The sequence below is a fragment of the Sorex fumeus genome, unplaced genomic scaffold (genome assembly GCF_029834395.1).
Source record: "Sorex fumeus unplaced genomic scaffold, SorFum_2.1 ptg000094l, whole genome shotgun sequence".
In the NCBI taxonomy this organism is placed as follows: Eukaryota; Metazoa; Chordata; class Mammalia; order Eulipotyphla; family Soricidae; genus Sorex; species Sorex fumeus.
The window spans coordinates 20,653,687-20,792,182 of NW_026606151.1; the positions used below are offsets into that span (position 1 = coordinate 20,653,687).

The 138,496-nt window shown below is 46.6% G+C and overlaps 7 protein-coding genes and 16 non-coding genes across 23 annotated transcripts in view; 15 read left to right on the plus strand and 8 right to left on the minus strand.

Annotated features, from left to right (window-relative positions):
• LOC130040302 (butyrophilin subfamily 2 member A2-like) overlaps positions 1-8,097 on the plus strand; it is a 9,938-nt gene extending 1,841 nt beyond the window's left edge. The window contains exons 2-6 of the mRNA XM_056132333.1: positions 712-993; positions 3,043-3,210; positions 3,583-3,603; positions 3,699-3,725; positions 7,471-8,097. Coding sequence (XP_055988308.1) covers positions 712-993; positions 3,043-3,210; positions 3,583-3,603; positions 3,699-3,725; positions 7,471-8,093 — 1,121 coding nt within the window. The 3' untranslated portion in view covers positions 8,094-8,097. The remainder of the gene's footprint in view (positions 1-711; positions 994-3,042; positions 3,211-3,582; positions 3,604-3,698; positions 3,726-7,470) is intronic.
• A 17,107-nt stretch (positions 8,098-25,204) lies between these two features.
• On the plus strand, positions 25,205-30,893 carry LOC130040150 (butyrophilin subfamily 1 member A1). The gene is made up of 7 exons (XM_056132164.1): positions 25,205-25,274; positions 25,505-25,852; positions 27,063-27,344; positions 28,859-29,008; positions 29,489-29,509; positions 29,608-29,634; positions 30,220-30,893. Exons 1-7 carry the CDS (start codon positions 25,205-25,207, stop codon positions 30,891-30,893), a joined length of 1,572 nt encoding a protein of 523 aa, XP_055988139.1.
• Positions 26,446-26,552, minus strand: LOC130040528 (U6 spliceosomal RNA). Its single transcript, XR_008795010.1, has one exon. It is a non-coding gene; the product is annotated as a U6 spliceosomal RNA (small nuclear RNA).
• Positions 30,894-33,209: 2,316 nt separating the features above from the next.
• On the plus strand, positions 33,210-33,292 carry TRNAL-CAG (transfer RNA leucine (anticodon CAG)). The gene has a single exon. It is a non-coding gene; the product is annotated as a tRNA-Leu (tRNA).
• Positions 33,293-35,753: 2,461 nt separating this feature from the next.
• TRNAT-AGU (transfer RNA threonine (anticodon AGU)) lies at positions 35,754-35,827 on the minus strand. The gene has a single exon. It is a non-coding gene; the product is annotated as a tRNA-Thr (tRNA).
• A 4,061-nt stretch (positions 35,828-39,888) lies between these two features.
• On the plus strand, positions 39,889-39,961 carry TRNAR-ACG (transfer RNA arginine (anticodon ACG)). The gene has a single exon. It is a non-coding gene; the product is annotated as a tRNA-Arg (tRNA).
• A 608-nt stretch (positions 39,962-40,569) lies between these two features.
• TRNAV-CAC (transfer RNA valine (anticodon CAC)) lies at positions 40,570-40,642 on the plus strand. The gene has a single exon. It is a non-coding gene; the product is annotated as a tRNA-Val (tRNA).
• Positions 40,643-49,137: 8,495 nt separating this feature from the next.
• On the plus strand, positions 49,138-50,769 carry LOC130040317 (high mobility group nucleosome-binding domain-containing protein 4-like). Its single transcript, XM_056132349.1, has one exon. The coding sequence runs from the start codon at positions 49,206-49,208 to the stop codon at positions 49,476-49,478; it is 273 nt and encodes a 90-aa protein (XP_055988324.1). The 5' UTR covers positions 49,138-49,205; the 3' UTR covers positions 49,479-50,769.
• Positions 50,770-57,217: 6,448 nt separating this feature from the next.
• Positions 57,218-57,290, minus strand: TRNAK-UUU (transfer RNA lysine (anticodon UUU)). The gene has a single exon. It is a non-coding gene; the product is annotated as a tRNA-Lys (tRNA).
• An 836-nt stretch (positions 57,291-58,126) lies between these two features.
• TRNAA-CGC (transfer RNA alanine (anticodon CGC)) lies at positions 58,127-58,198 on the plus strand. The gene has a single exon. It is a non-coding gene; the product is annotated as a tRNA-Ala (tRNA).
• Positions 58,199-58,767: 569 nt separating this feature from the next.
• Positions 58,768-58,841, plus strand: TRNAI-AAU (transfer RNA isoleucine (anticodon AAU)). Its single transcript has one exon. It is a non-coding gene; the product is annotated as a tRNA-Ile (tRNA).
• A 1,435-nt stretch (positions 58,842-60,276) lies between these two features.
• On the plus strand, positions 60,277-60,348 carry TRNAP-AGG (transfer RNA proline (anticodon AGG)). Its single transcript has one exon. It is a non-coding gene; the product is annotated as a tRNA-Pro (tRNA).
• A 1,093-nt stretch (positions 60,349-61,441) lies between these two features.
• Positions 61,442-61,514, plus strand: TRNAK-CUU (transfer RNA lysine (anticodon CUU)). Its single transcript has one exon. It is a non-coding gene; the product is annotated as a tRNA-Lys (tRNA).
• Positions 61,515-64,241: 2,727 nt separating this feature from the next.
• On the plus strand, positions 64,242-64,330 carry TRNAY-GUA (transfer RNA tyrosine (anticodon GUA)). The gene is given in 2 exon segments: positions 64,242-64,278; positions 64,295-64,330. It is a non-coding gene; the product is annotated as a tRNA-Tyr (tRNA).
• Positions 64,331-68,654: 4,324 nt separating this feature from the next.
• TRNAY-GUA (transfer RNA tyrosine (anticodon GUA)) lies at positions 68,655-68,744 on the plus strand. The gene is given in 2 exon segments: positions 68,655-68,691; positions 68,709-68,744. It is a non-coding gene; the product is annotated as a tRNA-Tyr (tRNA).
• A 2,054-nt stretch (positions 68,745-70,798) lies between these two features.
• On the plus strand, positions 70,799-72,561 carry ABT1 (activator of basal transcription 1). The gene is made up of 3 exons (XM_056132335.1): positions 70,799-71,077; positions 71,861-72,066; positions 72,160-72,561. The coding sequence occupies exons 1-3, from the start codon at positions 70,816-70,818 to the stop codon at positions 72,544-72,546; spliced, it is 855 nt and encodes a 284-aa protein (XP_055988310.1). The 5' UTR covers positions 70,799-70,815; the 3' UTR covers positions 72,547-72,561.
• Positions 72,562-80,269: 7,708 nt separating this feature from the next.
• ZNF322 (zinc finger protein 322) lies at positions 80,270-82,531 on the minus strand. The gene has a single exon (XM_056132334.1). It carries the CDS (start codon positions 82,358-82,360, stop codon positions 81,149-81,151), a length of 1,212 nt encoding a protein of 403 aa, XP_055988309.1. The 5' UTR covers positions 82,361-82,531; the 3' UTR covers positions 80,270-81,148.
• A 17,442-nt stretch (positions 82,532-99,973) lies between these two features.
• TRNAM-CAU (transfer RNA methionine (anticodon CAU)) lies at positions 99,974-100,046 on the plus strand. Its single transcript has one exon. It is a non-coding gene; the product is annotated as a tRNA-Met (tRNA).
• Positions 100,047-103,758: 3,712 nt separating this feature from the next.
• On the minus strand, positions 103,759-104,727 carry LOC130040151 (putative vomeronasal receptor-like protein 4). The gene has a single exon (XM_056132166.1). The coding sequence runs from the start codon at positions 104,725-104,727 to the stop codon at positions 103,759-103,761; it is 969 nt and encodes a 322-aa protein (XP_055988141.1).
• A 6,243-nt stretch (positions 104,728-110,970) lies between these two features.
• Positions 110,971-111,043, plus strand: TRNAM-CAU (transfer RNA methionine (anticodon CAU)). The gene has a single exon. It is a non-coding gene; the product is annotated as a tRNA-Met (tRNA).
• A 2,120-nt stretch (positions 111,044-113,163) lies between these two features.
• TRNAM-CAU (transfer RNA methionine (anticodon CAU)) lies at positions 113,164-113,236 on the minus strand. Its single transcript has one exon. It is a non-coding gene; the product is annotated as a tRNA-Met (tRNA).
• A 393-nt stretch (positions 113,237-113,629) lies between these two features.
• TRNAA-AGC (transfer RNA alanine (anticodon AGC)) lies at positions 113,630-113,702 on the minus strand. The gene has a single exon. It is a non-coding gene; the product is annotated as a tRNA-Ala (tRNA).
• Positions 113,703-119,016: 5,314 nt separating this feature from the next.
• Positions 119,017-119,913, minus strand: LOC130040152 (putative vomeronasal receptor-like protein 4). Its single transcript, XM_056132167.1, has one exon. The coding sequence runs from the start codon at positions 119,911-119,913 to the stop codon at positions 119,017-119,019; it is 897 nt and encodes a 298-aa protein (XP_055988142.1).
• Positions 119,914-138,496: the final 18,583 nt, after the last annotated feature.

Genomic DNA, 138,496 nt, shown 5'->3' on the forward strand with positions numbered 1-138,496 from the left:
TGGAGCAAAAGTCTAGAAGGTAGGACACTAGCTTAGACGTGGCCAACCGACGTTTGATCTCCTGATCCCTGCCAGGAGTCATCCTTGAATGCAGAAGAATCAGGAGTAAATCTTGAGCATCACTGGGTTTGGCCCAAAAGCAAAATAATTAAAATGAAAATGAAAAAGGCAGTGATTAGAAAATCATGTACATTTATCACATTATCATACTCTAGAAGCTAACCATGTCTAAACTGGAATAAGCATGTAAGCTCCATCCAGTCGCCTAAAAAACTCATCAGCAATTTAGGATGGTCAGGGAATTCTGGTGTGAAACGCTAAACAGAATCCTGCATCTGGAGATCAGAAGTTTCTTAAGATCTTGCCAGCCTGACAGGTTTCTGTCTTGGTTATTAACCCAGAGCTTCAAGAAACCAAAGCAACTCTCTTCCCTTGGGGTGACTCTTTAAGAATGAGTTTTCTGGGGCCAGAGAGATAGCACAGAGGTTAAGGACCTTGCCTTGCATCTGTCAACCCCAGCTTGAACCCCCAGTCCCCTGAGTACCTCCAGGGCTCCGTCAGACCTGAGTTAAGAGCCAGAAATAGTCCCTGAGCATCCTCAGTCGTGCCCAGTCCCTCCTCCTGCCACCACACACACAGAGAAACGTTTCTGCAAGATCCTTTGGCTAAGACACCATTGCTGTTCTAACTCAGCCCTGGTCTCTGCTTCAGGACTGGGCTCCTCCCCCATCATTGAGATGAATGGGCTGGAGGATGGGGGCATCCGGCTGGAGTGCACATCTGGAGGCTGGTACCCTGAGCCCCACGCAGTGTGGCGGGACCCTTATGGGGAAGTCGTGCAGGCCCTGGAGGAGGCTTATGCTGTGGACACAGATGGCCTCTTCACCGTCACCCTGGCGGTGATCATCAGAGACTGCACCGTGAGGAACATGTCCTGCGCTGTCAACAACACCCTGCTCGGCCAGGAGAAGGAAAGTGTGATCTTCATTCCCGGTGAGTTCTCTGTGCTCTGGAACTGGAGTGAGAATGAGGAGGAACGGGTGTGGGTGGAAGGGTCCCAGACGTATAGATTATAGCTGACTCTGTCTTTGAAGGTCCTGTACCAGTTGACTAGCCAACGGTGGATTCAACAGACACCCATGGTTGGTTAAGTCCGTGACTGTGGAATAAACTGGAATTAAATCCAGAACCATCCATGTTCAAAGGATCAGTTACAGCTCAAAACACACAAGGCCGGAGTGATAGTACAGCATCTGCCTTTGATGCAAGTAGAGCACCGGTCTTGCATACAGCTGACCTGGGTTCAATCCCCGGCATCCCATAAGGTCCCCTGAGCACCTCCAGGAGTAATTATTGAGTGCAGAGACAGGAATAACCCCCAAGCATTGCCAGGTCGTGACCCTGAGCATAGGACCAGGAAGTTCTGACCACTGCTGGGTATGACCTAAAAACAAAACAAACAAACAAACAAACAACCCCAAACCTAGTAAGCACCTATTCTTTGAGGGTGAATCTGATAGTTTTTACCTCCCTCCTCCATTATGGGTCTTACCCTGTAGCAATTCTGAAGCATTTAGAATACTCATAAAACATGAAGTATGGTGTGGATAAGTGACTTTCCACACCCAATACTCCCTCTGAAGACTGTTCCTGCCCTGGGACCTCCCAAAGGGCTCAGATGTGGCACATTTTCTTTCCATTGACTCACAAATTCATTGAACAAAAACTGAACAAGCATCTCCTAGGTCTAAGACACCATTGCAGAAACTAAAGGCAAATGGCAAAGCAAAGTACCCAAGGGCCCCACCTTCGTGGGGCTTCTGTTCTAGCGTGGCAGAGACCAGTCATGAAGGAATGAAAATGAAGAGTGATTAATGACATGGCAGAGTAGATTCATGGGGATGAGCACTGTAAAAATGATTGATTCGGAGAGGAGAAAGGAAGAACCAGTGACCTGGAAAGGTTGACATTATGAACAGGTATTGGGAAACAGTTTTCCCCAACATGCCCAAACATATTGCACATGAGGTCCAGGCAGAGGTAGGGCGAAGGATGACGGTGCATGGAGAAACCACTCCAGGAGACAGCTGATGGCCACTCACTTTATTGCCAAATACCCACATGTATTGTAGAGGGTCTTGGCTTGAGAGTATGGTCCAATCTAAACTATGGTGAGAGTTAAGCGTTACTGACCTATAACCTTTCCAACTCTGCTTTGCCCCTGCCCAATCCCAATTAAGGCTAGATTCTGCAGGAGTGCAGTTAGGTGACAATTCTTGGGAGATGAGACTCAACACCAGATTCTTGGTACTTGTAAAATGCACCCACCCAGACACTCCCTACTGAGTCACTCTGCAGGGACAGGTCTTATCTGCTATGCAGGGACAGATCTTATCAGCTCTGGTACCTGTTGCATGCTCCACAAACAGGAGGGTCAGGGGAGGACTCACTAAAAAGATGGGGATGAGGGAGCAGGCCGGGGAGCAGGAGGAGCACGTGCAAAGGCCTGCGGAGGAAGGAGCGTGTCTGGCGGTTTCATGGAACCCCAAGAGGCAGGGTGGTTGGGATGGATGGAATGCGGTCACAGTGGAGGAAATAAGTTCTGAGAGGCCGTGGGTCCGTTCAGAAGGGCACTGTTGCCCCTTTGGCTGTTTGTCTGAGTGAGGCAGGAGATGCTGAGGGTTTTGAGCCAACACCCTGGCCTGGTGTAGGCAGCTCTGCTGAGCATCTGGGCAGAAGCGGGGAACAGGCTGTTGGAGATTTGCAAGCAGGTAGCGGTGACAGCTGTGGTGTGGTGACTGCAGTTAACCGGTGAGCTTTCCTCCCCGCACTCCTCTCCAGGCAGAGTCCAGTGTTTCTGCTTTTCTCTCTCCCGGTCCCCCATCCCGCCCCCAACCTCGATAATCTCTGTGAGGCAAACCAGGTAGAAGCAAACTCTCTTGCTCTACTCCGGGTTCCTGGGGGAGAAGCGGAGAGGACCCCCAGAGCTCTTCGTCCTGACTCAGTTCCTCCCTCAAGGGGCTTCCCTGGCTCCCCTTCCAGAGCCCGTGGTGCCCAGCACCTCCGCCTGGACGCCCGCCCTGCTGGCCGCCCTGCCAGCTCTACTGCTGCTCAGCGCCGCCAGCATCTGCCTCATCAAGAAACTCCACAAGGACAAGGAGATCCTGCCGGGGGAAAAGGAGGGGGAAAGCGAAGAGACGGACGATGTAGGTAAGGACCCGAGGGGGGTGACGGTGTGGAGAGAAAGAGAGAGCATCAAGGCAGAAGAGTAGGACAGTTCCCTGACATCCCAAGGGACACAGCTGGGACAGCTGGAAGCCTGGAAGTGGCAGCCAGGCCCCAACCCCCTCCTAGCGTAGCAAATCTGCCTGAGAGCTTGCTTTCAAAGCAAACCTAAATAAGGACTGAGTGTCCCAGCCACTGGCCACTTGTCACTCCTGGTATCGTGACAATTCCCTAGACATAGGTAGAGGGGTGGGCTACATAGGAAAGGCCAGATCTTCGTCTTCTGATATAAACTCAAGTTCTCTGCTATTGAGGACATTCATTCATTTCTGGTTTTTTTGTTTTGTTTTCCTGCAGAGCAACTTCAAGAGGAACTGCGTAAGTTGACCATTTCCTGAGCGATTCCACGCACGGTTTGTGCCCTGCTCCACTGGTTGTTGTCTGATGAAGCCCCCATCTCTGTCCCGTTGCAGGTTGGAGAAGAACCCTCTTAAACGCTGGTGAGAGCCCCTGACATGACCTCAATCCTGAGCTTTCTCCCCACTAGCCAGCCAACAGGACTATTAGAGGAGATGACAAAGGGGGACCAGCTGGCTGGGGGCTGCAAGGGATGGTTTACCCTCAGAAACTTTCCCAGTGGTGAATCTTAGCGCTTCACTCAGGGAATCCCTGAGGCTTCCAGTGAGCCAAGAGGCTTCCTTTCCACCAAAATAATTCATTTCTCAGAATAATTGACTCTCAGGTCTACCTTACACAGTGACTTCTCCCAAAGGTTACATTTTTGTAGTTGTTGCTCTTGGGGTCCTGGATTAATTTGTGTGTAAACTCAAAAAAGGACACAGCAGCGGCAGCAGCTGTCTCTCCTGCCGCCCGCATTGGGTAGTCTCACCCTGCTTCCCCCACCCGGGGGAGGTCGATGATGATGGGCAGACGAAGGAAGGAAACGAGGGCCAGGCTGGTTGGTCGTAGTTGCAGTTTATTCCAATCCTCTCTCCATCCACTCCTGTCTCTGTCCTCTGCCTCCCCTCCTGCTTCTTCCTCCCCCATGCTACTTCATTCTCCTCCTCGATCTCCCTTCATCCTCCTTCTCTGGAGTCTTGATTCTGATTCTCATCTCTCAGCCCACTCTTACAGTCCAGTTAAATCCCAGAGCATGAGGGGTTGGGGTAACAATTACACATAGGTGCAACCACAATCATTAGGGGTAGAATTCTTTCCCTTGGGGACATTGGCTCCTAGGACAGATCCTCATTATCAGATCAATCCACCCTAGAGCAGATTCCCCTGGGTGTGTTTCTCCTCTCCTTGTCTAACTAACATATAAGCATATATAATATAAATCATTTTGTATGGATACAGCAAGAAATACCTTAAACTTGTAGAATTGCCCTCCTAGGGCCATCTCGATCTCAGACTACAGTGCTCTGGCAGATAGTCTTTCCTACCCCTGTCAGGATCCTAGTCTCGTCGTTACTTTTGGATTATGACAGCATTTGTCTATGATCAAACTCTTAACTTATAGTTAAGAATCGTGGCACTTTGGCCTGGCCCATTTCAATGCCAGGGTAGCTCACCGCTTGCCCTGGATCCATTCAGTCCCTCGTCGGGACCCTGCTTTTGGAGTGTTAGGAACTAAGGGCAACTGAGGCTTAAGTCGAGAAAGCAGATGCCTGGGAGTGAATAATATTCAAAGCCAATTAAATCCTAAGTTACAAAGCATAATGTTAATGGTCTTCCTGTATCCATACAAAAAGGGCATTGCTTTAAAGCAAACTGTTCATAAGACATAAGGAGAGGAGAAAGGCAATATTTCACTCATACATATAAAATCATAGATTTCTGAGGAATCTAACCTTACAAGTTAACAGAGTCTGATTAGGGGAAAAGCTGATTAACTGGTTGGGGAGGAGAGCATAGGGAAGAATTTACAGATAAACACAATGGAATGGAAGTGCCTCAGGAGCACTGTAATGGGTGTAACCTGATAAGCCTTGTGGAGAAAGGACAAAGCAATGTCATCCTACAAATTTGAAAGAAGACAATACTGGTTTGGCTGTTTGTAACCTGGGAGATGTTAGACCCCATATAGTTGAATAGCTGAGTGCTGGGAGAGGCAAGTGGCTTCCCGAAGCCTGTTTCAGGATGTCCCGCTAAGTGAGGGGAACTGCACCGATCTGAAACGAGCACAGGGACTCTGTGACTGAGCCAGAACCGGAGGGGCTTGTGCAAGCGGGAAAGACTGGAGCCGCCGGCCCCTCTTCCTGCTAAGCACATTGTAGCGCCAGATTCATCATCTAGCTCCAGATTCTGTGCCAAAGCACCAAAGAATCCCGGCTTGACTGTAGCCTCGGAATTTTCCTCTGTGGGGAACTTCAGGACAGTCGTAATCTGTCCTATCAACTTTGAGTTAAAAGAATATGATTTCAGGGCCGGAGCGATAGCAAAGCAGGAAGGGCATTAGCCTGGCAAGCGGCCAACCTGGGTTTGATCCCCAGCATCCCATATAGTCCCCCCAGCACCGCCAGTACTAATTCCTGAGTACAGAGCCTGGAGTAACCCCTGAGCATCGCTGGGTGTGACCCAAAAAGAAAAAAAAAAGAATATGATTTCGACACAGTACAATGCAGACTGGGTAGTAATAACTGCAGCCGAGAAAGGTCTGAGCAGTGTGCCCTCTGCAGGGAGCTCAGGGCTGCGGGTGATAGCCTAGGTTGTCGAGACAAAACCAGATGGAGATGGTTCCTTCCACTTTGTTCCCTAAAATCCTCTCTCGCATCAGGTTGGTTTTAGGGGATAACTGTCCTTTTTGAAAGTTTCTTAGATTTATATTAATTATAATGGGAGCTATTTATGCAGCCCTTATTGTATCACAGAACTAGAAATTTTGCATTGATTATTTCAATATTCTTTTAAAACATTTTTTACAATTGAATCACTGTGAGATACGCAGTTACAAAGTTGTTCATGATTGAGCTTCAGTCATAGGATGCTCCGATACCCGTGCCTTCACCAGTGTACAATTTCCCTCCACCAATGTCCCTAGTTTCTCTCCCACTACCATGACAACTGTCCTTTTAATTTTAAAACAATTTTGATTTGGTTGGTTCGGGGGCCACACCTGGCTTGCTGAGGGCTTACTCCTGACTCTGCTCAGGGACCGTTCCTGAAAATGTTCAGGGGAACATTTGTGGTGCTGGGGATCAAACAGGGCATGCAAGGCAAGTGCCTAAACCCCTGTCCTACTCTTTGGCCCTATCCTTTTAAAGGTCTTTTGAAGAGTGCCCTTAGTTATTTAAGCCCATTGTCACCTGGTTCAGTAGAAGTACAGGGGACCAGTGAAAGGAATCTGGAATCTGGAAAATGAGAAATTAGCCTTCATGCTTGCTTGAGAGAACAGGAGGTTAAACCAACTTAGTGTGGTTCTTTTTTTTTTTTCTTTTTTATTGAATCACTGTGAGGACAATTACAAAGCTTTGAGGTTTAATTGTCGGTCATACAATGATCAAACACCCATCCCTTCACCAGTGCATATTTCCACCACCAAGAACCCCAATATAGTACACCATCCCAACCCTTCTCAGGCCTGTGAGGCAGATGCTTTCCACTTATCTCTCTCTATTTTTATTACATTCATTATTTTGACAACAGATGCACCATTATTATTTGGAATGTCCCCCCAACAATCATACCTGCTGAAAAGGCATCGTGAAATAATTTATTTTCTATTGCTGGTTATGAAGACCATTTGATGTAGCGAGGCCGCTATCGGATTTTGGATTTCTGATATTTTACTAATTAAGTCTGGAGGGATTTCTGCCAAAAGCCGCATAGTTCCGAGATTGGTTTGTGTGCCTCTGGGTCCATGGCCGTGCCGGAGAGCCGCTTGTGGGGGGCAACTCATGGTCTTGGCGGGGCGGGAAGCAACTTAGTGTGGTTCCAACCAAAAAAGCCCCTTGTGCTGAATAGAAAAAAAGAGAAGGTGGGAAGGAAAGTGTTGAGAAAAAGTGGGAGCCTTTTATTTCAGCTCATTTGCTAAGCCGGCTCTGTCCCCTAGAACCTGGATTATCCCGACCTGAGACCACGTTCTTGTCACACGGTGTGCCCTGGGTGGTTCTGATGGGCCTGCCTGGGATCTGGGAGCGGAGCGTCTGTGGGAAAGGTCACCCCACTGGCATCCTGGGGCCTCTGTGGGCACTGGGCTGGCACCTTCTCCTGAGAGAGCCTAAACCCAAGACTTCTCTGCAGCTGATGTGCTCCTGGACCCGGACACGGCGCACCCGGAGCTCTTCCTGTCAGAGGACCAGAGGAGCGTGAGGCGGGGACCCGGCAGGCAGAGCGTCCCTGACAACCCGGAGAGATTCGACTGCAGGCCTTGTGTCCTGGGCCTGGGGAGCTTCTCCTCAGGGAGGCATTACTGGGAGGTGGAGGTGGAGAATGTGATGGTGTGGGCCGTGGGGGTTTGCAGAGACAGTGTCGAGAGGAAAGGAGAGGCCCTGCTGGTTCCTCAGAACGGCTTCTGGACCCTGGAGATGTTTGAAAGTCAGTACCGGGTCCTGTCCTCTCCCGAGAAGATCCTCCCACTGAGAGAACGCCTCCGCCGAGTGGCCGTCTTCCTGGACTATGAGTCTGGAGACGTCTCCTTCTACAACATGCGGGACAGGTCGCACCTCTACACGTGTCCCCGTGCACGCTTCTCTGGACCCCTGAGGCCCTTCTTCCGGCTGGGGTCTGATGACAGTCCCCTCTTCATCTGTCCGGCCTTCACTGGGGCCCAAGGCGTCACCGTGCCGGAAGCCGGCCTGATCCTTCATCGAACTGGGACTGAGCACGACCCTCAGACCCAGTTCCTCAGTCCAAGAGTCCGGTAGGGTCTCCCCGATGGTAGCACCACAGGGCACAGCACTCCTGGAGGCAACTGGCCCTCCCCTCTGGTCACATTGATGTCGGTGGACCCCACGGGTGGCTCACATGAGTTGGGATGAGAAAGTTGGTCACTTTCTCCCGATTCACCTCTGCCACCCGGGACCCAGGGTTACTGGGTTCTTGTCTCACTCGCAGAAAAGAATTTCAGTAGACAAGCAGTGAAGTAAAACAGATTTTATTTGGAGGATTTTTGAAGGGAAGGAGGGAGAAAAAGTGGGAGAGAGTGGAGAGTAAGAGAGACGGAGTAACGTGCTCAAGAGAGAAGGTAGGATTCTCCAAGGGTGGAGAGAGCCCCTACACACACCCCAGCGTTAGATAGGAAAGTATAAAAGTCCACATCTCAAGAGGGGAGATGCGGGCGACACATGTGCTCAGGCACGGCATGTGCTCGGCCATGTGGGCACAAGCAGCACAAGGGCTCAGGCAGCATATGTGCGCCCTTCCTTTGTTCAAGGACACCTTTTGTAGATTCTTCTCGGGTTGTCTTGATCCGCAAGTTCTGGAGTCTTCTCAGGGCTGAATCACTAAAGTCAATCAGATTAAAGGAGAGGTCCGAGGATTTTCAAGGAGAGGAACTTCATGGGGAGGGGTCCAACCTCCAACCTCCTCAGGGTCTGCTGAAGGGCTGAATGTCTTATCCAGGTCTGTTTTCTGTATCCAAAGGATGGATCAGTCTTAGGATTTTCTTCCCAGAAGTTCTGTTGACCTACGTTTTATTGCCAAGGGCTTTTCCCTGTCTACCTGCCTACATCAACACCAGAGGCCTCCCATGCACACCCCAGCCCCAGCCTCTCTCCTTAGGCTGTTGTGTGAGTCTGTCATTTGCCTGAGCCAGAGGCAGGATCCGGACCCGGGAACAAGAGGGCGACCACCCACTGCCAGCCATGAGGAAAGTGTGAGAAGTGACACAGTCAACCTGACGTCAGATAGCCGGCAACAGGAAACACTGGGATGGAAGGAGGGGTGGGGAGATGGAGGTTGGGGGGTGGGGGAACAACCACAATGGAGGTCAGAGATAGAAGCTGCTAGAAGAGTGTTGGAGGGGCAAGGCTATGGGTGTGGTCAAGCTCCCTCTTGACTGAGCCACCCGGGGTTCCCGGGAGGTAAGGATCATTGCTAGCCCCCACCTCAGTATTTGCAGGCCCACATGGAAGCTTCCAGACCAAGCACTGAGCAGGAGAAAGGGCAAGGATGGAGCTGGACCTGTGGGGCCCATCTGGCCACGATCAAGCATCAGGCAAGGCCAAACTCAGGTACTGGGCTTCACGTGGGGTAAGGTCCCAGTTGGGCAGTGAGTCCTCAACCACGTGAACTCCCCAAGGGTGGGGTTCAGTGGGGACAACAGCAGTTCCCAGCTTTGGGGACGTAGGGTGTCCTTAGATCCTTAAGGAATTAAATATCCTAAGTGAAATGTCTGGGAAACTATTATAAGTATTATATTATTATACTGTTGTAAGCTGAGGACCCAGAGACCTTTTGTCTCTTTGGGTTATATCTGTCAATATTTATACAACAAGAGATTAAGAGGGAGATATTTAGATTATGCTATATTTATATTTAAATAAATAATATACCATTTATAGATATATTTATAACATATATGTTTTGTGAAAAATCACCATTGTTTTCACATGCAAAATAAATCTTGTGGAGAAATGTGACTTTTTAAAAAAAATTTTTATTAGTGAAACACCATGAGGTACAGTTGTAGACATGCAAATTTTTGTGCTTGGGTTTCAATTATACAATGATCAAATACCCTCCCTCCACCAGTGCCCATTTTCCACCACCATGGATCCCAGTATCCCTCCCACCCCCATCCCCCCCATCCCACCCTGCCTCTGTGACAGGGCATTCCCTTTTGTTCTCGCTCTCCTTTTGGGTGTTGTGGTCTGCTAAAGAGGCATTGAGTGGCAATCATGTTCGGTCCATAGTCTACTTTCAACATGCATCTCCCATCCTGGGAGGATCCTCCCAACACCCTTTACTTGGTGTTCCCTTCTCTATCTGAGCTGCCCTTTCCCCTAGAATGCCCAGCTGGCCTCTAAGCCATGGAGTAATTCTCCTGGTACTGATCTCAGCTATTCTTGGGTATTAATTTCCTGTTTTGTTACTTTATGTCCCCCAGATGAATGCAGTCTTTCTATGACTATCCCTCTCTTTCTGACTCGAAATGTGACATTTTTAACATTTTTGCAAACCTAATGTTTGGCTGACCAGAAGATGATGTCCAGGTCCTCATTTCTACCTCCACATGTCCCAGGCTGTGTAGTCGCTAGAAAATACTATTGTAGGGGCAGGAGAGGAAACTCAAGGGGCTGAGCACTTGCTTTGCATGTGGGAGGCCCAGAAGTCACCTCTGAACACAGAGCTGGAAGGAGAACCTGAGTATTGCTAGTTGTGGCCCAAAATCCAAAAAGGAAAAACAAGAAGAAAACATCACTGGCTACCCTAGTGAGACAGAGCAAAACTTTAAGATCATATTCTCATCATTTGTTTGTTTGGGGGCTGTGGCTGTGTTCAGGGACTACGCCTGTCCTCGCAGAGGGTCACTTCAGGGCCTCCCACAGGCCAAGCATTTACGCCAGCCCTTTGAATTAGCTCCCCATTTCTAATGTATTATTATTATTGTTGTTGGGTGAAGTGATAGCACAGTGGTTTGTGCGCAGCCGACCCTGCCAAGCTGGGTTCGATTCCTCCACCCCTCTTGGAGAGCCCAGCAAGCTACCGAGAGTATCTCGCCTGCAAGGCAAAGCCTGGCAAGCTCCTCGTGACTTATTAGATAGGCCAAACGCAGTAACAACAAGTCTTATGATGGAGACATTACTGGACCCGCTCGAGCAAATCGATGAACAACAGGGGGACAATGCTACACTTGTTGACTGAAATAATATTGTTGTTGAAATAATATTATCCATCCTTGCAGATCTTTAAAATCTAAGAGACACCGCCCACCTCAGAAATCAGCAAACTATCTCTTTTAAAAGATTTAAATTAAATTTTATAGTAAGTTTTCTAGATACAAATAATTACAATACACACTGGTGGGGATTCCTAGCACAGTGATTCCCACCTACCCCTTTTTTTGTTTTGGTTTTGGGGGTCACACCCAGCGGTGCTCAGGACTTACTCCTGGTTCTGTGCTCAGGGATCACTTTTGGTGGGTTCAAGGGACCACATGGGATGCTGAGGATCAAACTGGGTCAGCCATGTGCAAGGCAAGCTCCCTGCCATTGTCACTCCAGCTGATTCCCCCCTTTGCCCTTTGTTTTTTGTCTTTGTTTTTTGGGTCACACCTGGCGATGCTCAGGGGTTATTCCTGGCTTTGCACTCAGGAATTACTCCTGGTGGTGCTTGGGGGACCATGAGGGATGCTGGGAATCGAACCTGGGTCAGCTGCGTGCAAGGCAAATGCCCCACCCGCTGTGCTATTGCTCTAGTCCCATCCTCCCTTTTTTTGAAAGTAGTTTAACTTACAGCCAACAACCTTTGGGGATAATGCAAAAGGCCCAGGATAGAGAATCCAGCAGTTAACCTAAAAGAATGGCTTAAATGGTTTACAAAATCAGCCATCCTGTGCTAAGACTTTACAGGGGGGGGGGAATATATATATATATATATATATATATATATTTATTTCCAAAGTTCAACACCAGGATATAGCCCAGAGGGCTAGTGTGCATGCTTTGCATGCAGGAGGACCCGGTTCAATTCCTGATTCAAAATCCCATCCCCCACCTCCACCTCTGCCATCCCCCCCACCCCCACCCTGTCCCCGATGTCCCTAAGCAATGAACCAGGAGTAGCATCGCTGGGTGTAGCCTCCAAAACAAAATAAAAATCCAAAGTTTTGTTACCACAGGGTATGGAAGAACACATCTTGCAAAGTGTTAGGACACTGAAGTAGTTTATTTGTTAGGATGGAAGGTCAGGTTATGAGTGTGTGTGTATGTGTGTGTGCGCACGCACGCTTGTGAGTGCTGTTGTTTTTGGAATTGCTGTTAGGATGTGATTTGGCTGATTTTTAATGAAAAGCAACAGACAGCAAATGACAAAACACGAAAACAGTTGTGTTCAGCTTTGACAAGTGGCAACTTCAGTGTTTCAGAATTCCGTCAATGCTTTGAGTGGGTTTGTCTTTTAATTCCAAAAAACACTTTCAGATAAAGTGGAAATGAATGAATTCAAATACCATGAAGAGGCCCCTGCATTCAGAGCAAAGATTGTGTAACGGGACAGGCAGGAGACCCCAGCAGGAGCAGATCATACAGGACATCATATCAAAGTACCAAGACTCAACAGGAACCAAATCTTACTGAAAACCAAAACTCCAATGAGTAAAATGTCTGAAGTCACAAGTGTGTGTGTGTGTGTGTGTGTGTGTGTGTGTGTGTGTTTATGTTAATTCCCTCTTGGAAGAAGTATTTCTCATTCTTATTATCATTGAAAACTAGTCTATTTATTTTTTACTTTATTTATTTGGGGGGGGGGGAGTTGGACCACACCTGGTTGTGTGCAGGGTTTACTCCTTGCTCTGTGCTCAGGGGACTGTGCTCAGGGGATTGAACTGGAATAAGTCACATGCATGACAAGCACATTAATTTCTGTACCTTCTCTCAGGCCCATGAAAAATTAACTCAATTTTCCAGGGTTTCCTTCCTTTTTCTGCACTTACAGGTTGTGGTGTGAGGAGGAGCACAGTGAGAAGAAAGGGAATACAAACCGAGGAACTCTCTCCCTTTCTTTGGGGTCACTCTCAGGTTTGGAATAGTGATCCCAGCTGTCATGTTAGCAACCCGATCTTTGCCCTGACTGTGCCTTACAGCCACTCCAACAGGAGAAAATCCAGAATCAAGGTCTTCCATAGAGGGGCCATAGTACAGTGGGTAGGCACTTGCCTTGCATGCCGCTGACCCGGGTTTATTCCCTGCTATCCCATAAGACGCTCCAAGCACTGCCAGGAGCGACTGCTGAGTGTAGAGCCAGGAGTAACCCCTGAACATCACAGTCCCCAAAACAACAACAGCAACAACAAAAAGACCTTCCATGGAAGTTTATCTAATTCTGGGCATTCTGAATAAAAAGTGCTACTTCGTTTTTCACTTGGGTGGGTGGAAGTTGCTGGACACGGTTTTTGTAATGACTTACCTTGTCACCCCTGTGTGTGAGAGCAGGCGGAGCAGGAATGGAAGGTAGGTTTCTTGGCACATTCTATCATAAGAACAAGTTTTCCCAACTGAGGGAAAGAGAGATGGGCCTCTTCACGGACTCAAAGGCCCCTTGGGTCTGGAGTGATAGCACAGTGAGCGGGTAGGGCGTTTGCCTTGCACGCAGCCGAGCTAGGTTTGATTCCCAGCATCCCATGTGGTCCCCTGAGCATCTCCCAGGAGTAATTCCTGAGGTCTTGAGCCAGGAGTAAAACCTGTGTAATGCTGGGTGTGACCCAAAAAGCAAACAAATAAAGGGCCCTTCCCTCATCACATGACCAGTGCATGGAACTTGACAGGGAACAGCTAAGCTCATTTTTGGGAGACCAATCTACAGTCATTTTTTTTTCTGCCCAATCTCCATAATGCTTTGCCTCAAACCAACCCTTTTCTACCACAAGGCTCAAGACACATATCCAAGACATTTCAATTTACCATGCTTCAAAACAGTCTTTTTTTGGGGGGGGGGGGGGGTCACACCCAGTGATGCTTAGGTATTATTCCTGGCTCTACACTAAGGAATTACTCCTGGCGGTGCTCAGGGGACCATATGGGATGCTGGGGATCAAACTGCAATAATCTTACGAGCTGTTGGTTTACAGTGTAGAGACTGAGAGAAATTTTCCCTCTCCCCCTCTACAATATCACTGAGAGTCACAAACAAGAAGAACAAGTTAACTGCACTCAAATGGAGATGCTAGAGGTATGTAGACTTGAAAGCAAATGGGGCAAAGAGAAGATGTTTATTTCTACCCCAGCCTAGAAATGCAGCAGGGATCTAGGACTTCAAAGAGAGAAGAAAACTTGCATGACAAGGAGAATGATTCCTATGGCAAAGACCTGGTGATCTGTAGTGAAATATTTGCCTTGCCATTTAACTTGCTCTGACAGAAAGTAATTTCTGATTAAAAAAACAAATGCTGGGGGTGGGGCGTTTGCCTTGCACACGGCCGACCTGGGTTCGATACCCAACATCCCATAGGGTCCCCTGAGCACCACCAGGGGTAATTCCTGAGCGCAGAGCCAGGAGTAACCCCTGTGCATTGCAGGGTGTGACCCAAAAAGCAAAAATAAATAAATAAATAAATAAATAAATAAAAATAAAAAAATAAAAAAACAAATCCCAATTCTGAAAGATATTCCCAGTTTTCATTATTTGCAGTAGTAAAGGAGCAGCAAAAATAAAAAATAAAAAAATATTTTCATGATTCTGCCGTGCCTCTTTGACCTCAGCTCCAAAAATTCCACTTGCCAAAGGCATATAGTTTAGGATGAGCTATTCTGGACATCCTGGGTGAGACCTAACCTTTAATGTCAATGTCAACAAATAATGTCATTCTGTAACTGGAGCGGAGTTAGATCAAGATCATTCTGTAACCATATCAATGTTCATACAAAATAAATAAAGTTTATTTTGGCACAGTTCAAAGTACAAAATGACTAGTTCCTTCTCTCGAGCTAACTGGCCATTCAGTACAATTTCAGTCCATCTCTTCCACCACTTCCTAGCAAAAAATGTTGGAACATTTGGTCATCCTTCCTTCTCTAAATCTCCAAATTACCCGACACAGTTCCTCTTCCCTTCTCTCCCTGAGCCATATCCCATCTCCCACTCTCCCACCACATAGAAAAGTCATGCTACCGTGACAAGTGTGAAAATTCATAGTACTGGACGAATTCTACTGGAATTGACTACAGGTGACCTTCAGCCTGGTCTGAATAAGTCACCTCACCTGCAGCCTCTAATACTCTCTCCCACCCACCCCCAACTTGCCAAACAGACTTTTAGCTACCCAGATACAGGAAAAATGCCTTGGTATCTACAGCCAAAAGGAATTTCCTACAGATTTCTAAGAACAAGAAGTGAAACAAAGGCATCTTTATTTATGATTTAGTGATCAGTTTTCAGTAATCACATATTCACAGAAAGTAACAGTCACCCCATTGTGTTCTCCATGAACGTATTCCAACTCCTGCCCACACCTTTAACTCAAAAATCTTCATTAGTTTACTTCTGCTTATTTTTCACTGAAATTTGTAAAGAGCTTGGAGAATTCTGGGATTCTCTCCTGGTGTTCTACCCAAGTTTTTGCATCAATTATAAGGCCTCTGTTCGTGCTGAGTGGAAAAAGTTCAGTCGTATACTGATTAGTGACCCTTCACTTCTTTGCAACTCTGAGCTCCTCCAACGGACTGACAGCCTTGAGATACCAAAAATGAAAATACAGTTTTTTTTTTAAAATACAGTTGAATGAAAATACAACCTTATCAAGTCGGAGAGAAGAGAGACAATGGTAAATTGCCTCAAGATTTCCCTTGGAAGACATACAGGTCTGTTGGAAATGATTATAATTTTTGTTAACTCACTTCTCCTCCCCCAAGTAACTGGAAGACATAGGAATCTGTGTCTGATAATTAGAAAAGTCAGTGCAGGCATGGAACGGGGAAAAAAGGAGTGAGGGCTAAGAGTGGAGTCCAGTGAATGATTGGAAGGGTCTTCTGATAGGGCCTGACATCCTTTGGAGAAAGAGAGATGCATTCTAAATTTCTCAGTTCACTGCCTGTCTCTTCCTCCTTCCTCCCTTACCCCTCCCACACTTCTTTATTTTATATGTGTGTGTGTGTCCATTTTGATGTGCTCAAATGCTTATTTTCTCTCTCTCTCTCTGTCTCTCTCTCTCTTTCTCTATCTCTGTCTCTGTCTCTCTATCTCTGTCTCTGTCTCTCTCTGCAAACATTTGTTGTTGATACTCACCCTAGAAGATTCTTGGCCAGGGGCTGGAGCAATAGCACAGCGGGTAGAGCATTTGCCTTGCACGCAGTCAACCTGGGTTCGATTCCCAACATCCCATAGGGTCCCCTGAGCACCACCAGGGGTAATTCCTGAGCGCAGAGCCAGGAGTAACCCCTGTGCATCGCCGGGTGTGACCCAAAAAGCAAAAAAAAAAAAAAAAAAAAAAAAAGAAAGAAAAAAAACTGGGAAAAAAAAAGATTCTTGGCTAAAGTGGAACTGGGTTGTGTATAAATTCTTGTTTCCCATCTCTAATGACAATTCTGAATTGACTTGTGTCAAGTTCCACACAATTGTCACAGAGATCGTGAGACTAAGAGCAAGTGCTCAGAGATAATCCAGGTTCAGTCAATTCAGTCAAACCCTTTATTGGTTCTTCCCTCTTCATTTTGTAACTACCCCACAGTGGGTTTTTTTTTTTGCAATCACTTCCCAAATATATTGCTTGCGTCCAAATCTAGGTTTCAGGGTCTGCTTTGGGGCCAAGACTTGAGCTAGGATAAAGTCTAACGTGGGGACATAGAGTGACAGGGCAAGAGAAAAAAAAACAGGAAGTCAGATCAATAATAAGTGGATGCATTACTTCTAAAACCTCTTGTGTTTTCATGTTTTCTGTAGCCTGTTGTCCAGACGCTGAATGCATTACTCAAGTTAACAGGAACAATCTGCAGTGGGCTGGATTCTGCAGTTCTTTCTGAATCCTTCTGTCACTCACTCAATCCACCCTCACTTGCTTGGCTCCATTAAGGTCCCTGTTTATTGCTCTCTTTTATCCTAGGAACAAAAAAACCCACTCCATTTTAAATACACTTCCAGGAATGTGACTCAGAGATGTTACCAGGCAACCAGGCCTCAGTCTCCTGCTCCCTGGATCACATTTAACTCCCTTCCGCCCCCACTAAGCCTCCCTCTACTCAGACATCAGTCCTTTGACTCAGTGAAGTTTGGCCACATGCAAACAGAGCACATTCAAGAGCCAGAGCCAGAGCCAGCCTTCAGAGGAGTCTCCAGAGGTCACAGCAAGCCTGCAGTTGTTTCTTCACTCACAACTTCTGAACCTCCTAAGGACCAGCCTGCTCCTGCTTCATTCTGCTGACTCAGAATATATATATATATATATATATATATATATATATATATATATATACATACATGGGCTGGAGCGATAGCACAGTAGGTAGGGCATTCGCCTTACAAGCGGCCAACATGGCCGACCCGAGTTCGATTCCTCCGCCCCTCTCGGAGAGCCCGGCAAGCTACCGAGAGTATTCGATATGCCAGACACAGTAACAACAAAGTCTCCAATGGAGACGTTACTGGGCCCGCTCGAGCAAATCGACGATCAACGGGAGGGCCTTTATGTATGCATATATATGTATATAATGCTGAGGATTAAACTCAGGGTTTCACATGCAGGCGCAAGAATTCTAATGCTGATCTACATGCTTGCCCTGCATGCTGCCGACCCTGGTTCGATCCCCAGCATCCCATTTGGCCCCTCGAGCACTTCCAGGAATAATTCCTGGGTGCTAAGCCAGGAGTAACCCCTGAACATTGCTGGGTGTGTCCCAATCCCCGCCTCCAGCGACACCCCCAATAAAGTATATGCACTCCAGGGACACCCCCAATAAAGTATATGCACTCCTGTTTCAGAAGTGCTGCTATGGTAGGGGAAGGAATTGTGCCAGCAAGTTTATCTAATGTTTGACTATGGAGACTACACTTGGAGGTTTGGGGGGAAATAAGAACATTTGATCCTTTCCCTCCCTGACCCTTAAAAAATAAGACTGTACAGAAAAAGAAATAATCATATATGATACTTGGTTCCATAAAATTGGACTAGAAAGAAAGAGTAAAGGGGTTAATGAATTTGCCTTATATGCAGACAACCCCAGTGTCTAGCACCACATATGGTTTCCTCAGCACTGCCAGGAGTGAACCCTGAGCACAGAGCAGGAATAAACTTTGTGCACTGGTGGATGTGATAGTAATAATAGAATTATGGCCATATAACTATAGGATATTGGAAATACTGCACAAAAGAGATATGTTGCTATTGATGACATGAGAATTATATTAGTTCCTTTCAAAGAAGCAGAACCATAGAACATATACCAATACATAGAAAGACATTATTTATGAGGGATTGGCTTATGTGATCCCAGAAGCTGAGAAATCCCACAATCTGCCCTCCGTAAGTTGGAGGCCCAGGAAGTGTGATGACAGAGTTTCAATTCAAACGTAAAGGTCTGAGAACAAGGGAAGCTAATGGTAGATGTCCCAATAAGAGTCCAAACCATGGAGAACCAGGAGCATCAATGTGTGAGGGGAGAAAATGGGTATCCCGGATCAGGCAGAGAGCAAATGTGCCCACCTCCAACTTCATTCTAGTCAGACCCTCAATAGATTGGGTAGTGCCCACCAGCATCATTATCTTCTTTACTCAGTCTACCAAGTCAAATATCTTCTAGAAACATCCTCACAGCACCACCCAGAAATAATCTTTTGCCAGCTATCAGGATATGCCTTGACCTAGCCAAAGTGGCATATAAAATTGGGGCTGGAGTGATAGCACAGCAGGTCCCCTGAGCACTGCCAGGAGTAATTCCTGAGTGCAGAGCCAGGAGTAACCCCTGTGCATCACCAGGTGTGACTCAAAAAGCAAAAAAAAAAAAAAATTAATAGTCACAAAATTGTCACTGATCATAACTAGGCATCAGTGAGAAAGGGCTATGACAAGAAAAAGACACATAAAGGCTGGAGTAATAGTTCAATGGGTAGGGTGCTTGCCCTGCACACGCTGACCCAGATTCGATCCCCAACATCCCTTATGGTCCCTCGAGCACTGCCAAGAATAATTCCTGTAGTGCCAGGAGTAAGCCCTGAGCAACACTGGGTGTGACCCAAAACCAAAAAGAAATGGCCGCGTAAACAGAAAAGGGTGATTTTGGAGAATTATAGGAAGGCTAGGGTAGAAGTAGGATTGATGTTTTCCCGGCGATTTTCAGCCAATCAGGCAGGCAGTTCAGAGCAAGGACCAGAGGATGTGATGCTGTTCAGGCTCCGCACAACTGGGATTCCCTGAGCTGCCCAAGATGTTCTCTGGGGCTGGAGGTTCTCTGCATGCAGGTTCTATCACTGGCACCTCATTTGGTCCCCTGAGTTCTTCCAGGAGCGACCCCTGAGCTTAGAGGCAGAAGTTAGGTCTGAGTACCACTGGGTATGGCCAAAAAGAGAAAAAAATGTATCAAGTTATGCTCTGGGGGGCTCCACAGCTCCAGCCAACAGTGCTCAGTACTCAGGGTTTCTCCAGGACCCACATGATAATGCTGGGGTTACTCTGCAGTACTAGGCAAAAAACCAAGTTGGCTACATGGGCCTTGACCCCATATTATCTCACCAACATCCCCAAAACTAAGTTTATTTTATTTATACTTTTGGTTTTTGCTACATCCATAGTGCTCACTTACTCCTGATTCTGTACCCAGTGATCACTCCTGGCAGGCCCATGGGACCGTATGGGGTACCAGAGAGAAATTTGGGTTGGCCGCATGCAAGGCAAACAGCCTACCCCTGTACTATCACTTCAGCCCCCACCAAAACTAATTTGAAAGAAGAAGTTGTTGACTCAGTGAAACAAATATCACATAATATGAGAACAAGAGTGAACTTGCCTCCAGTACTAGAAATTAAATTTAATTGAGTGCAGTGGAAAGGGGGGAAGGGAGCCCTGATATTTTGCCATTAGATTTGCTCTCATTCAGAGCACATCATGTTCCTCTGACCAAATGGCTTTCAGGTCTAAGAAGAAATTATGTGCACCTTTTACTCTCCTATGGTCCAGGAATAATAGCAGGAATACTTTAAAGGCCCACATCACAAAGGCATCACACACAGCGCCCAGCAGGAGTGGTATCTAGAGGCTGTGCTCCTGATTGAGCAGGAAATTTTCTGCCTTTGGGGTCCAAGACTGTTGGTTCTGTAGAAGTGGCTCATCTGTTGGCCAATCAGAGCCGTGGCTACCATGTAAGAGCCTGAATCCCAAATATCCTTCAGGTGCCTGCCACTCGAAATCCAACTCTTCAAGAGACAAGAGTTGATGTGAATCAAATGAAGCTTATCCAAGGCTAGCAACTTGAGAATATGATGGCCTTCTTGTCAAAAAGGAACAAAATTATTTTTCTTTTTAGGTTAGAGTTTTCAATAGGGATGGTTGGGAAAGGGAGTTAATGAGATGGATGGGTGCTGCTCAGAGAGCCATGTCCCAAACCCCTCAAGATGCTCCCAGTGGTTAAGCGATTCTTGGAGGATGGCAGCATCTCCTTTGATGTGGTCAGGCTCTCCTCCTTTTCCAGCATCTGTACAATAATCTTGAAGAGTCTTTCCAGAGGGCCTGTGGCTGACTTTGCTCTAAGGGAGAGAGTAGTCCTCGGCCATGTTAAGACTATCATATTCTGGGCCAGAGCAATAGCACAGTGGGGAGGGTGTTTGCCTTGCATGTGGCAGACCTGGGTTCTATCCCTGGCATCCTATATGGTCCCCTGAGCACCTTCAGGAGTAATTCCTGAGTGCAGAGCCAGGAGTAACCCTTGAGCATTGCTGGGTGGGGACCTCCCCCACAAAAAAAAAAAAAAAGAGAGAGAGAGAAAAAAAGACTATTATGTTCTCGGAGGACTTTTGTTTTCTTCTCCCTGCCTCCATTCATAACTAAAGCTGGTTCAAGGTCAAACACACAGAGCTTGAGAACATCTCCTAGACTGAGAGATGAAGACCAACTGCCAACTGGGAAGGAATTTCTAAGAATTATATATATGAGGAGCGAGAGGGAGTCTCCCATGCTGGCTCGCTCTCAATATACCATTTGCTCTTGTTTCTCTGTCCCTTCTCTTTTTCCACACCACTCTCTTGGTACAAATAAAGTTTCTCCACGAAAAGATTGCTTTTACCTGTGAGACTTTTTTTTTTGCCAATGACAGAGTAGGAGTCAGAAGAAGTATTTCAAAAGTTAGAGATGAAGTAAAGCTGAAATGTGACAAGCGTTTTCAACATAGGAAGACCAACGACCATTGATGGAAGCTACAAATTCTACTCTGGTTTCTATAAGAGGAAGAAGCTGGAGCTAAAATCTTCCATTTAGGAGAGGTCGATAGATCTGGAAACAAAAGACAGAAAAGAAATACCTGTTTCTGGAAGGAGGACTCAAGCAAGTATATGCCAGCAAAGAGGGACCAGGAAGTTGTTCAAGTCACAGGACATACCCCTCCCAGCTTCCTGGAGAGATCATATCATTTGAAGGGCAAAGGTTATCTAAGGTCATATTCAAACTTATCTCACATATAGTGATATTAAGTGCCCCCCTTTTTTTTTTGACAGGAGCACACCTGACTGTCTGCTCAGGAATCACTGCAGTGTGGGGGACCATATGTGGTGTTCGGAATTGAACTGGGATTGCCACATGCTTGACAAGTGCCTTTCCCTCCTGTATGTCTCCAGCCCAAATGCCTTAATTACTTTACATTTATCCTAAAACCCAAAACTTGACAGTTTCTCATATGCATCAGGCAGTACTAGAGGCCTCTTCTTACAGCACCCCTAGTCTGGGGTGACAGTGAGTTGGAGAAGCTGTACCAAAAGAACCTCTGGACTTGAGGTGGTGTCTGCTCACTTTGGCCAAAAGAACAGGAATTTGTCTTACAGATAAGAGGAAACAGACTCTTCTAGGAAGAGTTCTACTACCAGGAGACCCTAAAAGGACTGTGAATGGAAGCCTCCAAATTCTGCCAATGGCGAGGGAGGAGGGGCCGAAGAAAGCAGAGACCACTAGATTCTTTTTTTTTTTTGGCTTTTTTGGGGGTCACACCCAGCGATGCACAGGGTTTACTTCTGGCTCTGCACTCAGGAATTACTCCTGGCGGTGCTCAGGGGACCAAGGCAAATGCCCTACCCACTCCAGCCCCCGAGACCACTAGATTCTTACTGCGTTTTCTTCAGCAGATTGAGGGATTTGAACAGAGTGCAGAGGTCACTGTCCTGTGACATGCAAGAGATTTTAAGCCAAAAGCACCATCAAGCTTGCACTTGAGAAAAGCCATTTTTTTTTTAACAGTCTGGAGTAGACTGCATTGTTGACCTTTTGTGGATCTTAATGATAGTCCCAGAAAAAGGTAAAGAACAAAATGGGGGCAGTAAAGGACTTTTGTCACAATAGTTATGAAGGGTTGACTATTTAAATTTATAAATAAGAAGTTCATAAGAATGCTAAGAAACAGTACCTGAATCTGTCTAGGGGACAAAAAATGAGGAGTAATTTATTAGTGAGGAAACTACACTGAATGATTAATATGTATATAAAAGAAAGGATTAGCCTGAACTTTTATATAAATGCAGGGGAGGACAATGATTTGGTCAATTTCCTCTATTCTAGTTGTGACAATGAGAGACTGTAACTCTTAGTGCTGGCAGGGATTCGGCGAGAGAACATTTCCATTGATGGGGTGATAAATTCAATATTCCAGGAAGAAACATTGGCAATGTACTCCAACCCTTTAACTTGATGACTATGCTTATCAGGAAATTATCAACGACGTGGGCTAAGACTTATGTGTAAAGTGTGTGCTGTTTATAACGGCAAGACTCACAGCTCTGTGCTTCTGGTTTTTTCCAGGCGATACTTGCGGAAACAAGAGGTGCCAGGGATGAACCCAGGTCTTCTGCATGGAAAGCCTGTGTTCAACTCATTGCACTATCTCTGTTCCTGGTGTATATAAACACAGAGTAAAAACTGGAAGAACTCTGCTAAAATGTGAATAGATGGTAACAATTGCTGATGACTTTATAGGTGATTTCTAGTTCTCAAAAATGTTTCTTTCTATTTTAGAAACATTGAGGCTGGAGCAATAGTACAGCAGGTAAGGCATTTGCCTTGCACGCGGCCGACCGGGGTTCGATTCCCAGCATCGCTGAGCACCGCCAGGGGAATAATTCCTGAGTGCAAAGCCAGGAGTAACTCCTAGGCACCGCTGGGTGTGACCCAAAAAGCAAAAACAAAAAAGCAAAAAAGCCAACACATTTTCCCATAACAATAAAAAGGTAGCCCCAAAATAACAGACTACAGATCTAATGAACTGTTTTTGTGGGTGGAGTTCTGACAGGGAAGCAGCTTCGAGGCCCTCAAAACCTTTATACGCATTCCCAGACTCCCTGTCTGATATTTGTTTTGTTTTGTTTTCTAACCCCTAGAAGTGCAAACTAAATCCAGTTTTTTCTCTTCTAAATCCCTATGATACTCTAAGTTCTGGTCATGTTCAATCTCATTTAATAGATGTTACTGGGCCCACTCAAGCATGAACAAATCGATGAACAATGGGAGGACAGTGACAGTGACAGCACATCTCTAAAGAAAATATAATTAACAAGACTCCATCTGATTTGATCTTATCCATTTCGTTAGGTACTATAATACACAAAGCTGTTGAGAACAGAGCTTCCTTCGGTCATTCAGCATTCCAGCTCCAAACCCAGTGCCAATGGCAACATCCATCCACCAAAGGCTAAGGTTCCCTCCCTCTCCTCATCCGCCTCCTCAGCAAACTCATTTTCTTTTTATCATTATTATTATTTTTTAAATTTATTTATTTTTGCTTTTTGGGTCACACCCGGCGATGCACAGGGGTTATTCCTGGCTCATGCACTCAGGAATTACTCCTGGCGGTGCTCGGGGGACCATATGGGATGGTGGGAATCGAACCCAGGTCGGCCGCGTGCAAGGCAAACGCCCTACCCGCTGTGCTATCACTCCAGCCCCCCAAACTCATTTTCATTTTCAATTTTCCCACGATAGTTCTAGTCACATGCTTCCCCTGCATTGACTCTTCATGGTTTTGCTTGTATGTAGTTACTCCCGTTTTGGAGTCAGACTGAGGCGTCTGAGAGGTGGATGACCTGCCCCTAGGTTATGCCAGTCTTCTCTCGAGCAGTTTCCTTTTGGGCTTGGTCCCTTTTGACTGATGAGGAGCGTGATCTGAAGCTAAGGCCACCAAGTGACAGGCCTCTCTGGGAAACCTTCTCAAACCGGTGGCTGCATGAGGGAGCTGGGGGCAGGCTTTCGGAGAGCTCTTCCTCCTTCCTTCTCTGGGTTTAACTTTTGCCCCTGGGGCCACCAGCAGCTTTCTCACTTGGTAGCAGGGGCTCCTGGGCGCCTCGTCCTCCAAGAACAAAGGTCAGTGTGCCTGCCGATGCTCAGCCCCGGGAGGGAACTGCCAGACAACACTGTGAGCTTTCTCCCGGGACCCCTGCTCCCAATGCCAGGCCTTCTGTTTTGCAAACCCTTCAGCTCTCTCCAGACCCCTTTCTTGCTCCCTGTCTCTGAACTTCAGACCTTTCTCTTGTTCCATCTCTCTCCTTCAGCTCATGCGCTGACGGCCACTTCTGTTTCCATTGCTTTATCTTGTTTATGATTGTTCAAAGCAAATGCCAATGACTTATCTTTGAAAGAAGATTACTTTATTTCTTTCTGAGGCGGGGAAGATATTATAGTGGGTACAGGTGCTTGTCTTCCTTGCATGCTGCTGACCGGGGTTTGATCTCTGGCACAACCCTGGGGGCCCTTGAGCCCCACAGGAGTTATCCCTGAGCACAGAGCCAGGAGTAAGCCCTGAGCAAGCCAGGTGTGACACCCCCTCAAAGCTTCCCCCAAAACTGCTTTTAATGGGGGTAGTTTCTAAGCTGTGTCTCCAATGTGCAGCTCGCTAATAGTAGTAATACGCTTCCCAACTCCCTTCTTTCCAGTTTCTTTTGTGACTTGGGGGCCAATTTTGTTCATATCAACCAAATGTATTCTCATGCGTGCTAGGAGGTGCCGATAGTGCGTAGCTGGAGGGAAATCTGAGCATAGGAGGAGGCAGAGGGGGAAGTTCGGGTGCAGAAACCCAGCACACACTGGACAGAACAGTTGAGAGAACTTGGGGAACAATTCAGGGAATCCAGTTCTCTCCTATCCATTCTTCTGCTAGGCTGGAGTGCTCGGACCCCGTCAGTATCTTGGGGCAGGCAGATGAAGATGACGAACTTCTGTCTCCCCACATGTCTCCTCACCCTCATCCTCCTTCAGCTGCCCGGGCTGGATTCTGGTAAGTTCCTTCTGTCTGTCTCTGGCCTACAGGGATTGAAATCACTCAGTTAATGCAAACATCCCGATTGGGTTCTCCCACTGGACCTCTTCTAGAGTCCCCCACTCTCTTCCTGCTGTCCTAGGAAGAGAAAAAGAGGGCGACCACTCTGTCCTCTGCGGGTGGGGTCCCTGTCCACACTCCACTCCCCTGGCCACATCTGCCCCACCCCCACCCCCATGTGTTAGCAGCTCACTTTGATGTGGTGGGACCCAAGGAGCCCATCCTGGCCATGGTGGGCGAAGACGTCGAGCTGCCGTGCCACCTGTCCCCAAACGTGAGTGCCAGAAACATGGAACTGCGCTGGTTCCGGAAGAAGGTCTCGGAGGCGGTGTTGGTGCATCGGGACGGGCAGCTGCAGGACCGGGAGCAGATGGCCGAGTACCGAGGCAGAGCCACGCTGGTGCCGTACAACATCAACCAGGGCCACGTGGCGGTCAGGATCCACGGGGTCACGGCCAAGGATGCCGGGGAGTACCGGTGCTTCTTCAGGGAGAAGGAAGACTTCGAGGAGGCGGTGGTGCAGCTGCAGGTGGCCTGTGAGTAGAATGATTTGAGGCTCTCCCGTGACACCCAAGAGGTCCCTCATTCCTCACCCTGGCTCTGTTTCTGGGGAAACCATCAGATGCCTTCTGCCCTTGTCCCTTTTGGTTTAGAAGGTGTGCGAGATGCCTGGGAAATGGTTTGAAAGGAGTATGACTGGAGGGCAGCAGATAGTCATTCCTAGGGAACATGCCTTCTCGCCTCTCCCGCCTGGCCCTGCAGTTAGGGGCAAGCTTGTCCCTACTAGTGTTCATGAAGTGAAAGTACCGCTGTGGCTGTCCATTCTTTTGTACTTGCAGAGTGAAGTTCCAGAGTTGAGCGTGTAAATTGTAAACTGTGACTGGTTTTCCCCTTCCCGTGAGGCTGAGTTGGAAGCTGGCCGATTCCTTAAGATCGTAGGGCATGTTTGCTCCTTAGCATCAAATGGATCTTTTTTTTTTTTCCTCTTTGGGTCACACCCGGCGATGCACAGGCCTGGCTCTGCACTCAGAAATTACTCCTGGCGGTGCTCGGGGGACCATATGGGATGCTGGGAATCAAACCCTCGTCGACTGCAAACACCCTAGCCCCTGTGTTATTGCTCCAGCCCCCTCAGATGGAATATTTCACAGATGTTCATGTCATTTTTGTGCCGGGGCCATGTTAACCTTCTCTGGAACCTTCCAATTTCAGTGTATGTGCTTCCGAAGTGAGCACTCCTTTGCATTCTTGGTCCACTTAGAATAGGCTTGGTGTTTGTTTCCATTTGGCTTCATGCCAAAGTTCTGGAAGGACCAGTAATAGCAGCAACTTTCAGAAGGAAAGGGAGCCCAGACCTGGCTTTCTTAGAAGTCAATGGCCTTAAGCAAGTCTTTTTCTTAGTTTTTTTTCTTTTTTTTTTTTGTGGTGGTGGTTTTGGTTTTGGGGTCACATCCAGTGCTGCTGGGGTTTACTCCTGACTCTGAGATCACTCCTGGTGGGACTCAGGGTGACCATATGGGGTGCTGGGGATTGAAGCCTGGTCATCTGCGCTCAAGGCAAGCACCTTACCCACTGGATTATCTCTCTTTTCCCAATATCCTGTTTCTGTAGGTGAGGCAATATGGGGGTGGGTCTTCCTCATCCCAGCCTCCTTGTGCCTCTGTTTCTCCAATTCCACGACCCTAGGATGATAAGGCTCTCAGGAGCATGTCCACCAAGGTGTAAGGCTGGCTTCTCTCTCCATAGCTCTGGGCACTGATCCGCATGTCCACATGGAAGTCCAAGAGAGCGGAGAGATCCGGCTGAAGTGTACCTCAGAGGGATGGTACCCGGAGCCGCAGGTGCAGTGGAGAACTTCCGGGGGACAGAAGTTTCCATCCACGGCAGAATCCAGGACTCCTGATGAAGAAGGCCTGTTCACTGTGGCAGCTTCAGTGACCATCAAGAACGCCACTCCAGGGAATGTGTCGTGCAGCATCCAGAACCCCCTTCTTGGCCAGGAAAAGGAAGTCGAGATTTCCATACCGGGTCAGTGAAATTGGTGCTGGGTTCCTGTGCTGGCCCGGCTTCAGGTCACACCACCTGAAACACCGACCCACCTGTTACCTCATGGCACATATGTCCAGTTTCCCACATACCATCCTGCCCAATGACCTCAGGGAGCCCCAGCAACTTCACTGTAAGGATTTTGGATTTTTTTGGGGGGTCATAACCAGCAATGCTCAGGGGTTACTCCTGGCTCTGCACTAAGGGATTACCTCTGGCAGTGCTCAGGGGACCCTATGGAATGCTGGGGATGAAACCAGGGTAGACCACGTGCAAGGCAAAGGCCCTCCCCACCGTACTATCGCTCCAGTCCCACTGTAAGGATTCTGAAGCCACACATACTACCACACAGAAATGTCATATTTATCACGTTACAAATTAGATGGGCTGAAGCAATAGCACAGCGGGTAGGGCGTTTGCCTTGCACGAGGCCGATCCGGGTTCGATTCCTCCGCCCCCTCAGAGAGCCACGAAATCTACCAAGAGTATCTTGCCCAAATGGCAAAGCCTGGCAAGCTCCCCGTGACATATTCGATATGCCCAGAACAGTAACAACAAGTCTCACAATTTCTTGTGAGATGTTACTGGTGCCCGCTCAAGCAAATTGATGAACAACGGGAGAATAGTGCTACAGTGCTCCTAATGATAGATAAGTTGTATCCCGGGGCGGGGGGGGGGGGGGGTCTTCTTTATGCAGAGCATTTTTCCCTGGAGTAAATAAGAAGACTAAATTCTTGTTCTGCTGTTATTGCTTCTACCTTTGGCCCCTCTCTCCTTCCCTTTCCACTCTAGAACTGACTAGGTTTCAGGATCTGCCAGGAAACACACTCATCATTCCCCTGACAATCCTGAAGGTTCAGACAGGAACACTGACTTATTTGGGGGTCACTGAGTCTCATTCTATTACACACGGAGTGACCTATTTGCTTCCTTGTTCACCTCCATCATCCTCTTGCTTCCCATGTGGCATTGAGCGTTCAGGAGAAACTTCCCAATTGACAGGCATTGGTCCATTATATTCTTTATGTCCCAGGTCCTGCCTCCCAAAAGACTCTTCTTCATTTTCATTCCTCTCATTCTCTGCTCCTCCACCTAAGAGAGATTTCTTTTTTAATTAGTGAATGAATCACCGTGAGGTACAGTTACAGACTTACAAACTTTCATGCTTGCGTTGCAGTCATACAATGATCGAGTACCCATCCCTCCACCAGTGCCCATTTCCTACCACCAATGGTCCCAGCATCCCTCCCACCACCCCCACCTCGTCCCCTCCACCCTACGCCGCCTCTGTGGCAGGGTGTTCCCTTTTGCTCAAGAGAAAAATTCTTTTCTGGAAAGTTTAGAATGGCTCTGGGCGGGGTGATGCTTTTTACCTTCTCAAGGAGGATTGGGAGCAGTGTCGGTCACCCGTTTCCCAATCCCCCTTGGAATTAGGAGAAGAGCTAGGCTTGCTCAGGGCCTCTTAACACATGTTGTTTTGGGGGTCTTTGTTTTAGCTCCCTTATTCCCAAGGCTGACTCCCTGGATGGTGGTCACAATTGTAGTCGTGACTGTTCTTGGACTTCTTTCCATCGCCTCCATATTTTTCACTTGGAAACTCTACAAGGAAAGACGCAGAGAAAGGAAGGAAAAATTTAGCTCTAAAGGTAAGTCACAGAATCCCAAGCCATTATTTATCTAAACCCACTTCCAAGAGGGCTTAGATCCCAGTCTTTTGGGAAGACGGTCAATGGGGAGGTGTCTGATTCTAGAATTGGAATTCAGAAGGAGTGATCAGACTCCCAATGTTGCTGATGCCCAATAAGAATAAAACAGGGGCATGGGGTAAAGGAGGCATAAAAGCCAATTCTAAGTAAGATATGAGACCCAATGTTCACTCCCCACTTGTACTCAGATGCTGTTGTCACTTCTAACTCCATTTCCCAGTAATGATTAGAAAAGATCTGGTCCCAGGCCAGTAGGAACTTCCTGTATCTTTCTTAGAAACCAAACCAAAGAAATATCCTTGTTCTTCATTTACTGATAACATTTAAGTAACCCGGTAGCCATGAATTCAACAAGTTCTCTTTGATACTGTGTGTGACCCATGACAGAAAGTCACTAAGGTGTTTCTCTTTGCTTTCCAGAGAAACTCCTGGAGGATCTCAGTAAGTTCTAACTTCTTGTTCTTATTTCCCTCATAAGGTTTTCTCTCTGTTATTATATAAGGCTCATCGTGACTCTCTCTGTCTCTCTTTCATTGCAGAATGGAAGAAGGCCTCATTGCATGCAGGTGAGTGTTGGTGAACTTCTCCAACATTCCAAGGCTTACCACACCGCTCACCCACCCCAGGGATTTAAAGTCCTACAACACTTGGAAATAAAAACCCACTGAGTGATGAGACTAGAGAGGGAAGGATGAAGGCAAATGGCCCAGTATCTGCCCAATATCTTCCTTAAGGCACATTGATGACCCCCGGAAGATGGTCAGGACAGTCATCTCTCTGAGGGCCCCATTGGAACTGGGACAGTTAGGTCATACATTAGTCTTTTTGAGTCACACCTGGCGATGCTCAGGGTTTACTCAGGAATCACTCCTGGCAGTGCTGGGGACCAAATAGGATGCTGGGGATTGAACCTGGGTCGGCCACATGCAAGGCACAAACGCCCTACCCCACTGTACCATCACTCTGGCCCCTAGCCTGTGGATCTTGATGGGAGAAATAAAAGCAGCCAAGCAGGCCAACATCTCCCCCACCCCCCAAACACACACCCCACCCCATCAAATTCTGGAACAGTGCTCTCTATGTCTTTGAAGAACAGATGGCATAACCGTCAACACTCAGAGACATTCATGATCTGCTCTCTCTGTCTCTAGTCGATGTGACTCTGGACCCGGACACAGCCCACCCGCACCTCTTCCTGTACGAGGACTCCAAATCTGTCCGACTGGAGGATTCACGTCAGAAAGCTCTTGAGAAACCAGAGAGATTTGATTCCTGGCCTTGCGTGCTGGGCCGGGAGACCTTCACCTCAGGGAAACATTACTGGGAGGTGGAAGTGGGGGACAGGACCGACTGGGCGATCGGGGTGTGCAAGGAGAATGTGATGAAGAAAGGTTTTGACCCCATGACTCCCGAAAACGGGTTCTGGGCTGTGGAGTTGTATGGGAACGGCTACTGGGCCCTAACCTCACTCCGAACCCCTCTCCCATTGCCGGGACCCCCCCACCGGGTGGGAATTTTCCTGGACTATGAGTCAGGAGACGTCTCCTTCTACAACATGACGGACGGGTCCCTCATCTACTCTTTCCCCAAGACCACCTTCTCTGGGCCCCTCCGGCCCTTCTTCTGCTTGTGGACCTGTGGGAAAAGGCCCCTGTCTATCTGCCCCGTCACAGACGGACCTGACGGGGTGACAGTTCTTGCTGATGCCAAGGACGCGTCTAAGGAGATCCCACTGTCCCCCATGGGCGACGATTCCGCCACTGGGGATGCAGACACCCCCCACTCTAAACTAATTCCCACCCAACCCGGCCAAGCGTCCTCTTAAGGAGTCCCAGTTCTGGTTTCCTCCTATTCTACCCCTTCCTCTGTTGCTGCACCTTAAACTCTGCTTCTTGCCTCGGGTGGGAATTCATCTTGAGAAGGTTGTGTCACTGTGGCTCCAGAGTGTGGCGTAGAAGGCCCACCTGACCTGTTCCTGTGCCAATGCTCAGGGACCCTTACATAACTACGAGTATTTTCCTATTCTTTGAAGCCAAAACCTCTAGGGAGAGACTTGAAACCAACCCAAAGGACAGCTGGGTTGGAAAGGGTGTTCGGTTGGAGCGGAGTGTTGCTGGTAGAAGCACCTGTAGCTAGAGCCGGGATACAGAGAGGAACGGGTTTGAGGCCCCGCAGAAGACGCAGGGGATTCTGGGAAGGGGGAAATCGAGGCTGAAATCTATCAAGATCTATCAAGGCGCCTGAAGGGAACTGCATGGTAGAAAGAAGGGCGGTGATGCGAGGACATGATGACTAGCTGCCCTTGAGGCTTTTAGACCTCTAGGGCCTACAGTTCCAATTTCCCCAGTCACGCCCCATGGGTTAAAAGCACTGGGCCCTATTCTGTGGGGTCACAGCAATTGGCCCGGGAGGTTCAGAGAAGAGCGGAAATGAGGATGTCAGACTAGTGGGAAAGAGGAGAGAATTTAGACAGAGTTCAAAGGTGGCGTGCGCAGCTGTGGCCTTAGGCCCTGATCCCCTCTCTGTGTCCCCCTCCTCCCTTGCTTGAGAATCTCTAGATGCCCCAAGTTTCCAGCTGTTTTCTTCCTTCTGACTTTGAGTCTCCTCTTCAGGAATGAGTCCAGGAATCCTCCCTCAGAGGCCGCACCCCTTTTCTCTGGCCACCACGTCCCCCCATATGCCCCAAGTCGGATGGGAGACTTTCTGCCCCAAAGTAGGAACCCAACTATGCCTGCATTGACTTTAACTGCTGTTCAGTTTCCACAAGCGTCAGCCCCTGACTGTTCCCCGGGGGTGCTCCTCCGATCCCCCTCTTCCCCCCCACACCCCTAATGTGCTCCCCTTGCTCAACTGACCGCACCTGCTGGTACTTACATTTCCCTGGAAGCAGCCGAGGCTTGTGTTGCGGGTGGGTTGCCACGAGCCAGGCTCACACCTCGGTGTCCACTGTACGTTTTCCCCGTTTCTGGAGTCGAGGTTGCTCATACTCTTAACCTAATAAATCCGATTGCTGAAAGCCGCACTCACCGCCTGCTCTGCTTCACCCAAGGGGAACTGATGCAAAAATCACAGCAGAGAAACCCACCGGGACAGCAGCTGGCCAAAGCAGCACGGTTCTGTAGCTCTGGGCCCTCGGGCATGATAACAGCAGCAGGAGAACGAAATTCAACTTCAGACGTCCCCATAGACACAGGAGCCAACACGGCTGAAAAGATAGTCCAGCAGGTCAGAGGCTGGCCTTGCACATGGATCCTCCGCCCCATAGATGAGCACAGAGACAGGAGTAACCACCTGGAGCCTAAATTTAATAATAATAATAATGAACAACGGGAGGACAGTGCTACAGTGCAATAATAATAATAATAATAATAATAATAATACCACAACTAAACAATAATAATAATAATAATGATAATAATAACACAACTAAACCCTAAAACAATGATTTGAGTCTGGATGCACAGTCGAGTCACCTAAGGGAAAGGGGCAAACTTAACAAACACAGTCCCCTGCAGGACCCCGAGTTTTTGGGGGTCCGGTCGGGGCGCGGGCGAGAACTCGCCTCTCATTGGCTTCCCGGGCGTAACGTGATCCTCAAGTTGAGGCGGGACGACTCGGACGCCGGACTCAGGGTGACCCCGGAAGGGGCCTAAGAAAGCGTTTTCTGGGACGACAGAGGACACATTTGGCATCTGAAACCCTGCAGGCACCGGAGCAGCGTTTGAAACGTGGCGACAAAACCTGACGGTTCCATCTGATCTTTAAGTCATTGCCGAAAACGTGGCTGGTGCCAGGTGTTCCCTAGAACGACCTAGGTGGCCAAAACAGAAACGGCCGTTTCGTGCAGAGTAACCCACAAAACCCTCCGTTTGTAGCGATTAAACTGCAAAAGAGCACTATTCCCGGGAAGCACTTCCTGGCTCCGAACCTGCAGCGGGAACGGGATCCGAGGTCCCCCGGGTGACGCTTCTATGTCCGGCCGCGCGGGCCACCAAGGTCGGCGAACCGAAAGGTCTGCAAGCCGACGGTTTCGCTTTTTAGCCGAAGGTTCTCAGCTAGAAAAGAAGAAAGAAGGGAAAGGTGGAAGTCGCGTTGAGGTAGACCCTAGAAATAAGTTTAGAGCAACCAGCGCTCTCAGCAAGTCAGGATGGCCGAGCGGTCTAAGGCGCTGCGTTCAGGTCGCAGTCTCCCCTGGAGGCGTGGGTTCGAATCCCACTCCTGACAGTAAGCTTCTTTTGCTTGTTAAGATCTGGAAAGTCCTATTTTCTGTTGCATTCCCTTGGAGGAATGATGGCTTTTTGTTTTTTGTGTTTTTTTTTTTTTAAAAGGGAAAATACATTCATTTCCTTCCATTGATATCTCCTTTCTCTTAATCTACCCCCATGAGAAACCAGTGGAAAAGGGCATCCTTTCTCTTCCCTATGATACTGTAGAACATGTAAATTTTGAGTGAAAGTTTCTTTTTCATTTACTCAGATGGCTCCACATCAGATGTCTCATTCTATTTTCCTTTTATTCCTTTCAACCACGGTTTTTAGATTTCACTCTGTAGGCCAAAAACAGTAACAACAAGTCTCACGATGGAGACATTACTGGTGCCTGCTCGAGCAAATTGATGAACAACGGGAGGACAGTGTTACAGTGCTATTCTATAAGCCACATCTTGACCTACAAAGGTCTTTGTTATTCTCCACGAGATGACATGTTAAGAAATGTTTGTTTTAGGAAGATTGTCACCACGCACAGCTGAAAAAGAAGAATCAAAGGAGGTTTCCTTTTATCGCCCAAGAGGTCCCATCATCATTCTGTTTCTGCCCAATTGAAATCTCCACTTGAGCTCTGGTAGTCTACACCAAGAGGGAAATGGAAAATCGGTGTGATCCCTAGACTCTCAGAACGACCTAGCGATGCTTGGAAATACAAGTACCGATGCAAAGTGATTTAGGTAACTGGGGCTCACTCCCCATTCTGCCCAAGTAGGCAAATGACTATTTCCTTGTACCTTTGAGTCTTCCACTTCAAAATGGAGAGCATAATTTCATTTTATCTACTTAGCACTTTTTGAGAATTACAGATTTGGCACATAACAAACACCCAGCAAAGGTGTGGAAAAGAATAGATGTTTCTGATAAAAGGTATTATTTATTGTAATTATGCATTTGCTATTTGTTGGAGCCTGTGCTGGTCTCTGGAGATCCAACAGTAGACAGATTTCCGTCTAGCTCAATCACCTCATAACAGAACCTCAGTCAACCCATGAGAGACCTAGTGTCATCCCCAACTTGCAAATAAAATGCCACTGCTATCATCCTCTGAAAAGACATTTAGGTTTCTAAAGATATATTAGATTTCTAAGTCTCCTCAACTGTAATATTCTATCACTTCACGAGCTAGTCTGACTGCCTCAGAGGGACAGATCAGACAAACAGGGAAGGGCCACTTTCTAGAAAGCTCCCTCTAAAGTATTTCTGGTGTCTGCTGCAGCAGGAAGATTGGAGTTATGGTACTTTTGGCAACAGATGATATAACGGACTAATTTGAGCAGTGACCTAACCAGCCTCACCCATAGAGGCAGGTCTCTGGGCCTAGGGAAAAAAATTGAGCAGAAGCTAGAAAGATATAGTGAAAGAGAAGGTCTGCATTTCCATTGAGACCCAGAGCCTACAAACAAACAAACAAAAAGGAATTCAGCCTCCTAGAAGCTAAAGTTAATCTTGAACTTAAAGATCTGGGATTTCAACCCTTGACCATCTACACAAAATAATGACCTCTGAAGAAACCAGGCTGAGAGAACTTTCTGCAACAGGTAGTTGGTCAGAATCTAGGGCCCCAGACAGAAGATTGACAAGAGGCACAGAGAATGTTCATTTATTTTTCCTGGCACACTGATGTGTTTCAAAGGCCAGCTAAGAGACAAACAACGGACTTCAACACTTTCAGTTTCCTCTTCCTCCTTGGAAAGTTTAGGAAAGGCACCTCAGCCCTTCTAACTCTTCCTCAAATCCGTTTGGCTGCTATCAGTGACAGCCTATACTAATAGACCTTGCTCTCTGGAACAGACAAGCAGAGGGACTTTTGTCCCTCACAGTTTCTTTCTGAAGTCATGGTAATAAATACTTGTTGCCTCTTAGATGTTCTTACTCAGAAATCTCTGCGCCCAAGACTATCTTTTTCACTTGTTAATTATAACTTGCATGTATGGTTGGATTTTAGTAACTGCTATGAATTGAGAAGGTGCAATGACTCATCATTTGTCAGTCATTTCAGAGGCTGACCTTTCTGAAAAATCTTGCCCACAGATTGTGGAGTGCATCTGTTTGGGATGCACCGGGACAGAGAATAGACCCACCAAACACCCTAATACTGCTTGTAACTTCATTTTGGCCAGTGCGGGTACCTATTTTCTGTTCTCCCTGATTTCTTTTATACCGGGGTGGGATACGTGTGGGTGGGAAGGGAGGGGGGGTTAAGGTGGGGAGTTGGGTAGTGAGGTGGCAATCACATGTGGAATAAGAAAGCAACAAAAGTTTTCTTCTGAGAGAATTAATTTTTTATCTGTAAAACGATGAGTCCTCACGCTCATTGCCACATAAAACACTCACGGTATTTTCCTGGTGAAAATTCACCCCAAGGATCTTAATTTGACCACCCATCTTTTCATTTGGAGCAAGAAAGAAACCTCAAAAGGCCCCGCTGGGATTCGAACCCAGGATCTCCTGTTTACTAGACAGGCGCTTTAACCAGCTAAGCCACGGAGCCACCACACATGCTAGGATTCGAATCGACAAGGAAAAGGAATGATGTGCTTTTTTGGTTCTGTGCGTTTTCAAACGCTTTTGTTCCTGAAGGTCAGCAAAAACACCAGAAGCTTCCCCCGCGCCTAAAATGAACCTCAACTCCACCCCCAACTCCCGCAAGCCGGAAGGAATGAATGCAGCCGCTGTGAGAAAACGGAGTCCGCTTCTCTGGGGGATGGAGGAAGGAAAACGCAGGCACTAGCCTGAACCCTCGGGGCGCGCCAGAGGCGTCCCTTGGGAGAATCCGCCCCGGAAGGCAAGAATTGAGCAGCTCGTGCATCTGGGGGGTGAAGAAGGATCTAGGGTGCTGGGGTCCCGGGTGGAAAGGAAGGGGGGAGAGGGACGGGCCACAGTCCCCCAATCGTGTGATACGTATCCTCCAGAAAACTTGCAGCATCAAGAATTGGTCCTTAAAGGATGCAAGCTAGAGGCTTTCCTTCCCACACGTTTATTTCATTGCGGTTTTTCATGACAAGGCCAGTCATTCTTGACCCCATGGCATGACGTGTCATTGTGTCCCACCGACCCGCTGCTCCATGATCATGCTGATGCCAGAGTTGCCCCTTAATTAAGGGCTCAAGCTTTGTTTCTCTCAGCCTCATCCAGAGGACCTGGCTTTGATGAGATTGTCTGGTGTCTTGAGCAGAATTTTTATATTACTATGGAGGTGGGAGGGTTGTGGGAATAGTTCTAAGTATCCCAAATTCCTTGTGTTTTCTGGGAAAGAATTCTTTGGGAATATACTTTAAACCGTTGGGAATGTATTTTGAATCGTATGCATTTCCTTGAAAGGTTTTTGTCGGCAAAAGAATTGTTGCCATCATTGTAAAAGTGAAGTTCTTAACAGTCCCAAATGAAACCTGCAATTATGATCAGTTCTCTGGTTTGAAGTTTGGGGTGATGGTTAACGATGGTGAAAGCAAGTTTCCATATTTTTCTAACTGTACCAATATTTGGCACCCGAGAAGACCACTCCTGTTTATTTTCTATTGCAGACAAGATAAGGTGAGGATTGGAATAAAGAGCTCACACACTTGAAATGACACTCCATGAAAACACCCTTCCTCAGTACTATAAGATTACATACAGCATCATCATATTCGTGTGTTTGGAACCAGTATACGCACAAACAGCAGGTCACAGCTAATATGGCTTGACCAACCTGGCAGGTATCCAACAGAGCAGAAGAGCCTATGACAACTGGTTTGAATTTTTCTTTCAACTGTGAAAATCCTCACAGAAGTTCAAGGCAGTCCAAGACGATGCTAAGTTAGTCAGAGGCAAGGTTTGAAAGAGAAATAGCGACCGCAAACAATCGTTTCCAGAAATCTAGGTGTGCATTCTTCCTTCTTTTCAATTCCCAGTGTAACCAAGAATCCTGGAGAGACTGCTCACGTCGGCTCTGTTCCAGCCAAGGAGAAATGGAAAAGGTGTAGATGACTCTGCCAACAGACTAAGCAAACAAGGGAGTTCCTCGGCAAACAATACTGGTTCTCAAATTCCTAAAAGAGAAACTGAAAGAACAGAGAATAAATAGTGGATCGTTGTGATGGGGGTTTGATGTGCCAGCTTCTCTTGGCTCTGGTACCCAGTAATTCGGCAATACCTCCTTGTAATTCAGTAAGACCTTGATGGGAGGTATTTTGTGGATGCGGCTAACTATCTTCGCTTCCAAGAATTACTAAGCCGCATTTGCGGCCGCACGACATCTTATTATCTCATTCTTATTTTGGACAAAATGGCAGGGTACCGAATGTAACTTTCCCACACGGCAGAGTCTGGCAAACTCCCTGTGGTGTACCCAATATGCCAAATACCAGTAACAATGATGGGTCTCATTCTCCTAACCCTGAAAGAGCCTTTAATATGGCACTTTTTAAAAAATCTCAGGGCTAGTAAGAAGGAGACATTACTGGAGCCTGCTCGAGGCAATCGACGAACAACAGGATGGTCGTGATGGTGATCGGCTAACTATATTGACTATAAGAAAAAATGATAAGTATAATCTTCCTTATAAATGATCTTCAGTTATAAAGGTGGGTTTTATCCATCCCTTATCGGCAAGGGTTGGCCTGATACAACCAGTGGCAAAGTGTTCAGAGCAAAATGGAGACTTTCCTGAGGAAGAAGAAATTCTATCTCAAGGGGCCAGAGAGATACTACAATGGGGAGGGTTTGTCTTGCACAGGGTGGACCTGGGTTTGATCTCCGGCACCCCAGATAGTCCCCTGAGCGTTATCTAGTGAGGCACACACACAAAAACCCCTGTAGCATCAAGGCCTGCCTGAGGTTTCCTTGCCTGCCTGCTGCCCCTCAGACTTCAGACTCCTCAGCTTCACATATCCTCCAGGCGTTTTCCTCCTAGATGTTGACAGGGCATCTAGCTTGCCTCCCTCAAGCCCATTTCTGAGGTGACTTCAAGGGACACCCTGGAAACTGTCCTCCCTCTCTGGGGCATATGATAAAGATAAAATAGAGCCACGAAGCAACCCAATTTGCCTCATTCCTGAAAACTCAGGCAAAACTCTTCATGTTTTCAGACTCCTCTTTAGAATATAAGTAAATTTTTTAAATTATAAGTAATACCTTGTACAGAATAGGAATTTCTAGTTTTCAACAAAGAGTGGGTACTTTGTGATCTCGGATGGGAAAAATCATGTTTCCTTTTGACTAACTTAGTGAAAAATTTTTTTTATTCCGTTATGAATATAAGCAATGAACGTCGTAGTTCTTTTGACTTTAATCATTGTTGGAAATCACAATTTTATATCAAATTAATAGTTGCTGTAAGTTTCTCAAAATATCTTTCATGCTCATTACTGCTTTGAAATACAGTATTCAATAATGACGGCTGAGTTTTGTCTCTTTGTGCATTAATGGAGGAGCACAATGTTACTATTCGATATGCCAAACACAGTAACGAGTGTCACAATGGAGACGTTACTGGGCCCAGTCGAGCAAATTGATGAACAAGGGGAGGACAGTGACAGTGACATTCTTAGTATTTTGATATAATATTCCACTGTTATGGTTTCCTCTGAAATCTTATATATTTAGTTTTTTTAAAAAAATTATTCTGTGATGACTCCCATAATCACCAAAGTCCCCGTGAGGGACATAGAACAAAACCTGATGAGAAAAATCCTATTCTTTTGTTTGGGGAGGCATCCGTAACTACATCTACCTCTGTGTTTAGGCAAAAAGAGCAGGAATCGTATATATATATATATATATTTTTTTTTTTCCCCAAGAGCTATTGCAACGTTTTGGATGGAAAACAAATGCATTACTCTCAACGTCAGGCGAATTTTGTTTGATTGCTTCTCTTTTCCCCACAATGACCATCTCTGGTAATCCCGTTTACAGTGCTCACAGTGGAACTGCAGAATCAGAGGGGCTGAAACTGACAGAGGAAACGGTCGCTTCCGGAGAAAACAGGGAGGGTTCCTGCCTGCGTTTGCAGAGGTGTCAAATTCTGCCCTGGAGGCCCAAATAGGGGAGGCGCCGCGGGCCTTAAGGATGCTTAGCACCTTCTGGCTTAGTAAATATTTTGAAAATCAAGTATCAAAGAATCCAAGGGGAGACTAGCAAGGAAGGCCGAGTGTGCCACCTTGTCATCCTCGGGTAACTGACTTTCCCCCGAGCGCTCAGCGCCGTCACTGCATCGAAGTGCTTCTGTCACCTCCGGCCAGCTCATCTTCCGGAGCGCAGGAGTCACATCTCCTTTCTTCACGCTTGCATTTCCGGGGTTCACTCGGTTCAGTGGACACAAGCGTGATTGCAGGGGTGGGGGGGAGCCGCGAGAACGGCCTTCTAGCATTTTCGGCTTGGAGCGTGCAGACAGAGCGGGAAGCGGGCCTGGAAGCGCGGCGTGTGCACAAGTGGCCACTAGGATTGTTGCTGCCGACGGGCCCTGGCCCGGCACATCAGCTTTGTGGTTTGGGTAGAAACACTCTGAAGAAGACCGCGGCCGCCGCCTGCTTTCTGATGAAGGCCTGCTCGCCGCCTCCCCTCCTACGTGCAGGGCCAGTGGCGCAATGGATAACGCGTCTGACTACGGATCAGAAGATTCCAGGTTCGACTCCTGGCTGGCTCGGCAAGCACACTGCTTTTATCTTTTTGTTTTTTTTTTTAAGTCCGCCGACCACCAAAATACTCGAAAGTGGTCGAACATTCGCGCCAGACGCAGCTGGCCTGGTTCTTTGGAGCGAGGAAGCGCCTGTTTGGACCACAACCAGGGTCATCGCTCCTCCACCGTGTAAATCCCACATCCGGCCAGGCGGGGGCGCTAACCAAAGCGCGCTCACTAGAAGGTGCGCAAGCCCCCACCCCCCGACCCCAAGACAGACACAACCCCCCCCACACACACACACATACACACACACCCACAGGTCACGCCCAGCTTCCCGGGTCCTTTCCGACCGGAAGATGGCTTAGAAGCAAAAGGGAAGAAATGAGAAGCTGGAAATTTAGAGAGGAAGGCCTAGCCATAAAGAGTAAAGCCTTTCTTTTGCTCTTCCCTTTCCATCCTTTTCTAGAATCAGTTCCTAGAAGGAGCTGGGCCTACTCGTCTTTGTCGGGTTCGCGGCTTTGGGAAGAAAGGACACCCGCGGGCCTGTCCAATGACGCGCGTTCCCGGGCTGAGCCGGCAGGGGGCGTGTCCCGCAGCAAGAACAGCCGGCTGCGGCGAGCCGCTCGCACGGCGTTTCCGTAGTGTAGTGGTTATCACGTTCGCCTCACACGCGAAAGGTCCCCGGTTCGAAACCGGGCGGAAACAAGGTGGCGCTTCTTTTCCTGCCCGTTCCTTTTGGGCCGCGTTTGTCACGCCCTCCCGAATCCCCAGTCCCCTCCGCGCCTTCTCCGCGGCCCCGGGGGTTCGCGCAGCGGCTCTGCAGCCCGGGCCCCGCAGCCGGGGGTGGCCGCGGCCACACGTCTCGCGAGGGGACCGCGGGCCTGGGGCGCCCGCAGCCCCGGAAGCGCATCCTCGCCTCCCCGCGGCCTTCCTGTTCCCGCCGTGCCCGCCGCGCAGCTCGTCTCGGGCCCGGGGTCCGCGCGCCCCCGGACGGCGCCGGCGACTCGAGTAAGTAGCGCCGAGGCCCGGGCGGGCGGCCCCGGGGGGCGCGGGGGACCCCCCGGGACCCGCCTGCCGTCCGGCCTGCGGGCGAGGATGTGCGCGTTCGCCCCCGCGCCCCCCGACGGCCGCGCTCCGCAGCGTCCCCGGGAAGCCCCCGGGAGCGCGGAATCCAGGCGGGGAGGTGGGGGGACCCCCGATCCGAGGCCCGGCGGGGCAGGGCAGGAGAAGCCCCCCACCCGGCGCCGGAAATTGGGGATCGATTGAACAGGCCCAGGGGTGGGGGGTTTGGAGAGGTGGCGGGGGAGGCCCTGGGTACCCCACCCCACCCACCCCCGTTTCCCTCCTTCCCGTCGACGCGAGCATCCTCCGGGGCGTCATCCCCGCCAGGCCCCGCGGGACCCCGAAGCCCTGAGTCCCCCCCCCACACACACACACCGCCCCCCACACTTTGGCCCTGCGCTCTCCGCGCGGAAAAGAACCTTCCCAAGTTCAGAGGCATTAAGGACGGAACCAACTGTGGATTCCGGCCGCGGTGCTTGGAAACCTGAGCAAAGTCCCTGCGATTCTTTAAAATCAGGACCTAGGGGATGGGTGGGGGTGGGCACCGCTGGCCGCCCTCCCCCCCGCCCCCTCAGCCCCCCGGCGTAAGGCCCACCCCGGCCCCATGGCAATTGATGCATTGCCACGTTTGGGTGGCAAAGTGGTCGCGTCCTTTCAGGTGCCGGCGTCCAGTGCAGCCTCGGTGGGGCCCTCCGGGAGCCATTCCTGTTTCTTTGCTTGGGGTGACCATTAGGAGGCCTCGGAATTAGCCAGATCTGGATTTTTTCCCCCCTCCTCCTGATTAATTGCAGTGACTGATGTGGGTTGGGCAGAGGTGCTAGGGGCCGGAGGCAGGGAAAGCCATCCTCATCCTCAGTGCTGGTTCCTTCTTTGTTTTCCCTCCTGGCCTTGCGTGGACCTTCCCTTTTCCTGCCTTCCCTGGAAAGCCAAGCAAGTGTTTCTACCGTCATGGTTCCCCGAGGCTTGAGAATGTGCCATCACTAGCCTTTTTGCTAAGCTATTTTCCTTTCAGGGCCCCCTCCATGGCGCTCAGAGGTACAGTGAAGGTGGTACCCACCCCCCAAAGCAAGGGGACTGAGGGGAATTGGGGGTTGGCACTGCCATCTTGCTCTCTGAGTGGGAGCTGACGATGCCCTAAGCTCACCAGTGGCAGATGAGTGACGTTTTGTTTGGAAGCCAATGCCCGTCTCCTGAAATCTGGAACATTCTGGCAAGATGCGGCAGTGCTGGATCCTGGACAACTGCCTTTCTCACTTTTCCTTTCTTCCTCTCCCACCCCCCCAGGAAACCCAGGCTCCCCCTCATCTGCTTCCTCTGGGAGGAAGGGAGCCCAGAAGTCTCTAACACATGATCTCATCCTCCCTATGGTTTTCCATGGGTTAACTGTGCCCTTTGACCCCTTTTGCCTAAGTTTGGGATTAGGAGGAACTCGCTTCCAAAGCCCTTTCCAAGGTCCTTGCTTGCTACCCAGAATTTAGAGGCTGAGAGCCAAAGAAAGAGGCCTTCTGACTCAGGGATGGGCGTGAGGACCAAAACAAGAGTGTCGCCTAGGGAGCAAAGGAAGATTCTAGAATGTGCCTGTGTGTGTGTGGATGAGGTGGGGGTTGGGATGGATGAGGTGGGATTGGGTTCATGCACAGTGGAGACGGCCACTGTGAAAAGGGCATGGGGGTGGAAAATGGAAAATTGAGTAGAAATTTTTGTTGGAGTCTGGGTAAAACCTCAAAATTAAATTCAAGAATAAAACTGCATCTGACACTGAGGTCTCTACACTCTCCTGCAAAGCCCTTGGTTTACTGGATTATCGGAACAAAATCCCACAGGCTGCGTGTCTTCAATACAGAGATTCCAGGACCAGGGTGTGAGGCCCGTTTGCTTGCTTAAGGGGCCTCTCTGATTCGCCCATCCATCTTGTCTTTATATTAATCCCTCCTAATAACCCATCATTTGGGGGTGTGGCGGCCCCACCAGCAGTGCTCAGGGGCTACTCTTGGCTCTTCACTCAGGAATGGCTCCTGGCAGTGCTCAGGAGAGCTTATGGGATGCCGGGAATCCACCCTGGTCGGCCAGGCGCAAGGCAGGCTCCCTTCTCTGGCCCTTAGTCCCTCATTTATGTTGCTTTAAGACCCACCTAAATATCTCCTTCTCTCTAATTATCTCCTGAGAGTCCTCCACACTCAGGCACAGTCTAAGCTGCTGGAACTTAGGGTTTTGACCTCTGAGTTTGAAAGGGACCAGAATTCAGCCCATAACACCTTCCCATTTCCCAGAGACGGAATTGGATGTTTGGGGGCCAGAGCGATAGTACAGTGGATAGAGCATTAACCTTGCACTTGGTCAACCTGGATTCCATTGCCAGCATCTTTTATGATCTCCCAAACACCGCCAGGAGTAATTCCTGAGTGCAGAGCCAGGAGTAACCCCTGAGCAACACTGGGTGTGACCGAAAAAGCCGGGAGAAAAAAACAACAACAACAGCAACCACTAGAAATGGATGTTTAATGCACATGACTGACATGGTTTGGGGAATTCCCACAAAGTTGATTTCCAGAGTTAACCTCACCCAGAATTTAACACGCCAGCATTCCCCCATGCTTACTCATCATAAGCATATTGCAGTGGGAATGGATTATTTTCTTCCAATTTCCCCATTCATCTTTGTTTTGAATGAGGAAAAAGCTGTTTCTCTCCGTTAATGTAAGCTTCTAAGAGGCCCCAGAAGAAAGACGCAAGTTTTCACAGCTCTCAAGAATTGTAGGAAAAGGCTAGAGCAGATGGTCCCTCCTGCCTGCAGCTGCTAAAGGAGCAATCCCATCAGACCAGCGCGTTTCAAGCTTTTTCACCACCTCACTGGCTCCAACGTCGATCCTGGGGCTGAAAATCACAGATGCGAACAAGCACTGTTGATTCCCGTTGACATGGGCGCGTCCCACCAGTGGCTTGCTCTTGGATGTGGCTTAATTAACTCGTACAAATTGCAGCACTGACGTCACTGTGTTAAAAGAGATGAGAACAGCCACAAGAAGTTCGTTCTAAGAAAATGAGTGATACAAAAGCTCACTACTTTGTTCTCTGGTAATGTGAGTTTTCTCCTTGGAAGATTTGTTTCAACAAAGGGGAATTGTTAAAGCCCCAAGTTAAAATTGTTGCCATGTCTTGGGAAAATGACCTCAGTGTCTTAATTTTTTTTCTCTGGTGGTGATAATATTGAAAATGTTATCTCTGGACGACCAAAAGTTATGAAATTTCTAAGTTTTATTTGAAGGCCAGTAGTGATAATTTAAAGTGGGTAGGGCTCTTGCCTGTGACTGAGCTGGATTTGATCCCTGGTACCCCATGTGGTCCCCAGAGCCTGCCAGGAGTGATCCCTGAGTGTAGAACCAGGGATCTGAGCACTGCTGGATGTAACCCACTACCCCCAGATTGGAAAAAAAAAAAGTGCCAGCTAATAATTTTTTCTTTAACATGCATAATGGAATATTACTAATTCTATGATATTTGTTTCTTCTTAACTAACATTATTATTATTTTTTTAAGAATAAAAAGTCTGGGGACAGAGATCTACTACAGGCCACTTGTTTTGCACGTGGCTGACCTGGGTTTAATCTCTGGCACCTTATGGGTGTCAGAGCCCTGCCAGGAGTGATTCCTGAGCACAGAACCAGGAGTAAGTCCATAGTTTCATAGAGGCCAGGCCTCTGTGGGCAGTACCAGGGATGGAACTCAAGGCCTTAGATATGCCAGGCATGTCCTCTACCACTGAACTCTACCCTAACCTTCTTTAATTCTTTTAATTTTTTTAACTTTTATTTTTTTTTTTGCATTTTCAAAGCATTTCCTTTTAATGAGGACTTAGCTCCAATTCATCCAAACATTAAAATGGAAAAAAAGAAGAAAAAATCTGTTAACATTTTTAAGATAGAATGTCACACAGTTCAAGGAAATCCATTCATACTTCAGGTCCTACTCCTTCAAGAACTAGCTGTACTATATTATTTCCATTTAGAAAAATCTGATTATTCTTCCTTCTGGTGTGATTTCAAATTCTGCATTTTCCTGTCCCAGATTAACAAAATCACCATATCCTAAAAGTATGCCAATAATTAACTTTTAATTTTTTAATCTAGTTTTATTGACTTAATTTATTTTTGGTTTTGGGGGGGCCATAATCAGAAGCTCAGGGCTTCTATTTCTGCATTCATGGATCACTCCTCGAAAGCTCATGGGATCATTTGGGATGCCGGAAACAATCAAACCTGAATCCAATGGAAGCAAGGCAAGATTCATACTCTCTGTACTGTCTCTCCAGCCCTAATTCTTTTCTTGGGGGGGGAGGGTCACACCCAGCGATGCACAGGGGTCACTCCTGGCTCTGCACTCAGGAATTACTCCTGGCGATGCTCAGGGGGACCATATGAGATACTGGGAATTGAACCCGGGTCAGCGGCGTGCAAGGCAAATGGACTACTCGCTGTGCTATCACTTCAGTCCCACCAGCCCTAATTCTTTTTTTTTTAATAATTTATTTATTTATTGAATCACTGTGGCAAAAGTTACAGAGCTTTCAGGTTTAGGTCTCAGTCATGTAAATAGCAAACACATTTCCCTTTACCAGTACTTATTTTTTACCACGAACCCCAATAGAACCCCACCTCCCACCCCTCCCAATTCCTGTGAGGCAGATGAATTCTAGTTAACACTCTACCTACTTTGACTAGATTCTTTGTTTCGATAAAAGATGCACCATTATTATTTTGAGTTTACCCCTCCCAATCAGACATGCTGAAAAAGCATTGTGAAATGATTTGCTTTCTACAGCTGGGTTCAAGAATTAAATGTTGTCGCGTGGCCGCTACTGCGGCCGCGCGGTTTTGGATTTCTGCTATTTTACTTATTAACCCTTGAAGTATTTCTACTGAGAGTCAGATAATTAAGAGATTGGTTTCTGTGCTCTGGAGTCGTGGCCGTGCCGGAGAGCCGCTGGAAGGGGGGGCAACTGGTGACCTCGGTAGGGCGTGAAGGATGGGCCGGAACGCCCCCCTTCCCATGAGGTTTTAGTCGCCCCCTCACCCCCGGCTCATACCTGCTCTCCACAAGGCTCCCATGCGGCCGCCATCTTTCTTTCCAGAGAGGAGAGGGTGGAAGGGAGCAACACCCTTTCCCCTCCAGGCAGGCAAGATACCAGCCCTAATTCTTAAATGAAAAAATATAATTTACTTTGGTAGACTTAAATATTTCAGAGCAATTTTAGGTTTGTAAGAAAAATTAAAGAAATGCAGGGGTTTTTGTATGCAGTTTATGTTATGTGCTCCCCCCCCACCTCAGCCTCTCCTGTTATTAACAATTCACGTTGGTATGGAACATTGATTACAATTGATGAACTAATTTATACAGTTAGTAACCAGAGCCCCTAATTTCCATTAGGGATCACGCTGTGAACACAGTCCTCTGGATTTTCCCAAAAGTTATTTTCATGGATCTACTCTAACAAACAGCATTCGGAATATTTCATTGCCCTAAACATAGCCTATCCTCCACTCATTTCTATAAAGTTAACAGCAGCTTGTGGCAAGAACCCCTCCCTCCAAAATTCTCTTTAGCCTTTATGGATGTGAAATGATTTTCTATCCCACTGACCCTTTTTCATCACTTGTGCATCTGTCTCCTCTGTAAGGTCTCCGGAGAGTCAGCCACCCCGACTCCTGAGAAGCTTCTTCAAGGTGAGTTTTTGAGGAACAAATCTCTATTTCCCGCCTCTGGTGCAGCATCCAGCTGATGGCATGGTCTCCCTGAACTGACCTTTGTTTCCACCTGTCGGGTTCTGTCCTTTTACATGTGCCCGTCATGGACCAACTGTTTGGGATGGCCCGCAGGGATCTAACACGAAGAAGACAGAGATTAGGAAACACACGGTGGCATTCCCACTGTGGGGACAGGCCAAGAACCACAGTTTCAGAGTGAGATGGGAGGACCGTGGGGTGGCATGTCCATTCTTTTTTTTTGGGGGGGGGTCACTCCTGGCGGTGCTCAGGGGACCATATGGGATGCAGGGAATTGAACCCGGGTTGGCCTCGTGCAAGGCAAACGCCCTACCCGCTGTGCTATCTCTCCAGCCCCTGGCATGTCCATTCTTGAGGGTAGTGTGGCCAAGAACGGAAGCTCACCTGTTTCTGTTGACTTCCTCTCTCATCTTCTAATAGAAAGAAGTGGGGCCAGCAGAGATGCTTCCGGACCCCGTGCCAGGTTGAGTCATCCAGGGCACCCAAAGTCACCATCGAGTTAAAATTTTAACTTCATTTGTGTCATCCCATTCAAAATTTTTGAATTCCTGTTTGACATCTCAAATTCTATACCACTGATAAACCAGGAGTAGCACACCACATTGGATGGGTTGTAAAGTAGAAGGTAACTAATCTTGATTAACAAAATATAAACACACAAGGTTTCACCGGTAACTACATGTTAGTAATCCCTTCTTCAAGGGCTTAATGGCTCCAAGGCAAGATACAACAATCTTTACACACTTTCTTCTAAGGGAATATATTTTGATAATTTTTTAGCAAATTGTTTATAACACGCAATGTAAAATAAATTATTCAGGGCCTGCTATAGGAGTGGTTGGGGAAATTGGAAATAATAGTGGAAAGGTGAATGCTGGTGAGATTGGTGTTGGAATACTGAATGTAACATCATCATGAATAACTTCATTTAAAAAAAAACTTCTTAATAATTTAAAAAGAAAACCAAGCTGTAGGGCCAGAGTGATAGTACACTGACTAGGGCACTTCACTTACACTCAGCTGACCCAGGTTCAATCCCCCGGTGCCCCCTGATGGTCCCCTCAGGGCCTCCAGAAGTGCTTCCTGAGCACAGAGCTGGGTGTAGCCCAGAATCTAAAACAGATAGCAAGGAGATCTCTAATCGAGGTGCAGAATATTTAGGGTGGCTTTATCACTTAACGCCCAGTCTGGCACACTTTTTGTTTGTTTCTGGGCCACACCCCGCCCAGTATCCGGAATCAACCCAGGCCTCCGACTTGCACTCGGGCCTTCTGACTGGTCTTCCAGCGCCCACCTGGGTGCACTTTACACCATGGCAAGCACTTACAGCAGAGCAATAATCCACTTCCCCGATAAGCCAAGTGATGTTCACACCCTTTACTGGAGGAACATCTCTCTGTCTGGGACCTGCTCCTCTCCTGCATGTCAGTTCCCACACCCAGAATTCACCTGTGTCATCTGGGGCTGCTTTCTCCTTTTTTTTTTTTCCTTTAAAAGTTCTTTTTCTTTATTGTGTCAGACTTTGGATTTTTTTTGTTTGTTTTTGGATTTTTTTTTAAAGAGTTTTTGTCCCTCTAAAACTTGTTCAGACTTTTTTTTTCCCCTTGATTTTGGGGCTACACCAAAAGTGCCCAGCGGCAGTGCTCAGGGACCAAACTCTGGTGGAATGCATGCAAGACAAATGTCCTACCAGCCATGCTATCTCTAGCCTAGAGCCCTTCATATTCCGCATTTAGTTATAATCTGTCCTCTGCTGCTGCTGAGTCGGATTCTCAGCACAGTCGCCAACAAATCTATCTTCTATTGAAAGACATTAGGCTGAAAGATACTGCAGAGGGGAAAGCATTTGCCTTGCACACAGCCAAGGGGTGTGGGGGGGTGGGGGGGTGTCCATTCTGGGTACCCCATAGGATCCCCGGAGCTCACCAGGAGTGATCCCTGAGTGCAGGGTCAGAAGTAAACCCTGAGCATCGATGGGTGGGGCGTTTGCCATGCACGAGGCCGACCCGGGTTCGTTTCCCAGCATCCCATATGGTATCCCCAGCACGGCCAGGAGTAATTCCTGAGTGCATGAACCAGGAGTAACCCTCTGCGTCAATGGGTCTCTGCATGCATTGCTGGGTGTGACCCAAAAAGCAAAAAAATAAAAAGGGGGGGTGAGGTTTGGGCCTTTGAAAAAAACGTTTGCAATAACTGCGCCTGTAGGGGGTCTTCCGCGTATGCGTCCTCTCCCCCCAAAGTGAAAGTGCTTGGGATAATCTCCGGGTTTTCCCTGAAGCGAACCACTTGTCTCCCGGGCACGCGTCACGGGTTCCCGAGTGTGCAGGGCTCCTCATGCCCACTCTGTGTTTCGTTCAGGAGCCGCCGCTTCCCCAGCCCGCAGCGAGAGGCCCGCGGAGGAGCCCTCGGCCCTGGCCGCTGCCACCATGCCCAAGAGGAAGGCCAAAGGCGACGCCAAAGGGGACAAGGCCAAGGCCAAGGAGGAGCCGCAGCGGCGGTCGGCGCGCTTGTCGGCCAAGCCCGCGCCCCCGAAGGCGGAGCCCCGGCCCAAGAAGACCCCCGCCAAGAAGGGGGAGAAGCCGCCCAAGGGGAGGAAGGGCAAGGCCGAGGCGGCCAAGGAGGGCAACAACCCCGCCAAGGGCCGCGACGCCGCCGCCACCGCGTCGCAGCGGGCCGAGGGCGCCGGCGACGCCAAGTGAGGGGACCGCGGGCGCGCCCGCCGCTGGGACTCGGCCCTGGGTGCGAGGGGCTTTTCCTTTCCGACCCGTTTTATAACAATGTAGCGGTCTTGGTTGTTTCGTTTCCGTTTTTGTTTCTGTTTTTCCTCTAAGTTATGTTGTTAGCGCACAGCACACTTGGTTGATGTCGTTTGTGGGAAGGGCCAGGACCACTAAGAAGGGCCCAGAAGCTGGTTTGCAACGGGCTGGAGGAGTTTCTGTGGCTTTAGATGATTCTGGGTACCCCGGAGCCACCGTCTGGCCGACACACCCCCGACCCCTCGGGGGCTCAAGGCCCCCACCCGGGGACAAGAGACATGTCCCGTCCTCTCGGGCCGGCGCAGACGATGCCAAAACCCAGATCCTGCTGCGGCCTTGGCACCCCGACACTTGGCTCTGTCTGACTCCTTGCCCGGGCCCGTCGGGGGGTCCGCAGAGGGGGGCTGTTGGCAAGTGTGTCCTGGGCACCGTCGGGCTGCGGACAATCCGGTTTTCACGGCTCCAGCTCAGAGTGGACCCGAGCAAAGCAGTTTCAGGCCCGGGAACGGGCCGCCCCGTCGGAAAACACCTGCTTTTCCGCAACAGCAGGAGACTGTCAGTGTCGCGGTGGCAGGGGAGGGAATCTGGAAGGTGTGAACTGTGTTCTGCGGGAGTTCAGTGCTTTTGAAAAGGAGCGCATCAAGCTGGATACAAGTCGGTTTGGCAATGGGAGCAGAGGCCTTATTTTCTGCCCAAAGTTATTAAAGATATTCTTTATTGCATCGTAAAAGTTTTATAGTTTTGCTTATCACATTTGTGGAAAATGTGAGCTAGACGTTCAATGTATTTTTTTTTCCCTGTATGGGTTAATGGTTGTTCCAGCACTGTTTGCTGAAAAGTTTCTTCCACCTACTAATCCCTAACACTGATTTATAAATTGTCGTGGTGGGGGCCTGTTCATGGTTTTCCTGACTCGCTGGGCAGTTGGTCTCGCCCTGAGGCAGTACTGCACAATTCGGAGTGCTCCAGTTGTAGAAAAAAGGCCCCGCTGGGTCAGGAGAAGTCCCACCTCCCTCAAATTTTCTTTCTTGGATGTTTCTTGGCTAATTCTTAGGCCTTTGCCTTTCCATACAACTTCTGGAATTAAACCCACAAGTTTTCAAAAGAATGTTTGCATTGTATTGGATTTGTATTGAACTTATTAGATCATCACATTGCAGCTTCCGGTCCGTGAATGAGGTATCGCTCTCCATCTAGGTATTTTCAATGGCTTTCAATAAACTTTTATAATTTTCTCCATAAATGCCTTCTTTTGTTACGTTGCCTAGGGACTTTGTACTTTTTTTGTTTTTGAGGGGTTCATGCCTGACTGTGCTCAGGGGTTACTCCTGGCGGTACTCTGGGGACCATATGGGATTCCGGGGCTCCAAGTCGACGTGTGCAAGGCCAACACCGTCCTTGCTGTACGATCTCTCCAGCCCAGACTCTACTTTTTGAGGCTCTTTTATAAAGTATAGTTTGTAGTTACTGCATTTTCTATTTTTAGCTAAGTTTTTATGTTCAGCAACTTTGACAAAATGTTCAGTTTTCATATCTGTACTATTTGTGGTTTTCTACATAGCAACTATCTATTCTCTATAAAAACAACTATTCTTTATAGTTCCTGCATGTTTTTTGGTGGGGTGGTGGAGGGGGGAAGGGCGGCTGTTAGGGACTTTCCAGGTACCAGGACTCTAGTGAACAATCAGGGAAAGTCTGACCTCACTAAGCTGATTCTTGTGAGAAATTTCTGTGACAGGGGACCGTAAATAAACAAGTTGTGAGTGATAGAATGTGAGGAGATCTCCGGTGGAACACAATATAAGGAGCATAGGAGGATCAAGGGATAAGAGCAGGGGGCAGACACCCTGCACAAAAGGGGGGAAATGCAGAGTGAGGGGGAGAGCGATTCGAGAAGCTGTGGAACAGTGAGGACTGGAGAGCTAGTGCAGTGGTCAGGGCATGTTCCTTGACTGTGGCCAACCCCAGTTCTACATCTGGCACCACACAGTCCATGAGCACCACCAGGAGTGCTACCAGCTCAGAGCCAGGAGTAAGCCTAATGCTCCTGGATGTGACCCCAAAACCAACACACACACACACACACACACACACACACACACACACACACACACACACACACACCCCATGAAAGCATAGTCTATTCGCGGGCATGTAGGCCTATGGAATTTAAAATTTTAGTGTGTCTAGCAGCACCTGTTACTGTTTCTTGACAAGGGTGCTTAGTTTTTGGACAACTATTGTTGAAATGGGACCGGAATGGTTGTAGAGTGGGGAAGGCACTTGTCTTGTATGTGGCCTTGTATGTGGCCTACCCAGCTTCCATCCCTATCACATATGTGCCCTTGAGCATTTCCAGGACAATCCCTGAGCTCAGAACCAGGAGTAAGCCCTCAGCACAGACCTGACAAACAGAACGTGCTTGGAAATCAGGCTTTAAAGCTTTGGCTCACACTGGGCAATGCTTGGATTTACTCCTGGCTCTGCATTCAGGATTGACTTCTAGGGGACCATATGCGATGCCAGGGAACGAGAACGAGCTCATGTCAGCCGTGTGTCAGGCAAACACCCTCCCAGCTGCACCGTTGCTCCGTCCCCTTGCCTACTTTGAATTCACCGGGCAGTGACCTTCAGTATCTAGGAACCCAGAAATTAGTTAATAAATAGCTTGAAAGTGGGTGCTGATATGAAGCAGCCCACGTGCTGGTGAATTTGTAAGGTCTGAGGATTACAAAGAGCTGCCGCCTTGGTCTGGTGGGCTGGAGAGGAAGGGAAGGAAGGGCCTGGACCTTTCCCTGGTTTTTGCCCTCAGTCCTCTTTGTTGTGTTCTCAACAGAAGTCACAGAATTGCCAAGTGTCTTCTACACCAGCTCCTGAAAATGACCCTGAAACACCTCGATACTCCACTTCACTTTCTTTTATTTTTTCTTTTTGGGCCACATCAGGCAATGCTCAGTGGTTACTTACTCCTGCTCTGCACTCAGGAATTACTCCCAGTGGTGCATGGGGACCATAGGGATGCCGGGGTTCGAACCCTGGATGACCATGTGTGAGGCAAACACCCTATCCCCCTGTACTATCAATCACTCTGGCACCCAATATACCACCTCTTTTTTATTTTCTTCTTTTTTTGGGTCACACTTGGCGATTCACAGGGGTTATTCCTGGCTCTGCACTCAGGAATTACCCCTGGCAGTGCTCAGGGGGCCATATGGGATGCTGGGAATCGAACCCGAGTCGACCGTTTATGTGCAAGGCAAACGCCCTATCCGCTATGCTATTGCTCCAGCCCCAATAAATTTTTTTTCTTTTTGGGTCACACCCGGCGATGCACAGGGATTACTTCTGGCTCTGCACTCCTGGCAGTGCTCAGGGGACCATATGGGATGCTGGGAATCGAACCCGGGTCAACCGTGTGCAAGGCAAACGCCCTACCCGCTGTGCTATCTCTCCAGCCCCCAATAATTTTTATTTTTATTTTTTAATATACCACCTCTTGAACTCTACAGCTGTGAAGCTGTGACTCTTTCAGGCCACTTAGGGACTTCCTCCTTGGTGTTACCTTACCCCTGCAGTGCACACCCCTGCCTTTGGTGGGTCAGGAAGGCGGAGACCTGGGGCCAGGTAGTTCTATTCCTACATCTCAAAACTCTCACAGAACCGGCTCCTGGAGTCAGATTCTCCCCCCTATAGTGAGGTTCTAGAGGTCCACATGCAAACGGCTTAACCTTCCAGATACCAGGGATCACCTCTGGTTTCCGTGTACCACCTCCTTAACCCCTCTCAAAATCTTTTGAAAAATAGAAGATATTTAAACACACATTAACTACAAAGAAAGTCAGTTACACAGCAAAAAGGAAATCTTCATTAAAAGTTTGCCATCTTGGACTTGGAGCAATAGCACAGCGGGTAGGGCGTTTGTTGGGTTAGACTCCCAACATCCCGTTATGGTCCCCTGAGCACCACCAGGAGTAATTCCTGAATGCAGAGCCAGGAGTAACCCCTGTGCATCGTTGGGTGTGACCCAAAAAGCAAAAGAAAACCAAAAGTTTGTCATTGTGGGCCAGAGCAATAGTACAGCGGGTAGGGCGTTTGCCTTCCACGTGGCTGTCCCGGGTTCAATCCCTGGCATCCCATATGGTCCCCCAAACCCTATCAAGAACAATTCCTGAGCACAGAGTCAGGAGTAAACCCTGAGCAATGCATAGCAGCAGGTACGTATCTTTCTGCCCCAACACAATTTGCTAACTAGTACTATCTGTACTTCGTAATTAATTGAACGGTGAACATTAACACTTGTCCTCTAATTAGTTTTATTTATTTTTGAGTGGGGAGGGCCACACCCAGCAATGTCCAAAGATTATTCCTGGCTTTGTACTCAGGAATTAGCCCTGGGATGTGAGGAATTGACCCCTAATCAGCTGCGTGCAAAGTAAGGACCCTACTTGTTGTAATAGCGCCCTGATTACTCTAATTTCAATACGTCAAATGTGAGATATTTATAACTATTGTGATTTTAAAAAAATGTCTGAGTTGGGACTGGAACAATAGTACAGCAGGTAGGACACTCGCCTTGGACATGGCTGACTGGGGTTCAATCCCCAGCATCCCGTATGGTCCCCCAGTACCGCCTGGAAGAATTTCTGAGTGCAGAGGCAGGAGAAAGCCCTGAGACTAGCTGGGTGTGGCTTGAAACAAAAAAGGTCTGACTTTCTTGGTTGACACGGTCACAAGTACTTCCTAATTTAGTCTTTCATATGTGAAAAATATGCTAAATTTCTGTATAAATCCCAGAAGCACCAAGAAAGTTTTTCCCCTCTGAGGACAGAGGTGGGGAACAGCCCTTGCAAAAAGCTGCAAGCTTTGGCTTCATGACTGCACTGTCCATCGTTACAAAGCGAACTGAACCTCACACGAAGAATTTAGCTCTGAGTATGACCTCTGATGGGAAGAGTCCTTAGCACAAGCTTTTGTTTGTTTGTTTGTTTGTTTGTTTTTTGGGTCACACCCGACAATGCACAGGGGTTACTCCTGGCTCATGCACTCAGGAATTTCTCCTGGCAGTAGTACATACTTTTGAATTATTTTCATATATAAGTGGGGAAAGCTTCCACCTGGATCTCTGGTCTCATTATTGTTGGGTGATAATAAGCTTCTCATGAAGATATTTCATATGTGCTCTTTCCAGCAGTCAGCATTGCTTTGAGTCTCTTCCTGAAATAGTTCTCTTATGGCAGAAAGCTTGACTTTCTCTGAGGCTGTTGCTGAAGGCCCTCACAGCGGGGTTGACATGACTGACATTGGAACACAAAGCAGCTGAAGTCTTTTCTTTTCTTTTAGAGATTTTGTAGCTCCTTAGGAGATTTAAATTTTTTTTTTTTTTTGGAATCACTGTGACCCTTACAAAGCTGTTCATGATTAGGTTTCAGTCATACAATGTACCAACACCCATCCCTCCACCAGTGTACTTTTCCCAGCACCAGTCAGTGTCCCGTTTCCTTCCCATCACCCCCCATCACCCCCCAACCCTCACTCACCCTGCCTCTATGACAGATGCTCTTCTTCTTCTTCTTCTTCTTCTCCTTCTTCTTCTTCTTCTTCTTCTTCTTCTTCTTCTTCTTCTTCTTCTTCTTCTTCTTCTTCTTCTTCTTCTTCTTCTTCTTCTTCTTCTTCTTTTCTCCTTCTCCTCCTCCTCCTCCTCCTCCTCCTCCTCCTCCTCCTCCTCCTCCTCCTCCTCCTCCTCTTCCTCCTCCTCCTCCTCCTTCTCCCCACTCCTTTCCTCTCCTCTCCTCTCCTTTTGGGCATTGTGGTTTGCAATACAGATACTGAAAAGTTATCTGGAATACCCCTTTACCTACTTTTAACACTCAGTTCTTGTCTAACATGATCATTTCCAGCAGGTGTTGTTACACTGTTCCCTTCTCTAACTTACCTATCCTCGCCCCTGATCCCCCCACCCCCCCACTTGTGGTTGATTCCAACCATTGACTTCTGTTTTCCCTGAGTGGTTCCAAGAGTATCCTGCCCGCACGGCAGAGCCTGGCAAGCTCCCCCTGGCGTGTTTGATATGCCAAACACAGTAACAAGTCTCACAATGGAGACGTTACTGGGCCCGCTCGAGCAAATCGATGATCAACAGGAGGACAGTGCTAATAATTCAGGCATGCGGTTCCCGGGGCTGAGATCTCCAAGCCTGCTCAGATTGGGACTGGACCTTCTCCACCCAGATCTCCCATCTTCCAGTAGGTGGGCGTCACACCCACCAGCTGCCGCCAGTGCCAGGTTGGTCCCATCAACGGCCAAGACGCAGAGACTATAAAACCCAGTTTCCGGAAGCGCACAGCCTCATTCGTGGCCACACGACATCTTATTATCTCATTTTTCCTTTGGAGAACCCGGCAGGCTACCAAAAGTATCCTGCCCACACGGCAGAGTTTGGCAAACTTCCTGTGTTGTACTCAATATGCCAAAGACCAGTAACAATGATGGGGCTCATTCTCCTAACCCTGAAAGAGCATTGGAAATGGCTCTTTTAAAATCTCAGGGCTAGGAAGAAGGAGACGTTACTGGTGCCTGCTCGAGGCAATCGAGGAACAACAGGATAATCGTGACCGTGATATATATATATATATGTATATATATATACACACACATACATACATACATATATACATATATATATATATATATATATATATATATATGTCTGTCTCCTTCTGACTCATTTCACTCTTCATGTCCATCCTGGAGGAGTTTTTAATAGTTTTAATAGCAAGAGGAAAAAAAGAATCAAGTCACTTTGTTATCTTTCCAGGTCCATCAAAGATGAAATTTCTGCTTTGGGCAAGTTCCAAAGGTTTTCTCAGTGACCCCTAACAACATCAGAGCTTGTATTTGTACCCATCTCTTCAGGTGACTCAAGCCTTTGGTTGTCTCTTGGACTTAGGGGAAGGAGGTGAGTATGTGAGTTACTCAGTCCAGGCCCTACTGGGCACTGGCCTTTCATCTTCATGGTCACCCCACAGCCCAATGTATCCAAACGACTCGAGGAGATACCAATTTCTTAATGCTAGCACCCGCAATCTTTAAGAATGCTCTGGACTACATATACGCTGTCTATATAGCAAGGCAAGTAAGTGGTAATTCAGGCAATTTTGTTGCCTGAAACCTATGAATGTCAGCGTCCAGCGTAAGCTAAACTCCAAGCTGAAGGTCCCTGCTACTGGGTGCTGGGTTCTGGGTGCTGGCAGCAGCACCGTGTTCACCTGGGTGTTCAGGGCTGAGCCAAGCACGGAATCGAAAGGAGGACAACTGTGTAGACCAGAGAACAGATCTGCGCGGTGATTTTTCCGCATTTGACCTATTGGTGTTTCACTATTGGTTACAGGAGCTGCAGAAGAAGCAATCGTCCTGGCTTTCTGTACTGAACAGGTCATCTATTTCTCAATTGCTGTATACTTTGGACTCATTTTCAGTTTTCAGAGAGATCAGTCTGTGAATGGGATTACCTTCTTCCCTGTTACCTTTCATCGGGATATAGACAAAGAAGAGATGTTGTATTTCTCCTCTGTACTTGGGATTTGTTTTCGGCTTTCAGGCAAATTTGTCTATGTAGAGGATTATCTTTCTCCCCGTTACTTTTTATTGGGTTATATAGAAAGAAACGTCCAAGAAAAGAAGGACGCCCGAACAGGGACTTGAACCCTGGACCCTCAGATTAAAAGTCTGATGCTCTACCGACTGAGCTATCCGGGCTCACGTCGTTCTACGTGGCCGCATCATCTATAGTCAATGTATCCTTCGACTTGGCGCGGCATCTTAGAGATTTCACTTGGGATTTCATTAAAAATAAAACAAACAAACAAACAAACACACAAACAAACACCCTCTGCTTGTAAGTACCCTAATTAGCAGAGAGAGTAATTCACAACGAAAAGTCTTTTTATGTTAGTTGGGACTTTCCCCTCCTCGCCTTCTTTTCTCTCCACCGTGTATGCTCTGGCGTTTCATGGATCTGCACCACATCTGCACGATTCACAGCGGTCAGGAACTGCAGAGTGCTGACTTAGTCTGTTCCCAGGCTTCCCTAGAGAGAGATCTCAAGTAACCTACGTTTGAGTGCAGACCAAAGGAAGCTGACTAGGGTGGATGCCAGAGATTTTAGTGGATAATCGAGCCATCTTTTTAATTTAATTTAATTTTTTATTTCATAAAGAGCCTCACTTGGACACCTGAATATAGGTCGCCGAATCGGAGAGGTTTGGTCTTACGCGGGGTCTTTGCTGTCTTCGGAGGAGAGGGAAGCTTTTAAGAGAGCAACTTGCTCCTTTTCTGGGTGTCAGATTTGGGTAGGGAATTCAATCCTTGGGTATCTAGAAATGTGTGACTGTAAGGTTTCTGCCACTTGGGACGTCGAGGTAAGATGCATCATTAACTATTAAATGTTCTTCTGGTTGTCCAGAATTTCCACGTTTAGGAAGGCCGAGGGGAGCGTGAGGGGGGGAGGCGACGAGGAGGGGGGGGGCGCGGAAAAGGGCGAAGATAAGGGCCAAGGAATTGGGGACAATATTAAAGCCAGGGTACCTAGGGCTGGGGATGTAGCTCAGTGGTAGAGCGCATGCTTCGCATGTATGAGGCCCCGGGTTCGATCCCCGGCATCTCCAAGCCGTTTTTGCCTTCATATAAAGGTCGCATGGTTGTCATTAGTTGTCGTTGTTTGTCAACGTATTCTAATTTGCCTCTTCACTCATTTCCTCCTAATTTTGGACGTGGCATGTAGAACTAAATATATACAAAAAGAGAAACTGCTATTTTAGAGTAGTTTTTGATATCTCTACGTGAAACGAATGAAATTGGAAAGGAAAGTAAAATTTTTTTAAAAAATCAAAGAAAAACAAAATCAAGAAGGAAATGGCCGTAAAGGAGCGAACTAGAGAACTGCTCAAAACCCGTCATTGAACCTCGGGATTTTAAGGAGTTTTAAATCAAGACTAAGTACACGAAGGAGGTATATTGTTAACACTCGGGGCTGCGTCGTGGCACGGGAAAAGAAAATTACACGAAAAATGTCAGAGAAAGAATGAAGCTCAGACTTGCGTGAGCTAGTTCAGCTGTTAGGACGCGCGATGCAGCTTGCAATAAATAATAGACAACAGTACAGAAATAAACAGCAAAAACGAAAGAATGGCAGCTTTTTCTTGTAAAGATTTTCGGAGGCAACCGGGACGCAGTTGGCCGGTTAGCTCAGTTGGTTAGAGCGTGGTGCTAATAACGCCAAGGTCGCGGGTTCGATCCCCGTACGGGCCACAGGTGCCTTCTTTTTCCCCCCGCCTTTTTTTTTTTTTTTTTTTTTTAAATTCCCCGTTGACATCAATAGTGAAAAGACGAAAGCGTTGTCTTCAGACTGCTCTACGGTAATTTCCTATGGCAGAGTTTCGAAATTTTTGCCTTTAGAGAGAGAGGAAAAGAAAAAAGCAGGAAGAAACCTTAGGAGTGTTTCAGTTCATGAGCAGGGAAAAAAATGGTATCAATTTCATTAGCGGCCAACAATGCCCGGAAAGTTCTCCGAGAACAGATTTCAGCTGACCTGCGGCTCCCAGGTTCTCACCTGGCGGTGCTCGGCCTGTTCTGTGGCTGATTGCCCTTGTGGGGGGAGGGATCATCACTCATATATATAAGAAGAATCCCATCGTGAGAGATTCTGTCTGACCCTCGGTCACCAATCTGTGGGTCCAAGACAGCGGACGTCGGCAGTCACGTTCTGTCCATTTGTTGCAGTTACATTTCTGGAATCAATCTCATTTCCCACCAAAACCAGCCCCCCCTCCCCCCGCCTAATTAGTTCCCCATTTTCCCGGTACAATTCCCTTCCATTATTCGCGACCTTAGAACTTTATCTCCCGTGAAATGAGCAAAGTTGAGCTCTTTTTTCGTGGAAAACGCCGACATCTCTGAATTCCACCTGGATTTTGGAACCGTGCCAACAGACGGTGTCGCGCTGATGAGTGCGGGAGCTCGTGAACAGTGCTCGGAGGGAAGAGATTGGAGAGAAAGCTCAGACCTCAGAGTGAGGGCGAATGCCAGGTCAGTTTCCTGCAGATCTCTGCGGGAGGGCGAATGCCACGTCAGTTTCGGGCACGTTCATCTGTTTTAAAATAGGAATGAAAAGAAAAAACTGCAGTTCACGTATCTGTGGACCCTCACCTCACAGGAACAGCTTGACGATTGCCAAAGATGGGGATGAGGAGGGGAAAATGGGAGTGGGTGTTAAAAAGTTTCACCTTCACGTTGTACAGTAAATGCTGGAGACGTAATGCACAGCAGAGAGACTGTAAGTCAACTAAAACAATTCTGAACGGTGTATTTGGAAGTTGCTGGAGTAGATCGGAAAAGTTTTCATCCAAGAAAAACTTCGTAACTATGAGTCAGCTATCAGGTAACAGAGGTTACCTGAGCCTACTGTAACATGTGCAATGTGTACTAGGTCAATATTGTACAATTTAAACTAATATGTTGCATGTCAATTACAAGTGAAAACGCAGGGAGGAATTGACAGAATTAAACCGTAAAACAGAATCACACCATAGAAAAGTAAAATAAAAACTGTAAGAAGTTGCAAAGATATTAAAGGAAGGAAAGAGAAGGAACTGGTGGAAAGGGAAAAAGAAGGGGAAAAGGAGATGGTAGGTGCCATAAATTTGCTGAATGTTAATATATTTAAGAAAGACCCTACTAGGTATCTGGCTCGTTGGTCTAGGGGTATGATTCTCGCTTAGGGTGCGAGAGGTCCCGGGTTCAAATCCCGGACGAGCCCTGTTTTTATCCCTCTCCCTAGTTTTTCGCTATCAATATTTTAATTTTTTTTCACTGAACAGAAAATGGTAAGTCACTATTAAAGAAAACTGCTAAACCTCCATACCACGCCTAGGTAGAAATATATACTTGATCCCAATAAGTAATGAAAAGTCTTCCAAATAAAAATAAAAAAGAGACATGTTTTTTCAATTTTGACTTTTATTCAGTTTCTCATTAGCTCTAAAATGATCCATGCGAAAACATATCCTGGTGCTGCTAGAAGTTCCGGCTCGTCCTTTGCAACCATATGAAATGAGTTGAAGTACCACGTTTACTTCTTAACTCAGTGTTACTCATCCTTCGGTTTAACCCATTAGAGCAGTGGAAAATCCCTGGACCACGGAGACCAGGTGTTGGAAACCTACGTGGAAACTAAGTGGAAACTTTCCTTAGTAGTCGAGTTCAGGGTCTATTAAGTCCAACAAACGTGCGTCGCCGGCGGTAATTGAAACTTACAAATGAAACTTACAAAACGCACTGAATCCTGTATTTCAGGGGTTCTTCTTTATTTTTAAATTAAAATTGCAACACCTTTCTCCCTTTGTGGGAATGTATAAGCCTTGGTGATAGTGGTGGAGGATAACAAGCAAAGGGGGCTTGGAAAGGCAGGAAACCTTCAAATGTTTTCTCCCAGGTTACAGGCGAGGCGAGAGTTGACTCCGGCGGGAACAGCTGAAGCAAGCAAATCCTCAAGACCCCGCTGCGAGTGGACACTGGAGTGCTCTGGGGCCTTGCCTCTGAGCCAAGTGGGCAGGCTCTGGGAGCCCAAAGTTAGGAGTTAGGGTCTTGTTGCTTATCATCCGGATTCCCACTCTTGAATTCTAAAGACAGTTTGTGATCTTGGTGAAAAATGGGAGAAAGAGGGAAAAGGTCGTGAAAGTGGCCGGAATGCATAGTTTCTAATAGTTTCTAATAGTTTCAGAGTGTGTTGGTTGGTATTCTGTGAATTGTATAACCCCTTACCTCCGAAACATCATAAATTTGAACCCAAAGTAGGACAAAGAAGAGTGTATGCATCCTCATAATACATTAGGGAGCATACTTACACAACCGCCCGGCTAGCTCAGTCGGTAGAGCATGAGACTCTTAATCTCAGGGTCGTGGGTTCGAGCCCCACGTTGGGCGAGTGTGTTTTTATTCTTATTTTCTGTCTTTCTATGCTTTTTCTTTCAACTTGATAGACGCAGTCCTACTCCCCCAGCAAGTACAGCAGTCCCGCAAAGGAGTTCCTGCAGGCCCACACGTTGTTAAGTATGAAATTATTGAACTTTGAGGAGCACTCAGTGTTAGGCGCCTGAACGAACTACTTTGACCTGTTTTGTGACTGTATCAGAGTTTAACGCGCGCCCCCTAGCGGGGACGCATTTCTTTGGCCTAGCAGATTTTGTAACCCGGGAGATAGAAAACCCAGGCAGAGATTTTGTGTATTTCGCCTCTGCGATGACTCTGGAGCACAGTCCCCACCAAAAAGGTTCACAATGCAGGGGAGGAATTCAGAATTATTGGAGAAGGCAAGACAGGGGGTGAAGAAATGATCCGAAAGGAAAAGTTTGGGAGGCGGCAGCTCAGACTTGCTCCTGGAGAGTTCTGACAATGATCAGCTACACTTTCTGACCCACGCCACAGTTAATATGGAATAATAAAACAAATTTTCTATTGCCTTTCAATACCTCAAAGCCCACACCTTGACGGCACAAGGCACTTCTCAGAGATAGTGCTATTTCCAACCTTCAACACAGGGTAAATTAAAGAACCAACCAACACACAATATATTGCAATTTGCCAACAGAATAAAATTAAAGATCTGTGTCTGTTTTTCACAGTTCAAACTGCATCTCTACCTCCAAATCCTATGAACTTTTGCCCACCAGAAAGAAACTGCGCTGTCCTGCCCACCGTTTATTTCTACCATGTTCTTTTTGTGTGTGCAAATCGATGCTGGTTATAGAATAAATCAACTTAACCCAGTGCTTCCCAGTATTATCCCAGAGAGGAGTGGATTCTATTATTATTTTAGGGACTCGGAAATCAGGCCCTTGGTTTTGGGAGAGAGAGTGCAGGGGTTCAGACTCTTAACCTTGAACCTATCCAACCCAGGTTACATCCCTGGAGCCGTGGGGCACTGCAGGATGTAATCCCTGAGCACTGGAGGCCCTCGCTCCCATTTCTATCTTTTAAGTATAGAAAAAGAAAGAAAGAAAAAGAAAAGAAAAAGAAAGAAGGAAAAACAAAATCAGCCTTTGGATCAAATTAATCAAGACATTTTATGAAATGTCCTTGTTTCTTTGTGAAAAATCCCACCATGCACAGCTCCTTTTGTCTTTCCTTTGAACCTTTCCTCAACTGGTCTGAGCTTGTCACCAACACACCCATCACTGTGGAACACAGGAAAATGCTTCCACAATCCGCTGGGTTCTTCTGAGGCTGGTAGAATAGTGAACTTACTATCAGAGAGACTAGTAGAAGAAAAGAAAAATTTAATTGTATTGCTATGGAGTCTCTACAATAAATGAGATTATTTTTAAGGTAGGGTTTTATCCTAAACTAAGGAATGGGATGGGGGTCAGATCTGGTATCTGATTGATGCGAATATTCTGCTTGCCAGAAAGAATACTCACCAGTGATTTGTCAGTCACATGCTGGGGACATTGCAAACCCCTAGTCTTCTTGTAAAGTCTGATCTCCCTTTAACTCACCCAGAAGATTTTGCTTATTGCAATTTTCCTGAGTATTTCCTGGACAGAACACAGAAGGAGAACCCAGAGAGAACTGCTAATAGTCATAGCCGCATCCTACTTTTCCGACGCTTGTGACCCCTTGCTTATATTGTTAACAAGTGTTGTTGAGTTGCCTTAAGAAAGGAACGTTAGAACCAAAGATCTATGACAACCTTTCCAAGACCACCAGGAGAAACGCCAAAAGGTGTGGCCCCCAAACCAAAAATAACCAAAAACCAAAAATAAAAAAGGGGCACTGAAGGAAGTTTGGAGAAGTATTGGGGGAAGGGTTTGCTTGTTTTGGAGATCAGAACCAAAGACGATCGGCTGGATGTTTATACTAGAGACTGTTCTCACCCAAATTTACAGTCCAACCCCCTTTCAAAAGAATCTCATCCCATCTAGGAGACCTTCCTTAATCTCACTCCAACTGGATCTCAGATGATTAATTCCATGCAGTTGACTTTTAAGTAATGGTATAGTTTTGGAGCTACTGTTTTAAGCATTCAGTTGTTATCCCCTAATATTCTCACATTGTGTATTCTTAAACTTTCCACTCTAATCTCCCCCAAACATGCGGCCAAGGTTTCTGTATTATCTTTATTATCATCACCGCCCCCAGTCCCACGTGCAAAGGGCACAAAGGTCGCTTAGCTAGTGACAGGATTCAAAGGAGACCGTGGGGCTCCAAAGCCAATGTTCTTTCCATTTTATTACACACAGGCTTGTTTCCTCCTTTTCTTTTTCCTTCTATTAAAGATCCTGTCTAAATTGCAGATTAAGACATTTCAAATCCTATTAATAACTGGAGTAAAAACTGGCTGTTCAAACGCATTCATCACAGGAAAAGCTTTCCATAGCCAAATAAATCCTTATTTGTTCCATATGCCTCCTTTAAATTTAATTTTTTTTATATATATGTAAAAAAAATTTTAAACTACTGGGTGCTGCCGTTTTCTCTTTAGTCCTAGGCAGAGAGGATGTTGGTGTGTCAATTTCGAGGGGGAGTGTTGCACCATGAAAAGATATAGAAATAGCTATTGTGGATCAATAAATGACAGAAAACAGCAAGGCCCGCCCCGCCTCTGACCGCGCAGAGATGGCCTCCTCGGCAGGTCGGCCTGGTGGTGTGCTTCCTTCGATAGCTCAGTTGGTAGAGCGGAGGACTGTAGTGGAATGCTCCCAGGCATCCTTAGGTCGCTGGTTCGAATCCGGCTCGAAGGAACTCATGTTTTGCGCTCTATCTCCACACTCAGAAAACCCACTCAATATAACACGTCTTTGACCTGTATCAAATTTGAAATAATCTTTTGGCCTTTTTCTCCCTTGTTTGAAACAAATCCCTGCGCTTCTTGACAGGCTCTGATCCCTGTGACGCGAGCTCCAGTATTACAATTCTCCTTTTTACTCCCACCAAGTCCAGTGTTAAAGATTCCATGGGAAGGTGAACGCGAGAGTTAATTGGAGCTATTTTTGTGCAGCGAATATTTCCCTTCTTTGCATGTGTTCTCGCGACATCTGCTTTAGGATAACGTGCCGCGATTCTAATTTTTATGTTGGTCTTCGTAACAATGAACACGCACGATCAGAGATTTCAGCCTCAAACAGCCGGGGTTGCAGAGAAATAAATCCTAAACCTGGGATGGATCAGAGACAGGCGGATTTGGCTGTGGGTGCAGAGACGTCTCCCCGCTCAGGACCGAGATCCAAAATTAAAGGGGAAAGGAACCTGCCACAAGGAACGGGTAATTGGTGGGGGGCGCGCGCCCCCTTGTGGCATAAAATTAGAATTCCGAGTCACTGGCCTTGCGCTTTTTGGGGGGATGGGGGTAGGGGGTGGGGGAAAAATATATATATATATATATATATATATATATATATATATATATATATATATTTGGCTGATTAATAGAGGCCTCGGGAGATGTTGGGGTTATGGGAAGAAATAAGGGATTTGATTTCTAACCTTGATTTGGATTCTCAGTCTTTCCGGGAGTTGCTGTGATACGCTGAACCACTCGGGGAGATTTTCCGAAAGAAAGGCCAGTGCGGGGCCCTTCTGGAAACGCGACCCAGACATGGGTCGTATTTGAAGCTCCAAGGATATTTTAATGTACTGAAAGATTGCAAATCACTGCTAGAAAATCCAAAGTGGGGGAAGAAAAAAAATAAAAGAAATGTATGGGTTTGGGGCTGGAGGGATGTTTCAGAGGCTGGGGAGGGGTGGGGGTGGGGGGTGCTTCCTCGCATGCAGTCAATCCGCGGTCTATTACTGCCATCCCATTTGGTTCTCTGAGCACAGCCAGGATTAATTCCTGAGTGCATATCCAGGAGTAACTCCTGAGCATCGCAACGTGTAACCCCCCCCCCCCCCCCCAAACCACCATAAGATGAAAGGGAAAAAAAAATGTGTGGAGTTTCCCACCCACACTGGAATTAGCATAAGTGGTAGAAATCCCTTTTAACAGTAGAATACATTTGTAAATTTTGTGCCAATGTCAGTTTCTTTCATGTGCCAGAAATGTGATCCCAAACACTTAGGGAAGAAACCCCAGCTGCAAAGATAATAGATAAAAAACAAAACAAGACAAAACTGTATGAGGATTTTGTGCAGGGCAATTTCTTGCATCTTTCTTCCACGCTTCATATTTTGTTCATCCTTAAGTAATTCTCAAACTTTGGTCTGTATCAGAAATTTCTGGAGAGCTATTAAAGGAAAAGAAACCCATCTATTATATTCTTTCTCCCCATCTATTATATTCTTAATGGTCTAGGATAAAACATTTTATCAAGATAAACCTGGACTGAATTTCTTGTCATAGATTCTAATTCAGATAAGGCGCTCCAGGCTTTTCCCTGCATATTTAGACCATATAATGCAATATGCCAAGATTGGATAGCACCAGAAGTGGCCCCTCAAATTTAGAGCCAGAAGGCTACAGGAGAGAGAGTGACTATTAAAAACACTAAACTCCGGGAGAACGAGAGTAAGAGGGAAAAAAAAATTGCCTGTCATAGAGGCAAGCCAGGAAGCAGGAAAAAAACTGGGGACATTGGTGGAGGGTTTGATGTTGCAACATTGTTCGCCTAAAACTCAATCGTCAATAACCTTGTATTTCTGTAATTTATGGCCATTCAATAAAATTATTTTAATTAAAAAAAAAACCACTAAAGTCCAAAACATCTAGATTTTTGGTTCTTCACCTCTCGTTAAGAAACGACCATCATTTGTTCCTGTTGTAAGAATTTGAATCAACAGATTGGACACGTGGAAATTCGATGGTGGGGGAGTGGGGTCTGGATGGGAGTAGAATGTAGGTGAATACACAAATAATTGAAGAGAAGGCTTGTCAACTCTCCTGCTGACTGGTGGAGCTGCAGAACGTGAGTGAAATGCCCCAATGATTCACCTTTGCCCAACCTAGCGCTGGGTGAAGAGGAAGGAATGTCCGGGTACCGGGATGCTCGTGGAAAGCGGGGTATCCTCAAGGTCGTGGCTCTTGCAGGAAAGGGCCTCTACTCCTTGTGGAATGGGAGTCGGCTCGTGCTGTTTTTACTGGTTAATGGAGAAGCCACGCTAACTGGTAGTGTTGGGGCTGGGAATATTTTTAACGGGAGCAAGCTGGAAAACGTTTGAACTCGGTAATATTGGGAATGAAGGGAAGAGTCAAAAAAGTGGAGAATGCGGGCATCGATCCCGCTACCTCTCGCATGCTAAGCGAGCGCTCTACCATTTGAACTAATTCCCCGCCACGCCGCGCCGCTCTTCCTCGCTTCCTCTTCTTAAGGTCGAGACGCGGCTCAGCGCGCGCTGGGGGTCCGTTGGCAGGACCGAGCACACAGCAGCCAAACCCCAGAGGCCACACGGCCCGGAGGCGATCCCGCCCCGCGGCGCCACCCGTTTTCCGTCCTGCAGTAGGTCGGGTTGAGACCCCAGGGTGCGTGGGGTTTCCCAAACGCCCGTCTCCGACGTGCGGCCAGAGTGAGACGCTGGAATCCTGAAGCTCCGGGAGCCGGAAGGGAACTGCAGGTACACCCGGGAGGAGAAATCAGATTTCTCAAAGACGGTTGTGTTGGGCCTTTCGCACAGCACCTGCCATCCCGCACCCCTAGACGTGCAGACAGTTGGTTCTACTGGACCCCGGAACTTAAAAACACACTTGGCCGGGTGGATTCTCTGGGATTTGCTTCCTTTTTGTTCAAGTCACCGCGTGTGGACGTTTCGCCACGAGGGGGCGCTCGTCCCAGTTAACGTCTCCGGTTTCTGTGAATTTCAGTTGGAACCAACAGGTTTTTTTCTAGGCCGGGAAGCGAATGCTGTAGCAGGCTTAGATTCGGGTCCTTGCAAAACCAAGACAATAGTTGCTTGTTTTTCTCCGGGGCCTGTTGAAAACTCGGCATCAAGCGCTGTGCTAGGTCTACTTTGCAGAACTAGAAGAGGAGGATCATTCGCTGGGCATTGCCAAAGGGTCTTCACTGCAAGGAAGTCATGGGAAGGCCCTCGTCCAACATTTACAACACGTTCGATTCCGTTTTTTTTTTTTTTTTTCCCCCTGAAATTTCATCGTCAGCAGCTTCCTTTTGGGGTGGAGGAATATTGATCTATTAGTGGTGATGGTGTGAAGAGCTGAGACACGAGCCGTAAAAAACATATACAAGTCTGGTATACTGCCACTCTTTTGAAATCTATTTTTTAAAAGGACTCAGGTATTTGATATTATTTTCTATTAAGTCGGGCCAAGGTGATCCAAATAGAAATGAAGAAAAACATAGCTGGGAGTTTAGGTTTCCAGTAACGCTGGATTGGGTTTCCAGTAACACTTGAATAGGTAATCCAATTTTCAGTTTACGAAGAGTTCCCTCTATTGAAGAGGACTCTTCTATTTTCTGCCTTGTGAAGAAAGGAGGTGGGACTCCTGAAACAACTGTGAATTTAAAAAAAATGTAAGGTTTAAACTTTTGCTTCAGTATGATTACGCAATATAATAGAGACATAATTTACCCACTAAGAAAATGTACACACACACACACACACAAATATAGAAAGAAAATGTACTCAGGCAAAACTAATTCCACATGTTTCTTTATTGGTTATAATTTTCCCTCGGGACTTTTCGAAAAGAGAACTGCAATTTATCTACATGTTTTGAACACTGTTCAGTTTACAACTATGAGATCCTCTTAACCCAGTTGTTTGAATTAAGTTCAACCAGCTCATGTTTAGAGCAAACCTAGAAATTGCTGAGGGAAAGAGGAGTGAATCAGTCAGGGCCACAAGGCACTGGCCATCCACTCTAGCTATGTTTCACCTAGGGGAGACCATGTTTGATTTGAGATATGCATAACTACCCTCACATCTAAAGTGTACAACATAATTATAAATTTCATGTTTTTATATACAAATCCATGGAATGAACACTCTAAGGAGTCCGTGGAATGTTTAATGCTTCTTTAAAAAGAATATGAACATTATTAGAACAAAAGTCATCAGAACATTGATTCAGGGATTGTATAATAAATACTTCCGAGAGTGAGGCTTCTACAGACTCCTTCGATAGCTCAGTTGGTAGAGCGGAGGACTGTAGGTGTGAGACTAATAGTCATCCTTAGGTCGCTGGTTCGAATCCGGCTCGAAGGACGTTGGTTTTTGAAAACTGGATCTGTGCGCCTATTAAGGTAAAAATACATTGTGTATAACTCAGATATTTTCAGCAAAAGATTAGTTTGGCGTTTCACTTCTAAACACTTTCGGGAGAGGCCCGGTAAATTAGATTGCAGACGGAGGGCTCTTCCAGGGAACTCGATTTCACTTTTGATTTGTGAAATTCAAACTTTCCAAGCTTCTTTTCCTCAATCAGTTACCCTCTCCTGCGAGTACCATTCCCTTCTCCTGCGGGCTGAGGTTTCTCTATTCCACTCTTAAAAGATCCTTGGCCAGTCTTTCTCCTCCAACCCAATCCGAGAGGGGCTTCTGCAGCGTCTACACCCGGGCAACAAATTGGAGGACGTTCGGGAAAGGACATTCAGTCCCCAAAAGCTTCTGATTTCCACTGGGCAAACGGGTGAGCCACGGCCTTTGAGGGAGACGGTGCTGGGGTTTCGGGCCCCTGTCCTCTCGGAGGTTTAAAAATGATTTTAAAATTTGGGATCAATTTCAATCTAAATTACACCCCGCAATGGAGAATTAAAAAATTTCAGCGTCCCCGTTCCCCACAACCCCCAGTTTACACTCCATTCCAACGTCGTCATGGACATACAAACTGTGTCCATGCGAAGGGACACAGCGAAGGGATATTCTCATTTTGCCCACTGTTGTATTTACACGAGTTAGAAATCGGGTGAATAAAGGGTTAATTCCTACCCTCTCTCCCCTGATTATATTGAGGACTACTAACCCAAAAGTCGCTTTTCTGAAAATTAACACGGAAGGGCGAGGAGAGCGCGGCCAGCGCCAGCTGAGGTTGCGCGCGTGGCGCCCCCTGGTGGGCGCCCCGGGAATGGCCGGAGCCGGCCTCGGAGTTCGAGTCTCTCCCTCTTCCCAAGCGGGTTAGGAAGCCGAGAGCCACCGGGCCTGGCAATGTAGACCCTCCCGGCTTCGAAGTGAGTTCCCGTTGCCCAGCAGAACGGGGAGCCCGTTGGCAGGCCCGCGAGCAGCAGGCGCGTGACTAACGGGCAGCAACACCCAGTCGGTTTGCGACTAGAACGGGGCCCGCCAGGTTCACTGGGCCCCGCGCCTGGGCGAACCATCATCCGAGGGATTGGTCCATCATATCTCTTGTTGCGAGAGTGTTTTGTCGTGGAAGAGCTTCATAAACACGACTCATGTGTGCTCATGTAGACGAATCACTAATCATGTATCAGGATCACGATCATCCTGTTGTTCTCTTCGATTGCCTCGAGCAGGCCCCAGTAACGTCTCCTCCTCCTAGCCCTGAGGTTTTAAAAAGTGCCACATTCAAGGCTCTTTCAGGGTTAGGAGAATGGGACCCATCATTGTTACTGGTGTTTGGCATATTGGGTACGCCTCGGGGAGTTTGCCAGACTCTGCCGTGTGGACAGGTTACATTCGGTAGCCTGCCAGGTTGTCCAAAGTAAGAATGAGATAATAAGATGTATACTCATCACTAATCATGTATACTCATGGTTACCCATGACTGTGTCTCAGGACATGTCTCAGGACATGTCTAAATCCTTAGGGAAACTGAAACTGCCGAGCTCAACCTTCAGTCTCAATCAGTGCAAGACCGTTAAAATCAAGATGTAACTGCAGCTAGGTGGTTCCCGTTTCAGATGTGACAATAAGTGACAACTGTGACAGGGGTCAAGGCCCTAAGCACAGAGGCACCCCGGTCCCCGGGTAAAATGCGACTCCGACAGCCGGGACACCTGCCACCACCAGTCCCCAAAGAGCTCTCCAGAATTTTCGCGAGAAACGGCCCCGCGCGGCCTCTCCCGGCGTCCGACAAGTCGCTGTCAATCCCGTCCTGTTCCAGTTCTGCCTTGACCAACTCTGCTCTCTCCGATGGCTCTCAGGTGGGCCGGGCGATGTCCAGCCCCGAGACCGCCCCCAGCGCCAGCCCGAGACCCACTTCCGCCCTTTCCCGGCGACCGCACAGGCCCCGCCCCTCGCAGCGGGCGGTCGCGCGCGTTTGACGTCACGCGGCGCGCGGCGCTTCTTCCGGCTCGTCGTACTTCCGGCACTGGCCAGTATGGACGCCGCGGAGTCCCGCAGGGAGGCCGGGGACTCGGAAGAAGAAGCCGCGGAGCAGGAGCCCGTGGAGGGCGGAGAGCCGGGGGCAGAGGCGGAGGAGGAGCAGGAGGAGTGTGAGGAGGCGTCTGGCGGCGGCCGGAAGCGGGTGGTGCCCGGGATTGTGTACCTGGGCCACCTCCCGCCTCGCTTTCGGCCTCTGCACGTTCGGAACCTTCTGAGCGCCTATGGCGAGGTCGGGCGCGTGTTTTTCCAGCCCGAGGGTAAGTGCTGGAGGCCCGGCGGCTTGGGGACGGGGGCGACGCTCGGTCCCGCTAGGAAACACGCTTGAGCTTCTCGCAGCCGGGGCCTGTCGCGCCCGAGGCGCCGTGGGGGCGGGGGACGGTGGAGCGGCGCCCCCAGCTGAACCCCGAATCTCCGCATACGCCTGCGGATTTTCGATGACCCGAATCGACTTTTGATGAACGGGGACAGCCTGAAGAGCAGTCTAAAGAAATCACCTTTTATTTATTATTTTATTTGTTTTTTGCTTTTCGGGTCACACCTGGCGATGCTCAGGGGTTACGCCCGGCTTTGCACTCAGGAATCACTCCTGGCAGTGCTCAGGGGACCCTATGGGGCGGATGCTGGGAATCGAACCCGGGTTGGCCGCGTGCAGGCATTAGCACCCTACCCGCTGTGCCATCACTCCAGCCCCCGCCCCCCCATCGCCTTTTAGAAACCACGCGCGTCACGTGTCTTGTTAGCGGTTCCCAGCGCGGGACGGGCCGTGATCAGCGCCACCCCCCTCCCTCCCGTGATCAGCGCCCCCACCTCCCTGCCCCGGCACTGAATGGAGTTGGGGTGGGAGGGCCTTGCGGGGTTGAAGCAACGGCTCGAGCTTCACCGACGGAGTCGAGAGAGGCCGAGGGGGGATGAGGTTGCAGGGGAAGGTGGGCGCGGGTGGGGAGGGGGGATCCCGGCCCGGCCTGGAGGAAGGGGCGAGGGGTGCCGTCGAGTGGGTGCAGCGGCGGCCGCCCTGACCCTTGGCTGCGTTGGGCACGCAGACGGGTTCGTGAAGCGCAAGAAGAAGAAGGCGGCGGCGGCGGCGCCCGGCGGGAAGAAGCGGTCCAAGTACAGCAAGGACTACACCGAGGGCTGGGTGGAGTTCCGGGACAAGCGAGTCGCCAAACGCGTGGCCGCCAGCCTGCACAACACGCCCATGGGCGCCCGCAGGCGCAGCCCCTTCCGATACGACCTGTGGAACCTCAAGGTAAGGCGCCTCCGTCCCCTTGTGGCCCCCCGCGCCCGCCCCCTTCCCCAGGCGGCGCCCCCCCAGGCAGGCGTTTGTTCTTCCCGCCCGCAGTACCTGCACCGGTTCACCTGGGCGCATCTCAGCGAGCACCTGGCGTTCGAGCGGCAGGTGCGGCGGCAGCGCCTGCGGGCCGAGGTGGCCCAGGCCAAGCGCGAGACGGACTTCTACCTGCAGAGCGTGGAGCGGGGCAAGCGCTTCCAGGCCGCCGCCGGCGACGCCACCCGCCCCGATGGCTCGTGGGCTTTTGCCCAGCGCCCCACGGAGCAGGAGCTCCGGGCCCGGAAGGCAGCGCGGCCGGGGGGCCGGGAACGTGCCCGCCTGGCCAATGTCCAGGAACAGGCCCGCTCGAACCGAGGCCTCCTCGCCAGGATCTTCGGGGCCCAGCCGCCTTCGGACACCGCACAGAAGCCTCGGGTGACCGACTCCGCCACCCCCTAGCCCAGCGCTGTTTCCAGTCTTGTCTGATGACCGTCCAGGCTGGCTTTGGTTTGGGGGCCACACGCAGGGGTGCTGAGCTGTTGAGGGATCACCCCCCAAGCTGTGCTCGGGGACCAGGGTCCGCACATGCAGAGCGAGCCTCTCACTGGCCGCCACCTACCTCCTGCCCTCTCTGGGCCCCACTTGACTCGCTGGCCTGTCTGTCTGGCCTTCACCTTACCCCTTCTCGCTGGCCTCCTCACCCCAACCCCTGTTCCCTCTCGGGCCCCAGGCCAGCTTCCTAGTGCTTCTCTGGTGAGTGCTGACCCTCCATCAGGGGCTTTTTAACTCCTGTATGTGCGTGCCTGAGGTGCCTTACCCATGTGGCCTGAGCGTTTGGAGTGAATTTTCACGTAGGGATATTGAGTGACAGGAAATAACAGATGACCCTTGATATGGGTGTTCCATACTACCAACATGCAACAGCTGTTAGACCCAGGGCTGAGGGGTCATCTGTGGACTGCAACACGTGCCTTACGTGTGGGAGTGGGGTTTTGTCCCCTGCACTGAGTGGCCCAGAACACGGAGTAGGAAGCAGACCCTGAGCTCTACCAGGTGTGACCCCAAAGCAAACCCTGCAGAGGTTGCTGGAGACCTCAGGTCAGGGCGTGGGAGGGGCAGAATGCGTGGGGGGAGCGTGGCTGGCTCTGGAAAGGGAAGGACCTCCAGGGTAGCTCCATTCCTCACCACCAGATCACTCCTGAGGAGTGAACAAAAGTTCCAGAAGAGCTTGGTGTACTCCAGTTGGTAAACAGTTGGCACAGGTAATGTTGGACTCAAACCATCTAAGAGTGGAGGAGGTGGAAGGGCCCATAGGATGCCTCCAGGTTCATTTCTTGTGGGGACTTTGCATCGTGCATTTCCACAGGAGGAGCTAAAAATTGGGATGTCTCTGTAAGAGATCTACGGTCTTAATATGGATTAAAACTGTTCAGAGGTGGTGAAACTTGAAGTGGTACTGTGATGATTTGTTCTGTTTCCTCTCACAGTCGTCAGTATGATAACCATGCGTTCTTTTGTTAAGTGGATTCATCTACTTTGACTCAAGTCTCGTTAAGATTTTGATTAAGCACACGAGTGGCCAGACAGTAAAAAAATGACTGATAGTACCGCAGAGGGTGCTGGTCTCCACCCTGCCAGCCGGGCTCATTGCACCTGGGTTCAGTCCTCATGTCCGATATTTGCTCCTTGATAACTCCTGAAGTCTCCAGCCTTTATTTTTATTTATATTTTAATAGATTATGTAGAGTTAAAATTTGATGTTTAGATGATAATCAATTGATTACTGGGAATTATAGTCAGTTGCTTCTTAGTTCAATAAGTCACAGTGTAAAGAAAATACAATCTTTAATCTTTCATGCTCTAACTAGTACATTTTCTGTGTAAATATCCTGGGCTCATCGGAAAGTTTCTGATTTCAGATACACATAAATTTGAGGACTATGATTTTGACTTTACATAATTAGAATCATGGAGACATCATGTTTTAAAGGATTAAGCACATTTTTACTAATTAGGGTAAAATGGTTAAGTTAACTTTTGCCACATCATTTTGGTGGATGTATATTTACCCAATTTGGAGCGATAGCACAGCATATAGGGCATTTGCCTTGCACATGGCCAACCTGGGTTCGATTCCTTCGCCCCTCTCGGAGAGCCCAGCAAGTTACCCGTGTGATGTATTTGATAAGCCAAACACGGTAACAACAATTCTCAAAAATGGAGATGTTACTGGGCCCACTTGAGCAAGTCGATGAACAATGGGAGGACAGTGACAGTAACCTATTTTCTCTCAGATGTCACTAGGATAAAACAGAGCTTTGTCTTCTGAGCTTACTAATGACAGTTCCCCCCCCCCCCCTTTTTTTTTTCAGATAGTACTTTGAGGTCCCAAGCACTGTAGCACTGTTCTCCCGTTCATCGATTTGCTCAAGCGGGCCCAGTAACATCTCCATTGTTGAGATTTGTTACTGTGTTTGGCATATCAACTATGTCACGGGTAGCTTGCCGGGCTCTCCGAGGGGGTGGAGGAATTGAACCCAGGTTGGCCAGGTCGGCTGCGTGTAACGCAAATGCCCTACCTGCTGGGCTATCGCTCCAGCCCAAGAAATCACATAAAATTACCCTTTTCTCAGTACTCTTAACGACTCCATAGGTTTTCCAACCCTGCTGTCCTGATTAATTTTTCAGCTCCCACAAAACACCTCTTGTTTAAAAAGTCCCTGAGGGGCCGGAGCCACAGTACAGTGGCTACAGTGGTTGCCTTGCACGCTGCCAACCTGGGCTTGATCCCTGGCTGGTTCCCTGAGCATGAACCAAATACAAAAAAGAGCTGCTAAATATTGTCCCACGTGATCTCGCTAACATCCCTCGCTTAGCTTTGAAGCAAGAGACCCGAATTTTCAGAGACCCTCTGTCTGAGATGGCAATCATCTTAACCGGTAACAGGGAAAAACACAAGGCTTAGAATAAATTTTAGCTCACAGCTTGAATTACAGACATGTTGAAATCTAAAAACACATCAGTGTACAATCTCCTTTAATGGACAGATTCAAATACGAAAAACTAAATGGTTTGGCCGAGCAGAGGCTTTCTATACGGGAGGCTGAGTCGGTTCCCCGCACCGCATGGATGGTTTCCCGAGGACGGCTAGGAGTGACCCTCAAGCACGGCCAGGAGTGGTCCCTGAGGCCAGGTGTGCCTCAGCCATTAAAAATCTGAATCAGAAAGAGTGTGAGTGTGTGTGTGTGTGGGAGGGGGAGGAGGAGGAGGAAGAGAGCAAGCAGAGAACTTGGAACAGCGATAATGAATTTATAAAACAAGCTGAGCAAGGTGCTTGCCTCGCACACAGCTGACTCGGGTTTGATCCCCGGCATCCCATAGGGTCCCCAAGCAGCACCAGGAGTGACCCGAGTACTGTCAGGTGTGGGAACCCCCAAAATAAAGCCGTAGAGCTGCTGAGCTAAATACTAGAGGGACTTAACAGTAGTGAGTAGCGAGTCCTCCAGAGTAGTGAGCTGGAGAGTACAGAGGTGAAATGCATATGAAAAGCAAATGAGAAACAATTATAAAATATGCAGTGTGGAGCCCGATGGGGATATATCAAGAACAACACCCTCATCATAGAGACCCGGAGAGAAAAAGAGAATGGAACAGAAACCTTAAAGGGTTAATGCTCAAGAACTTTCCTAATTTGGGTAAGGAAATAAGTACCCAAATGGCTAAAACAAAACAAAACAAGGGACAGTTGGGCCCCCACCCATCCAAACTGCCCCAGCAGCCAGAAACCTCCACACTCCAGCCTGCCATGCTCACAGCTGACTCTACCACTTGGGAAGAGGCTCATTCAGAAATTGAACTGCTGAAAAACTGAGGTACGTAGGGTGTCTTTTTTTTTTTTTTTTTTAATTTTTCTTTTTGGGTCACACCAGGTAGTGCGCACAGGGGTTACTCCTGGCTCATGCACTCAGGAATTACTCCTGTCGGTGCTCAGGGGACCATATGGGATGCTGGGAATCAGGCCCAGGTCGGCCGCGTGCAAGGCAAACGCCCTACCCTCTGTGCTGTCACTCCAGCCCCGGTACGTGGGTTTTGTGACTGAAATTTCCAGGTTCTCTCAGAGTTGGGGATGGGTGACATTCCCCAGTCCCCTAGTTCTTCCGGAAGCCTGGCAGTCATGCCCATGAACTGCCTCTGGGCCAGATAGGCTCATTAAGAAGCCAAGATCCAGAGACTCATAAGTAAATCTCAAAAGACCAACAAGTTGCAGCAGATGCTTCCAAACCCAAAGTCACCAACCAGTTAAAGATTTTAACTACAGCTGTATCACCCCATTCAAAAGTTTTGAATTCCCAGAGCAGCACCTCCAACTGTACACCACTGATGATTAATCTGGAGTAGCACACAGCATTGGATGGGATGTAAAGTAGAAGGCAGCCAATCTGGAGTAACAAAATACAAACACAAGGCTTAATCGGTAACAACATGTTGGTAATCTCTTATTCAAGGGCTTGATGGTTCCCTGGTGAGATACAACAAATTATGGACACCTAAGGAAATATTGATTACTTCCAGCAAATTTTTGATTACTTCACTCAGCTCCTGGGAGAGGACAAGGCAGAGTCTCCTACCCTGTGCCTGACTGTCTCCACCAGGGCCCAACAGCTGAAGACCACCCGGGCCCAGCCAAGGCCATGCTGGGACCACTCTCCACACACTTGGATGAGCCTCACGCATAAAAGAACTGGCAGAGGAACCCAGGTGTGTGGGACCCGGGGCTGAGATCTCCAAGCCTGCACGGTTTGGGACTGGACCTGCCAGTAACTAGACAGTTACACCCACCAACTGCCGTGTAACTCCAACAACGGCCAGGATCCAGAGATTATCACACTCAGCCGCGCGACATCTTATCATCTCATTCCTACTTTGGACAAACCGGCAGGCTACCAAATGTAACCTGCCCACACGGCAGAGTCTGGCAAACTCCCTGTGGTATACCCAATATGCCAAATACCAGTAACAATGATGGGTCTCATTCTCCTAACCCTGAAAAAGCCTTGAATATGGCACTTTTTAAAAAAAATCTCAGGGCTAGGACGAAGAAGACGCTACTGGCACCTGCTCGAGGCAATCGACGAACAACAGGGTGGTCGTGATCGTGATCCAGCAAATTATAACAAGCAATATGAAAAATTATTCAGGGCTTGCTATAAGGGCAGGCTTGAGGGGTGGTTGGGAAAATTGGAAATAACGGTGTTGGGAATGCGAACTGGTGGTGGGATTGGTGTTGGATTCCTGAATGTGATAAATCATGAACAACTTCATAAAAATAATTAAAAAAACCCCTCAAATCCAAGCACATTCTAGAACATTATAAAGTGCTAAAATCCAAAGAACAGAAAACTGCAGGTATCTAGGGAGTAAATAATTTCATGTAAGGAAATCCTTCTAAGATATTCATGGGCTTTTCCACAGAAGCCATACAAGACCGAAAGTAAGGGCACAGATACTGAAAAAAAGAAATGGCACAACCATACAAGACAGAAAGCAATGGCACAAGTTCTAAAGAAAAATGACTTTTAGCTGGCAATACTCCAGCCTGTTAGACTCATTTAGGATAGAGGGAAGGATAAAGTGTTTCATAGATAAAAAGAATTTACAAAAAAAAGACAACTCAAGGGGAACATTTACAAAGTATAAATGACATTAAATACTTTCAGTAATCACCTTTAGTAATCCAAAATTTCTGAGCTGACCAAATAAAATGCATAAAATGGCAGAATGAATTAAAAAGACAATAAGCAATCCAAAAGTCAACATTCTGCTGCCTACAGTAAACATATCTGGCTCTCAGAATAAAGGCATAAAACTAAAGGTTGGAAAACAATCCTGCAAGTAAACGAACATCCATTTTTTTTCAGTTTTAACAAAATAGACAAAACTAATATATCTAAAGTGTACATCGCGATAGGTCCAACATATTTATATACTGCATAATAACCCCCGAATAATACTTCATTCTAATATAGGTATGGAGAACTTGTTAATATTTTAATACAGTAGAGACAAAAATGGAATTTTTCCAAGGAAGCATTTATTCAGAATTACGGGAAAACAAAACTATAAAGCATAGAAATACACTGAACACAAGCATCTTATTTGTTCTGAAATCTTGGGGGGAAAAAAAAACTTGTTTCTACTTACCTGAGGTAGATTTCGGTTGGCACTGTCTCAGGGAACCTTCATCCTTCCCAGAAGTGACCTAGTTTTGGTCCAGGCTCCTCAGCGGGCCTGCCCAACCTCAGATTCTTGCTATCTGAATATTGACACCTTCTCCCCAGGGAAGTCCTCATTTATTTTATATCCTAAGCTCTGTTTGAGGGACGGACCGTTCTCAGATTAGAGACAATTAACATGAAAGCTTTTAACTATCTCATGGTGATTCAATAATAAAAAATTAAAGAAAAAAAAGAGACAATTTCCAGAAAGATTAGTTTTATCATTGCTCTTCCAGTAGTACCAACTGTTTCTTTCCCCACATCGTAGGAAGTAGCCACATACTTAATTCCAGTGTCACCGTGCCATAGACCCAATACTGTTGTAAGTTATGACAGTCAAACACGCTAGTGACAGGCATTGATTTTCAAAGAGAAACAAAACTGTTCTATCACACTGGGCAATTCAACGTGGCATGAAAACTACTGAAATGCATCAAATAAATTTCCAGGTGGGTTTCTAAGTGAAAAGAAAAAAATATACTCTAGAATCGATTCCTTCTTTTGAGCTATATTCACGGACCATAAGATGATCAAAATCACCCGCCAGCCACTGGCATCAAAGAGAAGGGTCATGAGCACAGTTACCTCTTGTGAGTCTGAGTACCACATTCTCTGAGGTTCAGTTATTTGCTAAGATTAACCAGAGATTCAGACTAGCAGTAGCATACTCCGATAACCTAGAATCCAAATGTGAGAAGCATATATTCATATTGCCTTTTACGGGAAGAGAAAAATCCCAGAAGTGTCCATTTATAAGTCCCTGGGCTAATCATAGTATTTCTAGAGATGTTACTAATAATCATATTACCCTGTTAAATAGGATAAATTGAAAATAAATGTTTATCCTTAAACCTCTGATGAATCAGCTAACTACCCTTCTAGTATTCCAACTTCTGCATTTCAAGCACAATATCTTCTGTTGTGACTGCACACCTGAGAATAAAAAGGATCCTCATTTTCATTAGCAGAACTGAAATAAACAAAAGGCATAGCATTATGGGCCCTAATCTGTTACTCTCTGCAGAATGGTAGAAAGAAAAGATGCCAGCTTTGGAGTCAAGATACTTAAAAAATACAACCTAGTTTCTCCGTTAACCACATTCTTATGTCCTTTGCTATTCAGGCTTTTGAACCTCTTTCCTTGAGCATTTTGTGAGGAGCAAATGAGGGATCTTCTGTTCAAGGAGACATGATAAAGGAAGCCATGGAAACTATGGGTATTAGCCACATTAGAACTAGAATTTGCATTTCTGACCTGAGACTCTAAAGCTGAAATCTCACTTACTAGTGGTAACCTGTAAGGAGTTTCAAGACAAAGAAATTGCACTAAGGAAAAAGCTAAATACTATGCCTCTTTATAACACAGGCGCTCGAGGGAAGTTTTGGGGAGAGTTTTGCTACAGGATAGCTACTCCTTAGCTGCTTGGTTCTCACTGCAAGCAGAAGTTTCCATGCTACTATCAACACACTAACCCCCTCTAGCCCAGAATAAAAAATATCAACAGAGGCCAAGTCGATAAATTCCTTTCCCCAATAGTAACACATGCCACACCTCTATTGTAAGGTTACAGTCCTTTCCTTTATTGGATTGCCAAATTAAAAAAATGGAAAGTAAAGCAATCATTAAGTGGTTCAGGTAAAGAAAACATCTTGACCTGAGTGACCCATCAGGTCTACTCTGACTTGCCCTAAAATTCCTCCCAGAAAAAGCTTCTGGTATTTCAGTATTTTTTTTATCCTGACTCTATTAAAACCATCTGGACCGTATGGGTCAACCACCTATGAGCACAGTTCTCCGCAAACCTATTATTATGTACATTGTTCACAGTTTGATCTCTCCCTAGAGCAGATTTCTCTGCAGAGGCAGCGCTCTGGGACCCATTAAGGTAGGCGTTTCAAGCAAGGCGTTTCTTTTTTCAGATTTGGTATTAGTCTGAACTTATCTGAGTTCCCCGGAGTACTACCACAAGAGCTGGTCACTGATAGAAATTTTGTCATTCACTTTGGAAGGTCTTTCTTTAGAACAGGTCATTTTTGTTAAGAACCCCAAAAGACGCTCCAAGCCCCTGTTTTTGCCCCATTCAGGAGAAACACACAAATTTCCCCGAGTCTGGCTTCACTGATGACTAAGTCAGAATTCTGATGGCTTGTTTCGCTCTTGCCGAGCTTTCTCCTCATTGTGGGTTTTCTGAAGTCCAGAGGGCTGTGCATCCGGCCCGAGGCCCAGATGACCTTGAGGATACTGGAAAAGCTGCCCTCGGTATGAATTCCCTTAGAATGGAAAGGGGGGCGCGCTCCAGAAAGCTCACACTCATTGCCTCGGAAGGGTTCTCATCTCGGAATCCCGAGCCCCTTGGAGGTGCTCACGTATGAACTCAACTAACGCTTTACCAAAACTCGGGGCATCTGTACGGTTTCTCACTGGAGTGACTAGTAAGGGGTCCTGTCAGGCAGCTCTGCGCAAACCATCTCACTGCCTCCAACTGCAGATTCTCTGGTCCCCACTCAGGTCTGAGGAAAGTCTGAGATTTACCTAAGCGTTTTCTTTCCATCTTAATGAGTCTTAAACATGTACATTAAAAAAATAATAATAGGGGGCTGGTGCGATAGCACAGTGGGTAGGGCGTTTGCCTTGTATGCGGCTGACCCGGGTTCGAGTCCCAGCATCCCACGTGGTCCCCTGAGCACCGCCAGGAGTAACCCCTGTGCATGGCCAGGTGTGACCCCAAAAGCAAACAAACAGACCAAAAAAATTAAAAAATAATAATAATAAAATTTCAGTCTGGTCAAGACATCTGCGAGGCGTCTGCCGCATGCGGGGGGCTCAGCTCAAGGCCTTTTTCACCCACGTGACACAGGTAGGGTTTGTCACCGGCGTGGCCCGCGGGATGCGGACCGAGCGCCGCCGCAGCCTGGTGGAAGCCTTTGTCGCGGGCGCTGTACCGGCACCGCAGCTCCTCGGTCTGAGTCCGCATTTTCTGCTGCGCCACGAAGTCCATGCCCAGGAGGAAGCCGCCGTCGCAGGCCGCCCACTGGCGCGGCTTCTCGTCCACGTGGATCCGCTGGCGGACGATGAGGTCGGGGCCGCGGCCGAAACCCGGGTCGTGCTCCAGGCACCGGAAGGCGTGCGTGTGCGTGGCCTGGTGCCGGATGAGGTTGGCGCTGCGCGTGAAGCACCGCATGCACTCCAGACACTTGTAGGGCTTCTCGCCCGTGTGCACCCGCTGGTGCACGATCAGGTCCGACTTCTGGCCGAAGCACTTCTCGCACGCGCCGCACTTGTAGGGCTTCTCGCCCGTGTGGACCCGCTTGTGCACGATGAAGGCCGAGCGGTGCCGGTAGCTCTTGTCGCACTTGGTGCACTTGTAGGGCCTCTCCCCGGTGTGGGTCCGCTGGTGGCTGATCAGGTCCGACTTCCCGCTGAACGCCTTCTCGCACTCCAGACACTTGAAGGGCTTCTCGCCCGTGTGCGTCCGCCGGTGCCGGATGAGGTTGGTGCTGCGACTGAAGCACTTGTCGCACTCGCTGCACAGGTACGGCTTCTCGCCCGTGTGGCTCCGCTGGTGCACCAGCAGGTCCGAGCTCTGGCCGAAGTTCTTGCCGCAGACGTCACACGTGTAGTATTTTTTCCCCGCGTGCGTCCTCTGGTGCCCCGACAGGGCCAGGTGGTGCCAGAAGCTCTTCTCGCATTTGCTGCATTTGTAGGGCTTCTCGTAGCCGTGGAGCCTCTGATGCGACACGAGATCTGAGCCCTGGGGGAAGGTTTTCTCACACATATCACGGCGATAAGGTTTCTCCCCAGAGTGGGTTCGTTCGCACATAATAAGAGCTAGGTTTTCACAGAAGTTTTGCTCACGTTCAAGGCACTGGTATATCCGATCATCTATCCGAGTAATCTCATGTACCTGAATAAAAATCTTTTTACCCTTCTGAGGGCAAACATGATGGATTTTCTTTCTTTGAGTTCTCCGATTATACCTTTCTTTGGAAGCGTACATTTTCCAGGTCTCGCTCCTAGGGAGTTTCCCACTGGTCTTCCTGACCCATCGTTCTCGTCAAAGTCATTTTCTTGATAAAGACTTGAAGGGGACATCTATTAGAGACCTTCCAGTCATGAGAAATTTGTCTCCAGAGGTTTCCAGCATCATATACACTAATTCCTGCCAGCCCTGTGAGACAAAACAGAAATATTATTTATATGCCTTTGATTAAGAGACAAACACTGAAAATTAAAATCACTGCACAAGAGACAGAAATTCAGCCTTGGATTTTAGGTTTTCCAGTTCTCCTCTTTGTTAACACAAAACCAAAGTCACATATGGTTAAAGTACCAGGAAATCCTTTTTTTTGGCGACACCCTGCAGTGCTCAGGGCCTGTTCTTGGCTCTGTGCTCAGGGATCCCCCTGGTGGGCCCAGGGGACTACACATAGCTGGGGTTAAATGTACCGGGTGTGTGCAAGGCAAACACCCCACGCACTGTACTGTTTCCTCTAACCCCAGGAATTAGTTTCTTTTATGAATGTGGGGGGTCTCAAAATTAGGGCTCTTTATCTTCCCCTCATTTCAGCCGGTAATCAAGATAGTCTTAATGATTAACATGCTCACTAGAAAGAAAACAGATGAAAGGAGACTGTGAATTATCTATGGAATCTTACTCACAAATGGATCTTGGAAGAGATCAACATGCTGCAGAGATGTCTCTCCACCCTGCACTAGGCTGATTTCAAGCGGGCACCTGAAGAGGGGCAGGTGTGTCCATCCATCTGCCCCAAAGAGCTCTGGCAGCTGCAAACCTCCAGAACCCAATCGCCGCCATGCTCAGGGTGGACCTTCACAGGCTTGCCCCGAGCCCCCCACCCGTGAGAATGAACCCGCTGAAAAACTCAGGTATGCAGACTTGTGACTGAAATCTCCAGTCTCGTGTGGATTCGGGAATGGGCCCCTCCTCCCATCTCCCTGTGCTTCCGGTTTCTGGCAGTCATGTCCAAGAACTGCCTTTGGGTGCCATTAAAGTGCACTGACATTCACGAGCAGAGACTCACAAATGAATCTCAGTAATGGGCAACATGCTGCAAATATGCTGCCGGACCCCAAAATCACCATCCAACATTAACAACACTAATCTCCAATGCAGGGGTTTAATGACTCCAAGATGAGGTACATCAATTTTCACACACTTTCCTTTAAGGAAATCTTTTTGAATCATTTTCAATTATTAATAACGACAATAAAGGGGCTGGAGCGATAGCACTGCGGGTAGGGCGTTTGCCTTGCACGCAGCCAACATGGTCAACACAGGTTCGATTCCCAACATCCCATATGGTCCTCTGAGCACCACCAGGAGCAATTCCTGAGTGCATGAGCCAGGAGTAACCCCTGAGCATCTCCGGGTGTGACCCAAAAAGCAAAAAAAAAAAAAAAAGACAAAAATGAATTAGCATCTGCCTTTGGGGCAGGCTTGGGTGGTGGTGGTGGTAAAATCTGAAATAATGGTGGTGGGAAAGTGTAATGGTGGTGGGATTGGTGTTGAAATATGGGAAGCAATCAATTATTGTGAACAACTCAACTCCATGAAAATTAAAAAAAGAATTATCCTAGCTGTGTGATGTTAGGTAAGTCACCTTAGCGTTCTGTTCCTGGTTTCTTCCTGCAAAATGGATTAATAATAGACATTGCCTACCTGTCTGAGATAAATAGTAAGTTAACCACTCTTACACTTATTAGTAAGATGATAATATAAGATTCTTCTTTGGTATCACCATTGATCACTAACCTTAATAAAAAAAAATTACTAACACTCTCAAACAAATTCACTGTCACTGTCCTCCCGTTGTTCATCGATTTGCTTGAGCGGGCCCAGTAACATCACCAATGTGAGACTTGTTGTTACTGTGTTTGGCATACCGAATACATCGCGGGTAGCTTGCCAGGCTTTGCCGTGTGGGCGAGATACTCTCCGTAGCTTGCCGGGCTCTCCGAGAGGGGCAGAGGAATCGAACCTGGGTCGGCCGCATGCAACTAGTGAAGAAAAAGGACTGAAGGCCACAAGGAATGGGAGCTACGCTGCTTAGACACAATCTAGAATGAGAACCTCCGAAAACTAAAGAATCCACTTACCCAGAACTTAAGATGGATAAAAAGCAGTCTTCACTTCCTGGCCCTGAGAATTTGACTTCTCAAGGAAAAAAACATTCTGCAAAACAAAAGGATAAGTAAAGGGTAGTCACAGATGAAGGAAAATAAACCCTCAATGGATTAAAGAATTGATCATTCAAGAAAAAACAGAGGGTTTGAAATCCAATCAAAACTTTTACACAGCAAACATCCGAGAATTTTAGAATCAAATTAAAAAAAATTTTAGTTTACACAAAACTACCACAAGAATAAAAAAAAAAAAACCAAGAACTAGAAGAAGCATACCAGATATCTGACAATATCCAAATATATAAAGAACTCCCCCAACTCAACAACCCTATTCAAAACCTGAAAAAACACCACCACAGACATAGACATGGGCCATACACATGAAAATTATGTGTAATTAAAATATAAATCAAACCCACAATATGTTATTACCTCACACTGGTGAACATGACCTATATAAAGAATATTAGAACAGGGGCTGGAGTGACAGCACAGCGGGTAGGGCGTTTGCCTTGCACGCGGCCTACCCGGCTTCGATTCCCAGCATCCCATATGGTCCCCTGGGCACCGCCAGGAGTAATCCCTGTGCATCGCTGGGTGTGACCCAAAAAGCAAAAAAAGAAAAAACAAAACAAAAAAACTCTCTCTGGCACTGGAGAGTTATTTATAAAGAATATTAGTACAAAAGTGTTGCTGAGAAAAAAGGAACACTTCTGCTACACTTCTAGAGGGAACACTAATGGATGAAACATCTTTGGAAAATGGCATGGAGATTCTTGGAAAAAAAATTCTAAATTACCTACTCCATTACTTCTGGGCATTTATCTCAAGGCTATGAAAACACTAGCTTTCATAGGATATGTGCGCCTGGATATTCTCAGTAGCTTCCACAACAGCCAAAGCGTGCATTCAACCTAAGTGCCCATACACAGAAGACTGCTAAGAGCTCAGCTGCCATTAAAAAGTTGAAACTGTGGCCAGGGGTGGTTCGGTGGTGAAGCACAGGTTTCACATACGTGATCCCTGGAACCACAAAAGACAAAAACAAAATCATGAAATGAATGAATGGAACCTTTAAGTATTTATGCTAAGCGAAATAAGAATGGATGTGAAGGACTCTATGACGTAGTTCTGCTCATATGGAATACAAATAATTGGAGCAACAAGACTTGCAGGAAGATAACAAACCCCTAAGAGAAGTGGTTAGGAAAGGGAAGGGGTGGGGAGAATGCGGAGAGGGCGCCCTCTGGTGGCGGGAAGGCAATGGAACTGAACAGGGGGCCTGCGGACTATTATCCAATTACACAAGTATGAGCCCTAATATTTCACTAACCCGGATATGTCACAACAATGTAAGTTAATTTTTTAATTAATTTAAATGAAAAAATTAAATTATAGAAACACATGTTTTTAAGTGACGGAACGGATCAGGAAGAGAGCTGAAAAGGGCAAGCGCAAAGGCGCACACAGGACGCTCAGGTTGGATTCCTTGCTGGGAGTAGCCCTGCGCGTTGCTGTCTGCAGCAAAAAGACAAGAAGCAACAACTTACAGGAAGCAAGACTATTATTTTTGCATACATTTTTAATATAGAGGTTATTTATTTTGCATACAAAAAGAAACTTAATATTTAAAATATTTATCACTGCATTACATAATTAAAATAGAATAATAAAAATATTTCATATGTAATAATAAACTTACAGCAGTAATAAAGAATTATTAACAGCCTTACCACTTTTTATTTTTGTGGGAGGAAGGGGTTTGGGATCACACCCAGCAGTGCTCAGGGGTTACTCCTGGCTCTGCACCCAGGGATCACTGTTGGTGCGCTTGGGGGACCATATATGATGCCAGAGACTGAACCCGGGTTAGCCCCATGCAAGACAAGCATCTTATTCTAGCCCCGCCTTACCACTGTTTATCTATACAATAAATCAACAAACTAAGTTCTTAAATCATATACTAAGAAAAGGAAAGTTAAAAAGGAAAAAAAGTAGAAAAGTGAAAATGCACTAAAGAAAAAAAAAAAACAACCTAACCATAAATTAAAATCTTATTTCAGGGCTAGAGAGGTAATACAGGTGTTATGGTGCTCACCTTGCTCGCAGCCAATTCCAGGTGACTCTGACACCACGTATCGACTTGCGGCACACCAGGAGTAACCCCCTAAGCGCAGAGCTGGCAGGAAGCCACCCACCTCTCCAACTCCGGTATTTTTTGGGTCACACTTGGTGATGCTCAGGGGTTACTCCTGGCTCCTGGCAGTGCCACATGAGATGCCAGGGACAGAACCCAGGTTGGCTGCATGCAAGGTAAACAAACGCCTTACCCGCTATACCATTGCTTCGGCCCCCCAATGCTTCCTTTGAAAAATTTACATGAACTGGAGTGATAGCACAGTGGGCAGGGCGTTTGCCTTGCACTCAGCCAACCTGGCCGACCCAGGTTCGATTTCTCCACCCCTCTCGGAGAGCCCAGCAAGCTACTAGAATATCTCGCCTACACGGCAAAGCCTGGCAAGCTCCCCGTGACATATTCGATATCCCAAACACAGTTAACAAGTGTCACAATGGAGACGTTACTGGGCCCGCTCGAGCAAATCGATGAACAACGGGAGGACAGTGACAGTGACTAGTTAATAAATTCACAATGAAAATAGGGGAGAAAGCATAAACTTATAAGAATAAGAGAGGCCGGAGCAACAGCACAGTGGGTGGGGGGGGGGGGGGTTGCCTTGCACCTACAGGAGAAATTCCTGCGTGCAGAGCCAGGTGTTCAAGCTCCAGCACCCCAGGTGGTCCTCAAACCAGGAGTGATCCCTGATCACCTTGCTTTGGGTCACACAACCAGGTATGGCACAAAATCAAAACCAGCAAGAAAAAGAAAGTAATACAGCATGACTACGTAAGTTATTCAAGGAATGCAAAGTTGGTTCAATAGTAGAAAACATGTTTATCTGATACTGCAAAGCAACAGCCCCAGGGAGAAAATCACATGAGGATCTCCACTAGATGCTAAGCACTCCCAATAGAAATCAACATCCATTTTCAACAAAAATACTCAACAAAGAAATTAAGTTTTACTTCCTTTCAGCATAATAAAATGTATGTGTATATAGTTTTATATATATATATGTATATGTATATAGTCATGTCACTAATGGCAGGCTACAGTCTATTAAGTGTGTTGTTAGATGGTATCTTTGTCTTCCAAATGTCAGAGATTCATGCACCGTGAGGGTAGTGCTTACTACAATTCATATGAAAGTTTGTGGTAGCACTGTCCTCCCGTTGTTCAATTTGTTTGAGCGGGCCCAGTAACGTCTCCATTGTGACACTTGTTACTGTGTTTGGCTTATCAAATACGCCACGGGTAGCTTGCCAGGCTTTGCTGTGCGGGTGAGATACTCTCGGTAGCTCTCCGAGAGGGGCGGGGGAATCGAACCGGGGTTGGCCGGGTCAGCCATGTGCAAGGCAAACGCCCTACCCTCTGTACTATCACTCCATCCCCAAAAGCACACTTCTTAATGGCACAACTGGCTAAATTTGAATAAGACCTGGAAGTTAGAGAATATAAAACTTTTCTGACTGTGATTATTGTCGTGATAACAGAAGAGAATAGAGATTTGCTCTGTTTTCTTTTCATGGACTCCCAAGCTGTGTTCAGGGGCCACATCCAACAATGGTTGGCTAACCAGGCCAGAGTCTCAGTATGAGGGACCAAGGATATGGTGGTGGGTTCAATCCTTGGCACCTCGTATGGTTTCCTGAGCAATACCAGGAGTGATCCCTGAGCACAGAGCCAGCAGTAAGCTCCAAGCACTGCTGGGTGCGACCCAAACAAAACAAAACAAGAGGTTATTAATGATCGGTTCTCCCAAGTAGGTGTCTGGGAAAGAATGCAGCTCTACAGAAAATAATTTGAGTGACTATTTTTTGTAACTCTTCTTAGGACAGCATGTAACTGGAAGCATGTGAGAGAGAAGCTAATTTATTACATATTCAAGGAGTTTGGGGCTTAATTATTTTAAGACTTTGGACTTAGCATGTCTTAGGACTTTTGAACTTAACATTCAGTTTACTAGGCATGGTGTCTGTAACTTACTCTCAAGAGTCAGAAAAAAAAGGAGCCATGTATGTGTACTGTGTTGGTACATAGTAAACCATGTAGACAAAATGATTAAGCAAACATGGCAAAAATGTTTACTTTTTTGACATTAGGAATCATAAGCATTTTTGTACCATTTTGTCTCGTTTTACAAGTGAAATTATCCCAAAATTAAAAGATCTTTTGTCTTTCGAGAACATACTGAGAATTGGTATACTCTGTTAGCTAAAACTGAATGTTCAAATTCTGCAATCAAATATGGGCTCAAATTTCCACTACTACTTTATAGTTGTGAGAACATGGGTAAATTACTTAACTTCCTTTAGCTCCAATTTCTTTTTTTTTAAAAACTAGTAAGATAGTATTTCTGCACTCATAGCTGCTTACTTAGCTCAATATCTAGGTCTTGACAGATGTTAAACAAATGGTAGATTCTATTGGTTTCTTTCTTTTTTTGCTTGTGCTTGGCACTGAACCAAGATCTCATGCATATAAGGAATGCACTTTACCTTTGACCCACATCCCTGTCTCTCTATTTCCATCCTCACAAAAACCCTAATATTTATTGAGTCCGTCCGCTATGCCTACCATTTATATAAAGCCTTGTTCAAAATCAACTTAAAATAATAAAAAAACAGTGAGTAACAGGAAGACCATGTAGAAATTATGGAGAAATGCTAGGAAAGTGAAGAATTGAGAATCACAACGAGGTAAAGATTTACAGACATTCAGAGAAAGAGCGATCATAAGATGATGAGCTTGTGGGATTTTTGTTGTATAAAATTGACACGTAGGGGCCTAAGGGATTATACAGTGGGTAGGGGGCTTGCCTTGCACATGGCCACCCTGGGTGCCTCGCATCCCATATGGTCCTCTGAGCACTGTCAGGAGTAATTCCTGAATGCAGTGTCAGGAGTGACTCCTGAGCAACACAGTTGTGACCCCAAAAAGTAAAAAAAAAATATACATATTTACCGTTAAAGTCAAAATAAGAATAGAATGAAAACAAGATTCTGGGTTTGGCCACAGCCTGGTAAATAGCTGGAGTGGTCCTTAATGTTACCAGCCTTAGTCATATTTGCCCTAAAAAAAAAGTCACTGAAGTGGAGGCCCCAAGAAGATAAAAATTTAAAAATAAGAGAATCACTTTATTTATAGCTGAGTCTTTCAGATGCTAGCACCTAAAACATCAACGTCCAAACCGATGCACAAAACTTAAATAGTGGAACATAACATTTTCCTAGTTTAAAAAAACAACTATTCGGGGCTGGAGTGATAGCACAGCGGGTAGGACGTTTGCCTTGCACGCAGTCAACCCAGGTTCAATTCCCAGCATCCCATATGGTCCCCTGAGCACTGCCAGGAGTGATTCTTGAGTGCAAAGCCAGGAGTAACCCCTGTGCATCACCGGGTGTGACCCAAAAAGCCAAAAAAAAAAAAAAACCCCAACTATTCTGGGACCTGCGCAGAAGAACAGTTCAGTGCTGTCCCTGGCATCTCATGTGGTCCTGGAGTGACCCCTGAGTGTAGAGTCAGGAGAAAACCCTAAGCACTATGGGGTGTGGCCCCCAAAACAAAATTTGAGATACTGCCCCTGACACAGTAAAACCCAAGGTGTGCGGTGGTCCTCATTACAGGGGCACTAACCCGAGTCTAGTGACATCCAGATCACCGGAGTCCTTGCGCTTCCCATTCTCCCTACACACTCTTTCCCCAGACAGCCTGCTCCTTTATTTTTTTTATAAATTTATTTATTCATTTTGTCCAATTTTCCCTGACACTTTATATAAACACTGTGGTTACAAAGCTGTTCATGGTGATTTGTTACAAGCATTAAATACTCCAAAACCCATCAATAACTTGCTCCTTTAATCCAAGTTTCTGCCTGAAAATGACTTCCTGAGAAAGAGGAACCGTAGAGTATTTCAGCTAAAACAGCAGTCTCCGGTTATTCGCTTTATTTCTCTTCATAGCCCTTAATGTCCTCCTACTTTGCAGTGATATCTGTTACTGTGTATCGGTCGCTAACTAGAAAACAACTTCCCTTAGGGTTAGAACTCAGTCTTTGTTCACCACAATATCCCTTGTATAAAGAACACGCTTAGCCTAATGGATAAAAAATACAAATAAACTCCCCCTCCCCAACCATCATTATCTTTGGTGCTCCACGATCCCTGGCTGGTCACATGTCAAACTCAAAGGGATCCTTTAAGGAGGCTGGAGAGATAGTACAGCAGGTAGGGTGCCTGCTTGCCTATGGCCAACCCAGGATCCATCCCTGGCATCCCATATGGTCCCCTAAAGCACCACCAGGAGTAATTCCTGAGTGCAGAGCCAGGAGAACCCCTGAGCACCTCCAGTGTGGCCCCAAAACCAAAAATGAAATAAAAAGATATCCTTTAAGTTTGAACTCAGGGTTCTTGCCTCTAAGAGATTTCCGTTACATCATCAGAGAGGCTGACCTTCCATGGCCAGGGTCAGAGTGCATAGAATAAGCAGGCAAGGCAATAAAAAGTCCAATCTGAAAGGCTGGGTATAAACCCTCAAAGATCAAGGTTACCGTTCCAGCTGAAAGCATGTCCGAGCCAAAGCAAAGTCACTAACTAACATATTATCTTGAAAAAGAAACGCTTATTGCACTGGGCCCCAGGCTAGGGAATTATCTCATTTAATCTTCCCAAGAACTCATAAAACAGCTACAGGTGTTAATGTTTGCACCTTACAGATAACCCTATACTTAGGGCAGTCAAGAGAAAGATCTTGCAGCTATTAATTCCGTAGCTGAGCCAGGGCTTGGCTCTCCCACCGACTTCATTGGGGATGCTGCCTCCTTAGGCTTGCGAATCCATCAAGAACCGACTTCTATAAATCTGCCTGACTAGGCACACTGGCCAGGAGGAGGAGAACCTTCAACCGGGAGACCAAGACCTCACTCCCGCGCCCTATTTTGGGATCTAAACGTTGGTCCTTTCCCCAGGTACCTTCTTCCTTTCCTTCTTGCCCTCCAATCCTCATCACGCCAACTCCCTCTGTTCACACCTTCAGACCGAAAGGGACACTGAAGACGGCTCCCAACACGCCTAGAGAAAATCAACAGTCTGTAAGAGATCTGTGAAATTTAACATTTTTTTCTGGGGCACGATGGCCATCGAAGTCTTGTTCCCATCGACTCGCTAGTCCGATGTCCCTCCTTCAGCCGTATGTATCTTGGAGCTCTCCCCATTGTTACGTCCCCGAATTCTCCAGGACGACGACTGATGGCCTCATAAAGTCCCGAGCCCTGTCTGGTTGCTGGAATCATTCTCCTACGCAACTGACTGTTCTTTTGGGCTACCCCTGCAGTGCTCAGGGGTTACTCCAGGCTCAGGAACTACTTCCAGGTGGTGCTCCAGACGAGTCCAGGTCGGCTGCGGTGCAAGGCAAAAAAGGTCCTACTCGCTGTCCTAAGCCCGTAGCCCCGCTAACTGCATCTGGCTTGAATCACCTTAGTTCGGTTCTCTGCTCAAGATCTACTTGATCCCAAGGCTTTTAGTCCTCTAAATTCGTACCCTCCTGGGACCGATCACTCCGATCCCACCGACCGATCTTCTCCGATCACTCTATAAACTCCGAGACAAACACCGCAACGTGCACAGCTTACAAAGTTGCGTGGGATGCGGCATTTCCCACCTCGGGCCAGGGAAGGACCGAACGGGCCCCGGTTCTCCTGCGCCCGGATGCGACGGCAACGGCACCGATCTATTAGCGACGGGGGCGTGGGGGGCGGGAGAGCCACACAACGTCCTCGTTTCCCCTCCATCCCCCCACCCGTGGAAGCGCCCGATCGCCAGGAAAAGCGCCGGGCGACCACCCTAAGCTGCTCCCAACTTTGCACTGACGACCCTGCGGTCCGCGCTCCGCCTTCGGGGTCGGCGGCGGGGAGGTGGGGGCGGCGGCGTGTGTGTGTGTGTATGGGGGGAGGATGAGGTCTCGGGTCCCTTCCTCCCGCCCCCCCGCGTCCCTCCCGCCGCCCCGGCCGAGCCCCTCCGAGGCCCCGGGGGTCGCGCTTACCCAGCAGCCGCCGGCGCCGCCCCGCGGCCTGGGCCGGCACTTCCGGTTACTCTCCGGACACTTGAAACTGGGCTTCCGAGCGGCCGCGGGCTCCGCGGAGGAGGATCTCCGGGGGCCAGAAGGGAAAGGGAACCCGGGGGCGGGACGGCGCGGCGGAGAGCCAGGCCCAGCTCCTCGGGGCGCAGCGGTTCCTGGGCGCGCGGGCCCGGCCGCCCCCGGCGCGCGCAGGCCGACACGGCCGGCTCCCCGCGCCCTCGCAGCCCCGCAGGGACGCGGCCGGCGCAGCCCCGCCCCCGCCCACGTGACGCGCTCGCGACGGGGGCTCCACCCCCTCCGGCCGGGGAGCCAATGAAAGGCCGAGTCTCTCGGACGGGGCGGGGCCTCGGGCGCCGGCGTTCCCGGGTCCCCGAGTGTTTCGGGCTGGAGCTGGTTAGAGGAATCGGGGGCCCCGTCTGCACGCTGCAGGGGGCGGGGGGCGAAGGAGGCTGTTCCCCGCCGGCCTGTCTAAGAAGGAGCAGCCTCCTGAGTCCCCACTTTGATCCGACAGTTCCGACTTCTGGTGTCTTTCTTCGAGGCTTCTGCACCAGGACCGGAGCCGGGAGGGGCGTGCGGAGATGGATGCCGCAGACCCCGGGAAAAATACCCCCCAGAAAGATCTGGAAGAAATGGAGGGAACCGGAGCTCGGCGGAAGCACTCAGTCACCGAGGATGTGGCCAGGGAGATGGATGGAATGTTCAAAGTGGGGGAGGGGGCTCTGGCTGGTCGTGTGGGTGGAGACAGCGGCGACCCAGGGCAGGACCGCTTGGCGCAGGCGGGTTCTCGGTTCTGGTTCTGCTTCTGGGCTGTAATCGATGAAGCGTCATTCATTAATCATTTACGTTTGTGCTGGGGCAGATAGGAGATTTCAAGGTGTATTTTTAGATCAACATCTGTCGGCGATCAGGATGAGCTCTCTCTGTTCAGTTTCATGGCACAGTGTTATAAAAGCCCTCACAAAAGAGTTCAGAGGACGAAACCCGTGCGATCAAGTAGATCCCGAGCAAAGAACTGAACTAAAGGGAGCTGCGAGCACCGACAGGCTTTTAAGAATAGTTTCAGAAGAACTAGACATATTTCTAATTCTGGAATTTTTTCCCCCCGGAGAATCTGTAGTTCTTTTAAAATTTGTTAATGAAAACTTCTACTTCGCCCCAAGCACTAGATTCAGAGTTGTCTTAATATTTGAAGTAATTTTGGGGGGAGATGGAACAACACGGAGTGGGCTCAGGGCTTACTCCTGGCTCTGCGCTTAGGGATCACTTTTGGTGGTGCTCCGAGACCATATGGGGTACCAGGGATCGAACTAGAGTCAGCCGGGTGCAAGGCAAACTCCCTACATGCTGTACTATCGCTGGGACCCTTATTATTTTAATAATTTGTGCAATGTTACTTTTGAGTATGTAATTTGTTCCAGATTCTCTTCTCATCATTATATATGTATTATCTTGTTAGATAGTTTTTGTTATAATTGGTAACAAAAATAGCACATGATGTAATTTTTATTTTTAGGAGGAAATTGGGGCAGGGAGAGTTTTAAGTGAATTGCCGAGATCATGCATTTAGTTAACCTGAGATGCTGAGACATGAGCAGTGTCCACACCTGTGCTTGCAATCTCTTACTTGTATAGTTACCTCAATAGTGGTGAGTGTACTGTAAAAATAATACTGGAATAAGAAACAAGTGAACTGAATTCTGATCCCTGCAATTGCATATGTGAAGCTTTCAGCAAACGTTGAGCTCTTCATTATTTTCTTTTAGGACATTGGCCTGGCCAAAGTGCTCCTTTTGTAAGGAACACTTCCGATGCACTTGCCACCTTCGTAAATATTTGGAATTTATAAGCAGTGAGACTTAGTTCCATTCCTCTATTGGGTCACAGCAAAGCTTGGAGATGACATGTTCTAAGAGGTCCAATTAAGATAATCATTAAAGTAGGCTGGGAGCATATGGAAGGAACATTTAACACTTTGAGAAAGGATCAGAAATGACTTCCTTAGGAAAGGCACACAGTGAGACCTGAAGATACAGAAGCAAGAAATCACACGAGGCTGGAATGGAGGATGGAAGGTGTCAGATATTTGTTATTACAATGAGTGGGTTTTTACTTGTTAGGAGATAGGTCATTTATGGAATCGTTCTATTATCCCCAAACTGAAAACCTTTAAAGAATCATTTAATTTTAGTTTTCAGTATAGAGAGAAGCAAAACAGGAAGCTTGTAGACAGAGATAAAGAATAAAGAAAATAAACGGATCACAGCAACCTGGTAAGAGTTTCAATGAAAAGGTGTTGGATGCCAAACACCAAATCTTTGAGGATCAGGTGAGACAAAGACCTATTATACTGACTGGTGTTTATGCGATAATTGCTGTGCAGTAGTTTCTTTGGGACACTTATTTTTATTTATTTATTTATTTATTATTTTGTTTTGGGTCACACCCGGCAATGCACAGGAGTTACTCCTGGCTTTGCACTCAGGAATTACTCCTGGCGGTGCTCAGGGGACCATATGGGATGCTGGGAATGGAACCTGGGTCTGCTGCATGCAAGGTAAACCCCTACCCGCTGTATTATCACTCCAGCCCCTGGGACACTTATTATTTTATTAGTGAAACACCATGAGGTACAGTTGTAGACTTACAAAGTTTTGTGCTTGGGTTTCAGTTATACAGTGATCGAGTACCCATCCTGGGACACTTATTTTTAAAGTTATTTTATTTATTTAGGCTTTTTGGGTCACACCCAGCGATGCTCAGAAGTTCTCCTGGCTCTACACACAGAAATTACTCCTGGCAGTACTTGGAGGACCACATGGGATACCGGGGATCGAACCTGGGTCAACAGCATGCAAGGCAAATGCTCCTACCTGCTATAGTATCGCTAGGACACTTATATAAATTAACTCAGTCACCTTATGCAATATGTCACAGAAACCCCATCTTATATATGAGAAAAATGAAGTGTGAAGAGGTTAAGTATTTTAGCCAAAGTCATGTAGCTGATAAGCAGTAGGATGGGGATTTAATTCTCGCTTCTGCATCTCTGCTTCTTGTCACTATCTCACACTGCATTTCTGCAGATGGCCTGTGGAATTTTAAGAATCGAAAGGGTTTTCATCTTTTGCAAGAGCAGTTCCTTTGGTTCGTGACTGATAAAGAGGTGATATGAGCAATGTCGTCTGTTCTTTCCAGAGCTTGGTGATGAACAATGAAATTGCCTAGAATCTTCTAGAATCTCCTAGAATACAGGACTCAACTTCCTGTACTGGACTCGTGCTCCTTGCCCAGGAATCATGCAAGAAACAGGCCCTAAGGTTCAGGATGAATCAGATTGGAATATGGTGCTGGAGAGGTTGAGGCTCAGGAAAGAGTACTTGATAGATTTTATCTTAAGGTAAGAGAAACTAGTGTCTTAATACTGGGAGAAAATTAGCTTTGAATGGAAGAATGAACATGAAACTGGAGGAAGGGAAATGTATCTACATTATGAACCTTTCAGAAACCCGTTTAGAATTTGAAGGAGGAGCCCCGACCAGTCCAAGGTACCATATTCTCTAGGCTCCCCGTCTATTCTATTAATCATACAGCCCCGACTCGAGACCTAATGGTCTCCTAAAAATCAGGACCAGAGAGATAGAACAGCAGGTCGGGTGCTTGCCTTGCTTGGGGCTGACCTACTACTTTCTCTGTAGTAATATGCTTATTTCTTTGATTTTTGAGAAGAACGCCCAAATAAACCATAGCTTTGTTACTTTTCTTTCAAATAAAAAAATTATGTTCCGTGGAAAAAACAAACAATAAAAACCCACCTAGATATTATAGTGTCTCTAGTGAAAAAAAAAAAAAAACCAAAAACACCAGCTATATCAGTTTGCAAAACAAAAGTCACCCAAAATCTTTTTCTAGACATGAGGATCAAGGATCCAATGTTGGGGTGCAATGGGAATGTTTTATATGCATGTTTCAGGGGCCTTCCTCTCCCTAGAGTCTCTTTCTGCAGTGCTCAGAAAGCTGCATGGAGGATCATGGTTTCCAAGACATCTTAATTCTGTGCTGCCAGAGCCCACAAGACTAGTGCCTTAACCTCTGTGCTATCACTCAGACTCCCAATTTGTCTATTTTTAAGTAAAACACTTCTTTTGATCTCTGAGTCTGTGGTAATCTCACACTCAGTGTCCGCCAGTAGCGCCCAGTGTCCTGGTCTGATCTGTCCAATGAGGTTCTAGCAGTTTTTCCCACTGAATGTTTGCACCATTGTCTGGTTTTTTTTTTTTTTGCACCATTGTCTGTTTTAATAGCAAATTAAACCCTCTTAGATCAAAGCAAATCAAAGCTGTTTCTGGGTGGGGTTCACCAGCCTGCCTGCAGTGACCCAAGGGTCCCCTTGGTGCTTTTGGGGTGGATCACCCATTCCCCCCAGCCAGCTGATGGGGACGGACAATGAAGGAACCAGGCCCACCAGACTGGTTGGTGATCAGTGGCCTGTTATTCAAGTCTCACAGCATTAGTTATAGAGAAATCATGAAGGGTTGGGGGTAGCAATTACACATAGGTGTGATAGAACATTATCATAAACAAGGAGCAGATGTAAAGCCCTTACTTCGGGGGAAGTTCTTCTAGGAGATTTATTTACTCAAGGACAAAAATCTCATAGAAGTGCTCAGCACTCTAGATTCCTGCCCTGAGATTCACCCAAGGACGGAATTCCATCTAAGGGCATATTCACAGTCGTCTTAAATTTTCTTCTTAATATTTCTAGTCATTTTGTATGGCCACAGTAAGAGATATATTAAACTTAGAGGGTGACTCTTCCTGGGAACATCCACTATAGATACCAGACTAAAGTCCTCAGGCCAGGTTAGTCTTTCCTTACCCCAGAAAGGTCCTTATTAAGTCACTTGTTTTTGGGTCATTCCAGAGTTTGTTCTATGACTGTGCTCTTAACTTAATAGACTGCTTTGGGCTCTTAGCTTGTCCCCTTTTCCATGCCAGGGTAGCTGACAGCTTGCCCTGGCCCATCCTTGTCCCTTGCTGGGACCCCCTACTCTTTCCCTTATCCCCCATCCCCCCCAAACACACTTTGGGGATGTTAGGAGCAAAGGGCAACTGAGGCTTAAGTCAAGTAAATATGATGGATGCCCAGGAGGAAATATAAGTAGAAGTCAATTAACTTCCGAGTTACAGAAGCATTAACTATCTTCCTGTGTCTAGACAAAAAAGGACACTGTGTTAAAATAAATTACGCAAAGGACATAAGGGAAAGAGAAAAGCAGCATTTCACTTACAGAAACAAAATCCAGAGCCCTCAGAAAAATCTGACCTCACAAATTAGAGGGTCTGGTGTGGGGAGGGGTAATTGTGATTGACAGATAGGGGAAGAAGAGCACAAAGAAGAGATTAAAGATGAACACAGAGGATTGGGAGTGCCTGATGGAGTTGGCTGTGCTATGGGAGAACTGTGGTGGGTCTGACTCAATAAACCTAAGCTCCCTGCAAGGGGTGGACGGGGGAGAAAGGACAAATCAATGTTGCTTCTTAAAATACTTAGTACTATGACTCAACACCTTAGTTTTTTTTTTTATTATTATTAAAGGCCCTCCCGTTGATCGTCGATTTGCTCGAGCGGGCCCAGTAACGTCTCCATTGGAGACTTTGTTGTTACTGTGTTTGGCATATCGAATACTCTCGGTAGCTTGCCGGGCTCTCCGAGAGGGGCGGAGGAATCGAACTCGGGTCGGCCATGTTGGCCGCGTGTAAGGCGAACGCCCTACCCGCTGTGCTATCGCTCCAACACCTTAGTATGATTATTAAAATGTAGTTGCCTCCCTGATGTCTGAAGAATCTCAGGACCTCTCTGGTCTGAACAGCGCACTTTGAGCCGTGATGTGCTAATGTTTGAGTGGGAAGTTGAGGAACATGGCGTCCAGTTGCCTTGGAAGTTTTGAATCCAGGGACCAGGCACATGACAGGATGTCAAGGGACAGCTGTGAATGGCCTAAGCAATTCAGAATTCCACAGGGGTGGGACATAGTGGTAAAGAGTACATTAACAAATGAAAACAAAGGGGCAGAAAACACTTTTTAGGATCAGCAAAATGTCTTCAAGGTCGGGCTTTGTTTGCTGAGGATTTAATTTTGCACAGCCTCAGTTTCATCAATAAAATGGGCGCGATGCCATGTTGATTTATGGCCAAAAAATGAAACTGAACTAAATGAGATTATATGAGTAACATCTTAAATAAAATTTTGGCACACAGGTGAAGAAAATGTGAAGACAAATCAGTTTGTGAATTGTATTAAACTTAAAATTTTATTACAGTTTGAATTATGTGTCTACAGCAGTGTTGACATCTATGATCATGGTCAAACCCCACCTCTTCTCCTATTTCACCTCCAGACTAACTCATCATTGCCTCCTCCAACTCATCCCCTAATTTGATCTCAGTTCTGTGCTCCAGTACCCATGGTTCGTTATCAATTGCTTTTGCTTGTTTCCTGTTTCATGACAGAAGAGTGAGACTATCTGTTGCTTGTCCTTTTGCCTCTGACTTATTTCACTCATCATGATACTCTTCAGTTCTATCCAAATTGCAGGGACCAACATGATTTTGATTTTGTTAGTGGCTGCGTAATATTCCATTCTACATAGCACAACTTCTCTATTCATTTAGCTGCTGCTGGATATTTGAGTTGCTTCCATATTCTGACTATTGTACTAAGTACTGTGATGATATAGGTGTGTATCTTTTCTGATTAGTACTTTTGTGTTTCTGGAGTAGATGCCAAGAAATGAAGTCTCTGAGTCATATGGGAATGCTATTTTTAGGGTTTTTTTTGAGAAATCTTTATACTGTTTTGTCATAGAGGCTGACAACATTCCTGCCAGCAGATTTTGGTATTTTGAGGAAAATATGGCAACATGGTGGAAATGTAGATTTTTTTCACTATAAAATGCGGATTTACACTATAAAAGATAAGTGTAGGCTGAAGACATGTTTGGGAGTTACTCATTCAACTACAATTTACTGACAATTCCAATAGAGGAGCTACGGACGGTTAAAAAATGGACAGTATTTCTCAGGAAATGACGATTTAGATGAATTTTGGATCTTAAAGCCCTAGTTCTGGACTGAGAACAGAAGAAAAAAAAGCCAACGATAAGAAAGAGAAACACACACACACACACACACACACCCTAAAATTTGGAAGACAACCGGCCTAGGAAAAAGAAATGATTCCTTTAGAGCTTGATCAAGCAATTAGCGCCATCGCCTTCTTAGCGCAGTAGGCAGCGCGTCAGTCTCATAATCTGAAGGTCCTGAGTTCGAGCCTCAGAGAGGGCAATTGTTTTTGTCTCCTTCCACTGCTGACAACCACCCTGGCTTGGAAACTCGATAATCCCGGGGCCATCGCACTGATTTGTTGCGGGCTGTGTCCTTTTCCACCCTACAGTGTCAGGACGGTGGTCCAAACAATCCGCACCGACACCGAACAGGGTCCCCAGCTGTTACCCGCTCCCTGCCAAAGGCCGTTTTCCGCGGGGTCCTGCAACCTCAGTCCGGCGTCGGCGTCGCCGGGGTGACCCCGGAACTCCCGAGTTCTCAAAAGTTCGGAAGAATCAGGCGGGGCCAAAAACACGCGGAGATCGACTGAGCGTGCGCGTGTGCGCGCGCGTGCGGCGTGCGGGGTGCGGGGTGCGGGGTGCGGGTGGGTGGCATTGGAGAGCGCCTTTCACTCACCTCGCAATCCGCACTCCGAGCCTGCAGTGTCTACACCGCATTCCCCGCCAGTTGTTCGTCTCCTTCGTTCCCGGCAGGTGGGTAACTGCAGGCTCCCGGTGACCTCGCGACCTCACTCACTCCAGTGCAGTGACTGAAAAGGCTTGTTGGGGGAAGTGGGCGGGGCTGTTTTGAATTTTCTGGGTACTTAGAAAACAGCGAAATACTGGGTATTTTGAAACGTGCATTGCGTCTTTCTGCACCCGCTCACCCCACCTCTCCCCCCGTCCTGGAATTGTAGAGGATTTCACGACTCTTGATGGTACTGCCACTATTATCCTCATAAACGCATTTCTCTTGCACATATTTTGGTGTCTGAGAATGAATTTCTGTAAGGGCAATTTGTGATTTCAAAAGACAGCCGTTGGGCCTATGCACAAGATGGTTTGGAAAGAGGATAAAGTATTATAGCTCGAAGGTCAAGAGAAAGGGTTGGGTATTACCTTCAAGGATCTGGCAGAGATATCGACGGACCCAAAGTCGGCAGCTCCCACTCAAGGGTCAAGAGTCAAGAGTCCGGTGCGAGAAGATGTTTATCAGTGCAACCAACCTGGAAAGGTGTTGGACTTGTCCCCAAAACAAATACCTCTCTGGACTTGGGGACTTATTTATAAAAGGACGGTGGAGAAAATAGCAAAAGCAGGAAAGGGTAGTGGGTGGGTGGAGGAGAAGAGACGGTTTTCGTTATTCCTAAAAAGATATTTTGGTTCTTGCCAACACGTTTGTACCAAACTCCAGATGCAATTGAATGTGAACATATGAGCGTGCAGAAGAAGGACGTGGGGCTGGAGCGATAACACAGTGGGAAGGGTGTTTGCCTTGCACGCTGTGACCCGGGTTCAGTCGCTGGCAGCCCATATGGTCCCCCCTCACTGCCAAGAGTAATTCCTGAGTGCAGAGCCAGGAGGAACCCCAGAGAATCACCGACTGTGATCCAAAAAGGAAAAAAAAAAAAAAAAGAAGGACGTGAGAGAGCTGAGCTCCATGCAGATAAGGATGGCTTTGGAGAGCTACTTGTCAGAGTTTTAGCAGGTTTTTAGTACGGACAAACTCAAGGTTAATCATACTAAGTATCTGCTTAGACAGTGAACTGGAGCTGGGTTGGAGGGACCCCTGGTATCTGCACTTCAAGGTTTCTGTTAGACAATCCAGGCTGAGGCATTTGGGAGTTTAATCATTGCTAGAACTGGACACTCAACGAGGCCTTGGAACATGGATGGAAGCAGCTAGAAAGGACTCTGGATTGAGTCTGATGTGATTGAGGATGTGGTCAGATGACTAGGAAAGCAATACTCTTGGATTTGCAAGCTTATTTGTTCCTTCTAGCCTTCTTGCAGGATTATTGCAGAAATCCACTGGGAATAATATTGCTTCTTGTACATATGAAGCCATCTTATTTTTCATGGTGGAATCTAGAACCATTCCTATTTTCTAAAGTTTCAATGGCGATAGAAAAGAAATGGAAGCATAGCTAATAGACAATAAAACAAGCAAAATTACTCAGATGATGGACGAGATTAGTACCAGGAGTTTTGCTCCATGGTTTGGAGGCCAGCCACACACTCTAGGGGAAAAGGGAGCTCAGATAGAGAAAGGAGCACCAAATAAAGGGTGTTGGGAGAATCCTCCCAGGATGGGAGAAGCATGCTGAAAGTAGACTATAGACCAAACACGATTGCCACTCAATGCCTCTTTTGCAAACCACAACACCCAAAAGGAGAGAGAGAACAAAACACTTATTATGAGGTCATTATTTGAAAGAAGGTGCCAATGTACACGGGATGGGGGGATGGGCGGTGGGAGGGATACTGGAACCCGTGGTGGTGGAAAATGGGCACTGGTGGAGGGATGGGTGTTTGATCATTGTACAATTGAAACCCAAGCACAAAAATTTGTAAATCTACAACTGTTCCTCATGGCGTTTCACTAACAAAAATTTTTTAAAAAATGTAAATGATGGAGAATGGGCACTGGTGGAGGGATGGGTGTTTGATCATTGTATAACTGAAACCCAAGCACAAAAACTTGTAAGTCTACAACTATACCTCATGGTGTTTCACTAATAAAAATTAAAAAAAAAAGAAAAGAAAAAAAATTATTCTGATGTTCCCGAAAATAATAGCAGAGAATTGACTGCTGAAAACGATGTGTTCAGTGAATTATACAAAATACTTCCTCTGATTTTCAAAGATGAACGAATCCTCATTTATCTGTTCATGATTCATATTGAAACTGAGGTTCCACAATACTGCAGCAGGTAGTAGGGCACTTGCCTGGCTGCAAATCACCCAGGTTTGAATTTGAGCACCCCACATGGTTCCCTGAGGTCACCAGGAGTAATAATCCCTGAGTGCAGAGCCAGGAGTAAGTTCTGAGCACAGCTGGGTGTGACCTCAAAGCAAACAATTAAGATTCATATAGAAATTGATGGAAAGATATAAGAAAAGCTCAGTATCTGAGTTTAGCCTTAAATAACATAAAATTATATTAGCAAAACGTGGAGAATCATTGGAGTGTGTGTGGTACAGAAGCCCTTTATACTACAATTCCTTTAGACTTCAAATGCTTGAAGATTTACACATAACAAACCAGGAGAAAAGTGGGAAAGAGAAGATAGAGGTTGGAGAAGGCAGCACTTTGGAGCACATCCAACTCAAGTCATGAACAGAAAGCGAGTATTTCTCTTTTTTTCTTTTTTGCTTTCGGGGTCACACCTGGCGATGCTCAGGGGTTACTCCTGGCTCTGCACTCAGGAATTAGTCATGGTGGTGCTCAGGGGACCCTTGGGGGACCGTATGGGATGCTGGGAATCGAACACGGTGGGCTGCGGGCAAGGCAAACGCCCTATCCGCTGTGCCATCACTCCAGCCCCGCGAGTATTTCTTAACACTGAATTCCACCGGGCTGCAAAGACTCACCTCTGCCGCCTTCCCCTCCCCCCCTCCCTGCCTGCCCCCCCCCCCACCTGCATGCCACAGGTGGCCTCTTCTCCTTGAATATGATTGACTTAACGAAATGAATTCGATTCAAAAAAAGAGTTAGAAAACTTTCCACTAGATTCATTTATATATTCCACGACTGGCTTATGTCAATGATGCTTATTCAGATTCAACAACAGGGCAAGTGGCACGTCAGCAGATAAAGATTCCTTCTTTTCCTGTTCCTGAAATTCTTGAATAGACTTTGTACCTAGTATCAGGACACTTCTGGAAAAAAAAACAAAAATTAAATCGATTTATAAAAGCTTTGATCCACTGAAAAAGCTGACACATGAATCCTAAATGCAGCCTCCAAATGAGCAGATCCGTAGGTTCCCAGAGGAATCAGTGCATGGAGTAATTCTGCTGGTCAATGAGTGACATTTGGACACACGGACGGGTCTGGTGAACAGCACGAAGGGACTGAGACTAGCATAACCGATAATTAAAAAAGATTTAACACTTATTATGAGGTCATTATTTGAAAAGAAGGTGCCAATGTACACGGAGGAAATGAAATCTCCCCAATAAAAGAGAAGGAAAAGGGTCATGAGAACGAGGATACTGTGAGCAGCTCTCAACTCCGGGCTGAGGTTTCCTTGCAGCCTGGCCTTCCGAAGGGAAAGGACGCGTTGATGATGTTTATACAGATGGACAGCCATGTACCCACTGCTCCAGCCCATGAGGCTCTGGAAGAAAATGTCCCGCAGAGCCATGAGGGCCACGAAGAGCCATTGCATTACCGGCCCAGTTTCTTGCATGTGGCAATGTCCACTGAGTGGACTGATTCCAGATGTGTTCATGCTATAGGCTGACGTCATCAAGAAGAGCAAGTTGGAGCTTATGAGAAAATTAATGACCCAGATCAGGAGGAGGTAGGGGAGCATTTGCCGTGGGGTTCGCGGTTTGAGCTTTTGCCAGGAGGCGCTCCTGGGACCGATGGTGATGGCCTGGAGCACGGAGAGCAGACAGGTGGTGCAGATGGAAAGGCCTCGTGCCACTCGGACCAGATACAGCACGAGTTTGCACCCAAGATCCCCTAGGAAATCCCTCAGATGAAAAATGGTGGCTAGATTATTGCTTCCTTTGGTGCATATAATGATTATATTTGCAAAAACCAGATGGATGATGAGAAGGTCTATGGGTTTTTTTTCAGGACCCCTCACCAAAATATAGCTATGTCTCACAAAGACAAGGGTGTTCCCCACAATTCCGTATGCAATCAAAGAAAGGAAGAGGATTCCCTGCACAAAGATAACCCAAACCATCTTCTTCATGAAGAGAACTAAGAAAAAAATTAAGAAACAGAAGTGAGTAAAAATAGCACATCTTAAGTTTGTGGGCTTTTTTTGCTGTCAAGTGAATGGAAGAACAGTTTCAATTCTGAAATGTATACATGTACTTGGTTCTGTCACTTGAATGTTCTTGATCTGACTTTTTTGTTTTGTTTTGGGCCACACCTGGCAGTGCTCAGGGGTTACTCCTGGCTCTGCACTCAGGAATCTCTCCTGGTATGTTCGGGGGACCCTGTGGAATGCTGGGGATTGAACCCAGATGGGCTGTGTGCAAGGCAAATGTCTTAGCTGTTGTACTATCACTCTGGCTCTGATAATTCTATAATCTCCTTCAACACATCTTTGCTTCAGCTGACCAAGACATGGACATCACTACAGTTTAACAAATCATACGCACACTCTAGGTCTTCCACCTGGCTTAAGAAGAGGCCCTTCTATATATCCCTTTCAACCAAAAATTATACAACAACGTATTTTTTTTTCCAGACCAGCTCAGCAAAACACAATACCATATTGTCACTTTTCAAGCTCCAATGCTGAGAACCAACTCAGATACCTCCTTCTCTTTTACTTCCCAGAACCAGTGAATGATCTCATGCAGTGGATACTATGGGGGCACACCCAGGTCCTCCTAGTCCTCTATGCAACCACCCTCAGATAGATCAAATATTAGGACAATGAGGAGTTGTACCTTCCCCCAAAGATCTGTCCTTGACAAACTGCGATAGTTTCATTTAGGAGGTGATATGGCTGAATCCTCTCTCCAAGGTGGAGTAGCAAAGACCAGTGGTCTTGCATGGAGGTGGGACTAAGCTGGTTAAAGTTGTATTCCTGAACCCCCCACTTCCTTAACCCCTTCCCTCCCACCCCCCCCCCCCCCGCCCCATTGCCTGTCCTAGTCTCATTCTTCATCTCCCTGAGGTCAATCCCAGTGAATCAGCAGAAGAGTTCCCACCACAGTTAAATGCCCCCGCTCCAATTCCCTGCCCCAGGAAGTTCCTTCATGTTGTGATTTCTTTAAATATGTATGAAATACATGTAAAATATTAAATACCTATTTCATTAGAATTTATAATCTGGTTTTTCTTATGTTGGCAAGGGGAAGAGAGGAGGTCTCCCAAGCATCGCCCAGAGGCCAGTCACCAGGTCAGGGCGCTGTGGTGCCGTGCCCTAGTGTTGGTCAGAGGCCTCAGGGCCACACCGAGTTGTTCAGAGGAGCCTGTGGCAAATACCCCCTCCCTGCCTTTTTTTTTCTTTTTGGGCTTTTTAGGCCACACCCAGCCTGAAGCTCAGGGGTTAGTCCTGACTCTGCACTCAGGAATCATTCCAGGCGGTGCTTGGGGGACCATATGGGGTGCCTGGGCTGAACCTGTATGCAAGGCAAAAGCCCTGCCAGCTGTATTATCTCTCAGGCCCTAAGGCTTACCCCTTTCTCATTCTTATTATTTTGCTTCTTTTTTTTTTTTTTTCATTTTTGGGCCACACCCAGTGTTACACCTGGTTCTGCAGTCAGGACCTTATGGGATGCCCCAGATTGAACCCGACGAGTGCCCTGTGCTGTACCATCGCTCCTGCCCTTATGGGCTTCTCTCTCTGTCTCTGTCTCTGTCTCTGTCTCTCTCTCTCTCTCTCTCTCTCTCTTAACTTTTGTTTGTTTGTTTGTGGGTCACAACCAGCTGTGACAAATACCTTAAGGCTTACCCCCCCCCCTTTTTTTTTCCTTTTTGGGCTTTTTAGGCCACACCCAGCCTGAAGCTCAGAAGTTACTCCTGGCTCTACACTCAGGAATTACTTCTGGCGGTGCTTGGGGGACCATATGGGATACCCACCCTACTGTCACTCGGCCTGGGTTTCTCTTTTTTTTTAAAAAAAAAAAACAAATAAGCAAACAAACAGTACGTAGCAATGATCCCTGATGGCAATCAGTAAACCCTGTGTATTCAAAAAATAAATACGAAGGCTGCCCCGCTTTCTCGCTGCTTGAGGTTGGTGGTCTTGGGCCACTCCCCCCTCCACACCCCCCCAGACCAAGGACATGGGCGGTGAAGGAGGAAACGAGGACCGGGCTGGTTGGTGATCCATTGCAGTTTATTCCCATCTCGTCTCTGTTCTCTCCTGATTCTCCTTCCCCCGATTCTCCTTCATCCCTCCTCTCTGGATCCTGCTCCTTCATTCTGGATTCAGCTTGATTCTCTTCCCCTGCCTGTCTTACAGCCTTAGTTATCTCCCAAATCATGAGGGGGTTGGGGCAGCAATTACACAGAGGTGTCCTCGTACAGTCGATGGATGTAAGGTCCCTCCCTCAGAGGAAGCTTCTTCCAGGACAGACTCTCATTCAGCAAGAAAACCCACCTAAGGGCCAAATACCATCTAGGAGTGCTTTTCTCCTTTCCTTAGTCCAACAACCGTTTAAACATTCATCTTAATTCTACTCCTTAGTAATATTAATCACTTTGTATAGACACAGTAAGAGATACATTAAACTTGTAGGGTGGCTCTCCTGGGGGGCATCTCATATAGATCTCAGACTACATTGCTCAGGCCAGATCAGTCTTTCCTAACCCTAACAGGGTCCTAATCCAGTTGTTACTTTTTTTTTTTTTTTTTTTTTTGCTTTTTGGGTCACACCCGGCGATGCTCAGGGGTTACTCCTGGCTCATGAACTCAGGAATTGCTCCTGGCGGTGCTCGGGGGGGGGGGGGGGGGACCATATGGGATGCTGGGAATCGAACCTGTGTCGGCCATGTTGGCTGCGTGCAAGGCAAACGCCCTACCCACCCGCTGTGCTATCGCTCCAGTCCCCAGTTGTTACTTTTTGGATCATGACAGAATTTGCCCATGACTGTGCTCTTAACTCTTAGTTAAGTATTATGGAGCTTTGGCCTGGCCCATTTTGATGCCAGGATAGCTCACAGCTTACCTTGAATCCATCCAATCCTTCGTCGGGACCCTGATTTTGGGGTGCTAGGAACTAAGGGCAACTGAGGCTTAACTTGAGAGAACAGATGCCCAGGAGTAAATATTATTTGCAGTCAATTAACTCCCAACTTACAAAAGCATAGCATTAACTGTCTTCCTGTGTCTCTACAAAAAGGACATTGCTCTGAAGTAACTATGCAAAGGATATAAGGAGGAGAAAAAAAAGCAATATTTCACTTTATAAGTCACAGGTATTGCTTAGGGGAAAATGTTGATAGACTGGTTGGGGAATCAAAGCACAGAGAAGGAAGTTGCAGATAAACACAGAAGAATGGGAGTGCCTCAGGAGCACTGTGATAAACCTAGGCTCCCTGTGACATGCCAATGTTACCCTACAAGCCCCGAGCACTACCTCCTGTGCTCTCCACCACCCCCCGCACCCGCCTCGAAAAGAGAAGGATTAAGTGTCTCTTCTAGTTTGGGGTGAGTCACACCCAGTGGACACAGCAGTTCAGAGTCCACTCCTGGCAGTGGCGGGTTCCCTGGCTTGGAGCCAGGCCTCCCCTGGGCACAAAGCATACCCTCCAGCCCTCTCTGGGCCCTCTGTGTATTTTCAGATAAGCTTTCAGAAGTTCTCCTTTCTAGCACATGAGAGTCCCGGCAATGCATTGGTCTCTCTGGTCAAGTCGGGTTTCCTTTAGAAAACAGTGGGAAGGGCGGGCATGGTCCTAAGACAGACACAGGGCTGTGGTATAGCCAGGCACACACAGCTGAAGCCACACACGCAGGGCACGTGCACAGTACACAGAACAAACACTCTGAGATCCTCACACCCTCAAGTCCTGTTCCTCTGTCCTCTGTGAAAAGGACACCTTGGGCACAGCACAACCAACACCAGTGCCCGTCAGCGCCCCTGCAGCATGGAGAGCTACAGGCGTGTCTGCCAGGCTGACGGGAGGTAATTGTCCTCTCCCTGCGTCCCGGCACCTTCCTCTCTCACAAGGGACAGACTAGCTCAGACTGCTTTCTCCTGGCCTGGCCCTCATCAGTCCTCTCCAACTCTTTCCGGTCACTCACAGAAGCCCCAAGCCTGGGTAGTCAGGGGGTACTCACGCCGGCTCTGCCCAGCACAGCTCCAAGCAGTCTCCTGCACGGTAGCCCATGCCAGGCTCTGTTTATCCTTTCCCAAAGCCCAGAGCTCAGGTCAAGTCTCCCTGTGGTCGCGATGTCAGTGTCGTAAGTTCTGGGTCCCTTGGGATGGAGGGTTTGTCTGCACCTTGTCCATCCCTGGGGTCCATCTCTCCCCTCTCCCTCATGCTTGGTAATTAGCTGAGTCAAAAATAATCCCGAGCCCAGTGATAGGAAACATGGAGTAATTAATTAAAAGCGGGACTGGGGTGCAGGAAATAGTACAGTTGCCAAACATGGATCCGCTAGTGGTCCAGGTTATCCAGACTTTAATTTCGACTCCCCCACCTCACCCCTTTATCTCCAAAACTCAGGAATAATTTGTAAGAAATATCTCAAAGTCCAATCGTTTCTCAGATTCCTTCCAGACTACATTGTATTTTTATTAGACAAAATATTTGAGTGCTAGAATCATTCTGGTGACCTTTGAGGTGAGGTGCAGTGTCCAGAAACCATGAGAAACGGGCCTTGTAGGGCTCAAGCATCGTCTACTGATCTAGGTCTGGTCACTTGCATTTGAAGCAGTTCATACAGTTCTTGGAGATGTTCACTTATACTTGCATTTCTTTGCACATGTGTATTTTTCAGGTTCAGTGCAACACAATGTTCCTGGCTCAAGAAACTCAAGACCCGTAGCCATGGCCCAGACTTAGCCTGAGATCGATGCGTGTAGCCCTGACCATCAGACTTGTACTGGTGCCTTTGCAGTTTCCACAAGTGGTTCCTTTTCCACTGGTGACAACAGTAAAGTCAGGCAGAGGAGGGAAAACTGATTTTGACATTCTTCACTGCCCATCAGTGCAGATTTGTTTCAGTAATACCTTTGTGATCTCTGCCTTCTCTACTGAGGCCAGTCCAGTCACTGGTATTGATTCTGCAGAGTGGTAGAGCCCAAGATCTAGAGTTCAAATAACATTGGATTTAGAGTTCAAGTACCAAACAAATCCAATAGTCTTAAGTGACTGTCACTGTCACTGTACTCCCGTTGTTCATCGATTTGCTCGAGCGGGCCCAGTAACGTCTCCATTGGAGACTTTTTTTTTTTTGTCACTGTGTTTGGCATATCGAATACATCACGGGTAGCTTGTCAGGCTCTGCCGTGGGGGCGAGATATTCTCGGTAGCTGCTGGGCTCTCCGAGAGGGGCGGAGGAATCGAACTCGGGTCGGTAAGTTGATAAAAAATAAATGATTGAATGAAGCAATAAAATGCATGATGGAACAAATATTTATTTTGGGTTTGGGGGCCATACCCAGAGGAACCCATGCCTTCCTCCTGGCTCTGCACTCAGGGGTCACTCCAAATATAGTACTCAGGGTATCATATGTGGTTTCAGGGATTAAACCAGGGCCAGCAATTTGCAAGGCAAGTGCCTTGGTCACTGTTTGATCTTTCCAGTCCAATGGGACAAATATTTACCAGATGATTCCAGATAATTGAAACCCACTGGAGAGGTGGGTTTTTATTTATTCTCCTCATTACACACCATCACCCTCTATGTGAGGGTTAAACCTAATGACTTGATTCCATATAATGGAATAGAAAAGAATAAAGAAGAGTAGGCTGGAGGAATAGTACAGTGGATAAGGCTCTTGCTTTGCACAAGATCAAGCCCGGTTCAATCCCCAGTACCCCATATGGTTCCCTGAGCACCACCAGGAGTGATCCTTGAGTGCAGAGCCAGGAGTAACCCCTGAGTACTGCTGGCTGTGCTGCCCTCCAAAACAAAAAGAAGGAAGAAGAAGGAGAAGGAGAAGGAGGAGGAGGAGGAGGAGAAGAAGAAGGAGGAGGAGGAGGAGGAGGAGGAGGAAGAAGAAGAAGAAGAAGAAGAAGAAGAAGAAGAAGAAGAAGAAGAAGAAGAAGAAGAAGAAGAAAGAAGAAGAAGAAGAAGAAGAAGAAGAAGAAGAAGAAGAAGGCGGCACAGTAACTTTACAGGGGAGATTCTGACCAACACCATCTTGCCTGCTACCCATTTTCATATCTCCACAATAAACTTACCATATGGTCTGGTAAATTATGACAGAAGGACACTTAATCTTGCATATACTGATTGTTTCTAGAACTTTCCTTAAATTTTCGTTCTTTGTTAGAACACCCAAACTTACCCATTGCCTTCTTAGCGCAGTAGGCAGCGCGTCAGTCTCATAATCTGAAGGTCCTGAGTTCGAGCCTCAGAGAGGGCAGTTGTTTTTGTCTCCTTCCACTGCTGACAACCACCCTGGCTTGGAAACTCGATAATCCCGGGGCCATCGCACTGATTTGTTGCGGGGTGTGTCCTTTTCCACCCTACAGTGGTGCTACTAATGACAGCATTGCAGATTCAGGGCCCTAAGGGGCCAGATATGTTTTATGTTGTGAAAAGAACTTAGCATATATTTATTTATTTGCTTTAATATAGGAGTTCTGCTACTTATTAAGCCATTGATTAAGTTGATTGAATTGGGTGTGAACTCCACATTACTTAAAAAAAATTTTAATTGAATATCCATGAGATAGACCATTACAAAGTGGTTCATAATTGAGTTTCAGTCATACAGTGATCCAACACCCATCCCTCTACCAGTGTACATTTCCCACCACCAATGTCCCCTGTTTCTCTATCACCATCTCCCAATACCCTCCCACCCTCTAGCCTCCCTGTGTGGGAGACACTTTCCTTCTTGCTCTCTCTCTCTCCTTCTCCTTTTGTGCATCATGGTTTGCAATATAGATGCTAAGAGGCCATGATGTTTGTTCGGGGCACTTGGTATTTTTATCCGGATGATAAGGCTGGAGTAGCTTTTCAATTGGATGGCCACTTTGGGGGAGGTAGCCCATCACAACCCCTGAGAAAGCCTGGAGATTTCAGCAACAAAATCCACATACCTGAAATTTTCAGCAGATTATATCTTAGTGAGACGATGGAGTCAGGCTGGGGATATGGCAGCGATTTTCGGTTGTGGAAAGTAAGCGACTGCCAGGAGCTCTGCTTGGGCAGGCACCAGGTCAACCTGTCCCCCTCTGATTTACCCCAGTCTGTTCAGCCAAGCTCGAATCCAAGATTAACTGCAGTTTTTGAGCTCTTTAGAGTTTATTTATGGATCTCTGAAACAAAGTCAATAAATGAATAAATGAGCTCGTATACTTGGGCCAGAAGTGGTTTGTGGGCATACCTCGCTCCCACCTACCTAACTTTTGGCAGCTTAATTTATTGGTAAACTTGGCCCCAAGTTGTTGGGGTCTGGCCAAGGCACAGCAGCAATTTTTGGGTATCAGGAAGCCTGAGGGCACCATCAGGCTGCTGATGCACTTGCCCTGTAGGTAGAGGTTGACCTGTTGGTGGCACCATACAGGCGTGTGTATTTAATCCTGGTGGATAAAGAGCTGCAAATGATGGTTTTGTCCTGTAAATTCACTAAGAGAATCCCCTTGAAGCCAAAATAAATAAAGTAGAAAGTTTTCCTGACTCCTTCCTTGAAAACCAAAGGTTTTCCAGCCCTTCTTAATTAGCTATTATCATGCATTTTATTTATTCATCTCTACCCCCATCCCCTGCAGTGAAATGTTCTGCCAGGGAGGGAATTCTGAACTCTGCTCCGCCCCCCCCCCCCCCCCCACACACACACCATTTTAAAATTTTTGAATCACTGTTTGCTGCAGGTTGACTTTAGGTTGACCTTGCGACCACTCACTTAGAAAAGTCCCAAACAACAGTATAAATATTTAAGAAATATGTTAACTGGAAAGTGCATGGCTGTTGCCACACTACAGTCACCCCATCATATAATTAGGTGATCCTCAAATCACAAAGCTGGGAAAGACATTTTCCTTTCTTCTTCCATCCTATGGACAGAAATATCAACGATCGACTATAGCTTGTAGTCTTCCTTATAGTTGAAATTCCTTCACACCCTGTTTCCTCAAACCACTGGAAAGTGATTTAACCATTCCCCGCAGGCATTGAGTCAAATAGCAAAGGCCAGTAATGGTGATTTATTATTTGTTTTAATTTGGCAGTACTTATCCCATGTTCCACTTCTTCAGTTTTAATATAATACACGAACCAAAATAAGTTAGACCAAGGTATGAAAGAGAGAAAATTACTCTCTCCAACTTATGAGCTTCAGGTTTTTAGGTGCTAAAACAGAGGGACTGCTTGCTAACTACCCCGAGTGAGCAGGGTTAGTTCCGATCTGCCCACTTTCCAAAGCAAGATAAAATCTTACTCACTTTATCAATCTCCAGCTTTTAGTGAATGCAATCAATGCGACTTGCGAATCAATCATTCCATCTAAGTGAACAACTTAACCGTCCAACAAAATCTTGCCCTCTCTGAGGCTCGAACTCAGGACCTTCAGATTATGAGACTGACGCGCTGCCTACTGCGCTAAGAGGGCCGCTGAGTGACAGCTCTTGCATTTCAAATAAAACAGCAAATATACTTTTCCAAATAATGCTCTTTTTGTTTCCCACCACGCAGCTGGTACGACTTGAAAATCATTCTATTTAGTGTTGCACCGGAAAGAGTTCACTCCGGGAATAACGGAGCCTCTGCCTTGCCGGTACTCACTCAAGGGGTGCACCTGCCTGCGGTACTGGCGGACCGTTGCTGGTCCCCCGTTACTCTTTCTCCAGTTCCCTTCTTGGTATGGCCAAGGCGTGGGACTCCTGCTAAATCTACCTTGTGAGGTCCTTCAGCAGGTTTTGAGTTACCACAAAATAAGTAACTTCTACACTCTTCCTTTCTACCAGAAACCAACTTTGCCAACAAGGGTCGGAGCAGTAAAACTTGGAGAATGTGGGCATCGATCCCACCACCTCTCGCATGCTAAGCGAGCGCTCTACCACCTGAGCTAATTCCCCACCACTCTCACTTTAGCCTTTCACCCATTCTTTCGAGAATAAATGAATCAGATCTCCATTATTCTATTTCTGATCGTTTCGAACCCAAGGAAAAGGAAACAACGCAGAACCTCGTCCCGGAACGCTTTTCCCATCTTCTCAAAATTGATGTGGGGCCAAAGCTCGTGTGGCCCCTACGGTCCTCTAAAGGAGAGACAGGGCAAAGCCAGAGGAACCCAAGTGTGCCTGGGATAGAATTCCAGAAATGGAGGTGTAAGTCCAGCTCTCCTCTCTATTGATTTTAGATGTCCAGACGACGAATTTGGACACTGTAAGCAAAAATTTTTGGTGAATAAATTTAGGCTGAACTATAACGGAATTTGCTTTTTCAGTACCATTCCAACACAGTCCAGGAGGAGGGTATGATCCGTAAAGGTCCTGAGAAACTGTGCATAGTTAATAAAGACAGTGAGTTAGACACTTTCCATTCACTCACTAAATCTTCAGTGATTTTCGGCAAAGATTATGCTCTGGAGGGGCGTGCCTCCACTGGGTGGCCACTAGATGGCACTGTTCTACGGTCTATGGACGCGAACCTTTTCAAAACCTGATCTCAGGCCAAGAATTCTAAGTGGAGGTCCCCAGACGGTCCACTTTTGAGCATGGAGGAAAAAAAAAAAGTCTCATCAAGCAGCATGGCACATGAGAGGAAGAGTTAGGTCTTCGTTTTAAAGTTATATTTAACAACCTTATATGTATGGGTGATTTTTAATGTGAAAATCCGAATACTGGTGTTAAAGTAACTATTTTTCTATGTACTAGATGCTAACGCATATCTGTTTCAAGCAGAAAATTAATTCAACAAACTCCCAGAAAGCATATATATATATGCCTCAGAGACCTGGACCCTACGAAAACAGGATGAGAACACTATACGGGTCTCTCAAAGAGGAATCGAAAGAACTATGCTTGGAATATCACGATTCACTCAAATGAGAGATAAAATCCGGAGTTCTGATCTTCGTCAACGCTCAAGAATCAGGGACGCTGTCTCATTTGCCAAGACATCAAAAATCAGATGGGCTGGACACGTAATGAGGTTTACAGACAACCGCTGGACTAGAGCCATTACTGATTGGATTCCACGAGACATCAAAAGATCACGTGGACGCCCACCTATAAGATGGTCAGACTTCTTCGTCAAGACCCTGAATGATCGGTTTGAGGCTCTGCATGTTCCTAGAACGAACAGATACCATTGGGCTACGCTAGCACGCAACCGGGATGAATGGAGACGTTACTGGCACCCGCTCGAATAAATCGATGAATAACGGGGATTAAGTGATTAAGTGATTAAGTGATACATATTTATTAGTGAAACACCATGAGGTACAGTTATAGACTTATAAATTTTTGTGCTTGGGTTTCAGTTATACAATGATCAAGTACCCATCCCTCCACCAGTGCCCATCCTCCACCACCACGGGTCCCAGCATCCCTCCCACCCCCCATCCCCCCCACCCTACCTCTGTGGCAAGAAATTCCCCCTTGTTCTCTCTCTCTTCTTTTGGGTACTGTGTTTTGCAAGAGAGGCATTGAGTGGCAATCATGTTTGGTCAATAGTCCACTTTCAGCATGCTTCTCCCACCCTGGGAGGATCCTCACAACACCCTTTATTTGGTGCTCTCTTCTCTATCTGAGCTTCCTTTTCCCCTAGCATGTGTGGCTGGCCTCCAAGTCATGGAGCAAAATTCCTGGTACTAATCTCAGCCATTCTTGGGTATTAGTCTCCTATTTTGTTACTTTCTGTTTCCCAGATGAATGCAATCTTTCTGTGTCTATCCCGCTCTTTCTGACATTTCGCTTAACATGATACTTTCCATGTAGTACCACTTGTATGTAAATTTCATAACTTCATCTTTTCTAACAGCTACATAGTACTCCATTGTGTAAATGTACCAAAGTTTCTTTAACCAGCCACCAGAAAGCATATATTGTAACTGAACCTCTTACAAAGAGCAGGCTTGGTATGGCTTTCAGAAGCAGCAAATATTTCTGGAGAATCCAAATACTTTTTTGGAAAAGTGGATAGTGAGATTTCAGGAGCAGAGGAATTGAATGTTTAGTTGTTTGTTACTCATCAACTTGGCTGTCTGGGAGAGAAAACAGAGAAAAGTTTATTTACATGCCTCTGAGGGTCATCCCGGAATTGTGAGGTCGCTGAGGGGATTATACCAAGCAGCTGACATAGGAAATGCCTGCCAGGGAGTTTCAGAATGACACAGTTTCAGGCTTTAATGAAAGAGACAACAAAGTCTTCTAGTGTCCTAATGAATTTGTGGGGAAGGGAGGGGGCGGGAGTTGGATAACTCTGTGGCAATTATTAGTAATGTCCCGGGAAACACTAGACAGAACAGATTGGGGAGCTAGTTTCTGGCAATTCTGCGGGTTCCAAGGTAGCTGCATACAGTGATGCAGTGATATTAGTCAGTACTACCTGCAATCACCTTGTTAGAAATCTGGATAACCTGGATAGTGAAAAATAACTATGAAAGGGGAGAGAAGAATCAATTTGACAGTGGGAATGGCACTAGAATTTTGGTGGTGAACCTATTGATCAATCACTGTAAGGGGAACTCCTAAAGACAGATTGATGTATTGTAGGAGCATGTGGGGGAAAGATGATCACATTTTTTTTAATTGAATCACCGTGAGATACAGTTACATGCTCTCATGTTTGAGTTTCAGTCATACAATGATCGAGCACCAATCCCTCCACCAGTGCACATTCTCTACCACCCAGTATACCCCCACTTTCCCACCCTCCCCCTGCCTCCATGGCAGGCGATATCCTCTATACTGTCTCTCTACTTTTGGGCATAATGGTTGGCAATACAGATACTGAGAGGTTGTCATGTTTGGTCCTTTATCTACTTCCAGCACACAGATGATCACACTTGATTCTTCTCTCAGCGTCTCCTTTCTGAAAGGACTGATCCCATGGAATCCAGCGTCACTAGCCTTACAATCTTTACAAAAATACGTAGATGGTGGGAATGTGTTTTTGCTGGAAATAAGAACATTCCTCAGTCAATAGTGCATCAGAGGCTGCCACGTGGTCTGATAAGCCCACCCATTCACATAGTGTGAAGATTTCTGTAAATGTTTTGTGAGAGAGACAGAAAGAAAGAGTACTGTTTTTTTTACCCTTTGTGGGGGAGAGGGGAGCTCCAGGCAGTGCTCAGGTCTTGATCCTGGCTCCATACTCAGGGATTACTCCTGGTGGTGCCTGTGGGGACATGCAGGGAACTGGACTGACCACATGCAAGGCATGTGACTGACCCCTTGTACTATCTGGCTCTGAGATTTTTTTTACCTTGCTACTTCTCTCCTTCCTTTGTTCATTTAAAAAAACCAAGTAAATAAGTAGGAGAAGAATTGGCAAAGCAAGCACACAAGACACAGAGTAGGGAGAATGGAAAGACATGCTGGAAAGATTATTTCTTAATCATTTCCTAGAGCTCACGAAAATCCTTAGGACCTCAACTGTCCCCGGTGCCATCTTTCCGTGCACAGCAATGAAGAGTCCCGGCGGGCACCACAACACCAGAGAATTCTCCGGGCCCCATACTGAGCCCATATCACTGGGATGCTCCTGATGGAGCTAGTGCAGTCTCCCTGCCTTCTCCAGATGGAATGCGCCACCTTTCTTGATATGCAAAGTGAGCACTGGAAAATAAATGATCTAGCATCTGCCCCTGGAAGACAGGCTTGAATGATGGTGGGAATATTCGAGCAAAATATAATGCCCAACGAGAGAGAGAGAGAGAGAGAGAGAGAGAGAGAGAGAGAGAGAGAGATTCTGAGCAATTGTCTGCCGTAGAGGCAGGGTAAGGACTGGGCTGGAAGTGGAGGGGATGGATAATGGGGATATTGGTGGTGGAAACTTTGCACTGGTGAAGGGATGGGTGATGGATCATTGTATAGCTGAATATCAAACACGAAAGCTTTGTAACTGTATTTCAAGGTGGCTTAATAAAAAAATTAAAAAAACAACCACAAAAAAGGAAATCCTTAGGACTCACAAATAAATCCTGAAAGAGATCAACAAGCTGCAGAGGTGCTTCCACACCTGCCCGAGTGACATCTCATACTCTTCAAAGTATATGAAGACTGTTGTATCTCACCTTGGAGCCATCCTTGTATAAGAGATTACTAACATGTTAGTACAGTTTGAGCCTTGTGTGCATATATATATATATTTTATATATATTAATTTGTTTTTTTGGATGGAGATCGGTTTTCCTCTACTTTCTTCTCTATCCAATGTGGTGTGCTACTCTTGGCACCTCCATGGAGTAGAGTGTGAGATGTCGGAAGAGAAAAGCACAGAGTCTCCTGCCCCCACGTCTGCGTGTGGAGAGTGGTCTCAGCATGGTGGTGGCTGGTCCTGGAGGTCTTCGGCTGACGGAACCCTGGTCGGGGCGGGGAGGGAAACTCAACCCGCTCCCCTCCAAGGGGCCCCGGCGAGGACAGCCAGGCATATATATATATATATATATATATATATATATATATATTGTGTGCATATAATGTGTGCATATATATATGCACACAAGGCTCAAACTGTACTAACATGTTAGTAATCTCTTATACAAGGATGGCTCCAAGGGGAGATACAACAGTCTTCAAATACTTTTCTCTCCTTTTTTTTTGTTTTTGTTTTTGTTTTTGGGTCACACCCAGTGATGCACAGGGGTTACTCCTGGCTCATGCAATCAGGAATTACTCCTGGCGGTGCAAGGGGCACCAATTATCTTCATGATGCTGGGAATCAAAACCCGGTCGGCTGCGTGCAAAGCAAACGCCCTCTCCGCTGTGCTATCGCTCCAGCCCCTTCATATATTTTAAAGAGAATTTTTGGAATCATTTTTAGCGGATTGCTCTTAACAAATAATGCAAAGTAAATGATTTAGGATCTGCTTTGGGGGCAGAGTTGGGTGATGGTGGTAAAATTGTAAATAATGGTGGTGGTAAGGTGTAATAGTAATGAGTTTGGTGTTAGAATGTTGAACGTAATAAATTATTGTGAACAACCTTATAAAATAAAAAATTAATTAAAAATTAAAAAAAAAGAAAATTCTTAGAATAGTATGAGGACTATTCCTCAAGTATGAGGACTCTCCTGAAAAATTAAAACTGAGTTCATTTTTAAAAGCTTTTATTAACAGTAAAAGCTGATACATATATCTTATATGTATTACTAAATCCACTATTCTTTAGTGCCCATAGAAATCAGTCCTCCAAGAAACGTTTTCACTTCTCAGTGATCTCTTCAGACCTTAGCCACACAAGCATTCCTGCTGATCAACACCAAGGGGCTGAGACTAGCATAGCCAATTGTTAGAAACATTTTAATAGTCAAAATGACAGGATTGACGGTCAAGGAGGAGGCAATGAAAAAAGAGAAAAGAAAATCTAACCAGTAAAAGAAAAGGAAACAGGTCATGAGAACGAGGATACTGTGAGCGGCTCTCAACTCCCGGCTGAGGTTTCCTTGCAGCCTGGCCTTCCGAAGGGAAAGGGCGCGTTGATGATGCTTATACAGACGGACAGCCATGTACCCACTGCTCCAGCCCATGAGGCTCTGGAAGAAAATGTCCCGCAGAGCCATGAGGGCCACGAAGAGCCATTGCATTACCGGCCCAGTTTCTTGCATGTGGCAATGTCCACTGAGTGGACTGATTCCAGATGTGTTCATGCTATAGGCTGACGTCATCAAGAAGAGCAAGTTGGAGCTTATGAGGAAATTAATGACCCAGATCAGGAGGAGGTAGGGGAGCATTTGCCGTGGGGTTCGCGGTTTGAGCTTTTGCCAGGAGGCGCTCCTGGGACCGAGGGTGATGGCCTGGAGCACGGAGAGCAGACAGGTGGTGCAGATGGAAAGGCCTCGTGCCACTCGGACCAGATACAGCACGAGTTTGCACCCAAGATCCCCTAGGAAATCCCCCAGATGAAAGATGGTGGCTAGGTCATTGCTTCCTTTGGTACAAATAATGATTGCATTTGCAAAAACCAGATGGATGATGAGAAGGTCTACGGGTTTTCTCTCAGGACCCTTAACTAACGTACTTAAATGTCCTACAAATACAAGCACGTTGGCGACAATTCCATGTCCAAGCAGAGAAAGAAAGAGGATTCCCTGGGCAATCTCACCCCAAATTATCTTCATAAAGAGAGCTAGAAAAAACTTCAGAAACACAAGTAAGTGAAAAATGATGTCATTTAGCTTTTTTTTTGGGGGGGGAGCTTTTTTTTTTTATGCTGCAGAGTAAATTGTTTTCATTCTGAAATACGTAAATGCGCTTGATTCTGTCTTGGAGCTAATTATCTGATTTCCTTTGCCTGAGGACACGGAAATCACTACAATTTAACAGCCTCCCTCTCCCATCTCCTTTCCCACAGCCCCCACACTAGGCCATCCTCCGGTTTACCAGGAGGCCCTTCTGTATTTATTTCATCAAAAAATTACGGGGTATTGTATTTCTCAGACCAGCTCAGCAAAACACAGTCATGTTGGGAGAAGCCGTCCTCTCTCCCGCTGCTCAGACCGGGAATCGACCTCACTCAGGAGATTGTGTTGAACCAACTGGTTCACATGAGTTGGTTCACAGCTCATGGGAACCTACCACTGTACACCCAACCCCCAGATGGATAAAATACAGGGACAATGAAGGATATGGACCTGACTAACTGAGAGCAGCCTGACAAAGGAGTTCGGAGTACAGTGACATCGTCCAGGTGCCTCACGGGCAGCAGGGCTGAAGTGTAGTGAGCGTGAGTGTGAATAAAGACTGCAGATAAGTTTTCCCCGCTGCCTGTCCTGCTCACTCTCCACTTCTCGGGAACACTCCTGGGCAATTCTCAGAAAGGGCCGGTAGCCGACTTGCATTCCGTGGGCCAATCAGATCCTGTCTTTTCACTTTGGGAACATCTAGCGATTTCCTGAATCTAAAGTGCTCCCCCCTCCTCAGGCACAGAACCCCATAAGTATCGCACTGTTTCCACACCTACTTTCAGGAGTTTCTTCAACGTTTTCATCAGAACAAACCCTTACAACAGCCTGGCTTCTGGCTTTTCTTTTTCTTTTCTTTCTCTCTTTCTGTCTTTCTCTCTTCCTTCCTTCCTTCCTTCCTTCCTTCCTTCCTTCCTTCCTTCCTTCCTCTCTCTCTTTCTTTCTCTCTTTCTTTCTTTCTTTCTTTCTTTCTTTCTTTCTTTCTTTCTTTCTTTCTTTCTTTCTCTCTCTTTCTTCCTCCCTCCCTCCCTCCTTCCCTCCCTCCCTTCCTTCCTTCCTTCCTTCCTTCCTTCCTTCCTTCCTTCCTTCCTTCCTTCCTTCCTTCCTTCCTTTTTTCTGGGAGGCTGTGAGGGGTCCCAGGCACCCTTTCTGGAGATTCTTAGCTAAACCAACTGCGATAGTGGTTTAAAGCAAAGATGTGAAGTGCTGGGGGTTCTCTAGCCTCCCTCTTCCTTCTCAGGCCTCTCCAGAGCCACACAGCAGTCTTGAGTGTGCCATAGGGAGTGTGCAAGGCCAGTGCCTGAACCCCAGTTCTCTGTCTCTCTGTCTCTCTCTTTCTCTGTCTGTCTTTCTCTGTCTCCTCTCTCTCTCTCTCTCTCTCTCACACACACACACACACACACACACACACACCTGAATCAATCTGTCTTTGTGCCTTACCTCTTTTTAAAAAAATTTTTAAAAATTTTTATTGTTCAAATTGAGTCACCATGAAATACACTCGAGGCCGATAGCACAGCGGTAGGGCGTTTGCCTTGCACGCAGCCAACATGGCCGACCCGAGTTCGATTCCTCGCACCCCTCTCGGAGAGCCCGGCAAGCTACCGAGAGTATCTCGCCCACACAGCAGAGCCTGGCAAGCTCCCCGTGACGTATTCGATATGCCAGACACAGTAACAACGAAGTCTCCAATGGAGACGTTACTGGGCCCTCTCGATCAAATCAATGATCAATGGGAGGGCCTTTACTTTACTTTACTACTTTATGAAATACACTTACAGGTTTTGGTCAAACAAGGATCCAACATCCGTCCCTCCCTCAGTGTCCATTTCCCACCACCAAGGACCCCTGTTTCTCTCCTGCCACCCTGCCACCCCCCAGCCTGCCTCTAATGGCAGGCACTTTCCTCCTCTCCTCTCTCCCGCTGTCCCTCTGTCTCTCTCTGTCTGTCTCTCTTCCTCTCCCTCCCTCTCTCCCTATCTCTCTCTGTCTCTTTCTCTCCTTCTCCCTCCCTCTCTCACTCTGTCTCTGTCTCTGTCTCTCTCTCTCATCCCTGAATCAGTCTGTCTTCGTGCCTCATTTCTTTCTTTTTTCTTTTTCTTTTTGAGTCACACCTGGTGATGCACAGGGGTTCCTCCTGGCTCTGCACTCAGGAATTACTCCTGGCGGTGCTCAGGGGACCATATCGGATGCTGGGAATCGAACCCGGGTCAACCGCATGCAAGGCAAACGCCCTACCTGCTGTGTTATCGCTTCAGCCCCTGTGCCTCATTTCTTACAAACCATTTCCATCTTGACGTATTAGCCATGAACTTATGCATTTTTCCACCCCCCCCCCCCCCCCATGGCCTCTCCAAGCTCTTTTCACACTGCATTAGCTTCTGAGGCGCAGCTGCCGATGCTCACAGCTGTCCCTTTTCCACGGGAACTTTCTGCCTCATCTTTCTCAAGTCAGTTTAGAATTTTGAGGCCTGGTGACTTTCCCTGACCTCTAGGTTCTGTTGCCGGGCTTCCTGGTTCCTTCCTCCACCAGTGGTGCAACATTCAAGAGACGCTCTCCTCTCTAAGGTCTCAGTTGCCTGGCATGGTGTCTGCTTACAGATAATAAATTCTCCAATGAGACTTGGGTCTTTAAAACTGCATAATTTCAGAGGACACTTGAGAAGCCTTTAGAAAACTTTTAAATCTAGGAAGATATTTGGACTGGTGTGTTTCCTTATAGATGTAAAAACCGGACACTTGAAGATGTTAACCTACCCTGGCTGGCACACTCAAGAGGAATTTTAGTGATTCCTTATCTCATAGGCAAGTTAACCCTCAAAGTCTCCTTTCATTTAACAATGACATTCCTTAAAGAGTGAGAAACTGGGCCCAGAGAGATAGCACAGAGGGTAGGATGCTTGCCAAACCCACGGCTGATCTGGGTTCAATCCTGGCACTACATATGGTCCCTCTGAGCCCACCAGGAGTGATCCCTAAGTACAGAGCCATGAGAAAGCCCTGGGCCCAGGCAGGAGTAGTCCAAAAACAAAAAGATGGAGACTAATAAATTATAGAAAAGTTTCACTTTTCGCATTTCTGTATTTATCTGCTTGTGATTTGATTTTTTTCACCCAGCTCTCTCTCTATATTATGAAATACCATAATAGATTTGGGAATAAATAATTTGATGTCGCTTAAAAATAATAAACAGAGGGGCTGGAGAGATAGCACAGCGGGTGGGACGTTTGCCTTGCACGCGGCCGATTTGGGTTCGATTCCCAGCATCCCATATGGTCCCCTGAGCACCGCCAGGAGTGACTCCTGAGTGCAGAGCCAGGAGTAACCCCTGTGCATCGCCAGGTGTGACCCAAAAAGCAAAATAAAATAAAATAAAATAAAATAAACAGAAAAACTAGAACACTGAAATTGGGAAAGCTCCATATTCATGCACCCTCTGAGGGGTTTAGAAGGAAGGATGTTGCATAGCTTTGATTGGGGGGTGGCTCCCTGAATTGCTTAGTGGGTTGGGGGCTTGCTATTCACAGTATTTGGGGGCCACGCAGTGCCAGGAATGGAAGCCAGAATTCCCCTGCGTCTGAGGAATGCCTCTGGTTGCTGATGTCTCTCATTTAATAGATTTAAGATGAACTTTCAGAAGCTTCTCATGTGTAGCATTCAAGGATCTTCCAAATACATTTTGTGCAAATCCAGTCAAGTCTGGTTCTCTTTAGAAAATGAGGGACAGTAGTAATATTTGCTAAAGAAAACGTGCATTATGCTGCTTCTGGGATGCTTCACTGTGAGTGTTAGCAGAGCACACGCTCCGCCTAGCCTATACTTCCCACTGACCAGAGGAGACTCGCACAGCAGAGAGAGTACAAGGACTCGGGTTCCTCCTACTCTGCGTGCCTCCCTGCCCAGGCCCTTATCCTCTCTCCCGTGCGAAAGTGCAGCTCGGGCCTTCATGCATCAACCCTCTGCTGAACAGAGGCACGAGAGAAGCAGATATGTCTGCCCGGCTGATGGGAGGTAACTGTCCTCTCCCTGCGTCCGGCACCTTCCTCTCCCACAAGTGACAGACTAACTCAGACTCCTTTCTCCTGGCCTGGCCCTCATCAGTCCTCTCCAGCTCTTTCCGGTCACCCACAGAAGCCCCAAGCCTGGGTAGTCAGGGGGTACTCACGCCGGCTCTGCCCAGCACAGCTCCAAGCGGTCTCCTGTATGGCAGACCCTGCCAGGCCCTGTTTATCTTTCCCCAAAGCCCAGAGCTCAGGTTAAGTCTCCCTGTGGTCGAGATGTCAGTGTCGTAAGTTCTGGGTCCCTTGGGATGGAGGGTTTGTCTGCACCTTGTCCATCCCTGGGGTCCATCTCTCCCCTCTCCCTCATGCTTGGTAATTAGCTGAGTCAGAAATAATCCTGAGCCCAGTGATTAGGAAATGGGGCATATTAGGAGCCTGGAGAGCAGGGCAGTTGCCAATCCTGTATCAAAGCGTACGCCTGGAGTCCTCACTCGGTTCCGACCCCTCACCGCACAAGCTCAGAACAATTTACTTCAGATCATTTCCAAGCGACATGACATTTTTACCATGGAAGATGTATGACTGTTCGAATTATGATTCTGATGACCTTTGGGATGAGGCAGTGTCTGGAGGTCATGAGAAACGGGGCTTTTCGGTGCCTAGGTTGGCGCTGTCTCTGGATTAGGTCTCATCACCTGCATCCGTATCAGTTTGTGCAGTCCAGGGAGATGCTCACTTATATTTCTTACATTTTTCCTGTATGTGTTTTTCTTTCCAAATTAGTGCAAAACCATTGTCCCTGTCTCATGGGACTCATGACCTCTGCCTTGACCCAAACCTATCTGTGGAACCCTGATCATCAAACTTGTTCCACTGCTTTAATATTTCATTGTGATTTGGGGTCATACTCCTGACTCTGCAGCTCAGGGATCACTCCTGGTGGGACTCAAACTCTGGTGGACCATGTGCAAGGCAAACGTCCTACCTGCTGTTTGATCTCCCTGGCCTTCCTAATACTTTTTAGGAAGTATTTCTCACTGTTCTGTCAACTTCACTTAATCACTTGACTTCCCGTTAATCGTCAATTTGCTCGAGCGGGCACCAGTAACGTCTCCATTTGTCCTTATCACGTGCTAGTGTAGCCCAATGGCGTCTGTTCGTTCTAGGAACATGAAGAGCCTCAAACCGATTGTTCATGATCTTGATGAAGAAGTCTGTCCATCTGGTAGGTGGGCGGCCACGTGGTCTTTTGATGTCCTGTGGAATCCAGTCAGTAATGGCTCTAGTCCAGTAGTCATCTCTAAATCTCACTACGTGTCCAGTCCATCTGATTTTTTGATGCCTTGGCAAATGAGACAGCATCCCTGATTCTTGATTGTCGACGGAGGTCGGAACTCCGGATTCTTTCTCTTATTTGAGTGAAACATGATATTCCAAGCATAGCTCTTTCAATTCCTCTTTGGGAGACCCGAATAGCGTTTTCATCCTGTTTGCGTAGGGCCCAGTCTCTGAGGTGTATGTTATTGCAGGAAGAACAGTGGAATCAAAGAGATGTGCCCAGAGGTGGAGGTTCTTCGTCCTTTTAGCTATTTCTTCGACGCTCTTGAAGGCATTCCAAGCCGCTCTCTTCCTCCTGCGCAACTAAGGTGCCAGGTCATTCATCATGTTGACTTCTCGACCTAGGTACACATAACTGTTGCATTCGGAGATGGTCGTTTCGTTGAGAGCAAATGGAGCGTCAGGAACAAGGCTGTTGTTTCTCATAAACAATGTCTTTGTAAGATTAAGCTGTAGTCCAACCTTCCCACACTCGCGGTCGAAGTCGGCCAGCATTTGTGCAGCTTGGCTGATGTTTGGTGTTATTAGAACAATGTCATAAGTAAAGCAGAGGTGGTGTAGTTGCCAACCATCTATCTTCACTCCCATTTCTTCCCATTCCAGTCATCGCATGATGTTCACAAGGGTGGCACTGAGGAGTTTCGGTGAAATGGTATGTTCTTTCAACAAGAGAGTCAAATAGGGGAAGGAAGCTGATTTTGACATTCCTCACTACCCAGCAATGTACTTTAATAATACCTCTCTGGTCGCTACAGCAGCCTTTTCTACTGAGTTCAGTCCAGTCATTAGTGTTAAGTGTGCAGATAGAGTGGTATTGCCTAAGACCTAGAACTCAGGTAGTATTGGATTTAGAGCTCAAGTATAACATATGTTCGTGACTGAACGCTGATACAGATAATGACCAAATGGGGAAGATGGAGCAAATCTGTAGGAGCGTTTCAAATCATTGAATTCCCTCCAGAGGGGGATGTTAGTTTTTCTTCTCACGTCCACACCCTTATGTGAGGGTTATATTTAGTGATTTGCTTCCAAAGAATAGAAGATATTGCAGGTTTGGCTTTATAGCAGATATAGCTGCCAAAAATGACAGAAATGTGGAAATGGAGATACTATAAGGTCTAAAGTTCTTTTATGATATGTGAAATGATATATCATTTAGAGGTAGTTGTGCTAAGTTTAAAATGCATACTAAACACTGCAAGACTAGTCATAAAACAAGTGTTATAGCTAATAAGCGAACAAAAATGATTATAACATCATTATAGAAAGCAGTAGTCCAATTTATCACAGAAATAGAAAAGAGAGGCTTTACTGGTAAGAAAATAATAAAGTTGGGAAGCAGGACTTAATAATATAAGCTGCAGGATTGGATCCAGAAAGAGGAAGTGAGGTTGGACTTTATGCCTAGTGGAGTTGCAGGGGACGGAGGCGGGGGTGTACATGTGTGTGTGTGTGTGTGTGTGTGTGTGTGTGTGTGTGTGTGTGTTGGGGGGTGGTGCTAACAGTTGATACATATTTGAGTAGCTTATGCATATTTATGAGGGGTCATGCATATTTATGCATATTTATGAGGGGGAGGTAAGCATGTGTAGCTGAAGGTAATACAGTGGACATGTACGCATCCCAAAAAGTTTCGGGAAGCATCATTAGGAGTATGTGTTTTAGTACAGGGAAGAGGAGAACGGTGATTTATAGGCTGAGGAAAGTTCCACAGTGCAGTCTCCTGTGTTCACCTAAACTTTCCAGCAGACTGGTGTCCTTATAAGTCCAAGAATACTCATAAGGCCCTGCCTGGGACCAAAGTAGAAAAAAAAATTACTAGGGGATGTCTCATACAGAGTTGTCACATCCTAACTACAAGCCTCGGGACCATTTGTTTAAGCTCCCTTAAGCCCAGAGGGTCCTTCTGAGTTTTCTGGGTGGTGACATGCTGGGAACAAAGTTGCACAATGTTTTGGATCTTGGATCACAGACTTTAAATGAAATGAAGCGCAAAAAATAAACATAATGAAAAAAATAAGAAAAAGAACAAACTAATTATCAATGCCAAGAAATTTGAATCTTCTTGGGTGAACTTCAGTTTCTTGTAATTAAATATGATGATGCCCAAAGAATTTTCGTAGATGTCATCTCCCCAACTTTATTGAAGTATGATTAACAAATTAACTGATCATTTACATGCAACGTGATATTTGATATACAGATACTTACAAAGTAACTACAGTTGAGTTCATCAATATAGTCATCACCTCACAGTAACCTTTTGATGGTGAGAATACTTAAGATCTAAAATCTAAAATATCAGCATACAAAATTACAATATTACTAATTAGTCGCTGTGACGTACATTCCAATCTCAAAACTCACTCTTCTAATTGGAAGTCTATATTCTTTGAACAGGGTCAGCCTTGGGCAAGGGAAGTGCTCTGCCCTCTCTGTACTATCTCTCTGGCCCCTAGAATTCAGTCTGAAGAGAAAACCCTGAAAATACTTCCACTGACAACAACAAAACAAATCAGGATGTCTTAGCTTGGTTAACTGCACTGCACTGTAGCACTGTCCTCCCGTTGTTCATAGATTTGCTTGAGCAGGCCCAGTAACGTCTCCATTGTGAGACTTGTTGTTACTGTGTTTGGCATATCGAATACGTCACGGGTAGCTTGCCAGGCTTTGCCGTGCGGGTGAGATACTCTCGGTAGCTTACCGGGCTATCCAAGAGGGGTGGAGGAATCAAACCCGGCTCGGCCGGGCCGGTGGCTTGCAAGGCAAACACCCTACCACTGTGCTATCGCTCCTCGGTTAACTATAATAACATTTTCCTGATGACGCTAGAGATAGGAATGATGACATAATAACTGGAGAAGATAGAAAATTATCTCTTCCTAGATGACCAGCAGCATACCTGGAAAAACCTTACAGGTGCATTGCACAACACAGAAGTTTCTAGCCCCATTTGACTGTTTCATTATCAACTAATTTAACATTAAAAGTTGAAATGTAGTTTCTCTGTCCTTTATTACAAGTATCTTATAGTCACATGTGGTATTAATAGTGATTACCCCTTTGGATAACATAGATTTATGTTTCTAGAATCATGGAGATGTCCGTTTGATCATGGAAATGTCCATTAGGCAATGCAGCCCTTAGAATCACTAATAAAACTAAAAATAATACTATTCAGTAGGACAGTAAGAGACACACCTATAAAAACATCAATAGCTTTTATATATACTGCGAGAAGAACTGGTTAGGAATTAGAACACTTGCGGGAAACTATCACTTAAAGCAACAAGAGCAACAAAAATAAAGGCTAAAGAAGAATAAACTAATTTATCAATTTAATGTGATCCCAATAAATACATCTAGTGAGCTAATTGACCAAGTTAGAAAAGTTTAAGAAGCAAACGAGGGAGAATAAATATACAGGAATAGCTAGGAAGACTCAGCCCTGCCCTCTCTTCCCAGGCTCACGGGGATGACCCAGAACAACCGACCCCAAAGGGTTTCATTCCTTCCTTGGAACAAAACAGCCAACGCCCAGAGAAGGCCCCGGACAGACTTTATCCCGTTTCTCCCTAACCCAGCGTTTCCAGCACAGCGATTCCTTGGGAAATAGAAACTCTCCCCTAGAGAAATCACACAAGAAACACAGAGGGACTTGGGAGGCGAAGGCGGAAGGTGGGGATCCCGGATGGAAGCCAAACTCAGGACCGCTAGGTGAGAAATTCCCCTCGGGAGTCCCAGGGAAACATCAGCCCCGCGACTCAGAGGCTTGGAAAAACGCTTCCGCTGACACTGATGAAGCGGCCGGCCCTGGGAGGGAGGAATGGGGGCAGTTTAGGTGCTTGGTCCTTGGTGACTGATATTGACAGTATCCTGCTTCTTGTGATTAATCAAGTTCACTTATTGTGATTAGTGAAGTTCATAAAATGAGCTTCCTCCTTTACTGGAGATAAAAAACGGACAAAATAATGGGAGTTGGGGGGCGAGAGCTGGGCAGATTTTCAGAACCAGTGTAACTTCTTGACAGAAAAAATGGCCACAGAGGTTATTAAATTATTGATAAGAATTTCAGCGGATAAGTTACTGATTAACTTCTCTAGTGGACTGGTCCAAGAGGCACATTCTATCTTATCTAAAATGGAAATATCTACAAAGTAAATAATCTTATCTACAACTATAAAGGCTCTGGCTTAGGGGAAGGGTCAACTGATGGTAAATTGTTTTTATTTATAGGGATCATTGACCAGGTTCCATGAGGATGATTCGTCAAAACGCCTAATCCTAGCTGTTTCCTCTGAGTAACTTTGATCCCACAGTAAAACCCTAGTGCACTGAAACTACTTATCACTTTGGTCTGACTCAAGTTCATCTTATCCAACCGATCCATGGTTATGGAAATTTTCTAAGTATTTCATAGAGCTGTAAACGGAACCTACTGAAAATACTTGTATAATGAACAGATAATAATCCATCATCTCTGACATATATTTTAGTGTCACCTCTGACTTGATATATTTTTAGTGCCAGGGATCAAGCCCTGCTCTAGCATTGAGCCACATCTCTGGCCTCATTCTACAGTTTTGAGTGAAGAAATTTATGTATAGTAACATAAGTTACCATATGACACCTCCAAGCATTAAAAGAAAGCAAACAAATTTTTTTATGAAAACTTTAGTGTAAACCTCCCTTTTCTCCAAAAAAAAAAATTTCAGTCATAAATATTCTGTTCTTTTTAGGATCTATGTAAATTTTTTAATAAAGCAAAATTAGGGTCTTTTTTGGGCCAGTTTTACAAGCTTGGGATGTTAATATTTTCCAAAAAACCATTATGATCTAGGGTAGTCACCACACCACTGTTCTTTGACATTTTCCTATTATTCAGTCTAAAGAAAGGAAAATGACTTTTTAGGGAACACCAGAATTGGTTCAATTCTGATTCAGAGTTTTGAGATTAGGGAAATGTGAAGAGAAGGAAGGAAGGAAGGAAGGAAGGAAGGAAGGAAGGAAGGAAGGAAGGGAGGGAGTTGGGAGGGCAGGAGGAAAAGAAAGGAAGAAAGGAGAGAGAGATGGAGGAAGAGGGTGAGAGGGATAGAGGAAGGAGAAAGAAGGAAAGGAAAGGAAAGAGAAAGAAAGAAAGAAAGAAAGGAAAAGAAAGGGAATGAAAGGAAAGAAAGGGAATGAAAGGAAAGAGAGAGATGGAGGAGGGGAGAAAGGAAAAGTCTCTCCCAATACAAAAGGATTCACTGAATCAGGAGTTCCATGTTTAGGATGTAGAGATATTTTCTATATGAGAATTACAGTACAGAAGTTAGAAGTTTGTGGCAGGTTTAGTTTAAGTATACAACCTAAACAGGCAGCAAAAGAACTACCCTGTTGGCCACATGAAAAGATCCTACACTTGCAAGGCTTCTTAAAGTTTTTTGAATGTAATTTCTAATGTTCTTGGAAAGTTCTGTGTATATGGTACACATCCCAAGGGAAACTTACTAAAGGATAATAGAAGAAATAAACTTCAAATGTTAACAGAAGCCAAAGAAAGAGCTCTAACAGAGTCGATTTGAGGCAGGAGAAGGGTGAGAGTAAATGTGGTATCCAGCTGATCCAGAAAGTAAAGGAACCAGTAAGCTTTGCCTTCCTGGGAAAAATAGCCCCGAGTGCAGACATGCAACATGTGACAATGGCAGCATCCTCTGATTGCATTTGCACACATTTCTGTGGATAGGCAAGCACTGGTGACTATTGTATCCCATCTTTTAATGACTACTCTCCTGTTTCCTTTCTACAAATAAACTCATTTCCGGGAACTGCAGGTTTCAGATGCTGGTGCAGGACCATGACTCAATACAAACACTGGCACTCAAGAACGACAAGAAAAGTGTATTCCTCTCTGAAACAGGGGGACCCTCGGGGGCTGTGCAAGGATCCCCACCCCCTGGAGTGGGATCAGGACTGCCACCTATCACTGGCATCTAATCAACAGATGGTACACAGAAAAGGAAAGAAAACGTATATTCTTGAGAGGGTACACAAAATGCAGTAGGAGACACACATATGTCATCCCCCCCCCCCCCCACTTTGTGCATAGTTAAAACCATATTATCTCGAGCTTCTTCCTGGACTGCAGGACGCAAGGGGTTTGGAATCCGGGCTGGGAAACGGGCCACGAGCCAGCACTTGGCGACGGCTCATTCCCGAGGGGGTCTCTTCAGCACCGCACATTTGCTCTAATTGGGATCAGGATGTTTTCCGCTGGGTAATTATGGAGCATCAGGGACAGGGCAGCGATGTGACCCAGGGGTTCACCTAGTCCAGAGGAATTCCCTATCCCAGGAGAAGCCAGAGATGGGTGACACTGACGTCTTGGTAACAGAGCCATTAGGGCTGAGCTCTGGGATTTGGAGGAGTTATAACGCCGCCCGAGGGGCTGTTCTGCTGACATTTCAGAGCCCAAATGCAGAGAGTTGAAGAGTACCTGACTGGCCCTGACTGAGGCAGCCCTTGGTTCGTGGAGAGATTGTTAAGGCAAGACTGGTCTTGAGAGAGGAGCCTGAGTCTCTTGTTCTAGAGAAAAGTGTCAGAACCCAGGGAGATTGTTAGAGCAGGTGGGGGTTCAGGTTCTTGTCCCCAAGAAGTCACGATTGAAAGCAAGGGCCTAGAGATGGAATGGGCAAGCTCAGAAAAGAATGACTTGGAGGGAAGGGAAAAGGAAGGGAAAAGAAGACAAGAAGTTCCCTGATGGCAGGAGGGCTCTCCGACAGAGTCCAGAGAACGGTAGGAACCTGTCTGCACGTGTGAAGCCCTGGTTCAATCTCTGGGGTAGCCACGAACACAAAACAAACAGGATTATTGAAATGAAATATCACAGTAATGGGGAAATAGAAACGTTCTTATGTCTTTGCTTATACTTTCAAATGAAAGGGAAGTTAAAATTGTTTTTCCAAATACTGTCTATAGAGGAAGGACAAGGAGGTAGGAAAGAGGCAAAAATCCAGGCTTTGTGATGATCTTTGTTTTAGAGTATTAGTTTATTGAGCCAGGGAAATGGAACAGAGGTTGAGGTACTTGCCTTCCATGCTGCCCACCCAAGTCTGATCCCTGGCCCCCCTCCCCCTGTTCCCCCCCTCCGCACTGCCAGAAGTAACCTCTGAGCACAGAAGAATGCTGGATATAGCCACAATCATCATCATCATCATGTACTATTTTAACAACAACAATATATCTAAAATTAAAAAAAATTAAAAAGGAGGAATGCATGAATTTTATGCTAATTGCTGACAAAATCCTAGTTATTTCAGTGCCATAAGTATAACAGTAGCATATGTTTAATGGGAAATATCTAAAATCAGATATTTTAGATCACCAGTCAGAAAAGATCACCAAGTTTATAAGCAAGGAAAGACAAATTATAAGAGAAGAAATAAACTGAGGAAATTAAATTTTAAACTAGCTAGAGTCTAAGCTTTCTTGGGGAGTAGAGAAAGCTTTACTGGACATCATCATTCCTTAAGGTTCATCACGAGTCAAGCTCTCTCTTTGAGCTTGATGCAAGCTTGTGTGGATCAAGGTAGCTTCCTGCAGTTCTTTAATGGCTGCAAATGGTTCCACGATGTAATAGCATTTTTATGGACTGGTACCTTTCCTTAGAGTTTCCCAGTACACTGCACCTTGCCCTAAGCGTCTTTAGGTCACCTAAGGTTCTTGCAAACCTGTAAGTGACATCAGCATGTTCTCAAACCCATCCAGACACCTTCCTAGACCACATTGTCCCCTCGGCACCACCCGGGCCTCCTGAAGTCATGAACCGGAAGTAAACCCTGGAACAGTTAGATGTGACCCCAGACCACCCCCTCCCAAATTAAGTAAATAATAAATACACAAACAAAAGATGCCACACTACAGGGGCTTGTTAGTTTGTTCTCAGCACCACAATGATGCCCAGAATATTATTGCGAGTGACTCCCAAGCACCCCTAGGTGTGGTCCAAATACAAACAAACTAGAACACTAGAGACACTTGATCATCTGAATTTGCTTTTGTATTTTGGAACTCACTTTGTGGTTTACTCCTGGCTTGCATGGGCAGGAATAAGAAGTGTATGCAATGACTTGTTTACAAAGCAGTGCTATACACTGGTGACGTGTGTGGAATATAATTTGCATTGTTTCTGAATTGTGTGATAAGTAATTAACAACAGTGCAAGTGAAATAAGTATTTAAATTTTTTAATTTATATTCTATTCCATTGATCTTTAAAAAGTATAAGTATATATGATACAAATTGCATTATTGTTTAAATAAACAATTTACACATGAGCATTTTTTTTTCTTTTTGGGGTCATACTCAGCGATGCACAGAGGTTGCTCCTGGCTCATGCACTCAGGAATTACTACTGGCATACTCAGGGGACCATATGGGATGTTGGGAATTGAACCTGGGTCGGTCGCGTGCAAGGCAAATAAATACCCTACCTGCTGTGCTATCACTCCAGCCCCTATATTTTCTTCTTATCTACCATATGTTTTTGAGTCTTCTCTGATGACTGCTAATAAATTCGAGGTTAGTTTGCATCAAGACTGCTTGAGGTATCTAGCCATTATACTTGTTGGAGTTTTATTATAATATTAAATAAAATTATTTAAAACTGTTAACTGTTGAATCATCTTTGTTCATTGCTAAGTCATGTGTTAATAAGTAGCACATATAATTATTTAAATACATGCAAACTACAACTACTAACTGATTTTAATTGCATATGAATGAGTTTTGTTTGGGGCTTATTTGAGGGATTTTGGTGTTGCTTCTTTTTTTGATTTGGGGACCATACTTGGGTCTCATGGTCAACTTCCAGGGCAGCACTTAAGGTTCACCCCCCCAGTGCTCTTAGGAAATCATGTAGGGGACTGAACTCGAGGTTCCATTTACAAGACATGACCCCTATCCCTTTGAGACATCTTCCTAGTCTTGGCATACTTTTTAACTTAATTACCTCTTGATAAATTTACTTTCACATTTAATAATTGAATATCAAATACATTATAGAATGATGAATAAAGAACAGACCCTAGTTTATTAGTTTCATTGGTATTTTATTTCATATATTTTTAAATTTCGGGGCCACATGTAACTGTGCTCAGGGCTGACCTCTGCCTCTGTGCTCAAGAATCACTCCTGGTGCTGCTCAGGGGAATAAATGAGGGGCCTTCTCCTCCTCTCCGTGCCGATTCTCTATACTTTTATTAATATTTTAGTCTGTTTGTATCTTACCAACTTTTAAACTAAACCACTGTATAGCCGATGTGGTGATCACTATTTTAATAACACAACTTTTGCACAAAATTTGGTTCTGGTGGGAGAATTTTATTGTTCTCAAGAATAAACATTTTTTGATCTCTTGATGATTTCATATTAATGATAAGCACATAATATCTCATTGTGAAGAGGTTGGGGTCACCCCTGGAGCACTTCAGGAACTATTCCTGACTCTGTGCCCAGGAGCTCAGGAGAGACCCGAGAAAGTGGGTCCAGGTGTAGGTCTGGGAGGGGTCAAATCAGAGTCAGTGAGATTCACATCAGAGTCAGCACCGCAATTGCCACCCTGTCCCGTACTCAACCTCTCTCTCTTCAACTATGTTTTTGTTCAGTTGCCTACAGACACTGCCTTATCAACGTGCTTGATTTTCCCAACAGTTTTACCAAATAAAGCTCTGAAGTCTTCAAGACTATAAAAACATTTGACAAAAGATTACAGTAATAAAAATTGTAAGGATTTATCTTATTTTCTAGTAGTTAGAGAAAAAAATGGAAACAATCAGCATCGGTGGCACCCAAACAAGGTGACAGTGGTCTCGTGCTTCTCACAACACTGATTGCAAAGTCACAGAACGTGCATATTCTAAGTGAATAGCTAATTCTTCTAGCTTCATATGAGGAAACAATGCACTATGCTGTACAAATCAGCTTCTACTACTATCAAGAAAAAATTTTTGAGCTGTAAAATGGTACCAAAAATGGAAAAATGGCTCACGATGTTAGTCAATAGTGGTATTTAAAAGCATCCTAGATCTCTATAATGCTCCACGAACCAACTCTGTCAGTAAATGAAGGCTTATATTTAGCATCTCTATGATTCATAAAAGAAAACGTTGCCAAGATTTGCAATTGCAGAGTTGTCAACTAATATTGACAATAGACATTTTATGTATTGGTCTCCCCACAAAACTCAAGAGACTCTTCCCACTAGTGCAGAGTATCCAGAGAAGTATCCAGAGTAGAGCTTTCACAGATATCACTTTGGTATGTGGAATTAAGACCCATCAGGATTCCGAGTCTCAGAAGACACTGTTATCACAGCCTTAGAAAATGTAGACTACCTAGCTTAGGATTTTGACCAGAGGATCATATCTGAAGACAGGACATCGGTCTGGGGGCTGTGACTCAGTGGTAAAGAACACACCTTGCATGTGTGAGACCTTGAGTGTAATCCCTGGCACTGTCCCATATCATCCAGTATAAGCCTCCAGTGACCTTCCTGACATAGCAACAACTACAAGCAAACACAAAAAGGGAAAAATAGCTAGAGGAAAGCTCTTGTCATAGGAGATGCCTGCTTGCTCCTGGTGACCTAGATCCCACCCCATTCTCTCTCACACACAGTTGGTGCCATTTACATTAATTACATTTATAGTCATGAGATTTTTTTTTTCTTTTTGAGTCACACCCAGCGATGCTCAGGGGTTACTGCTGGCTCTGCACTCAGCACTCAGGAATTACTCCTGGTGGTGCTTGGGGGACCATATGCGATGCTGGGAATTGAACCTGGGTCAGCTGCATGCGAGACAAATGCCTCCCCACTGTACCATCCCCACTGCTCCAGCCCCCCATGGAAGTGTTTTTTTTGGGGGGGGCACACCAATCCTGGCTCTGCACTCAGAAGCTACTCCTGGCAGTGCTTGAGGACCACATGGGATGTCAGGGATTGAACCTGGGTCGGCCATGTGCAAGGCAAACACCCTACTCCCTGAACTATCACTCTGGTCCATAGTCAAGTAATTTCTACATTAGTCACTTAATCACTTAAGTGATTAAAAATATCTGATATGAAATCATTTATTTGTGCAATGTGAGAAGAACCTGAGAAGTAAGAGTTTTTTCCCCCCTTTGATTTCCCATGACCACTGTACAATTTATCACTGGTTGTCTCCAAATTGTTTCTAATGCTTAACTTTTATATACTTTATTATGACAGGTTGGAATTGATAAGGCTTGAGATCTCTGTGTTTTGTGAATCTAGACAATTTTTGTCTTTTATTAAATTTGAGACATTTTAGCAATGATGAATTCAAGTCTATGTACAGAGAGAAAAATGAATCCCCTAAGTTACCCACTCTCCCCCAAGAAACTTGCATTCTCTCTGCCCTCATGCTGTTATGTTCTATTAAGCCAGAATTTTCTCTGAGTAACTTCCAGGTATACATGAGGTTCACATGTTATGAGTTATTTCCTGTTTCTTGTTTATCAGTCTAATCACGGCGGAGTTGGTTTAAAACTCAGAGACAGGAAAAATTTCTATCATAGCTGAAAAGCAAAGTGACTCAGTTCCCTTCACATCAACAGTTGGGATTTTGCTCAGAAAGCATCTCTCTGGTGCCAGGCAGCATTTAAAAAAGCCTCAAGTGAGAAAGAAAACGACATAAACGTGTTTCAGAGAGTGACCATCCTGTCTCAAAACTTGGGAACTTTAGGATGGTACAGAAGAAGGCAGGAGGAGTGGAAATCTTGACTGGTTGTTCATTTTTCTCTCTGCGCATCATTCTCGTTATTGTAATTAAAGCCTCATTAAAAGTTGGAAAAGTTCTGAGCCAAACCACTGTAATTGTGGAGGGACAGGGAAAGTTGTGCATGAGGGACCGGAAATGCGCAAAGGAATCCTTGTCCCTGACAGGTGACAACTCTGAGCTTTAAGTCTGGGCTGGAGCTTCTGTTTGCCAAGAGCTCTGCATATCAGGAAGGTATAAATAAGGCCCAGGACACCATTGGAGCAGGACTAGTGAAGAGCTTGTGAGCAGAGCAGGGAGCGGGGTGAGTCCCCCTGACTGATTCTCTCACTGACTCCAGCTCCCACAGAGAAACCCCTGAGGCTGCATCTTCCTTTTCTCTTGGACTAAGCACAGGTGCTCGTGACAGGAAGAGGTGAGGTTTTTCACTGTCTGCTCTTTAAAAACTGTGTTCCTCAGGGTCAGAGAGAAAGTGTAGCAGACAGGGGACTTGCCTTGTACTTGGTAAACCTGGGTTCACCCCCGGCACCCCATATGGTGCCCCAAACACCAGCAGAAGTGATTCGGAGTACAGAGGCAGGAAGAATCCCTGAGCACTTCCAGGTTTAGACACCTCCCTCCTCGCCCCCCCCAAAAAAAAGTTGTGTTTCTGGGGCCAGAAAGTTGGAGGGGACCAATTTCAGTGTGTGTGACTCCAGAAAGACTTGATCATCTTGGTCCTAGTTTCAGCAACTGAGTCTGGGCAGGGTGCTCAGATAAAGTTACCACTCATTTGAACAGAAATGGGAAAGATAGAAGAGGTTTTTTGTTTGTTTGTTTTTTTTTTATTTTTTTATAACTTTCTAGAAAAAAGAACCCCCTTTCTTCAATCTCCATTTTCATTTGTTTTAAATGTGTCTGCATTATTAGTTTTCATAAAATTCTCACACTTTGTTCTTGGTGAATTTCTGTTTTGCATATGCACTATTTCTTGCCTGCTACTGAAAAGTTACCAAGTTCATGTATTTGACAGTTTTCTTCCTGATTCTATCCCTAAGGCCTTCCTATTAAAATATATCATCTTTTCTACAAACATGTCAATATTATTCTCTGTATGCCCTTCACCTGTTGATAGTAGCACTGTTCTCCCGTTGTTCATCAGTTTGCTCGAGTGGGCCCAGTAACATCTCCATTGTGAGACTTGTTACTGTGTTTGGCATATCGAATACGTCACGGGGAGCTTGCCAGGCTCTGCCGTGCGGGCGAGATACTCTCAGTAGCTTGCTGGGCTCTCCGAGAGGGGCAGAGGAATGAAACCCGTGTCGGCCTTGTGCAAGGCAAACACCCTACCTGCTGTGCTATCACAAATTTAAAGTTATAAGTGCTATTTAGCAAATGTTTCCTTTTTGGGGGGGTGGAAGGAGG

Excerpts from the sequence above, each read along its gene's own strand:
- ZNF322 (XM_056132334.1), bottom strand. The coding sequence starts at position 82,360 with ATGTACGCTTCCAAAGAAAGGTATAATCGGAGAACTCAAAGAAAGAAA.
- LOC130040151 (XM_056132166.1), bottom strand. The coding sequence starts at position 104,727 with ATGGTTTGGGTTATCTTTGTGCAGGGAATCCTCTTCCTTTCTTTGATT.
- LOC130040152 (XM_056132167.1), bottom strand. The coding sequence starts at position 119,913 with ATGAAGATAATTTGGGGTGAGATTGCCCAGGGAATCCTCTTTCTTTCT.
- LOC130040150 (XM_056132164.1), top strand. The coding sequence starts at position 25,205 with ATGACGAACTTCTGTCTCCCCACATGTCTCCTCACCCTCATCCTCCTT. Across the intron at positions 27,345-28,858 it reads AGTCGAGATTTCCATACCGG|CTCCCTTATTCCCAAGGCTG; the intron begins GTCAGTGAAATT and ends TCTTTGTTTTAG. Across the intron at positions 29,635-30,219 it reads GAAGGCCTCATTGCATGCAG|TCGATGTGACTCTGGACCCG; the intron begins GTGAGTGTTGGT and ends CTCTGTCTCTAG.
- ABT1 (XM_056132335.1), top strand. The coding sequence starts at position 70,816 with ATGGACGCCGCGGAGTCCCGCAGGGAGGCCGGGGACTCGGAAGAAGAA. Across the intron at positions 71,078-71,860 it reads CGTGTTTTTCCAGCCCGAGG|ACGGGTTCGTGAAGCGCAAG; the intron begins GTAAGTGCTGGA and ends TTGGGCACGCAG. Across the intron at positions 72,067-72,159 it reads ACGACCTGTGGAACCTCAAG|TACCTGCACCGGTTCACCTG; the intron begins GTAAGGCGCCTC and ends TCCCGCCCGCAG.
- LOC130040317 (XM_056132349.1), top strand. The coding sequence starts at position 49,206 with ATGCCCAAGAGGAAGGCCAAAGGCGACGCCAAAGGGGACAAGGCCAAG.